At 52.8% G+C, this 136,388-nt stretch overlaps 2 protein-coding genes across 4 annotated transcripts; both read left to right on the top strand.

Annotated features, from left to right (window-relative positions):
• The first annotated feature begins 4,202 nt into the window (after window positions 1-4,202).
• Window positions 4,203-25,308, top strand: KBTBD11 (kelch repeat and BTB domain containing 11). 3 transcript variants are annotated; one of them, XM_088832529.1, is made up of 2 exons: window positions 4,203-4,291; window positions 18,691-25,308. In XM_088832529.1, exon 2 carries the CDS (start codon window positions 19,436-19,438, stop codon window positions 21,359-21,361), a length of 1,926 nt encoding a protein of 641 aa, XP_088688655.1. In that variant the 5' UTR covers window positions 4,203-4,291; window positions 18,691-19,435; the 3' UTR covers window positions 21,362-25,308. The 3 variants fall into 3 exon arrangements, with proteins under 3 accessions (XP_088688655.1, XP_088688657.1, XP_088688656.1); XM_088832531.1 differs by lacking the exon at window positions 4,203-4,291 and adding an exon at window positions 4,396-4,569; XM_088832530.1 differs by lacking the exon at window positions 4,203-4,291 and adding an exon at window positions 4,596-11,180.
• Window positions 25,309-42,449: 17,141 nt separating this feature from the next.
• MYOM2 (myomesin 2) lies at window positions 42,450-103,995 on the top strand. The gene is made up of 37 exons (XM_055416326.2): window positions 42,450-42,547; window positions 47,919-48,039; window positions 48,986-49,204; window positions 52,029-52,191; window positions 52,286-52,443; window positions 53,679-53,771; window positions 59,395-59,483; window positions 59,570-59,620; window positions 60,320-60,484; window positions 62,660-62,821; window positions 65,550-65,691; window positions 67,424-67,623; window positions 68,213-68,266; window positions 73,104-73,231; window positions 75,426-75,609; window positions 76,317-76,491; window positions 76,836-76,957; window positions 78,569-78,756; window positions 79,912-80,038; window positions 81,122-81,300; window positions 82,073-82,187; window positions 83,195-83,351; window positions 83,440-83,546; window positions 86,066-86,110; window positions 86,614-86,750; window positions 91,132-91,276; window positions 91,394-91,453; window positions 92,752-92,819; window positions 93,225-93,338; window positions 93,638-93,725; window positions 94,235-94,273; window positions 97,398-97,503; window positions 100,265-100,428; window positions 100,665-100,701; window positions 101,859-101,881; window positions 102,946-103,001; window positions 103,366-103,995. The coding sequence occupies exons 2-37, from the start codon at window positions 47,930-47,932 to the stop codon at window positions 103,681-103,683; spliced, it is 4,488 nt and encodes a 1,495-aa protein (XP_055272301.2). The 5' UTR covers window positions 42,450-42,547; window positions 47,919-47,929; the 3' UTR covers window positions 103,684-103,995.
• The last annotated feature ends 32,393 nt before the right edge of the window (window positions 103,996-136,388 follow it).

Genomic DNA, 136,388 nt, shown 5'->3' with positions numbered 1-136,388 from the left:
ACCAACCTAGACAGCATATTAAAAAGCAGAGACATTACTTTGCCAACAAAGGTCCATCTAGTTAAGGCTATGGTTTTTCCGGTGGTCATGTATGGATGTGAGAGTTGGACTATAAAGAAAGCTGAGCACCGAAGAATTGATGCTTTTGAACTGTGGTGTTGGAGAAGACTCTTGAGAGTCCCTTGGACTGCAAGGAGATCCAATCAGTCCATCCTAAAGGAAATCAGTCCTGAATATTCATTGGAAGGATTGATCCTGAAGCTGAAACTCTAATACTTTGGCCACCTGATGCGAAGAGCTGACTCATTTGAAAAGACCCTGATGCTGGGAAAGATTGAAGGCAGAAGAAGGGGACAACAGAGAAGGAGATGGTTCGATGGCGTCACCAACTTAATGGACATGAGTTTGGGTAAACTCCAGGAGTTGGTGATGGACAGGGAGGCCAGGCGTGCTGCGGTCCATGGGATCACAAGGAGTCGGACACGACTGAGCGACTGAACTGAACTGAAGCCTTCCTGATTTGCTCTCTGAGGCATGGATTCATTCAGTCATTTGGAAGGACGGTGTTTCACTGTGAACATAAACCAGGGCTTTGGGGCTGAACTACAATTCCTGCTCCACCTCACACAGAATGAAAGAGACGATGAAAGCCTCTGAGAGTTAAACTTCCTCAGCTGTAAAGCGGATGGAGTCCCCACCTCCTGGGGTCCTCCGTGTGTGTGTGTGTGCACGCGCGCGTGTGTTTTGCAGAATTGTACCTGTGCTTACATACAGACATGCTACATAGATTTATGTGAAGTCATACTTAATTGCAGATAACTTGCTCGAACATTATGAATTCATACCTGGAAACTACTTTAAAATAACTAAAATTTTTATTTCTTTTCCCAAAGAATATTTGCTAGTATCGATACTAATAAATGTATTGGCCATTTAGTGATGGTAATATTTACTTGCTTGAGGAGGGTTTATCGCCTCCTAGTAGCTTGCTGTTTGCTGAGAAAAAGTGTGTGCACGACAGCTGACATGGTCCACACAGACCAGAGTGTCCAGGCAGACCGGAGTGCAGGGCGATGAGAGAGGGGCCCAGTGAGGTCACTGGATCACTGACTCAGCAGTGACTGAGGATCACAGTGCTGACCGTTACGTGAGGCCACCAAGACAGGCTCTGCTGTCATACTGACGTCAGGATAACGAGGGCATGAGGTGGGCCAGGCACTGTGTATGGTGTGAAATGACTGCACGGGCACAACCAGGGCACCGTCCACATGTGCATCCCGTTCAGTCAGGAGTCAGCAGCGCTCCAGAGAGCTTGGCAGCATCCTCTGTTCTGAGCACAAGGCTCTAGGCACCAGAAACACTCAGACATGAAGAAAGGAGCCCCCACTGTTCACGGAGTAACTCACGAAAGGATGGAGATGCACCCAGAGTTCGACAGACCCAAAGGGAGTAGCCAGGCTGGAGTCGGGGGAATACAGGGAAACAGCCAGGAGCAGGGCTTGCCTTTTGTACAATGTGCACAGAACTCTTAAATGAACCAGGGAATGCGGTTTCCACGCCAACACACAGATATTCTAATTAATGTTTCATGCCAAGAGACTCAAAGTACTTTGTAGTGATTGGATCAATTCCTGACAGCTACTGGAATTTAATTGCTTTTTTTTCCCTTGTGGAAGGCTGGGGGAGCGTGTGAACTCAGGGCTGTTAAAAAGGAAAATGCTTAGGGCTATTCAAGGGAAAAAGGCGTGCTCTCTGGTACTAGCACTCAGGGCTCAGAACCAGTGGCTGTGACCTACCAGCCACCCCCTCTTCCACGCGTGATGAACTCGAGGAGCACAGAGTTGGGGAGGCCAAGGTATTTGTTAGAAATCACCCTGAGTGGCCGTGACAGAAATGACAAGAGTGAGTCTTGCTCCCCTAAGATTACAACCTGTGGCGCTGAGTGCATTGTAGCCAGCATCTTGGCTTGTCTCCCTGGGGGGACAGTCACACCCCACTTTACAGAGAAGGACAGTGAGCACAGAGGGTAAGGCTCTTGCCCAGAATTCACAGCACTTGCAGTGGTGAAACGTGTTAGAAACCCCATCAGCCGGATTCCAAAGTCCCGTTCTCCCCACTGCTCCAAGAAGCTTCCAAATGTGACTTTGAGCTCCCCCCCACCCCCCCCCCAGCCTGGGACCTGGGTCCCCTTCAGGGGCCTGTTAACCATCGTGACCAGGATGATTCTATGAGCTTTAACTTCTATTTTTCAGGCACAGTTTTGCACAGTGATATATTTGCACAATTGAAGTCAACCATCAAGAGCGGGCTCTCCCTGAGCCATGAGAATTTAAATAGCAAAATAGTTTTCTTGAAAGACTCTAGAAATAGATGTCTTTAAAAAATATTTAAGACAGCGAGTGCTTCTTGACATTTTTATACCCCAGGTTCAATTTCAGGAAATCTAGAGGCCCCTGGTGTTTGAATGAACTCCTAATTAAATATATGTAATGTTTTTCTGCAATTTCCATTGATCACATTGCGACCAGAGTGCATTTTTTTTCTTTTTTAAATAAAGCATCTAGGGACTTCCCTGGCGAGCCAGTCGTTAAGACACAGAGCTTCCACTGCAGGGGGCACAGTTTTGATCCCTGCTCAAGGATCTGGGATCCCACATGGCGTGGTCAAAAAGTAAAAAATAAAACATCTGAAGCCTGAAAATCAGTGAGGTTCCTTACACTGCTGCTCTACTAGACGGTCTAGAGGTTGCATGGGTATTTCAAGTTAATTCATTAATCTTTTTCATTCCTTCAGTAAACGTTTATTGAGAACCTAGTATATGCCAGGCATTGTAAATCCAGTGGGGAGAAAAGTTAATATGACTTACGAGTGGATCCCTGGAAGTTGACAGAGTGGTGGAGAGGACAGACTGGGACCTCAGTGGTGACAGCACCTGTGGCTGGGGAAGGCCTGGTGGCCCCTGGAGGCTGATGCAGACAGGTGGACGTGGAAGCCAGATGGTGCTGTGAGGCTACGGTCAGGCCTGCTTTCCTCTTGAGAAGATGCGGGGAGAGGATGCATTTAAACTCCCCTCCAGATATCTTCAAATCATGGTGTAGGGTAAGCTGGTTACACGCAGTCTCCGTGTAAAAAGGTAAACAGATGCAGTGAAACGACCTCAGAAGATTCTAAAATACTTCTGACATCAGTTGGGTAAAATAAAAATGGTGCAGGATAGGAGTTATTTCAGCATCCAAAGGTCTGCATCCACTAGAATTAACTGATAAGGATGTTATTGCCCAATAGTTTGCTCTGTGTCTGCCTCCTTTAACCCAAATCCTGATGTATTGTACTTAGTAATTAAACGAAGATCTTTTAAAGGATGGTCTCAGGGCACTAACTCTGGTACTGAAAATCGAAGAGCACGTTAACATTTAACTGGTGAAGACTGACGAAGGCAAAATTTTTTAAAAGAAAAGTAAAGATGTAAGCTTTTCGTGCCTATGGAAATGTAGTCATTACTTTGCACAAAACCTTTAAAAATAACATTGACCATCAGGGGTCCAGGCTTAACTAGAGCTGGCCCCGCAGGAGAGCTGTATTCAGTGACAGAGCTGGGGCGGGGGGCGCACCTCCCCGTCTGCTGGCAGGTCTCTGGCCCTGTTTCTCTCAGAGGTTCGGGGTTCAGGTTCGGAGGGTCCCTCGTCGACCTGCGCCCCGTCCCCGCTTCGGGGACCTGGAGGTGGGCGGCCACGTTTCTAGATACAAGAACAAGTTTCAGCGTTTCCTCTACTTGAGTGTTCTCAATGTTGCCTTTTTACTCCGAAGTCTGTACTGATGTAGGCAGTTTTTTAACCACTAAATGTTTCGACAAAGCATCGTTCCTAATTTTCCAAAAACTTAAATTCTAAATGCCATTATTTTATTTTCTATATATTCTTGTTTCTGGGGGGATGGGGAGACTAGGACACAAAAGAGCCTGGTCTTTGGCGGGGACCGCGCCAATGGGAACCTGTTTCTCGCTCGGTGGTGGCGGAGCTGTTGGATTCAAACTCAGTATGTGCGCGGTGCGAGGGGTCCGGGCCTCAGCCCGCGCCTCCCGCGCGTCCAGCCGGCTGGCCGCGGGCCCTCTCTGCTCTGGAAAGGGTTAAGCGAGCGGCCAGGGCTCGGGGAGGGAGGCCGCGGTCCGGGGCGCGCCGGCGCGCTCCCGAGCACGCGCTCCCGGCCCGGGCTGCTGCCGCCCTCCCGCCCGCGTCCCCGCCTCGGCGCGCTTCTCAGATCCACCAGCGCCCGGCGCGGCCTCCGGTACGCGGTGAGTGCCGGGCCCCGCCGCGGCGGCGGCCGAGCGCGCGCTGCCCGGGCCGGGGGCGCGGGGGGCACTTGCTGGGCGGAGTGGCGTCGCCGGGCCCCGGAAAGATGCGCGGGCCCCCGTGGCGCTCGCGCAGGTGCGCGGGAGGCAGCCCGCCCGTCCCCGGCGTTCTTACCGGTGCGCGGGAGAGGCCGGCACGCGCGCGTCGGGGACCCGGGCGAGGGCTCCGCACCCAGGGCGCGGGCGGGCGCCGGGTGGAGTGCGCGGCGAGGACCTGCGAGGTAGGGTGGGCCCCGAGGGGCAGGCAGCGGCTAGACGGCCCAGGAGGCAGAGGGTAACTTGGCCCGGGGTCCGAGAGTGGCCACTGCCCGGGACAGGGGTGGCCGCCCGGGCGGGGGCGGTGGGCAGCGCGGGGAGACGGCCCGGTGCTGTGTGGGGTCCCGCCCGGCTCGGGGCGCCTAGTGGAGGGGGCGCTGCGGGGGCTCCCCGGGCGCTGCAGCCGGAGGCGGGGGGCGACCAGCCCCTGCGCCGTGCCCGCGGCGACCGCCTCCGAGGACACTGCCCCAGGGGTGCCGTGGTCTCCATCGTTCCCGCCGCCGATCGCGCTTCGGCGAGCGCAGCCCAGCCAGAGCCAGCTCGGGGGCGGAGCGGCCGGAGCCGGCGGGGAGGAGCCAGGCCCGCGCCCCGCGCCCCAGGCCGGACGCTCCTTGGGGAGGCTGTCCCGGCCCAGTGGTCACGTTTGCGGCCAGCGGGGACGCCACTTCCCGCTCCCGAGGAGTGCCTGGGCCTGAGCTCGGCGCCGCGCGGGCCCGGCTCACAGGCGGCCATGGCCGGGCCGCGCTGCCTCCGGAGCATCCGTCTCTGGGAGCCACAGGAAGCGGGTGGGAGGGCCCTCCCGGACCTGGGACCGCGGAGGGGAGGGACGTGCCGGAGTGTGTGCGGAGGCTGCTCGCCGGTTCGTCCCCATCACCCGCTCTGACTGCCCTACGGATCCCCGGGGCCCTCCGCGACCCGCCGGGGCCCCCTTGCTTGTGCAGCCGGCATTGCTGGGGGCTCGCGGGGTGCTGGGCTGGTGCACAGCGACGCTTTCTTTTCTCGGAGTCTTTGCCCCACTGACCGACCAGACAGGCCACCAGCGGTGCTTGTCGCTTGGGTTGGAACGTGCCTGACATCACGATGGCCGGGGGCGGGGCGCGAGAAGAAGCGGTATTTCAATAAAGACAGCGTGTGGCCGGCTCACGTGTCTGAAGGGGGAGGTTAAATGCATTTCCACGGTAAGCCTCCCGCCCGCCCCGCCAACCCCATTCATGCGGGGGGACCCCAGCCTCCCGGTCAGGGCCGGCAGGGTCTGCCACTCTGGCGTGGTTGCTCCTGTAGCCTTAAGTAAATTAAAAAAAAAAAAATTCCAGGGCTTCTTAGGTTTCTGCAAAACCACATCCTCTATCTCCACCCACCCCCACATCCATTCTAAGGGAAGGAAAAGAACAAATCAATGTAATAAGCTTTATTTCTGCTCAAAGCACTGAAGGCGCCTTGATTTTAAATCCCTGTGGGGGTGGCGAGTTCACTCCGTTTTCAGCCTGTGATCAGACCGCCTCGCTCCTTTTTGTATCAACCAGCAGGTACTCAGCTTCCAATTAGGACCCTTAATGGACTGCCAGTGTTTCCTGGCCTCTTACCCTGAGCTAATGGTACCCTATTATTAAGAGTCCTCCTCCCTACCCCGGAAATGCAGAAGGGAGCACTCCATCCCTCAGATTTGCCCAGGGACTGTCCCCTGAATGCACTGTAACTGGAGGTTCCAGCTCTCCCTTTGGGGCCTAACAAAGTAAATGTTTAAAAAATAAAGTCTTTCCACCTTTTAATGTCAATTGCACGGGATCCTGCTGATAATATAATTAGAACACAATGAAAAGAGTTCAGAGATTTTGCGTACAGGCCGTAAAGCCCTCTTGGGTTTGGGAGGAGGGGAGAAGACAGTGGAGTGTCCGTGGCTTATCAGGATGAGCCGCTGGGGCAGCCTGGCTTTGTGCGGTTTCCTGTGGTCCCAGTGTCTGGGTGTTCCTGGGGTGGGACCGTGCCGGCTGCTGGCTCCAGCGCTGGGAGAGCAGAGGTCTGGGAACGCGGCAAGGCCATCCCTTCGTCCCTGAGCATCTTCTTGGCAGCCCCGCCACTCTGTTTCCGCATGTGCTCATACAAGCTGCCATGCTGGCAGTGGGGAAGCAGGAGGCCTCTGTTTAGCTCCAAGTCCACTGTCGCCCCTGAGCTGAAACCAGGCGATGCTCCGTGCTGTGGGGCCTCCATCTGGAATCCTGTTTCAGTTTTTTCTAAATACCAACAGCATAAATTGTCTGTAATCACGGCTCTGTGGTGAACCTGGAACTACTTAGGCGACTGTAATGCCCCCTCGGCCTCCCTAGTAGGAGCACAGTGACCCAGGAGGACGGCTGCAGAGCAGCCCAGAGGTGCCCGTGGGGCGTTCAGGGCACAGACCAGGCACCCGCCCTGTCCCCGCGCGTCCTCCCCTAGTGGCCCTGGGCGGGTCTGTTCTGGGGAGTTCAGGGATTACTGTCTCCACTGGGGCCTTGACTCGGGTTTCTCTCTTGGAATTATTGTAATTACTCTAAAATGACAGTGTTGGCACCGTAGCTCTTTGTGAAATGATTAACAATGAGCACTGGCTTTTGGGATAAACCAAGAACTTCCAGGAGTTTGCCTTTTGCCAGCAAGCCAGCTCCTGCTAGAAAGAATATTAAAATAAACAGCACTTTGGAAACTGAAGCCATTGCAAGTCTTATACAATATTTGATGGATTAAAAACCAGTTTCTTCCTTTCACAAACATCTATCGAGTGTCTTTCCCACCCAGTTCAGGCGCAGTTCTAGGTGCCAGGAATACAATGGCATTTAAAACTGACACAGCCTCCGCCTCCCCCAAACTGTCTCCCGGCAGTTTGGGTTCTGATACGGTGAAAGTGATGTTAATTCGTGTGTGGTAACAAGCAGGCAGTGTCTCTGAAGGAAAGGAACAAACCCCTATGAAAGCACCTGATGCAGGGATTGTGAGTTGGGGTCTGAAAGATGAAGCCCAGCAAAGGAGGACGGCAGGGAACACCCCACGGAGACAGTGGTCAGAGACGCTGGCACATCAGAGAAGGAAAGCAGGCTGATGGGCACCCCAGCTGTGTCAGATTTGTGACTTAATACATGTTTATCCCTCATTAACTGTGGCATTTCCTCTGTAAATTGATGGAGCTTTACACGCTAGGCCTTGATGGAGTAGGACGAGGATTAACTTTGGAGAGCTGGGACTGCGTGGCTCACAGAGCGAGACCGGGGTGGGATGTGGACAAGCGTTGTGTAAGCGGGGCCCCTGTGCTGAAGGGGGGTGCCCTCAGCGCCGTCCCTGAGAACCCTTAGTCACGGGGCCATGGTGCAGACGCGGAGCCGCTGCCTCTGTCCAAGCCAGGGTCGCCTCCCACTCCCACTGCGGGCATCCCCGCTGGGCCCCACGCACCGCCCTGGCCCCCACGACCAGTTCCTCAGACAGCTGTCAGAATGGTCACTGAAAGGTACGAGCCTTGTTAGGATGCTGGGTGGCCAGTAGCTTCCCGTGGGCTGGGGTCCACAGCACAGATAGCAGGAAGCTCGCTCCAGTTGGCGGGGTCGTCTGATGACCAACCCACAGACTTAGTGGCTGCTACAGACTGAGTGTGTTCCCCAAACTGACATACTGCGCCTAATCCCCAGGTGATGGTATTAGGAAGTGGGGGGCTTTGGGAGGTGATGAGGTCATGAGGGTGCAGCCCCTATGATGGGTAAGTGCCCTGATAACAGAGACAGCCCTCCCTCCAGCTGAGGACACAGGAGAAGATGCCGTCTGTGAGCCAGGGAGCGGGTCTCAGACACTGTGAAGAGTAGTCAGCTTTCCTCCCAGTCTGCTGGTCGGAATATTAATCTCATCTAAAAATACCTTTACAGAAATACCTTCTAGAGTGGCATTTGCGCTTGAGCAAACACCTGGGTGTGGCGGCCCAGCCAGGCTGAGGCATCGCCACTGCCCTGTGCAGACTGGAAGGGCGACACACAGTGGCCGCTCCGTGGGCAGCCCTGCAGGGCCATCGGACACAAGCGGGCTTGGGAGTGATTCTCAGATGCTCCTGGCTCCGCCTTCTTGATCCTCCAAGTCATCCTCCTTTTTTCATAAAAAGTACCTGGTGCTTGCAGCTGAGTGATTTTCTCAGCCTGCCTCCTGGTTTCTTTGAGCTGATCTGTCCCAATGGCTCCAAGCTGGCAGAATCTCTTCCTGTGCAATTATCTTAAAAACGTTGTAGGCTTTCTATGGATCTGCTGGGACTGAAGCCATTAGACAGAAGTGTCATCCACAAATCCACTCAGTCCTTTCTCCACCTTGGACTCCCTGCAAGGCTGCTGTGAAAAGCATCCTTAAAATTCCTAGAAGCCCCGTTTACCTCAAGACCCTTACAGGGCCTCTGCTTGGTGCCCCTCAGATACCAGGAGGTCTTAAGGAGAGATCTGATTGTGCCGCCTGGACTGATCTTGGCTCTGAAGCCTGGTCAGAATTCGACAGTCTTGGAGGCGCTGGGAAGAAGAGCTTCATGTGTGAACCCATGTGTGAAGCCTGCTTCCTTTATGTTTCCTCCAAATTGCACTTGAAAACGGAACCCTTCCTTCTTCTCTCAAGTCAGAGAGAGAGCGCTCAGCAGGGCCCCGGCCCCCCCGGAAGTCTCCTCCGGCGTCATCCGGCCCACCGGAGCGCCCTCCCTCTTGGCATCGCGGGGTCGCGGCGCTGCTGAGCCCTGCCACCCAGTGCCCAGTCCAGGAGCCCCGCCCGCCTGTCCTCGGAGCCCTGACGCATCTGCCCACTGCCTGCCCAGCTGGGGCCACTGCGCTGTTCCTGCCTTGCTGGCAGCCCCGTCCAGGTGGCTCCATAACTGACCACTCCAGACCTGCCGGCTCAGAACAGCAGGGTTGCCGTGCCCTGTAGACTTACAGGCTGAGCAGTCTGGCGGGGAAGCTCAATGGATGCCCTCGAGGCTGCCAGCTGGGGCCCCTGGCAGCACAGTCTCTGAGGGCTCCAGCTGGGTCCCCTGAGGCCCCAGACGTCTCACAGGTCGGCACCGGGCCCCCCGAGTGTGGGTCCTAAGAGCGGAAGCAGTGTGATTGCCGTTTTCAGCACTGCCTCCCTCACCGCAGTGACCGGCGTTTAGGATCCGGGGGCCGGAGTGGGGGGCCGCCGTCACCTGGGGGATGATCGCCCCTCCTCTCTCATCTCATCCACGCGGCTGGGCTGGGGGCCCCGGGCTGCACCGAGGGGCCCCGGGGACCATGAGCCGCGTCCTGCGCCATCCTGCCGCGCCCCCTCCAGCTCCTTCTGTCGGCCGGCGGGGCTGCGGGCTCCGGGCCTGAGCTGCCAGCCCCGCGGTGCTGAGTGCGGCCCTCCGCCCACCCTCCCGCGGCCCGGCTCCTTAGCCCTTGAGGTCCGTGAACCGCGGAGGCTGGGTGTCCCGCTCGGAGCGCAGGGGCCTAGTGTGCGGAGAAGGCTCAGCCTTGCTGGCCCTTTGGTCTCGGAGGGCAGGGCCGTGCGGGGCAGGGCTGCCCCGCAGAGCTCCAAAGAGAACAAGGCCAGCCGCCCAGGCGGAAGGCCTGGGAGAGAGGGCCCCGCCCCCGGGTGCGTGACCTTGGCCTGGGCCCTTGGTGCGGTGGAGCCCAGGCCTGCCTGGTGAGGGCCCGCTGTGCGAGGGGCTTCCCGGTGTCGGCTGTGCTGGGACCGGACCTGCAGACGCCCCCTACCCCGCCGGGCTGTGCGGCATTACAACTGCCTCCTGCACGGGATGCGGCCACCTCCTATGGACTTCCAGACCCCAGAAGACGGCCAGAAGGGGCTACGTGTGTGTGTGGGGGTGTCACACCCTCCCCAGAGTCACAACTGCCTGACCTCCTGTGGTGTCTGCCCCAGTGGGAGCACTGTTTCCCAAAATAGCCTCCTCCTGAGACTGAAGTGACCCCCTCACCCTGACCCCATCGCAGCCCCAACTCCACACCCACATTTGGGGGAAATCCAGTGGAAACCAGTATGTTGGCAGCCTTCACCTATAAACTCTAGGCAGATGTTGGGCTTCCCAGGTGGCTCAGTGGTGAAGAATCTGCCTGCGATGCAGCAGATGTGGGTTCGATCCCTGGGTTGGGAAGATCCCCTGGAGGAGGACATGGCAGCCTACCCCTGGAGAATCCCATGGACAGAGGAGCCTGGAGGGCTATAGTCCATGGGGTCAGAAAGGGTTGGACATGACTGAGCAACTAACACTTTCACTTTAAAAGAGTTTGCAAAGACAGCAGGTTAATAATATATTGGGCTGGCCAAAATGTTTGGGTTTTTCCATATAATGTAACAAAAACCCTAGCTAATTTTTTGGCTAACCCAATAGTTTCCTTGGATTGAGTCTCAAGATCATTTAAATTTTTCATTTTTGCATCCACTTATTCCTGGCTGTCTCAGAACTGTCCTGATGGGAGGGGCCTCTTTGACGCTCACATGGAGGAACTCCCACTGACAGAACGTGTCTGGATTTCTGCTTCAGAAGCCAGGTGTCAACAGTGAGAGACGAGCTGGCATTTCACCTGCCTCCGCGTCCCGTCCGCCACCCTCGTCGCTTAGAGGACAGAGATCACATGTTGAATTTGGATGAATTCCTCCCTGTAAGCTCTCTGCCAGTTTCCTTGTCTCCTGACAGCCAAACAGGAGGCAGTTCTGCTCTGCAGCGGTTTCCAGGCAAGACTCAGGCCCTTTCCCAGGATCTGCTGAGCTGGAGGGTGCGGGCCTAGGTCAAGAGCATTGCTTCTGGGAACCGGCAGGATACCTGAGGACACAGGTGCAGGGGTGGGGGGGGAGGTACTCTATTGTTACGTCAACCACAGCAAAGCAGGACAGAGGTCAGAGACAGGACTTTCTAGCTTGTGGTCCATTCATGCCAACCGTGATGAGTAAACAAGTGCGATTAGTAGGAGAGGGATCTGGGTTCTGACTTGCCAGTAAGGGGTGTGTGATCTTGGACAAGTCTCTCTGTATAAAACCAAGAGCTTAGAACTTTGAAAATTATAAAATGTGAGTTTTTATTTAACTTCCCCACATTTCAGTTTGACCTTGACTTTACTCACGTACTCGGAGCACTAAGAATGTGGCCACTTAGGAGTCTTGTTACCTAGTGAGTGACTTAATTGTGTTTCAGACTCTGCGGCTTCCATGAGAGTCAGTCGCAGTCCAGATTGATTATTTAATTCATGAATACTGATTACACATACGGGATAACCTTTTTAACTAAGAGTTGACTCACTGGAAAAGACTCTGATGCTGGGAGGGATTGGGGGCAGGAGGAGAAGGGGACGATGGAGAATGAGATGGCTGGATGGCATCACCGACTTGATGGACGTGAGTTTGAGAGAACTCTGGGAGTTGGTGATGGACAGGGAGGCCTGAAGTGCTGCGATTCATGGGGTCACAAAGAGTCGGACACGACTGAGCGACTGAACTGAAGTTATAAAATAATCAAACACCTTTAACAATGTGATTAAAATATCGATGTTATCCCAGTGAGCTTTAATACATGTTATCATCTTGCCGTTTACACTTCAAATCCTTAGGAAACCAGCAGGTGGACAACACCTCCCCCACCCTACCCCCACCAAGCCTGTCCCTTTCACACTTCCATGAGTGACACAAAGGTTTTTTTTCATGTTTAAATGTATGTAAATAGTATTATGGTGCTTCCCAGGTGGCTCAGTGGTGAGGAATCCACCTGCCAATGCAGGAGACACAGGAGACAGGTTCAGTCCCTGGGTCGGGAAGATCCCCTGGGAGAGGAAATGACAACCCACTCCAGTATTCTTGCCTGGAGAATCCCAGGGACAGAGGAGCTGCCTGGTGGGGTACAGTCCATGGGCTCACACAGTCAGATACAACTGAGCACAAGCATGAGCAGAAAATCGTATTATATGGCATCTTTCTGCAAATGGCAAACCTTCAAAAATTCAAAATTATGTGTTTGGAATTTATTCACACCGATACATGTAGATTTAGTTCATCCATTTTAATGTGTGTGGTCCTTTTGGCAGTGATGGAAAGTCAGTCTAAAAGAAGTTTAATCAATCTTTTTGTACAAAAGGACAGACACAAAGCACTCTTTCTGAAACAGGAGACGGATTGCATGGCTGCCTTGTCACCTCCCTTCACTTCTTTGAAGCCATCAGAGGATTCCTGTTGTCATTCAGATGCGAGGGTGGGGCCCGGCCCTGCTCACCCTGGGGCTCTTGACCGCGCCGGGCTCTCCAGTTTCTGAACTGGTCAAGCTTGTTTCCAACCCAAGGAGTCTGTTCTCGCTTCCGCTGGCCCTGTGTCTGGCTCCCTCCTGCTCTCAGGAACCTTCCCCGATGCCAGTAGAAACCAGGTCCATCACGCCTCTCAGACCCTTGTTTATGTGGTTTGTAATTCACTAGAATTTGTATAATGATGGCTTAGGTTTGTTTTCTCCCTAGACTGGGAGCTCTGTGGGGGCTGAGGTCAAGTTTCTTTGGTTCCTGCTACCGTCTAGGACCCAGGGCACTTCCTGAAACGTTGTAGGTGTTCAGCTATATCCACTCAGTACGTGAACCAAGTAAGTGACAGAATACTATTAATTATTTATCACCGCTGATGAGACTTTAACAGATTGAAGAACCGGGGGAAGAACCAGGTGAATTTGTTCAGCGCAGGCAAACAAATTCTCTCACTTCTGACTCCAGCTTTCCATCTCTGGTGGAGAGCTCACCTCTGATTTCAGAGGATGCACAAGACAGCCTTATCTTAGAAGAGTTCATGTTACTCAACCATTGCTCGAAACTGGGTCTCATGGCTACAGGTTTCCTGGTGGGACGGCGACCCATGCGCCTCTTTCCAGCCCCAGTGGTTCCTTGTGGGATCGCGGTGTTCACAGTCCGTGTCTTCCCAGGTCAACACCTCCGGAACCTGAGCGGCAAACAGAGGCATGTGCTTCTCTTGCAGCGCGTTCTGGGCTTGTTCCCTGAAGGGGCATCTGGAAACCGAGGGTGTCGTTTGCGCTCATCTAACTTGGGAGTCTTCCAAGTGACGAATGCACACGTTTATCTCCACCTGTTCTCCTTTCAGCCCCTCGGGGTCTGACTCCGTGGAGCACAGGACCGTGTTGTAATGGCACCGAGGTGGGTCCTGTCTGTGTGATGTCACGTTTGGTGGTGACTCCCCTGAGCTCGCAGCAGCCATGCCCCCAAGTGCCCCGCTCTAGTGTGCTGACTTCAGGAGTGAGAGTTTATCTCCTGCCAAGGGCTGTCTCATGAGTCGACGCTCTGACACCATGTGTGTCTCTCAGATTAAAAACAAAAGGCTGGCGATCTGACGAGGGAGGCGGAATGGTGAAGCTCTCCTACAGATCTTCGTGACCTAGTTGTCCTGTTGGATTAATGTACATCTCATCCCTGCACCCTGGGCATCATCTTACCCAGATGGCTCATCGCTGGCGATAGCCAAGGGCACAGAGACGCTCCCGATTTCAGCTGTGAACCGCGGGGCCTTCCTCCCGCATAAACTGAGGCAGTGCCGCTGCAGCAGGAGGACCGGCGGGCTGTGCTCTTGATGGCGCTCTGGGAAGGTGGGGCGCAGGGCCTGCACGCACAGGCACGCCTGCGTGGGGTGTGCACACACACAGCCCCGCGGGGCTCACCAGGGCACGGGGTCTGCACGCACAGGCACACGTGCGTGGGGTGCACACACACAGCCCCGCAGGGCTCACCAGGGCACGGGGTCTGCACGCACAGGCACATGTGCGTGGGGTGTGCCCACACACAGCCGCGCGGGGCTCACCAGGGCGCAGGGCCTGCACGCACAGGCACACGTGCGTGGGGTGTACACGCACACACAGTCCCATGGGGCTCACCAGGGCGCAGGGCCTGCACGCACAGGCACACATGTATGGGGTGTGCACACACACAGCCTCGTGGGGCTCACCCAGGCACGGGGTCTGCACACACAGGCACACATGCATGGGGTGTGCACACACACAGCCCCGCGGGGCTCACCAGGGCACGGGGTCTGCACGCACAGGCACACGTGCGTGGGGTGTACACGCACACACAGCCCCGTGGGGCTCACCAGGGCACGGGGTCTGCACGCACAGGGTGCAGTGGCAGTTCTGTGCTCGCCCCGCGGCTGGAGAGGCCTTTCTGGCCAAGGACGAGGGCCGAGCTTGGGGCAGACCTGGGAGCAGACAGCTCGATGCCTTGTTTTCCAGCCTAAGGAGTTTGGACTTTGCGAACACCTATTACATAAAGGCTTTTCTTCAGGAAATTCTCTAATTTTACTTCCTCCAGTGCAGCCGTGCCAGAGAGTCAGGCCGCTGTTATTCCCCTAAATCACGCCCACACAGACAGCCCCAGTGGGCCCGTTCCTGCCAGACCTGCCCGCGTCTCCATCTGCTTCCCTCTCAGGGCTCGGACAGCCCGCGCCGCCAGCATCCTGCCTGACCCCCGGACACGCTGGGCTGCAGACCAGACCCACCAGCATCTCGTAGGCATCCCTCAGCCCGGCACGTGGATGCGGCAAAGTCCCGGGCTTCACCTTCAAAACTGGAACAGACAGGAAGGACCTCCCTGGTGGCTCAGTGGTAAAGAATCCGCCCCAATGCAGGAGACTCAGGTTTGATTCCTAGTCCAGGAAGATCCCACATGCCTAGGAGCAACTGTGTGCCACAACTGCTGAGCCTGTGCTCAAGAGCGGGGGGAACCGCTGCTCCTGAAGACTGCAGGCCCTGGGGCTTGTGCCCCACAGCAGGAGAAGCCATCGCCACAGCTGAGAGCAGCCCCCGTGCACTGCCGCCAGAACGCTGGCAGCCCATAGTGGAGACCCAGCACAGCCGAAATACACAATAAAGTTAAAAAGAAAGCAAAACACTAGTAGCAGACAGAAGGGCCCAGAGCGTCGGGTGGGCACTGGGTGGCATGGATGCTGGAGCCAGGCCATGGGCCCCGTCTGGCTTAGCCACCTGCCAGGCGCAGGGCTGGTTAATCGTATGAAGTTGGTGAGACCGCTTCACATCTCATTTCCTCTGGCAAAACAGGGCTAAGACTACAGCCCTACAGAAGGGTTCTTGCAAGGGTCACATATGTAACACACACGACAGCAGTGCCTGGAAGACAGATGGGACAGGTGTGAACTGTGTCGTGATCACTCCTGCAACTGAGGCTGCCTTACAATCTGCTGAGTCTTAGAAATGTCCTTCGTGAAAAGCAAATTAAAAACTACAGTGCTGTAGCCTGGCAGAGTAGACTCAGGTTAACGTCATCCCAGGATTCACTGGCTGCTCACTGTGAGCGGGGTCATCCTGGTGTGCGGGGGTCAGCAGTGGGCAGGGCTCAGGGAGTGGTCCTGGGACCCTGCTGCCACAGCAGGTGGCTGGACACTCGGCTCAGACACATGGTGGGCCTGACTCAGAGGGCCCCCAGAAGGAACTGGCTACAACAACAGGCGCTGCAGGTGTTTAGATAAGCTTCCTAAGTCTGTTCATTAATGTTTTAAAAAATTGACTTTATTTGAAAGGGAGATTCTTTTTAGCAACCTATATCATGATAATGAAACATACTTAATTTTAAATGATCTGATGTCCACATTAAGTGCATAAATAATGTCCACATTTGGAAATCATATACAATCTTTTTTAAAAATTTCATATTGAGAGAAGAAATTCATAGGAAGAGACTAAAAGCTTCTGCTTGGGTATTTACACTGTGGAGAAGAGATGTACCTCCTTCACGGGAAGTGCTACCTAAGTTATATTTAAACCAGACATGTTCCTATTAAAATATTTTCTCACCAATAGTCAGGAAGGATCCTGTTACCCGCACCTCTGCTGGTGACTGACCGCACCGTCAGTCACGACGACAGGCAGAGGCGGTTGTTCATCTAACAGCTCTCAGAAAGGTGCTTAGGGGAGAGGCCCTTCTCGTGCCATGGTCAGCGGGGAGTCTGGTGGTTTCCTTGCTGTCAGGGCGGGCGCCAGGCTCAGAATCCTCCTAGAGCCTCCGAGGGGGGACTCTGATTCCAGAGCCAAGTACAACATGGAGAAAAGTCCCTTTGGAAATCCTGGACTTCCAACCAAAGAAACCTGACCTGAGCGTCTTACTGTTATACACAAAATGGGCTGATTCCTTCCCATCCATTTTAAGGCCAAACCACAGTAACGGGTCATTCTGGGGGAGAGGGTTTGCTCTGAAAGTTGAGTTTCTTGAACATCATTTGGAAAAGGAAGTGGGCCTCTGCTTTCTCCTGGGGATGGTGACCGTTTGTACTGCCCTGTGTGTGTGTGTGTGGGGGGCAGGACCTCTCGGCCTGCAGAACCTTCCTTCAGACAGCGGGCTGCACATGGGGAGCTGGCACGGACATGCCTGCTGAGGCCACTGACCGCCTAGATTGTGTCTGTTTCATCATGTAGCTCTTGCTTAGTGTGGCTATGTCAAAATTTCTGCTTTGCCTGATTCTTTCAGGCTTTCAATGGAGTCTGGAGAGCTTTTAAAACACAAGAGTTCCAAACTCAGGCTTTTCAAGTGAGTCCCATGCCCTGCCTTGGCTTTGAGTCTGTGATGCCTTCCAAGAGGAGAACCCTCAGGGGTTGGGCCTGTGCACATTCTGATGACAGGCCAGAGAAGGAACTAGGAAGTTCTGAAACTCTTTTCCTGGCCGAAAACTAGTTAGTTTTCTGAGGTCCAAGATTGGCCATACCATACAAAGTGTGAAAAGAAAGAAGCAAATCAGAGAGCCAGTTCTCTGGTTTTACTTCAGACATGGAAGTGTATACGTATATTTAGATAATATATGTAAGTATGTGTTAGTTTTTATCTAACTTTCCCTGAATGACTCAGCTGACTAAGAAAACACCTCTGGCATTTTGGGAAAAAGCCAGAACCTCTGCTTATAAAATCTGTGCTGGTTTCTAGCTTGTCATCACATTCCGGTCACCAGGGGCCGGAGTTCATTTTCATCTCAGTGGACACAGCGCCTCCCCAGCAGCTCCACAGGCCGGGGCACAGCTGAGTAAACACACAGTACCCCGTGACCCTCACGCCCATGGTCAGAGTTTCAGCTCGTCCCCACCATCCGCACGCTGCGTTTCCACACATCCTAGACAGCACCCTGCACGTGGGAATATGCCTCACAGGGTACTGTTAATGGCTTCTGGGAAGTAGGGAGGGAGGGGAAGAGAGACAGAGGAAGGGAGAGGGAACTGAACATCTAGAATTTCCAACTCTGAGACACTTGTATTTCTGAGAATATGGGAAAGCCTTTTTCCTAACATGGCAGCAGGAAAGAACCAGATAAAAGTGTTTATACACATACATACACTCAGCCCTGCACATTTATAGGGATCAGGTAACAGTATTAAATACGGTTAGCAGAGAATCAGAAGCAGCTGAGGGTAGGCGGTTAGGTGTCACTGTATCTCGTCTTAAGAGGCGAACACAGCCTGGAAAGATGGCGGGCCTGGCTGTGTGTATCTGGTGGGTTTCTCTTGTCCGCAGCCTCTCTGTAGGAAAACCAGAGCACAGCTGCCCCACCCCTTATGCCAAGACCCCCTTCCAGAATGCTGAGTCTCAGTGAAGACTTGGCCAATTTAGGAAAGATAGCTTATTCTTCTGATTCAAATGCAGGTGCTCACCTCAGCCTTCCAAGGAGTTATGTGGGTTTTGTTTTCTGTTTTGTTTCGTCTTGGCTTCTCTTTGGGGGCACGTGTGCTCTTTGGAGCGTCCTTTCTTGGAGGTTTTCAGAGGTGTGGTGCAGAGAAGGAGCAATTCAAATGGGTTTTAGGTTGGAACCTCAGAGGTCAAGCACACACCAGACCCCTCGCTCAGCACCTTTCTTCAAATACTGACTCTTACCAAATTTGAGATAGCTGACTGGATCAGGTTTCAGGAAAACTGTCACACGGCAGAGCTGAGGAGGTGTCATAGGCTAACCATGCTTTCTTACTGAGAGTTCTTAATTTCACACATAACATCTCATTAGGCTGGAGTTCGGGAACGATTTAAATTGACTGTCACTGATCCCCAAACCAGCAGTTTTGTGGTCCAACCCAATGTATTAATATTTAAGGCCCTTGGCTGAACTGGGTCCTTCTTTACAGGCCTCAAAAATCAGTGGAGGAACAGTCTTTTAATTCCAAAATAGTATTCACTGAAGTCTCTCTCCAGCACTGAAAAGCCAAAGTCCCCTTCCCACCAAATCTGAAGCCTACAGCCTGTAGGGGTGCTGGGGGCAGAATGTTATCACACGAAATCGCGTATGGAAAATGCAAACTCAAACATCCTCTCTTTCCCCGTAAACAGGAACAAGAAGAGCTGGTGACATGACATGGAAACACCTGATATTCCGACAAAGGAAGTCGCAGAGGAAGGCCCCCGGTGGATGAGTGAGGAAGACGGGTCTAGTGTGTGCACTGACTTGTCCTAACGCCCACCTGGCGAGTGAATTACGCACCCCCGCCCGGCCCTAGGTGAACACCGCCGAGCCAGGCCCGCACTCAGCCCTAATGGCGAACGGGGGTCACACACGAGGAGAAAGCTCCCCGGGTGGCTGCCTGTAAGCAGGACTGAAAGTTAGGGTTGGGAAGCGTGGACCGCAGCCCGGCGGCGAGCGCGGACGCGATGGGATGCGGACGGATGGACGGTGACTCGGGCTAAGAGGGCGGGCCAGGTGCTTAGTATTCGACGGCTCGGCCCGCAGAGCGGGACTCGCGCCCAGAGCGGCGGCAGCGGCTGCCCGGCCGTCCCGTCCGCCCGCGGGGAGCCCCGACCACACAGACCCGGGCAGACGGCTGCCTGCCCGCGGGGACCGTGCTGGGGTCACAAGTTCAGCCGGGAGCGGGAGCGCGCTTCCGCCGACACACCCCTTTCTCCGGAGAGCGGGCGGGCGCGAGCGGAGCCGAGCGGCGCGAGCGCGAAAGCCACTGTGGACACAAGTGAGGTCCGATCGCGCGCCGGAGCCCGGAGGAGCCATCGACCTTGGGCGGCCCGAGTCCCGGCGGAGTGATGCGGGGCTGCTGAGCGGGGACAGCCGCCCGAGCGAGCGCGCATGGAGAGCCCGGTGGTCCCCTGCGTCCTCTACCCGGGCGACGGGGCGTGCGGCCAGGCCGGGGGCCGGGGCGGCGCTCCCGAGGCTCCGGGAGAGGGCAGCCTGCAGCCGCCGGACGCGGCCGAGGGGGAGGGCGCAGCGTCCCCGGCGCAGACACCCTGCAGCCTCAGCGCGTCCCTGTGCTTCAGCTCCGGGGACGACTCCCCGCCGCAGTCTCGCGCCTCCTCCGCGGCGGAGGACGCAGCGGCCTCGCCGCCCTCGTGTCGCAGCGACCGGCGGGTGGTGGAGAGGCAGTGGGCTGTCGGCAGCGCGGGCGCCGCGTCCCCGGAGGAGCCAGTGTCCCCGGAAGACTCCGCTTCCCCCGAGGAGCCCGCGTTCCCCGGGGAGCGCCCGCCGGCCGAGGAGCCCGCGGACGCCGCGCCCGTGCCGCCCGGCGTCGGTCCAGAGCACGGAGAGCCGGACCTGCTTATCGAGGTCTCGGGCCGCCGGCTGCGGGCGCACAAGGCAGTGCTGGCGGCGCGCAGCGACTACTTCCGCGCGCGCGCGTCCCGGGACGTGCTGCGGGTGCAGGGCGTGGGCTGGGCGGCGCTGCGGCTGCTGCTGGCCTACGCGTACAGCGGGCGCATGGCGGGTGTGCGCCCCGACAACGTGGCCGACGTGGTGGCCGGCGCGCGCCGCCTGCAGCTGCCCTGCGCCGCGCAGCGCGCCACCGACGCCGTGGCGCCGCAACTGAGCCTGGCCAACTGCTTCGAGGTGCTGAGCGCGGCCAAGCGGCAGCGGCTGGCCGAGCTGCGCGAGGCCGCCTATCGTTTCATGAGCGATCACTACCTGGAGGTGCTGCGCGAGCCCGCCGTCTTCGGGCGCCTGTCGGGAGCCGAGCGCGACCTGCTGCTGCGCCGCCGCCTGCGCGCCGGCCGCACCCGCCTGCTGGCTGCCGCGCTCGGGCCGGCCGGGGAGCGCGCGGGCAGCCGGCCGCAGAGCCCGTCCGGGGACGCGGAGGGCCGCGGCGAGGCCGCCGTCTACTGCTTCCACGAGGCGGCCGGCGAGTGGCGCGAGCTGACGCGGCTGCCCGAGGGCGCACCGGCGCGGGGCTGCGGCCTCTGCGTGCTCTACAACTACCTCTTCGTGGCCGGAGGCGTGGGGCCCGCGGGCCCTGACGGCCGCGCCAGGCCCTCCGACCGGGTCTTCTGCTACAACCCGGCCACTGATCGCTGGAGCACCGTGCGGCCGCTGCGCCAGGCGCGCTCCCAGCTGCAGCTGCTGGCCCTGGACGGCCACCTATATGCCGTGGGCGGTGAGTGCCTGCTCAGCGTGGAGCGCTATGACCCGCGCGCCGACCGCTGGGCCGCCGTGGCCCCGCTGCCCCGGGGCGCCTTCGCAGTGGCCCACGAGGCCACCACGTGCAATGGAGAGATCTACGTGTCCGGGGGCTCACTTTTCTACCGCCTGCTGAAGTACGACCCGCGGCGCGACGAGTGGCAGGAGTGCCCGTGCAGCAGCAGCCGCGAGCGCTCCGCCGACATGGTGGCCCTGGACGGCTTCATCTACCGCTTCGACCTGTGTGGGGCCCGCAGCGACGCGCCCGCGGCCGTCCCAGCCGGGGGGGTCAGCGTGTTCCGATACCACTGCCTGGCCAAGCAGTGGAGCCGCTGCGCCTCGCACCTGCGGCCCCCGGGCGCGCCCTCGGGCCTGCAGCCCTTCCGCTGCGCCGCGCTGGAGGGCACCATCTACTGCGTGAGCCGCGCGGGCACCTGGCGCTTTGTGCCGCCCGCTGAGGGCGAGCCCGGCGCCGGCGACGCGGGCCCCGAAGGCAGCTTTGAGCTCCAGTCGCTCCAAACCCCGGCGGACGCCCGGGGCCTGCTCTTCCCCTTCGTGCTCAACTTGCAAGAGGAGAAGCCGGACCGAGGGGAGGAGGGCGCTGCATAGGATGGGCGGGTGGTCACTCGGCGTGTCCCTCCGCCACGCGAGACAGGGAACGCCCCGTGGGCCGAGGTCCCAACTGAACCCGGAAGGGCGTCAGGGGAGCGGAGGCGGGGGGAGAGGGTCGGGGGTGGGCGCTGCCCACGGGGATCACTTAGGAGGTAGTGCTTGTCGCAGGGCCTGGGAAACCGTGTGCAACGCTGCCTTAAGGCCCCCTTTCTACCTGCATTCCTTCTGCTTTGCTTTGCTTAAGGGGGGGGGGTCGATGGCTTAAGATGCAGGATATGAGCAAACGACTTTGCAAATAAGATACAACATACCTGAGAAATTCGGAAACAGAATCAGAGACTGAGCTTCCGGGTGCAGTGGGTGGGCCCTGTGTACCCAGCGCGCTGTGGCTTATCCGGGAGGCAGGCTTGAGTGCTGCGGGTGCCAGCCCCCTTGTTACTGCGCGCTGAGAAGGCCCTGGGAAACGGGGAAGAGCTCCCAGACTGGAGTCCTAAATGAGGCCAGTGTGAACCATATTTCTGAAAACCCCTGAAAGAAGGTCATACTTTTTTAGCTTGGAGTTTAAAATTATAACCGATAAATCAGCTCTTACAGCTTTTCTAATTTAGTTTAAAAGTTCCTGCCCTATGTGTTAACTCCGAATGTAAGAAGCATTAAAGGTGAAATCTTTGGTTCTCAATAAAGACTCCTGTCCAGTGAGCACTGGAGATATTTCCTGTCATCCCAGGGGCCCTGGACGGGGTCAAAGGTCCACACACCTGAGAGCAGGTCCCTCTCATCACCTAACTGAGGTGGGTTTAGTACTTTAAAGGGTATTCATCATTATTTTCAAAGGTGTAGCAATGATTGACTCTGACTGGGGTTTTAGATCTTTGGTGACTGTTTGCCAAAGAGCGTATCATCAGTAGGAGAGGCTGACAGCAGCAGTGGTGCTCTCCTGCTTTGAAAGCAGGGCCAGGTGTGCCCAGCCGCTGTGATGTTTTATAGTGGGCTTGAAGAGAGTAGTATTCTCCCTGAAAGAGAACTAAAATCTTTTCTTTTTTGAGAGTTCTAAAGAAAAACATACAGGCATAGTTTGAACCCACTAATTGTGATGTTTTAAATATTAATTCTGTAACTGAGGAAAATTTATTTTTACAACCATTATTCTAGGAAAGTGTGGCAGAGTGACAGTGAGCATATTGACACGAGGGGGAGCATGTTTATAAGGTAGTTTGGGGCTTTCCTGGTGGCCCTGCGGTAAAGAATCTGCCCGCCAATACGGGAGACTCGGGTGAGGAAGATCCCCTGGAGAAGGAAATGGCAACCCACTCTAGTATTCTTGCCTGGGAAATCCCATGGACAGAGGAGCCTGGTGGGCTGCAGTCTGTGGGGTTGCAAAAGAGTGGGACATGAATTAGCAACTAAACAACAACATGATGTAGTTTAGCAAATGAACTACTTTTGTCTAATTGTGAACTCCAAAATACCATTAATAAAACTAACATGAAATTTCACTACTGTGATAGGCCACAAGGATTAAAAGGCAGGGTTTACTATTTATTAGACATTTAAGGATAAGATATATTTCATAAAGAGAGGCCAACTGACTTGGATTCTGAATCCAATCCACTTTTTTTTATGACAGGAAAAGTGCCCATTGAAGGTTACTGGCACAGAAGTTGATGAAGTCATGTGTAGCTACTGTGATTTCCTCATGAATCAGTGATGGGAGGGAGCCTCCCTGTGCGATCTGTGGTTGTGTGGGGGATAGGTCATGCTTCCTAAAGAGGCAGTGGTCATTAAAGTGGTCAGTTAAGCATGCTTAGAAATTCAGCGTGACTCATGCATGTCCTGAGGACAGGGCTCTGCCGTCTCAGCTGGTGTGTTCTGGAGGCTTGTGCGCTTGCCCGTGATTGCTCCTGACACGAGAGGATGTCTTGGCAACTTGGGTCAGCATCTTAGGAAAGAAAATCAGGCTCCAGATTGCCTGACTTTGTAGGAGCAGACTGGAGACATGGCAGGAGAAGAAGTGAGGTCCAAAAGAAACAAACTGTTCACATGACAGTACATTTTTCTCCAGACTTTCCTTATTTATGCTCAACTTTTATTTGAAATGGAACCGAGCTGATATTTTCATTCCTTCAATATCAAACTCATGAGATATTATCACTGTGATTTTACTTGAGAAATCATTCCTAGGATGCTTACCATTGAAAAACAAATGCTAAAGTGGGCTTCCAAAGTCAACTCTCCCCATTGGAGACAAGAGACATGCTAGCTGTCAGACATGGACAGCCAGACGATGACACACCCCACTGGAGTGTTTGGATATTATTTCATCCTTGAATTGAATGAAGGGACGCCTGGCTGAGATGCAGCACCGCTTCCTGTGGGAGCTGGCCCCGAGCCCCAGGGAGTTGTCAGGACGAGATCCTGGAGGATACCTAAGGAGGGTGGCAGACTTAGAACCTTGTAGACCATGTTTGTCACGGCAGTGTCACAAAAACAGGTGCCAGAGGACCTGCGTGCTGTGGAGACCAGTTTATTTTGTTCAGGAGCCAGTACCCAGGGTGTGGGGCCAGGAGGGCGGTGGCCAATTACATGAATGGAAAAGCCCCCCACCCAGGATCCTTCTGCGTCGGAGGGCTGGACGAGGGGCAGGCCTCCAGGGCTGATGTTCCAAGGCCAGGGCTTGTCCCATTGCTGAGCCTGTGTCCAGCTCTCTGTAGAGAACCAGTTGGTGCAAAAGTATCCCTGCTCTTTGATCGCTTGAATCAATTGAAGGCAGTGCATTCACAGCATCCATAATTCTCATGAAATTAAGAAACCCCCAAATCCTGACATTTCCAGACATTTCAAAGAGCAGTCGGGCATTTTCAGGGGAAACGTAATTCGGGGAAGCTTAATCTTTCGGTTAGTTGACAGCAGTGACTTCTGTGTTGTGAATCAAGTTTCGTTTGGAACCCGAAGGATTGGGGTGAAGCCATCTTCATTTTCTTTCTGTTTTTACTCCTGGTCTGGAAGAGCCCTGGTGCCAGCGCCAGCGTGGACTCTGGCAGCTTTATGGGGCTGGCCTGGGAGCGCTCTGACTTTATTTCTGCACCAGTTTCCTTTCCTTGCAGAGAATGAGTGCTGCAGAAATTCTTCAGCTACTTGGTGACAACAACTCCTTGTTTCATTTTTGCTACAAATACTTAAAATGAATCACCTGGTCCATTTCTGTTACTTTCTGGTGTCACTTTAGTAACTCTGGGAACCACTGTTTAATCTGTTGGTCTCTTGGGTAACTTCCTCTGAAATGTTTTGAAACGAAATGTGTTTGAAGTCTCTGCCTTTTCCTGAAGTTAAGATGGTTTCATGACATTATCTGCTGTAACACTTTCCTGGGTCGAAATGTAAACAAAAGTGCTCTTTTGCATTCTGTCTTATTGTAGATGATTTCCTAGCTTACAAAATGTTTCATTTTGGGTGTCTTTTAAAAAAATCAGTGTTCTCCTTTTCCCCTGTCCTCTGCGACATCATTATTCACGGGAAGATAACAGGAACTAAGGATGGGAACTCGTTGTGTTCTGGCTGCATCTGAGTGTGCATCAGAGCGCGTTCTCTTTGCTTCCCTGCGTCCTGGAAGGCACGGCGAGGCTCCGGCTCCTGGTGTGGGAACTGGCATGGGTGAGGGCCTCCTACCTGCTTGGTGAACTGGTGTGAAATGAAACAAAAGACCAGATTTGTTCTCCTGTGAGACACAAGCTCCTCTGAGGCTTTTGAAAGTGCTAAGCTGTGCCGTGATGTTGCTGGGTATTGGAGACAAACAGCCGTCTTGAAGACACAGTTTTGCCCAGCTGATGCTGTACCGATCAGCGCTCACGTTGAGTCCTGAGTGCCAACCCCATAAAACCCTGTCCATCTGCCTGTGTATGCCGAGATGAAATAAATCGTGGGGCGACGCTAGTGCTCCTGCAGTGCGTGAGGCTGTCCTTGGGTCTTCTTTGGAGCAGAGCCCCTGGTGGCGGGCCTCTCTGGGAATGAGCTTCCGGGCTGGGAGATTCCTGCCTGACCTGCGAGGTCTGGGGGGCGGGGGGGCAACCCCTCTATGAATGAGGAGTGTGGAGTGTGGAGGGGCTTCCAGCAACCAGATCCAGGCATGGGGTCTCTTTATGCTTCTCAGGCACCTGTGGGCACTTCTGCCCACCCTCCCCACTGTGCCCCTTCCCGCTCACTGCTCCCGGGGGGCAGTGTCTACGTTGGGACGTTGCCTGTGGGCCACGGGAGGACCCGGGGCCAGGCCCGGGGCATCATCACACTCCTGGCCCCGACAGGTTGGCACACATCTGGACAGGGACGCAGTGCAAGGGTGAGGGGAGCGCTGTACTGGGGTTCCCGTGGGAGGGGCAGGTGGGGGTGAACAGCGGGGCGCTGGTTGCTCTGAGCAATCTCGGGGGCTGTCAGGGGGTCCCTGGGGTGCCTGGCAGGGGGAATGAATGAGGCAGCCTGGGGACGGCCGGTTTGGGGGTGACTGAGGCTGGGAGTGCTGGGGGCCGGTGGCTGTGGGGCCGGTGGTGGCCTGGGTGGGGGCTGCGGGGCTGGGGTGTAGGTGAGAGACGGCAGGGGCCTTGGTGGGTGGAGAGGAAGCCCGCAGCCTGCAGGGAGGCCCTCCTGGGTCAAAACCTCCCGAGAGAGCAAGAAGCCAGGTAGGCACAGCTGTGGTCCACGGCTCAGGCCCGCCAGGAGTCTGGGGCCCGGGGGTGTCAGGCGAAGCTCGGGGCACAGTCCCTGCAACCCGGGATCCTCCCCTTCCCTGAGAAGCACCTGATGCCACTCAAATCCAGAGGACACAGAGTCCCCAGGGTGTCCCCACACTCCCCGCCCCGCCCAGCCACGTCACCCCAAAATGAGAAAGAGGCTCAGGGGTCAGAGCACACTTTCACCAGCATGGGAGGGGAGAGGAAGCGGGGTCAGGGTTACTTGGCCAAGTGGCTGGTACCCGCCCTTTGAATCACCACCTGGCATGCAGGCCTGCAGACCCACGGGAGTGGGTGGGCTGTGTCCATTTAAAGTTTTCTGTCTCCTGTGATGTTCTGACAGCTGAAATCCCGCCTTGCTGGGCAGATAACCCCCCCATCAGGAGCCGCCTGCGACCTGCGCCAACCCCCCAGCCAGGCCCAGCCTCCACCACCTGCCCTGCCCCCGGGGGGGACACTCCTCTGCCCGAGTCACCCCAGCCGGGTGCCCAGCAGCTCAGAACACCCCAAAGCCCAGCAAAATCACTAAAACGAGCTTGTCTCGTGTTCACCCCACCCTGCCTGCCTTTCCCAGCAAACCCCAGGACAGGCTGTGGCCTCCATCCCCCTCTGTCCTGCCCTCCGCCCCCTGACCCCCGCATGCCCCGGAACTTGGGGCACCCCTGCGGCCCAAAGCCCATCAACATCATGACAACCGGTCAGCCCTGCGCCTCATTTCTAGGGCTCTGCAAGGAGCCCAGCGTTTCCTTCATCAGCTTCTCTGTGCTACCACTGTCCCCTCTGCAGGCTGAGACCTGGTGTGGGCATTGGGCGCAGACGGAAGCTGGCCCTTCCGGGGAAGGACCCAGAGAGGGAGCCCAGGGTGTGACAGCAAGGGCCTGTCCCTGATCCAGAACTCAGCGCCCCTCCCCTGGGTGAAGGGGGCGAGGTGCAGAGAGACCCCGGGCGTGCCCTGGAGACACCCTCCAGGCAGAACAGGCGTGGAGAGGACCGTCTACCCGCAGCCATCTCCCTGGTGTGCTGGGAGGAGGAGCTGGATCGCAACTGCGCTCTGCCTGGTTTCAGGCAGGAGCCGGATGGGCGCACCAGACACGGGCTGGGTGTACGAGGTCTCTGCTCACCCAGCTCTGACCCGACGGCTCTGAATCTCCAACACACCCCAAAGGGCCCCAACCGCAGCCCGGCCCCGCGCTGCACAGGCTGCCCCTCACCCTGCGCGCCAGCCCCATCGCCCCGCCACGCTTCTCAGGCACCAGGCCCGTCTCACTGGGCCTCCCCTGGGCCTGGCGGGGCCCACCCCATGGCGTCCGTGCTGTCCCCTCTCCTCCCCCGCTGCCCCGTTCCCCTCCCTCTCTCTCTCTCCTGTCCCGGGACGGCCTTCCAACACTCCTTCCAACTCTCGCCTCGTCCACCCGGCCACCGCTCACTCGGCAAGCTCTGCTTTTCTTGGCGGCTCTTGTTAACGTCCTGCTTGGCTGTGTCTTTATCATTATTGTCCATTATGTCTTGTCCTTGCTGTTACTGTCCCGTGTATCACATGTTTATTGCTATCGTCCTGTTCTGTCAGACCCTGATTATCAGTTAGATCGAGTCTTTAACAGCCATCACGTCCCGTCTGTTTCTGTCTTTCTTTTGTCCACTTGCGCCTCTGGTCGTAGCCATTTAGGTCATGTTTCTGTTTTAACGCCGAGTCAGAGCAGGTCTCGTCTGTTTGCTGTGGTCTTTCGTCCCCACTGGAAACCTAGCTCTGTGAAGACGTGGGTGGGCCTGGTCATCGGGACCCTCGGCTTCCAGATTCACGGTCAGCGCTGGGGGTAGCAGAAAATCAGCCGAGTCCACTCGTGAGCTATTGTCTGCAGGACCGCGCCTCCCATCCAGGAACCCCCACCTCCGGGCCCGAGGTCGCAGGGTGCAAGGCCATTGCCTGGATGGCGGAGAAAACACTGGGGCCCCAGCAGGGACACGGCAGTGACCAGCCGGTTCCTTTCTGGAGATCCGTGTTCGCGTGAGCCCCTAGGGTCCGTTGTCTGAGTGAACAGCCCCCGGGTGTTCTGTAGGAGAATCAAACCCCAAACTCACAGACACACGTGGCCACACAGCGTTTTTCTCTGCCATCTCCTCACATCTGTCGGTCCTCCAGGTCTGCACTCCTGGGCCCATGTCCACGGTGTCCTGGCCCAAGACTCCTGCATCTGCAACCTCTGATGCCCACAAAGCTGCTGAGCTGCTCACCGCCCCCGAGTGTCATCAGGATGTCGCGGGGGCCGCTGTTCCTCCTCTACATCAAGGCTTGGGTACAAGCGCAAGTTTCCTGGCCTTTGGAGCCAATTGAAGACAAACACAGCTGGACATCCATTAAAGCGGATTCTGCTCAGCACCGCCCATGGCGAGAGGAGCCAGCGTGGGGCTCAGCCAGGTGACAGTGCCTTCGAGGGGGCAGGAGGGGGCAGCAGACAGTGCCGGGGCCGGTTCCTGACCGCGATGGGGCTGCGTCTGGAGCTGGCAGTTGCTGAGTTAGGGCTCTGCCTCCCCCAGGGCCAGGGGGCTAGCTGGCCTTCCTCAAGCTTCCTCCAGAAGGTGTGGCTCGCAGGGCTGTGAGAAGGATGCCCTGAATGATGGGAGCATGCAGGTGTCTCAGAGAAACAGGACGGGCCCACTCTTATCAGCCCTTCTTAGTGAAAGCCCTGGAAGGTCAAGGCCTGGCCGGGCATGGCGGGAGCAGACAGCGCACTGCTCGCTGCAGCCCTGAGCTTCCCGGGAGGTGTTTCCATGGGGCTGGTGCCCGTAGGACCACCTGGTGGGCGGGAGGCCCTGCTCGTGTTAGACTTGGGTCCTGGTGCTGAGCTCGGATGGAGCGGTGGGTGCCCAGGACTCCGCCTTCAGACAAACGGGGCCGCACAGCGACACCTGCCTGTGGCGAGAGCCGAGTCCAAGCCACTGCCGTCTCTGCGGGTTTCTGACGCACTCTGGGGACATTTTCTTCTGCTTCTGGGGCTTAATTTGAGAACTCGCTGAAATTGAGCAGCATTGGTATAACTGGGACTGCACACACGATCGAAGGAAGAGTCGGATGTGTGAGAAGTGTACACCCTGCCCATGCGCGCGGTTTCAGGGGTGTGTGATGCTTTAAACAGACAGCTCATGCCAAGACAGGCTGTCCAGTTTCCACTTAGGTTTAGACTACAGGCCCCTCCGGAGCCCCTACGAGTGACCCGATTACCAAGGCCGTTGTGTCCCGAGGGTGCTTTCCCTCCAGGGGATTGAGGGACTGGAGTCCGGGCCCGCTCCTGCTCCAGCCCCGTCTGCACCACAGTTGCTGCCCCTTACAGCCCAGCGCATCTGCCCTTCAGATGAGCTGTGACTCTGCAGTGACTCACACATGGCTGTGGGCAAACTGCCCTGCAGGCTGCATGGTGCAGGTGCTGGTGGAGCGGGCAGGGCAGCGGTCGGGGCATGCGTGGCTGAGAATCCCAGGCTGGCCTGGGGACCCTGGGGTGCACCGTCCTGGAAGGAGGCTGGAGGCAGGTGGGCTGGGCACCTGCAGCCAGCCTGGACCTCGGGGTGGCCAGGGGAGCTCTGTCCACTTCCAGGACGGCAGCCGGGCGCCCCACCGGCTTTCTTGGTGCTTCTGTGCACTTTTCCCTGCAGGCTTTATGCCACCCTGGTGCCCGCTGAGCCCTCCCCGCCCCTCTGTAAACAGCAGAGCAGTGTCTGCGGCCCTTTGTGACACAGCGGCTGTGGGAACCGGCCCTCGGGCAGACAAAGGCTCTTTCTCTCTGCTGCTCGCTCTGAATCTCCTCCTATCCCTGGACCGGCGGGCTGGCATCCCCGCTGTGTCCTCGGCAGTTAAAGGCTCTGCATTCTTTTCAGAAGGTCATGGCCCAGGGGTCTGTGTCCGGGTCAGGGAGGCCACTCTCTTACCTTAGCCTAAGGAATGGATGGGCCCCCCAGCCCCCACCTGCCCCGTCCAGTTACTAATCATTTACTTGGCACAATTCAGATGCATTAAACCTAAATAGAGTTCAGGTTCTAGGAAAGGATGGATAATAGAGACATGCAAGTAGGAAGGGATGGATCACAGGAAATCCTAAGTGGCAGCTGTGATTGGGGCAGCAGACGGAGTGAGGGCAACCGGGGGGCTGGGGGGTGCAGAACCCCCCGCCCCATCTTTTCAGCCACCACCAGCCCATCACAGCCCAGTTCTGGAATGCTAGCTCAGTAACCTGACTGGGGCCATTGTTTCCCCATCTGTTTGCCATGAAGTGATGGGACCGGATGCCATGAGCTTTGTTTTCCGAATGTTGAGTTTTAAGCCAACTTTTTCATTCTCCTCTTTCACTTTCATCAAGAGGCTCTTTAGTTCCTCTTGCTTTCTGCCATAAAGGTGGTGTCATCTGCATATCTGAGGTTATTGATATTTCCCTGGCAATCACCTCATGACAAATAGATGAGGAAACAGTGGAAACAGTGACAGACTTTATTTTTGGGGGGCTCCAAAATCACTGCAAATAGTGACTGTAGCCATGAAATTAAAAGACGCTTGCTCCTTGGAAGAAAAGTTACTATCAATTTACACAGCATATTCAAAAGCAGAGACATTACTTTGTCAACAAAGGTCCATCTAGTCAAGGCTATGGTTTTTCCAGTGGTCATGTGTGGATGTGAGAGTTGGACTGTAAAGAAAGCTGAGTGCCGCAGAATTGATGCTTTTGAACTGTGGTGTTGAGAAGACTCTTGAGAGTCCCTTGGATAGCAAGGAGATCCAACCAGTCCATCCTGAAGGAGATCAGTCCTGAATATTCATTGGAAGGACTGATGCTGAAGCTGAAACTCCAATACTTTGGCCACCTGATAGAAAGAGCTGACTCATTTGAAAAGACACTGATGCTGGGAAAGATTGAAGGCGGGAGGAGAAAGGAACGACAGAGGATGAGCTGGTTGGATGGCATCATCCACTCAATGGACATGAGTTTGGGTGGACTCCGGGAGTTGGTGATGGACAGGGAGGCCTGGCGTGCTGCAGTTCATGGGGTTGCAAAGGGTCGGACATGACTGAGCGACTGAACTGAAGTGACTTGGTCACCCCTTCCTTTTCCTCCCGCTCTTTGCCCAGGGTCCCCCACACCCCCTGTGCCTTCACTGGGACCCTGGCATCCACCCTGGTTTCTCACTTCCCTCTGGCCTCTGTGGGCACCTTCCCCTCTCAGCCACCCTCGACCTTCCCACACTCTCCCCACCTCCTGTCACTCCAAAGCACTGCCCACCAGAGCCGACGTTAAATTCATTAATGTCAAGAGGGGGCCGACCTTCTTTTCCCCTCTGTCCTGTTCAGAGCCTGTTTGTAAAGGTGACTTCATGATGGCAGGAAGTTGGTTGCATGTTACTCATAGTCCCCAGGAGACAGGGGAACTTCTGGATGTGTGGACGCTCGGGGGTGGCCTGGGGTTGGGGTCAGAGACACGACAGAGGCAGGGTGGAGGCCACGGGCTTCCCTGGGTTCCAGGATGGAGGGCAGGTGTCCGTCCTTGAAGGACACAAGGGGACTCAGTCTCAGGGCTGCAACCCGCAGGGGGCCCACAGTCCGTTGAGGAGGGTTCAGAGCCGCTGCAGGATGCTGGGGCGGGAGGGGCTGCCAGGATGCCCCCGCCCACCTGCAGCAGCTGCTGCTTCATTTTGTGTTTCTGGATTCTGACAGTGAGTCCCTGGTCCCACCCCACAGTCGGGCAGCTTCTACGCAACAGCAGCGCCGGCAGGAATCGGCTGTCTTTGGGATCAGTGTTCTCAAACCTCAGGCTGTGACTCACGTGTCAGGAAGCCCATGTGCGTGGGTGCAACTGCACACACGAGTCAGAGCTCCTCTCTCCCCCCACGCCCACACACGCGCTCACACGTGTCCTCCGAGACAGTGGGCAGGGGCCTTTGATGTCACATGTTCTCCTCTCCCCTCCTGTTTGGTGTCACACCCCCAGCGATCTTTGCGTCATCCACCATTTCTAGTTTGAGGACAAGGAGGCTGAATCAGAGAAACAGGAGCAGTAGGAGGCATAGAGATGGCAGGCAGGCACTGGACCGGTGACTGGATGGATAGATACTGCTGATCAACACGGACACACAGATGCACGTTTATGTCTGTGCATAGATATCCCTGGGGCTTCCCTGGCGGCTCAGTGGTAAAGAAACTGCCTGCAGTGCAGGAGCTGCAGGAGGGACGGATTCAATCCCTTGGAGGAGAGCATGGCAACCCGCTCCAGTATCCTTGCCTGGAGAATCCCAGGGACAGAGGAGCCTGGTGGACTACAGTCCATGGGGTGGCAAAGAGTTGGACACGACTGAAACTACTCAGCATATACCTATCTCTATCTATTTCTAGAAAGATCCGTCATAAGGTGTTTGCTCACACGAGGCTGGATGTGCTCTCTGGACATGAGCCGGCGACGAGCCCTCAGGGAGCTGGCAGCCAGCGCAGTCGATGGTGCAGCCTGAGGGCTGAGCGGGGCGCTGCTGGGCAGACCCCCGTCTGAGTGCGAGGCCAGGAACACGGGGAGCCCAGGACAGAGGCTGGGCACGGGCAGAAAGGCAGAGAGATGAATCCACCCTGCTCCGTCCACATGGGGGGGTGGGATGATGCCTCCCAGACACGCCCGGAAACACTGCTTAATCTGACATCAGAGTGGCCCTGAGGGCCATGGAGGTGACACTTGAAACCACTGGTCACAGAGGCAAGTACATTTAACACAAGGGACGCAGCCCTGGAGGCAGAGAACCCCGGCAGGGTCACCGGCAGACGGGGCCATCACGGGGCAGCCGGCCGGCTGCTGCTGTTCTGTTTAGAAAGATGAGTTATACCCGCTCCCGTGTGGGTCTCTACAAACCTGCACGTCCTTGGAGCCTCACTTGGTTAACTCTCAAGTAGGTGACAGTTTTATTCGGTTTCTTTCGGTTTGGGCCGTAATTCCCAGCACCCTGAGGCTACTGCACCCCCTGAATTTCTGGACCTTGACTCTCGCGGTGGACCGAGCCGGGGTAAACGCCCAGGGCTCCTCTCAGACCTGCGACTGGACGATGCCGAGGTCTGCGGGTCTGCCTGGGATCCCGGCCGAAGCCAGACTGTGACGGGCAGCGCTGCCGCCGTCTTGTGGACAGTGCAGACATTACACTTTAGCCAGGCGTGAACTAAATACTCAGTACGTTGAACTGGGGAAAGATCAGAAGGTTCTAAATTACACAGCTGCTGTAACATAGGTCAGGGCACATAGAATAGTTGCGAAGCCCTTTTATGTACATCCAATATTATTTAAAGTGAATTCACACAATAGATGGTTGCTAATTAAAGGACTGACATGCATCTCTACTTTAAAAGGTGACGCGCACCCCAGGACAAATTAAATCCTCCAGCGACACACATTTCTGATCGTAACGTGACACAAGGTTGGCCCCTTCATGTGTGTGTACTGTGGTGTGTGAAAGCCACCCTATAGGGTGAGAAAATGAGGATTCCTGCTGCAGTAGGCACCTTTAGGAAAATCCCAAATAACAGCCCAGAGTTATTAAAGAGGCCAGAAAAGTTATATCTAGCATTCAGAATATAAGAAATCATGACGCTTAAGCGGAAGGCTCTCGGAAATGCTGACATTTGCAACCACAAGTTCATCTGACATTGAGAAAGGATGTCTAATTTCTTCTGACCTGGCCCTCCCCGACTCCATCACTGTGTCCAAGCCTGTAGCCCAGCCCAGCTCCAGCCCGGCTCCAGCCCTCTCCCTGCTCAGCCCCCAGAGTGCAGCCAGCACCAGCTTGTTCCTGTGGGCCCCCTGGGTCCTGGCCTCCTGTGGCCTCTGTGGGTCCGGGCTCTGGCATTTGAACACAAGCACGCACAGCGCCTGTCCAGGGGAGGGGCACAGTGCAGGGGCTGGGTGTGTGTGTGGGCTTTGAAAGGCGCCCGTGGCTCCCAGGGCCGGTCAGCAGAACCAACAGGATGTAACACAGAAAATCACCTTAAAAGCCAGTCCAGGGTGGGAAACCGGCTGACACCACTGCAGGCCAGTAAGCCCCAAATCTGCAGGTGGGCGGAGGTGGAACCCAGGCGAGGGTTGCAGTTTGGGTCTGAAGATGGTCTGCTGACTGAATTCTCTTTCTGGGACCTCGGTCTTTCCCTATGGAGGCCATCAACTGATTGGGCAAGACCCACTCATACTGTGGATAATCCTCTTCCCTCAGAGCCCACGGATTTAAATCTTAATCTTTTCCAGAAAGGACGTTCACAGGAACAGCTGCGTGGGTGTTTGACCAAATATCTAGATGCCGCGGCTTAGCCGAGTTGACACATACAATCAATTGTCCCAGTGTGTGCACACACATGCACACACATCTTCAGATTTTTTAAAAACATGTTTTTAGTGTAAGAGTTACTATAACTAACCTGACGTTACTCAACTTGGAGTTTTTTTTTACACTGTTATGCTTTTGTTTAGATAAAATTACTGTGACTAGCTGGAGCCATGTTAGGATTACTATAATTTGTTTCAACACTGAAAAGGATTATTGGTAATACAATTATTTAAATTTGCATTTAGTGTTTTTCCTCTTTCTTAGAAAACACTTTCAAATTTCTTGAAGGAACTGGTAATTTTTGGATGGTTCTGCCGGTTTCGTGCGCCCTCCAGTGGATGTTAGTTGAATATGCACTTGGTCAAGATTTCAATGGAGGGTTCGCGGCTTTAGCACTTCTGAGCGTGGTCTGGAGTCACCTGGAGGTTTCTGATGCCGCTTACAGAGCCTGGGCGTCAAGAATCATTCTCATAACACTGATGAGATTGTTGGTTCTATCAACAGTGTGAGCTTTTGCTCCTTTTTGATGGAATTTGGAAGATCTGTGTAAATTCAGGGAACGCTTATTTTCCGAACGGCCAACACAGGATGTCACAAAATGTGTGAGTGTAGATCGTGCGTCCGAGCTGCAGGAGATCACAGGACGTAACAGGTGTGGAAGGCGGTGGCTGTGGCTCCAGGTTCCCTGTTGTAAAGAAGCTTTAAGAAATTACCAGAGAGCATCTGATTCTAGTAAAAAAAAAAACTATTCGCTTCTGAAAAGGCTGTAAAGATTGCCCTCTCCTGCGCTGTGTGTCTACGAGAGCCTGGATCTTCTCCACATATTCCAGCCAAGAACCAGGCTGCAACAAACTGAATGCGGGAACACAGCCCCAGGTGACTTTTCTTAAACCAAACGTCAGAGAGAGTCTTAAAAATATAAAGAAGTGCCAGTCTATTTTTTGTTTTTAAAATATATTTATTTTATGTAAATATGCTATTTGTGTTAACGTATAATGGGTTAGATTTCATTACCTTAAAGTGAACTAAATTTCTCATGTGGTAAATATAGGTAGACACAACCCATGTCAGTGAGAACTGTTTGGGATATTTTTAAGGGCACATGGGGGCCCAAACAGTTTGATTAAAATGTTCAAGAAATCTTGGGCTCAAGGAGTACTTGATAATCTGCAGATAATCAATAGTCAAACATAATGTTGAATTTATAAACTAGAAGGAGTAATGAATGATGTCTATATGCTGACACAAATAATAATGTCTATATGTTGTTACTTTTTTATACTTTAACATTATTTCATTTGTACCTCTAATAAGTCAAGAGTTGATACTTGTATCATTACTTTTAACAGGATTAAAGCAGGTTCCACTCCTGCATTGACCACGTCTCTTAACTCAGTTCATTTACTTTTCTTCTAAACAACCAAATCAAGGAATATTTATCAAGCATCTGTTCTTGCCAGCCCTGGGAATGGTTGTTTAAGAGAAAAAGAGAACGAGACATGGTCTGTGCCTCTCCTGGGGTAGAATAGCAATAACATTATTTATGTACACTTTTGAAAATAATTTGCTCAAATTTCTAAAATCATTGCCAAATTAGACTCTGGACAGTCATCTTTTAATTTAGGAGTAATTGGGTCCTCTTAGATCCCAGGCACTGCGGTCTGCAGTTTCATTCCTAATTGGCCAAAGTTAGAATTTTATGTAAATAGCCGTTGCATGAACTTCGGCTATTTCAGCAATGGGGGATTATCTGCACCCTGTTTCTCGGCGTCTTCTCCGTACAATAGCCTGTGATGATGAAAGGAACCTTCTCAGGAAGAGCACCATGGGAAGTTCAAGTCAAATGAGGTGATCCTGTGACAGCTCTTCAGAGGCGTGAAAAATAAAGGAGCTCACGGGAGAGACAGCAAAGCTCCGTGAGCTCAGCTTTACGTTCGGCTGGAAGGGAAAATAAGAGTCTTTTGGAGAAAAACGTCATGCTCATGGAGTGAGCCTCTCAGGGGTTTCATTTTCATGGGGCAAGTCTGGGCCCCTGGACAGCTCCGGGTCCCCATTCATGGGGTGAGCATATGCTGGTTTTAATTAGGGTACTGTGGGCAGCGTGCTTCAGAGAGACAGCGGTGGGACAGATAGATGGACAGATGGACACAAGGGAACAGGAAGTGGCCCACGGACTCATAGAGGCCCAGAAGTCCCACTGTCAGCCTTTGGCCTGTCTGGGCCTGTTTATGCATTTGCAGGGGGAAGCAAAGGGCTGGGGGGTGACAGCCGGTGCTGTCCGGCTCTGGGGGTCCTCTGAGGCTGGCCCTGGCCTGTCTTTGCCCCCCGCATCCACCCCGCAGCTGGGGCACACAGCCGGCTCCCGCCGCGCACAGGACACGCGGCCCTGCCAGCTGAGTTCTCTCTCCACCCGCTCTGTTTTGTGACAACCGCTATTTTAGAAGCACACACTCGTGGTGAGCTTGGTGAGCTCCAGGCCATTAGGCACTTACGGAGTGGAATCCTCTTGGCAGGTGCGTCCTGGGCTCTGGTTCCTGTTTCCTGGATCCTGTTCTGGGCCTGGCCACTGGGGACCCTGTTCTTCCCTGGGTGCTGTCGTTCAGGACTGAAGTCACGGCGAATCAGGACTTAAACAAGGACCATCTAATCCGAGTCTCACTCTCCCACCGGGAAGCCAAGTCCCAGGCAGCCTGTGCCCAGGGCACGCAGTTTCAGCCACAGATTAACAGACAGGAAAACCAGGCCGGCGGCCAGTGCCCTTGACACCGGGCTCAGGGTGCCCCGGGCAGCTCTCACCTCTTCTGGCCCTGCCGTGATTTTTTAATGACAGGGTGGAGATAAACTTCCCATTAATTGAGGGCCATATCTGTAAACAGGAACCTGTAAATAGAATCTACAGGATGAAGGCCATGCTCTCCCGGTTAGTAAACATGTGTTTATGGAGCTGGGACGATGCAGAGGCCCTATTCAGTCAGAAGGAGGGCACAGGTGCCAACCAGCTCCCATCCTGGGGGTGGTCCTTGGGTGCTGGGGAGAGTGGGTTAGGAGAAGGGCCCACAGGGTACAGATCTGCTGGTCAGACGGCAGTTTTCAGCTTAAAAACACAACCACGAATACTGCATTCAGGATTGAATTATAATTTCGAGCTTTACCAAGACATAGAAATCTGTGGTTGCCTTGACAACTGAAACCCACTTCAGGGCAGCCCTTCCCCTCCCATATGGGTCTGTGGGGCCTCTCTGGGTTTCCTACCTGCCGAGACAACTTTTATTCTCTAGCTGCTTGGGAAGAACCTCCCAAGTCAGGAAACATCAGCTCGGGGGGAGCTGGGCTGCAGGCCACCTGAGGCCCTGGGGGCTCCGACACCCCCATCTCGGGGAGGGACGCGGTGGAGGTCACGCTGAACAGAATGCACACATGACCCTGCAGAGACGTGGCCGGGAGCTGGTGCCAGGTTTCCTAGGATTAGTTCTGATTTACAAAATATGGAAAAACTCCGGGCTCCATTACAGACACACTGAGGAATGCTCCAGGCACCCGCTCTTTGGTGTCAGGGAGAGCGCAGGTTGGGTCATCCCTCCGTGTCTTGCTAATGTTGAAGGGGGCCTGTTAGCTAGTTCGGTGCATTCATCAGGAAGCACCTCTTTGTTGAGTGTGTTTTCCCTTTGGGCCTGGAGCTGTTTTCACGGCCAGCTGGGTACCTGGTGCTCAGAGGCTGGAGGGTAGATGGATGGGCCAGACCATCGCCCCGGTTACCACGCATGTACCTTTACAGACCACGATGAGGGCTCTCAGGGGATGAGACAGAGGAACCCGCCTTAGACAGGGTCAGGGAGAGGCGCCGAAAGCTGGAACTTGAGGTGGAGTCTGGACGGGGCTAGCTGAGTGGAAGGAGGGGGCAGCCTGGGGCCTTCCAGCCGGGACGCTTCGGCCAGGCGGACATCAGCATGCTAGTCTTTAAGGCGTGACGGGCTCTCAGAGGTTGCGGTGACGGCTCAGGTTTGCCCCCCGAGGCTGTTGCTTGGGACCGGGCCTGGGGAAGCCAGGCCATGTGTGGGCGCAAACAGTGGTGGTTCTGGCAGAAGGGCCCAGCTCTGCCCTGGAGGGGGACAGAGGCATGGAGTGGGTGTTGAAGAGGACTGTGCAGGGCCAGGCGGGCCTGGGGGAGGTGCCCAGGGTCCCTGCCTTGTGCTGCTCGTGGAGCGGGGACGGCTGGACACGGAGACCCGCGGGAGCAGAGGGGCCTGAGCTCAGTCTTCACCTCACGGAGGTTACGACTGCATCCACTCTGCGGAGGAGGTGGGCGTCCACATCGGGTACCCGCCCCCCAGGCACCTGCTCCCAGCTGGGGCACCGCGGGGTAAGGGGGGCAGAGATGGGGAGAGAGGGGCGGTGGGCCACGCCCCAGGGCAGCTGCGATGTCTCTTCATGGTGGTCCCTGGGGTCAGACGGTGGCGGAGGTGGCGGTCGCAGCCCCTGGAGGTGGCGACATTGGGTTGGGGGACTGCGGGCTATTCTGGTGAGTGACATGACGGCAGTGGAAGGTGGGCAGAGGCCCAAGGGCGGTGGAAAGTGGATAAACAGGGAATGTGGCCACGTGCGGCCGGGAGCAGGGGAGGGCGAGGCTGGCAGAGAGCGTGGGGGCTGGGGGCACCGCACGGATGCCGGGGCCGTGGGGGCAGGCCGGGGGAGGGGAGGAGGGGCAGCTGCGGGGCTGAGCACCCGGAAGGGGGCTGGGTCCTGGGAGGGAGGTGGGGGAGCAGGGCGGGGCCCCCCTGTGCAGACTTAGCTGGCTCGGTGGAGAAGGCGGTGGCGGAGTCTGTGTGGGCTGTGTTTAGATCAGGCCCCTCTGGCCCCAGCCTGGTGAGGTGGGGGGTGGCTTGTGATGCCTGGTTATTGGTGAGACCAGGGCCCCCGGGCTCTGCCGACAGCCTGGGTCTGAGGCAGGGCACCCTACTCATAGCGCCCCAGCTCTGTGTGCACGCGGGGGAGCCACCTGCATTTCTGAAAGTTGTTTGCTTTTGGCTGAGGCCCCGCTTTGCACTGTCTCCATGAAAAGCCCTGCTCAGCTTCACCCCTCTGCGCAGAGCACGTCCTGTCTGAAGCCGTCCTGGTGATCGTGACCGCTGGCCTCAAGCGCCTGGATCACCATGTGGCTGGCTGGAGCTTCGTTCTTGTTTCTTGACCTTCATGTCTGTTGAACTTCTTACGTCCATGGGTTCAGAGTTTTAGCAAATTTAGAAACATCCTGCTGGTTGTTTCTTCAGGTGTTTTCTTCCGTCCAGCCCCCTCCCTTGGGGCCCCTACTGGCTCCCGTGGGGCCACATGTGTTCCCTGCCTCAAGTCGTCCTGCAGCTCGCGGAGGCTCTTAGTTTTCCCGTCTCTCCCCTCTGTATTTTATCTCGCTTATGCTCTGTTGGTGTGTCTCCAACGTTCAGTGAGGTTTTGATTCTGTGCTGTCAATCCCATCAGTACTTTTGTTGCTGTTTTTCAGCGATTTAGTTGCGTCCGACTCTTTGCGACCCCATGGACCGCAGCACACCAGGCTTCCCTGTCCTCACCATCTCCCGGAGTTGCTCAAATTCATGTCCACTGAGTCGGTGATGCCATCCAACCTCTGTCACCCTTTTCTCCTCCTGCCCTCAACCTTTCCCAGCATCAGGTTCTTTTTCAAAGAGTCAGCTCTTCGCATCAGGTGGCCAAAGGATTGAAGCTTCAGCTTCAGCTTCAGTCCTTCCAATGAATATTCAGGACTGATCTCCTTTAGGATGAACTGGTTTGATCTCTTTGCTCTCCAAGCGACTCTCAAGAGTCTTCTCCAGCACCACAGTTTGAAAGCATCAGTTCTTTGGCACTCAGCCTTCTTTATGGTCCAACTCTCACATTTATACATGACTACTGGAAAAAGCATAGCTTTGACTAGAGGGACCTTTGTTGGCAATATGATGTCTCTGCTTTTTAATATGCTGTCTAGGTTTTTCGTAACTTTTCTTACAAGGAAGGAGCAAGCGTCTTTTACTTTCATGGCTTTAGTCACCATCTGCGGTGATTTTGGAGCCCTAAAGAATAACGTCTGCAGTGTTCCCATTGTTTCCTCATCTATTTCCCATGAAGTGATGGGACCAGATGCCATGATCTTAGTTTTCTGAATGTTGAGTTTTAAGCCATTGTTTTCATTCCTGGTGGTAATTAGGTTTATGCATACATTACTGGAAGCAATGTCGATGGAGTCATTGCTTTTGGTTCTATTAATTAGTTTTTCATCAAATTTGGGATGTTTTGGCCATGATTTCTTCAGAAACCAGCAGTTTTGCTGTCAGAGGAAGTAAATTTGTGGCTTGTGCCTTTATAAGCACAACGTGATGAGCAAAGTAGAAAATGGAATGGAGAAGCCATCAGCTTTGCTGGCCTGAGGGAGCAGACCCAGCGAGGGTGAGCAGTGGCCCCCTTGCACTGGACCAGCAGGGGGTTACTGGGTGTGGTATTTGTGGAGCTTTTCTGGGACACGCCTGTGTCAGTGGAGCAGCGGCCTCATGGGATGTCCTCCCGAGGACACTGTCCAGGGGGCAAAGTCCAGGAGGCAGAGCCGGAGGGGAAAGCCTGCAGCCCCCATGCAGGCTGGCCAGCAACGAGAAGGGAACGGGGTGCACGGGGGGTGTGATGGGCACGGATCCCTGTCCCCCGTCGTGTGGCCCGTCAGGCGGCGTCCGCAGGGCGTGCGCCCAGTCTCCAGGTTCAGGACGGGCCAAGCGGGGGTCAGCTCTGGTGAGCTGCGGTAAGAATGTCAGGATCACGTTCTTCAGTGAGAAGCGAGGCCTTCAGCAGCAGAGGGGTGACCCGCCGGGGGGAAGAGCTGGGTTCTGGGCTCGGGACCGGCTCTCCAGGGCCCCTGCTGGCAGTGTCTGCTGGTGGGGACCCTCTGCCGAGGTGACGGCTGACACGTGTGCCCGGTGCCTGCTCTCGCCAAAGCCCGGAGCCTGCTTTTGATGGGCCTTCATCCTCAACAATGTAAGACAGTTACGAATGTCTGGCCAGCTGGACACCTGTTCTCTAAACTGTGTTGAAACATTTCTTTTGCTGCTTTCTGAGACAGAATATATGGAAATTAACAAAATACCTAAGAATATTATGTTACTTTTTTCAAACATTCAAACAGCTTTCTCTGAACTGAGCATCAGTGTTGGCCCTGTGCTATAACTTGAGAAATCCTTACCACTCAACAGATAGGGACTTGGCCCCCCGGCCCAGCAGCCTGGGGGCTGGCGCTGCAGCTCAGGGGCCTCAGAGATGGGGGTCCCCGGCTGGGTGGGGCCTTGAAGACGGGGTCCCCCGCTGCCCCTCCTCTCGGCGACAGGCGCCAGGTGGCAGCCAGGGCTCGATCGTGCCAGTCGTGTGTTATTTATATTTGGACTCGGGCCGCAAGAAACGACGGGCATCCTGCAGTCATCTGGGCGGGTGAGATGCCACGCACGCCTGTGGTAATAACTATAAATAAGACGTAACTTGCCGACTAGGCATGGGTCTTCTTTTAGGTGGAAATTCTGGGTAAATTTCACCTGGGGTGAAACTCCCAGCTGGAGTCGTCTCTGAAAAAACTTAAAAACCCAGCCAGAACCTCCCCTATCCCCCACCAAGGCCATCTTCCTGCACCCACGGCTCAGAGCCCTCTCGGGGCAGTGTTTGCTGCAGTCCACTTTCTGTGAGAGAGCTGTCTAGGGGTGTCTGTTCATGAACCAGGGAGACTTTAGCTCAACAGTGCTGAAAATAGGTCTGTGGACCCTGTGCAGAGGGAAGCTGGCGGGGGGAGGGCGGGCGGCAGGGGGTCGGGCCCACGCTCCTTTTCTGGGTCAGTTGCCTTAGTTTCCTGGGTGTGAAAGGTGCACCTGGTGAGTGCAGGCGGGTGCTCTCTGCGTTTCCATTTTTCCGACTTGAATTGGACTTCTTCCCTCCTGAGATCAGGCTAATGATTTACAACACAGGTAGCCCTATGGGGCAAGGCGTCCGGGGGTCTATAAATAGCATCTCCTCGGCCATAAATGGACCGCGGCCGGGCATCGGGAGGCAGCCGTGTTTAGCTGCCCCAGCAGATCCTGCGGCCCTGTGAACCCTCTCCGCTCGGCCAGCTTCTCCTGCGGTGAGTCTCCTCTCCTTCGCTCGTGGGAGGCTGGGCAGGGAGGACTGAAGCGTGGGTAGGAACTGACTGCGCACTCAGACCCCCAGTGGGTGTCGGGGGAAGAAGTGTGAACCAGAGCAGTCCACTCGGCGCAGACAAACGTCGGCCAAGAGCTGGAGTCGAACTTTATTGAGTTTCTGTGCCAGGATTTGGAAACTTCTGTGCTGTTAGGCGCCTCTGAGCCCGTCCCCCTCGCACCTTAGCCTGGGTTTTGCAGCATCTCCAGGTTCCCCAGTCGGCTGATGGATGTCTGCAGTTTTCTGGAGCCTCAGAAATGAAAGCCTCTGGCAGGAGAGGGCAGGTTTGAAGCAGTGTGAAATAAAGCTGGATATTTTCTTAAGAGAAAAAGAGAGCCCAGGGCCATTGCGCTCTGATCTGGACTGCAGTGTCTCGGGGAGGGGACAGCTCTGTGCTTCTCGTCACTGTTTCCAAGAGCTCCCGTCACAGCAGCAGGCTGCTCCCCGTGCTCTTCTGTGTGTTATGAGTCTGCACGATTCCTCCTCGGTTCCCCTAAGAGAGCCGGAGTGCTGGTCATGCTCTTGAAACGCTGCCCCAGAGGAAGGCAGTGGGGTTGGAAGCCTGCACCCAGGAGGTCTGGGGTGGGGGGGAGCAGTGAGGCAGGAAGGTGGGGGCTCAGTTGTTGGAATCCCATGGGAGGACATAGGCTCGAGCCCTGGTCCTGGCCAGGGAGGATCCTGCATGCCGCACGGTGCCACCAAAGAAACCCAGAAATGCTGAGCTCCCCCCACCTCCTGATCTAAGGTTCTGCCCTGATGAATATAGCGGTAACACAGGCTTCCAAGAGCACTCAGGGCAAAGTTCATTTAGAGTTCTGTCCTAGACTGAGGCCTGGTCATAGGTGCAGGGCATCTGCGTGAAGCTCACGCTGAACTAGGGAACTTGGCCCACGTGTTCTTATGGAGACAAGGAAACCAGTGGGTAAAGTTTGTGGGATGAAATCTCTGGATAATCTCCTTTGTTTCTAGTTCTCTCCATTTGTGAAAACTGCGGCAGGCCTCTGGGCTTCAGGAGAGGGCAGTGCTCCTGTCCAGGAAGCAGTGCCTTATCCTGTTTCTCCAGCTAATTTGATCCTGCTTAAGTGCCGGGGTGGCATGGACCAGCTCCCGGGGAGCCAGGGACTTCAGCAGCAAGGAGGGAACTGCTAAGACATTCAGTCCCGGGGCTCAGAGGCTATTTGGGGAACACTTGAAACACTGGCTGCCAGACATTAGGCGTCAGGCCGCGTCGGGGTGTGAGGATTTGAAGGGCTACTCTGTGATCTGTTGTTACGCTGACTTCTGGGCTGAGTAGTTTGGAAAGCCTCAGGGAAAGCAGTCATGTCTTGGGAACCGGGGTGGGGGGCGGCTCCGCAGGGTGTGTGTTGGGGGGTGGCTCTGTGGGGCGGCTCCGCGGGGCCAGGGGGGTGCGGCTCCACGGGGTGTGTGTGGGGGCGGCTTTTTTACTACTGGACATGTTTCCACGGATTAAAGCCCTTCTGGGGGGCACGGGTGATGACTCCAGTCCGTCCGTGAGGGATGGGACCAGGGCTTAGCCTGTCACGGAGGCACGTCCCTGCACCCGAGGACAGGCTCGCGTTTCATTTCGGGGTCACGATCCCCAAGCGTGTGAGGAGCACCCGTGGGTGGAGAGCGGCGGCTCCGGGTCAGAAGGACGCTCGGCTCTGCTGCCGGGAGCCAGGGAGCAGGTGGCTTATTTTCATCACCTGAGATGGTTTCCTCGCAGGAAAGGTGGAGACTCAAACCGGGACAGGAGGAGACCATGCAGCTTGAGCTGTGTAAATTCACTCACAGTTGAAAACAGCGGAACCTGTGTGCTTTGACCATGGTTGACTGGTTGACTGTGCGCCTTCGGTGTGGAGGACGGTCAGTGGTCAGAGTGGGGTGCTGTCTCTGGTGGTCACAGAGCCGGGCCCCGCTGGTGTGCCCAACGTCCCCTGCTCCCTCCTCCAGCCCCTCTGTTCTCCGTGAAGGACGCTGCTCCAGGGTTAGAGCTGGGATCTGGCCCCAATGCCTCCTCCCCCGGGACTCTCTCCCCTAGGCTGTGCTGGGGCGGCTTAGGGGTCAGGGGGGGATTGTTTTCCTAAAGAGGAGAAGGTGGAGGGAGGTCCGTGCAGACAGTCCATCATCCCTTCCTCTTGGGGGTCCCCAGAGGGCAGCTGGCTGTGTCCCCGTGGTCCCCTGAGATCCCAGGGCTGCAGCTCTGGAGCAGGCGCTGGGCCTGCAGGGCTCATTTCCATGGGCATCATCCCCCGTCTACAGGCCCTGGGCGGGTGGAGACGGGCATAGTTGGGCAGGTTCTAGAACCCAAGGTCCACCGAGCGGTGCCCACGTGGGGCCTGGTGTGGGCTCTGGCTGTGTGGCAGTCCCGCCAGCTCGGGTCGCATGCATAAAGGTAGGAGTTTGCTACCAGCCTGGAGCAGGCATCCCCAAGGCCTCTCCATCCTTGAGACGCAACAGGCTTGGCCGGCACAGGCAGGTGTGCCCGCTGTGGGCAGGGTGGATGCGGGGAAGCCTCCTGGATCTCTGGGTGGGATGTCTACTCAGTGAGTGGAGAAGCGCGGAGGCTGGTGGCTGGGTACCGCCAGGCCCCCGGTGTCCTGGGGGATGCATCTCCAGCAAGTCCACCGTCAGAGCAGGAGAAGGGCAAGCACTCCACTCCAGTCCTGTGTCCCCATCACCGCAGAGGGCTCACCCACAGCAGGAGAGGGCGGGCTCGCCAGCCACCAGTCAGCCCAGCACAGGCCAAGCGTCCCCTGCACATAGAGCCCACGGGGCGCTGGCTCTGAACAGGACCGGGGTCCTGCCAAGGTGGGTTGCCTCTTTAGGCTGCTAGCTGCCACACTCTGAACATGTCCTGACAGCTTATTCTCCCCTGTCACCTTGGCCATTTTTGGACTCTTCCCTCTGCCAAGAAAGGTGACAGATTTGACGGGTGGCTCAGCAGAGACATGTACATATCATGATGGGACAGGACACCAGTGCAACAGCAGCTGCAGGGCGTCCTGGGCTTCTCTGCTGTAGGACTCTTCCCCACGAGTGCACGGTCGATGGGAGGAGGTGTCTTGGAGATGACACTGGCTCTGAGCGGTGACCCCTGGCCCCCAACACGTGGACTCAGCGACCTGTTTCCAGAGATGGAATGTGTGCCTTATTAGAGGGGAAGCTTTCCTTGGAGATTCGCTCTGAGTCACTCCCTGGAAAATCCCAGGGATGCAGTTTAGGGACTGCAGATATTAAAATGATACACGCGTGCTTTCAGATACCCCGTCCTGCGTACAGAATTAAGCTCGACAGCAGACACTAGTGTGCCAGGCGCAGACGGCCACTGGTGTCGGTGTGTGTTCCTCCCTATGGAGCGTGGGTGTTCAGCCGGAGGTCCGGGTTAGAGACAGGACAAGAGCGCCAAGGCCACGCAGAGCGCTGGAGGGACGAGTCCCTCCCAGGGCTGCAGGTGTCCGAACCTGCGCACTTGACCTCAGCATCACAGCGCCTCTTTCAGAGCTGGGTGGGATGAAGCGGCTGCATCCGCATCGGCTCCCTCAGGAGTTTCCGTTGTGTGTTTACAGTTAAAGGTACACCACCTGCCACACGCCGGGCCCCAGGGATCCGTGGTGGTTGGTTGACTAGCTGGTCTTTAGGAGGGAATTTGGAAATGAGTTAGTGTAGAAAAGTATAAAAGGCCCAAGAAGAGCAGTCTGGTGGCATCTGGACCGGGTCTTCTGTGTGCTTTTGTATGCTTCTGTGTGCACACAGGTTGTTTCTGTTTGCTTTTGGGAAATCACCCCCTCTCTGGCCACGGGGGTGCCTGCCCATCCTCCCCCAGGGGCAGGAGCTTGGCTAACCCCCAAGGACCTTTCCGAGCTCTGCAGTTCCGCGATTCTGGGAGATCACAGTCTGAAGGGACCTGATTGTGAGTCACAGAAGAGGAACAAACCCTGTGTTTGGAAGGCTTCCCAGCCTCCGTTCAGGAGTGTGGGTGGTGGTGCAGAGTTGGGGGCCCGCTGCAGGCAGGACCCCGCGCTTGCCCCTCAGCTTTCACCCTGTCCCGTGGGCTGTGCTCTGGGCCAGATCACTCCCATTTGAACACAGATGATGAGAGTGGACTGGGGTTCGGGGGGTCCTTGAGCTCCTCTGGAGGTCAGCAACCACAGGGCCTGGGAGATGCTGTCTGCGCCCCTCAGAGAGGCAGGCAGCTGGGAAGCCGGTGGGCTACCGGCTTGGCGGGCATGTGCAGCACACACCGCTCACACGCCCTGCCCCAGACCCCCACATCCCCACCGCAGGGGGGCCCTGTCTCTGGGATGTAATGCTTGATAATCTGAGGAGCTGATCATAGGAATAAAGTGCATGCACTTGAATCACGCCATCCCTGCCCCCTCCAGTCTGTGGGAAAACTGTCCCCCTCAGAACTGGTCCCTGGTGTCAAAAAGGTTGGGGACCGCTGCTCTAGCAGACTTCTTGCTTGGGGAGAATTTAGCCGAAACACAATCACTTTCCTGCTCCCCACAGGCTTTGAGCTGGGCTCTGTCCCCAGGCCTGCTCCCCCCATGAAGTGAGCTGACAGGTTGCCCGTGAGTGGGCTGGGCTGTTGGAGGGGTGGGCGTGGGGGTGTCCTGGAGACACGATCCTTTCTCAAGACCCCTTCAATCAGGAGTGGCTTCAGCCCCTGCACAGATGCTGAACGCTCCACATGTGGCCATGGTCTTTGCAGAGTGAAAGCTCTCTTGTTGGGACCCTGTGACCCTGTGTCCTGCCTCACCTTGCTCCAGGGACGCCCTCACCCGCCCTGCGGCCACTGTCACCTCCCCACCCAGAGAGGCTCCTCTCAAATGGCGCCTTCTTGGGGGCCGCTGGCTGCCGCGCTCCGGGGCCATGCGCCGCCCCCCCCCCCCGCAGCCACCCCACTTCATGGAGGGTTCCGTGCTTTTGTCTGCTTTGTCTCCTCCACACTCGGGTTCTAACTGTGTGCTTCTGTGACCTGCGCTTCAATTATTTTTATCCTTATCACTCACACTGCTTTCCACATTGCCTGAACGAACTAGGTTGTCTGTAGACGCTGGGTGAGTTTATTAATTAAGCGGAAAGTGCAGCTCAGTCTTCTGATTTTTTTGGACTCAAACAAGAAACGCAGTCAGGTGCCGGGGGACCTAATAGGTGTCCAACACTATTTCCTCTTATAAAATCTTCCTTTTATTCCCTCTTTTCTTTTAGGAAGGGTTTAGTTAGTTGGAGTTGATTTTTGTGTAGGAATTGCAGCAGCCTGGTCAGTGGAAACGCAGGGCCTCAGCTCTGCCTGTTGCTCTTTCCTGCAGGAGTCTCCAAGATGTCGCTCGTCGCTGTGCCCTTCTACCAAAAGAGACACAAGCACTTTGACCAGTCGTACCGCAATATCCAAACAAGGTACCTTCTGGATGAATACGCAGCGAAAAAGAAGTAAGTTGAAAGTCACTGATGAGGTGGCTGATCTCAAGTATGAGCTGTGTCTGACCAGAGATGAACTGGTTTGGTGGTTCAGGGAGGGCCGTGATCCCCGAGTCCAGAGAAGAGAGGGAGCGTGACTGACCCAGTTGCACAGAAAGCTTTGGGGCTACTGCATGACGTCCTGGCAGGTCCCAGTAAGTCCTCTTAGATTGGCTCAGAGCCCCGGATTTAGCTCATGAGACAGGGATCTTCCTTCACACGCCTTCCAGAACTAGATTCTAAAAGCTCACCCAGAAGTAAGGACCATGAGAAGGAAATCCATGGAAGGGAATGCCGGTGGGACTGAGGTGTGTAGGGGCAAAGTGACGATTGGATGGAAGCTGGTCTCAAGAGAGAATTCTGCGATGTTAATGACAAAGGTAGCAGAAGGTAGATTCCTCTCTGTCTGATGGGCTGGTGTCAAGCTGCAGCTTCACCAGTGAGCTCCTGCGGCGATACTTTAGGAGGTGGACACTGAGCACCGGCTCTGGCCTCAGCTCCGTGGCCCCTATATTTAGAGCTGCCCAGAGACCTTGTGGTCGGCTGCCATCCCAGGAACAAACAGAGCCAAACATTCGCTGCCCCTCCCCGCAGCCTTGGGGAGCTTCAAATCTCTTAAGATAGACATCACTGTGGCCTCAGGCCAGAAGGGCCTGGCGGGCACCTGCTGGCCCCAGAGGGCAGGGCGGGGGTGGCAGGGAGCTGAGTCTGGGGAAAGGGGGCGCCCCTGGGGGTGGGCATGGGCAGACAGGGTGGAGATCACACATGGGGATGTGTGTATGTGCACACAAGCGGGTAGGTGTGTACACACACGCGTGCCCGCAGGTGTGGATGCCTGTACATTCTTAGGAGAGGCTGGGGGTAGGCAAAGAGTGATGCTGTTTGTAACTACGTGTTTGCGCTTCTCCCCCGCACCAAGGCGCGCTTCTGCCCAGTCGTCTTTGCAGAGATCGGTCACTCGGAAGTCGTCCTCGCAGAGGGAGTCCAGCCGGGCGGCGTTGGGAGAGACCATGCTGGGGGAGACGACCCTGGGGGAGACGACCCTGGGGGAGACCACCCTGGGGAGGACCACCTGCCGGCTGTGTGCCAAGAGGGTGAGCAGTGCGCTGGAAGAGGAGGCGCAGGAGAGGAAGCGCAGGTAACCCCCAATCCCCCACCACCACACTCGGCTCCGGGGACTGGGGACTGGAGGCTGTGTGTCAGAGAGCAGGGGCAGAGCTGGAGGGGCCTGGGAGACACGGGATGGGGGGTTCCTGCTGCAGCAAAAGCCAGGAGTGGCTGCTTTCGGCCCGTCTTGCTCTGCACCCCCGTCATCTCCACTGGTCCCTGCAGGAAAGCGACCCAGGTGGCTTTTCTGCACCCTCGGGCATAGGGGAGCGCTGTGGTCCAGGGGACCCACGTCTGCTTCCCCGCGACAGAGCTGGGCTGGCCTCAGGCCTCTGTCCCCTCCCCGCTAAACGCACTGCCCCACCCAGGGAGCATGACTGCCATACTTGGAAACATTGAGACCTAAAGGTGTGAATTGGAGTTTTCAAATTTCCATCAACAACCGCTTGGGCTACTAACGACCAGCTGTGAGGCCTGCGCTCAAGCAGGGGACCTGCCAGAGAGGGGCCAGAATGCCAGCCGGCTGTCCATGTGGACACGGAGCTGCAGGGACCCTCGCGCTTCACATTTCTACTGGCTCAGCTCATGGGGCAGAAGCCGCCGGAATGGGGCGGGCGGGTGACAGGGAATGCCGGGCTTAAAATTATCCCAGATCATAAGAAGCCGGTGGTCAGCTGACTTGAATCTTCTAAGAACAGAGTGCTTACGCATCTCGAGAATGCTTTGTATCTGCTCTATTTTTCCTCCTCACCTTCTACTTATTTCTGGAAATTTCTCTCTATATCTCTAAAACACTCAAAACCAGAAGGAAAAATGGGATTTAGGTCAACATGTTTCAGTCTGAAAGTTGCACGATGACTAAGGAGTCTGTTTAATGAAAATATTGTCTATCTGAAAAGATTAGCCTTTATTTTTGAAAATTTGAATTATCTTTAAATGCCACATGGGAATGTTGTCCTGTAAATGAATTTTATTGTCAAGTGAAGATTTATTTTGTCAAAGAATCAATTGAAAATGTATGCATTAAGAAATTGGGTTTTTGTGTGTTGGATTATTGCAGAAAGAGTTCTCCTCTAAAGTTTTGGCACAGCAAGTGATAGGACCAGGGCCGGATCACTTTATCTTTATTTGAACCGTCAGTTATATTGATAACTCGGTGTGATCTTGTCCCCTAAGCTCCCATTGCTCAGTTTTCTGAGGCGAAATGGATGAGGAAAGTAAACGTGTATTGATCTGAACAGTTAGGGAGTCAGATACTGTGACTTGTGTGGTTTCAGCAAAAAATGCGTTTTGTGACAGTTCTGGCTGTTGGAAGTTTTCCTCAAACATTTGAAGCTGCTCTCTTGCAGTAGCAAATCTGACTCAAGAATGAATTTTGTTTCTCGGAGACTGATTATAATCTTACTGTGTCCCTGGAGCTCAGGGTGAAAGTCGGTCCGTCTGAGCAGGTGCAGTGCAGGCGGGGCGTGGCTGTGCCGGCCCTCCACGGAGCCCAGCACCCAGGCTTTGGGCGCTGCTCTCAGGACCTTCACAGGGTTGTACTCTCACAGCCTGTGTGCACATCTCCCGTGTGAAAGATCCTACAAGGCCTTTCCTCCCTTCAAAGTGAGCCTGAGCACAACTGGAGGTTTTGGTGAGCTGAGCCAGAATTCATGGAGATTTCGTAGCAGTTCCCTAGCCACAGAGGGGAGCGGGTGTAAGGGGGTTTGAGGAGTGAGACGAATTCCAGTCCTGGTGATGGTTTACTACTCTTGCTGGCCTCAAGGGTTACTGAAAGCACATATTTATTCCTTACAGATAAGAGTTTAATCTACAGGACAAATCAGTCTTTGGTGAAAGACGAAACTGTGACTCCATCAGTGTGAGTTAAGCTGTGAGATCTTCATGTGAGATACAAGCCAGTGAGGCACCAGTGGGCTCTGAAGGGTCTGGGCGTGTCCAGCCGATTAGCAGTGTCCCTTTGAGGCCTGTCTGTCTGTCCCGGGCAAAGTGGGCCTCCCAGTCTCACGCAGCTGTCCAAGGGGTGTGTCGTTAGGGCAGAAGCTCGGCCGTTGACATTACTTGGCACAAGAGGGTGGGGTCCTGGTCTCCTGGACAGGGACCAGCAGGGACACTTTGTCAGTGTCCTGAGTCAGGGTGTTTGGGGCGAGGGGCAATTCCAGTTCAATTAAAACCACTAGGGGCTGGTGGTGCCATCAACAAGCCCCATACTCACGGAGGTTGTACACAGGTCAAGGTGGGACTTCCGATCCTTTGGTCTTGTCAGGACAGTCTGCGGCACGCGCAGAGATGCGTCACGGCTGTGACTGTCACTTCGTGGGATCCCTGCAGACAAGAAGGCTCCATTTCTGGGAGCCCACTTAGCAGGCCCCCGCTGTCTCCAGCACAGACCCGCAGAGCCACTTGCGTGCACGAGTCTCCCGGGAGTGAAGGGGAGCCCGGCAGCCAGGATCAGGGTGCCTGGAGCCGACCGGAGCCTGGACGCCCGCTGGGCCGGGGTGTCGGGGTCGTCTGTGGGCCCACGGGAAGCGGCCCTCGGTGGGAGGAGTGGGCCCCTCACTTCTGGGCCCCTACAGACCAAGAAGCTGCCGACTGTCTGCTCTGGAATACAGACTGTTTCAGTCTGAATTCGCTAGTTCAGAAGGCTTTACCTGGGTCTGAAATTCACTCAGACATGGCAGCCTCGGGGGGAGAGGAGTGGGTTTTGTGTGACGCTGGGCTCGCGGAACAAGCGAGCAGGAAGGGAACGAGCGGAGGGGAGCTCGCGGAACAAGCTCTCCCCGGTTAGGAGAGCCTGGGGAGGCAGGGTCGGGCCCCGCCCACAGTCAGCGCGCCCCCTTCTCCGCGGCTCGCAGGTACCAGTCGATGGTGGCTGCCTACGGGGAGGCCAAGAGGGAGCGCTACCTGAGCGAGCTGGCGCAGCTGGAGGAGGACGTGCACGTGGCCCGCACCCACGCCCGGGACCAGCTGGACAGGCTGGCCCTGCAGCACGCGGGCAGACACGGCCTGCGCCACGCGGTAGGCGCGTGCACTGGGGGTGTCCGGGGGCGGTGGGGTGCTCCGGGGCCCGGGGCGCACCCCCAGCGCCCTGACCGTGCGGCGCCCCGGACAGGTGGACGACAGGCTGGCCTGGGAGCGGCACTCGTTCGAGGAGCGAATAAGCCGGGCGCCCGAGATCCTGGTGCGCCTGCGCTCGCACACCGTCTGGGAGCGGATGTCAGTCAAGCTGTGCTTCACGGTGCAGGGGTTCCCCACCCCCGTGGTGCAGTGGTGAGTGGGCGCCCTTTGGGGCGGCCCGGCTGCTTCCCTCTGAAGGCTCTGCAGCCTTCTGCTCTCCTGCGTGGATGGAGAAGGTCCGTGTGCAGGGAGCGCGGCACCCGCTCCAGGGACCAGCACACACAAAACCCACCGGGAAAGGCAGCTGTAAGCGCACCCGGAGGGCCTGGGCAGGTGGTTTCTTTTAAGTGCAACTGAGCCAACTGATTGTCCAGAGGACTGTTATGTAAAACCCGGGAATTCCCTGGAGGTCCCCTGGACTCTGAGCTCTCGCTGCGGATGTCGGGGCCCCATCCCTAGTCAATGAACTAAGACGCTGCAAGCAGCACAATGCAGCCGGGAAAACACAATAAAGTGAAATAAAACCAGGTTCCCTGAAATGACCAGCGCTGACACCCTCGGTTCTGCTTTTACTCGTGTGAGTGGAGACGCTAAACTCCAGGGCCCTGGAACCACACGGCAGGGTTTCTGGAGCCTTGAGATGCTGACAGGTGAAGTCTCTAAGCCCATCGATACTTGGTTTTGATGTTCATTGCTAAGCTGACATCTGTCCATTTCCTTCCCACTTGCTCATGCTGGGTCCCTGGGGTCTGTCTGGCCACAGAAGACGTTTTGCTCATGTCCAGGATTGGGTCTCTTGGCAGCAGAGGAGACAAGTGTCACCTGGCTCCTCTGGCTGCTTGACAGGTGGGCTAGGGAGACTAGGAGCTGCCCGCCCTTGGTCTCGGGGAGCGGTGGTCCTGCTGTCCTGGGGGACCACTGGTCCAGCCTCCTCCCAGTGAGACCAGAGTGGCTGGGTCTCTCCACATGAGTCCCGGTGACCCTCTGGCTTCCAGAGGCTGTACCAGGGCCTGACCAACCTTGGCTACATTTTTTCTTGGAATGACGTATCTTGAGTTTCTAGCAAGTTCCAGGGGACCTTGGCCCATGCTCTGTTGCAAGTTGAGCATTGCCCAGGTCATCTGAGTCTTGTAAGAGCCGCCCCCTCTTAAACAGATGAGGGGGTGTTGGACCTTTCCTGAAGCTGCTCCCCCTGCCCATCCACCTGAGATGTGAGCGGTGACTCAGGCAGAAGCAGGGCGATGATTTGTGTGTGTGTGCGTGTGTGTGTGTGCGCGCATGTGTGTGTGAGTGTGGGGCCAGGCGGGGGCAGGGATGGAAAACGAGCAAGGTCGGGACACGTGCCAAACCTCCACCTGCCTTCACACTCAGATGCTTCCCTTGTTCAGGTATAAAGACGGCAGCTTGATCTGCCAGGCCGGGGAGCCGGGCAAGTACAGAATTGACAGCAAGTACGGCGTGCACACACTGGAGATCAACAGGTAAGCACCCGGAAGCCTGCCCAGGTGGTCAGGCCCCACACGCTGGAGCAGAGGCCAGCTCACTCCACGTTCCGCACGGCGCTCCTGGAGCTTCTGAGTTAACTGCTGGTGGGAGACACAAGCATCCCTCCATCGCCCTGGTGGCAGCTGAGGGGTGTGGACTCCAGAGTTCTGCCCAGACTTCTGCTTCGGACACAAAGGGAGTAGGTGGTTTAGATGGTTTATCGAAGGACGATGGCAGCCAGTCCAGGTGTGAGGCCATGGGGAAAGCTGAGATGTCCTCACGCCCACCCACCAGCCGGGCTGAATCTTCTCCCAGGTTTGGGCCACAATCCCTAAGCTCCACTCTTCAAGGAAATGTGACTTTTTTTTTTTTCTCATAACAAATTGGAAACATGTAATAAATACAGGTGGGCTTCCCAGGCGGTGCTGGTGGTAAAGAATCCACCTGCCAATGCAGGAGACCTAACAGACTCAGGTTCGATCCCTGGGTCGGGAAGATCCCCTTCAGGAGCACACAGCAGCCCGCCCTAGTGTTCTTGCTGGAGAATCCGTGGGCAGAGGAGCCTGGTGGGCTATGGTCCGTGGGGTTGCAAAGTCAGACATGACTGAAGTGACTAAGCATGAACACACACACAGTAAATACAGATAAGTAAAAGATAATGAAGTTCACCCCTGTTTCCAGCGTCTGGGGTCAGTATTCTGGCACCCTCACAGCACTGCTGTTTCTCTTATACAACACTCACCCTCCATGTGCACTTCAATGTTTTTTTTTAAACAAAAAGTGAGATTCTGCTGTTCATTTTCTCTCTGCTTTTCTGAATACACAGCTTTCATTTTTTATAAAAAGATCATAACTTTATCCAGGTTAATGAGGACAGAGGCTAACAGGCTACAGTGAAGATTAAAGTCTGTATTGCGTCATGACTTTGTTTCTCTGAAGTAAAGCTAAGGCTGCTTAGAACAGCTGGAGGCCCCACTGGCACTGTTGCCTGAGAACCTACTGTGTGCCACACACTGTCCGGGGGCTTGGGATACAGCAACCAGAAGCTGGCTTCCTGACTGGGAGGTCTAGCACTTGGAGGTGAGCCGTGCACGTCAGGAAAGGAGAATCAGGCCACAGTGCTGGGCACCCAGATCCAGACACGCAGCCGGGCCCTTCGGCGGGTGTGAGCTGAAGGGGCAGGTCTTTGGGGAGAAGCCGTCTAAGGGCCAGGCCTGCAGGTGACAGAAGAGGGATGGGGGCTCCCAGGAGGGGCACTGCCCCAGGGCTGCAGCGGTCAGCAGGCATTGCAAGGCAGGAGAGCAGAGACGACTGCCCCCACCCTGAAGCCATCCTGTTGGGACTGTGGCTGTTGTCAGGCAAAAGGGGGAGGGCAGGTCTGACGGGTCCCCGACAGTCACCGCTGTGAGTGGCAGCAGGGCGGGTGGGCAGTTTGGCCGGAACATAGGGAGGGTAGCAGCGTGTGGGCAGGTGGATGGGGGTGAGGACAGGTTTCGAGAGTGGAGCAGGAGGGTTTGTGATGGAGTGGTCAGGCAGTCCCATGTCTGCTGGGATATGGATGGCTGAGGGACGGTAGGGGCCGGGCATCCACGCTACGAGTCCCAGAGTTTCTGGAAGTGTCCACACACAGTGAGCCATGCAGTTTATGAACAGGGAGAAGGGCCAGCCGCAATTTAGAAAGGTCCTTTAATTTGAGGTGACTTTTCTCACCTGGAGTGCCCTGGGACTGCTCGGGGTGAGCTTGAGGGAGCAACTGCTTCATTTCAAAGCTGAATTTTAGTCATTATTATGAAAAGAGAAACAAATTCCCTTTCTCAAGTATGTGTGTGTTAATTACTCAGTTGTGTCCGACTCTGTGCGGCCCTGTGGACTGTAGCCCACCAGGCTTCTCTGTCCATGTGATTCTCCAGCAAGAACACTGGAGGGGGTGGCCTGTCCCTCCTCCAGGGGATCTTCCTGACCCAGGGGTGACACCTGGGTCTCCTGCATTTCAGGCAGATTCTTTATCATCTGAGCCCCTAGGGGAGCTCTTCTCAAGTATGAAAAGGTCCTACTCACCCTCGTGCAGCAACTTTTCATGGTCTATCAGGAATTAGAGAAGCTATGAACCAGGGGAGCTAGATCAGTGAGGCCCCAGTATACCCGGGGATCCTCAGATAGACTTGGTGTTGGCGTCAGCTTGCAAGTAGCCAAGGAACTGGGGACAAGGACATTCCGGAGACTAACATTTCTCTCAGTATTCTTACCTGTGTGGGGACATTCTTAGCAGCTGAAATGAGCATATTCTCCAGAAGAAGGGCCGGGAGGTCCCACACACGACAGCTGCGCTCAGCTGTTCATTCCAAACTGCTGAGCTGCCATCATCTGATCCGCTCCGGTAGGTGTGGGAGAATGTGCCCGCCACTCGCCGCCCCGCCGCCCCGCCGGGAGCCAGTCCCGCCTTCTTTTACCCAGTGACATTTGCTCCTATGAATATTTTTTGGTTGCTGCTGCCAGATTCTTGAAGTGCCGAAAAAGAAACTTTGTCCCCTTTGGTACTGTTCGAATTGAAGCTGTAATCGACACGGTTTTACATGCTCATAAGACTTTCTCTTGGGACTCACAGGGTGAGTTCTGTTTCTTCAAAGAATTTTCATGCTGCCTCCGTGTTTTGGTCAAGGCGCTCAGAACATCCCGTATTGTGTTTCAGTCTGCCCCAACGCTCCCCATTCCTTGTAGGGTGACTCCAGGGCTGGCCTCTTCTCGCGCTTTATTTTTAGACTTTGATATTCAAATTCTACTTTGAGTGAAAATTTAAATCCCACGTCAACACTGCTTAATGTTTGAGGACATGGGCCCTGATGACCCAGAAGAAATTCACATCCTGCTTAAGCGTTCGTCTGCCCCTCTTTTAAAATAGACAAGACTTCCCTGGTGGTCTAATGGCTGAGACCCCATGCTCCCAATGCTGTGAGCCTGGGTTCGATCCCTGGTCAGGAAAATAAATCCCAGGTGCCGCAACTAGGAGTTCGAATGCCACAATCAAAGACCCCACATGCTGCAGCTGAGAACTGGCCCAGCCAAGTGAATGAGTAAATATTCAAGTAAAACAAAATGGACCACCTTGGACTTCCTGGTGATCCAGTGGTTAAGACTCTGCGCTTCCACTGCAATGGGCACGGCTTTGATCCCTGGCTGTGGAAGTTCCACATGTCACTCCGAGTAACCCCCCTAAAAAATAATTAAAATAGATAAGGTTTCTTGCCTGGGGTGGCTTTGGGAACACTTCAGATCTAGGCTTTGGGATGCAAAAGTGCCCCACGGTTGTTTTGAAACAACCGAAACAGAAGGAACCCACCTCTGTGTGCCCTGGGACGTCGTCCAGACAGAAAGGAAGCTTCTCTTTGTGTGCTGCTTCTGACAGTCTTGAATTAAGACTCTGGGCTTCCTCTGGTGTGGCCTCAGGAAGGAGAGAGAGATTGGAGGCCCCTGACTGTGGTCAGGGTTGTGGATCTCCAGGTGACCTGTGAACGAAATTTCAAGTGGGGTGCGGTCCCCTCTGAACACTCCATACTGCACGCCTTGGCCCTGCTGTCTGCCCCTCTGCCCGGTGCTGCCATGTACGAGGCTTCCTGCGGCCCACCCCTGCACTGGAGCCAGCAAATATATGTGGGTACCCCCCATGCCCATGTGCTTATTTATCATCTGTATACGTTCCACTGTTTCATAGGAGGTGAAACGTTTACAGAGACATGTCTAAGAAGAAAGAGATGAAAGTAACCAGAGTCCCGCCCTGCCCTGTGTGCTCCCTCAGCGGGCGTGCTGGCCCGGGCCCACTACACTGAGTCAGCGGGTCTGGGCACTCATAGGGGGCATGGGCTTCTGTCCACATCACACGGCCCATGGAGCCTCTGTACTGGCTAAGTGTGTGTGAGCGGGCATACACGCCGTCCGCGTACCAGGACCCTGGGTCCCAGGCACCCTTTCCCCGGCCCGGTCCCTCCTGCTAAGCACCAAGTGTTGGCGGGTTACTTGACCTGCGTCGGCGCTAATGCATTAGGGAGCTCTGCTCCAGGTCCTAATCCTGTGAATCAACTGAGGAAGAGCTCAGACTCCGGCAGGAGACGCTGTTGTTGGTGGGCTTGGCACCTGGGGCTGGACTGGAACCTCGTGGGGGTGGGCCAGGGTTCCTCCGAATGTTCTGAAATACACTTTCTGTCGGTAAATAATCTGTCTGCAGTGCAGGAGACCCTGGTTCGATCCCTGGGTTGGGAAGATCCCTTGGAGGGGGAAATGGCAGCCCACTCCAGTATCCGTGCTTGGTAAATCTCATGGACAGAGGAGCTTGGGGTCTCAAAGAGTCGGGCACAACTGGGCGACTAACACTTACTTACTGTTGGAGACACTGTGTACTTTTTGGTCAAAGCAACTGTTTACAGCCCCAGGTGGAATAGAACATACAATAAAATTAAAAGACTTCTGAAGAACCGGTTTGTCTCTGGGTCACCGGATGCTTGAAGCATCTAAACGTGACACTGAGTAAACGTTGTCTGTGTTTTTGTCACTGTGCGTGTGATGTACATGCTTGGAGAGGCGGCAGAAGGCAGAAGGCTGCAGATTTCAGGGTTTTGTGTGTGTTTACCTGGCTTCTTGGAGACTCTGCTCTCTCTTCGTATTAATAGGGTAACGGGACTCTCTTGCCTGGCACTTGATACTTTTATACAAAATAGCTGATGAAAAATGACCAGCAGAATGTGTATATGCTAAGTCGCTTCAGTCGTGTCCAACTCTTTGTGACCCCGTGGACTATAGCCACCAGGTTCCTCCGTCCATGGGGTTCTTTAGGCAAGAATAGTGGAGTGGGTTGCCATGCCCTCCTTTAGGGGATCTTCCCGACCCAGAGATCGAATCTGTGTCTCTGGTGTCTCCTGAACTGGCAGGTGGCTTCTTTACCACTGGCGTCACCCGGGAATCCCAACCGGCAGAGAGTCTGCATTTGGTTTAAGTCCTCGCCTCCTCTCGACTCTGACGTTTCTGTGGGAAGCTGGTGGGAAGACACTGCAGATCCAGAAAATAAGCTTCAACTTGTGTGAGATGGCCATGGGGCAAGGAGCCCCTCCCCGATAAACGGTCTGTGGTGCCCGTATCACTGTCCTTCCTGGGGCTGAGCACACGTCCCTGTGATTCTCCGGACCCCAAGGCCTCGGGCAGGTCCAGTCCAGGCACCCTGGTTACACCTGCCAGTGGGTGCTTTGGGGTCTGCACAGGGGCCCCCTGGTGGGGAGGGAGTGGGGGTGATTCTCCCAGAGGCTAAGGCCATTGGAGCTACCCCATGACAAGACAAAACCACGGACGCAGCAGGTAGGAAAACAGAACCAGAGGGAACACAGGCTCCTCCTCAAGGGTGAAACTCGGGGTTTTAGGAAGGGCCAGTACATATTTTTCCCTGCAAAGCCAAGGCATAGTGTGTGTAATTAATACCTCATTCCGAGGACAAGCTGGCATTGTTCTTAAACAAATTGCTCATGGATGAGGGATCCAGGTCACCCAAGCCGCTTTCGAGGAAGGCTGTGCTTACGTCTGGGGCAGAGCAGGGCAGTCTCAGGGCACTGTCAGGACCGCGTCCGGCTTTTCCCCCAGGGCCGACTTTGACGACACCGCGACCTACTCGGCAGTGGCCACAAACGTGCATGGACAGGTGTCCACCAACGCGGCAGTGGTGGTGAGAAGTGAGTGTGCCCTTGGGGTGAGTTGGGGCTGCTCCTGCCTTCTCTCCCCTTTCTCCACCCGCCATGACCACCCGGCTGTCTTGCAGGGTTCCGGGGTGACGAGGAGCCGTTCCATTCCGTGGGGCTCCCGATTGGATGTAAGTTATTTTCCTGTTTGTGCAGAAAAATGTGTCCAGATATTTTCTAAGCATCAGATGTTTTCTAAAACCGTGTTCCAAAAGGCCCTTTCTCCCGGCTGGTGTCCATGTGCTGACAGTTGCCGCAGGGACTCGGGGCTCAGGGTGCTTTGACCTGATGGGAGCCACACATGTTGGGGCTGGTGCAGGGTTTAGACCCCTTATTCTTGCACGGTGCTCAGAGCACACACACCCTGTACACTCTGATTCTCCCTCCTTCTTTGGCACCAATGGCCTGGTGTGACTCCACGCTAGTTTTCTGGTTCTTCAGAAGTGGCTGAGTCCACACAGGCATCGTAATGAACATCACACATGGGCTTGAATGTCAGACTCTTCCTTCCCCCAGTGCTGGAGGCTGGTGGTCCCAGGTCAAGATGCCCACCGAGTGGGTGTGGGATGCTGCATCCTCTCTGAGAGGAGACAAAGGGCTCTGATCTCGTCCTCTTCTTATGAGGGCACGGATCCCGCCCAGGGCCCCATCCTCATGAACTCATCACCTACAGACCCCCAATATCATCACACAGGAGCTCCCCCACATGAGACCTGGGGGACACAGACGTTCCATCCACGGCTGTTTGTTAGAGGCAGAGGGCACAGGGGTGGTGGGGGACCCGCTCTGCCTGCTGGCCTGGCCATGACCGTGTCTGCTGCTCTGTGCAGTGCCCCTGTCGTCCGTGATCCCGTACACGCACTTTGACATCCAGTTCATCGAGAAATTCGGAGTCACCTTCCGGCGGGAGGGCGAGACCCTGACACTCAAGTGCACGCTGCTGGTGACGCCGGACCTGAAGCGCGTGCAGCCCAGGGCCGAGTGGTACCGAGACGGTGAGTGGCCGTGGGCTCCTCCTGGGCCTCGCGGGCAGATGTGCGCTCCGAAACTGGCGCTGATGTGGCGCTGTCTCCGTCTCCATGACAGCTATGGGGGGCAGAGCGGGCGAGCCTGGGCAGAGCCTGGGCCTGCTGTGACCTTGACCTTCCCCGGAACACGGTTCATGGGCCCGGAAGAGATGAGGCATCAGGGCTGATCTTGTGTGATTAGGGGAGAGAACGAGGCGTCAGTTTCCATATGTCTTTCCTCGGCTACAGCAGTCGTGAACAGCCACTGCCGCTGACTGTGTGTCCGCCTCTTCTGAGGCTGGTGACTCAGTTGACTTCATCAGGGCTTTGGGAGGGGCTGTGCTCAACCCCTCGTGGGTGGGCAGCTGAGGCAAGGAACCGCTGACCTCCCCTCCCTGCCTCTGGGAGCTGGCAGGATGGGGACTGGGACCCGGGCAGTGTGGCCACGGTCTCCACGGCCCCAGGACCCTGCCCCGTGCTGCCACCAGCACGGCTGCCCTGTGCAGCTGTGTGTGTATGTGAGTTTGCATATATGTATGTGCAAACTTGTGTGTGTGTGTATGTGTGTGATTATGTTTGAGCTCCTGTGTATGTGTGTATGTGCAAGCTCACACCTGTGTGTATGTTTGTGACTATGTGTGAGCTCTTATGTATGTGAGTGAGCTCCCGTGTGTGTATGTGTGTGTGTGAGTGAGCTCCTGTGTGCCTGTGTGTGTGAGCAGAGTGTGTGACTGTGTGAGAGCTCCTGTGTGCATCTGTGTGTGTGTGAGCTCCTCTGTGTGTGTGTGTGTGTGAGCAGACTGCAGGAGGAACCTTCCTCATCTCTGGCGGCTGCTCGTTTCCTATGGATTCGGTCACAGACCTCCTGCTTTTGTCTGTCTAGGACCTAACATGATGCGAAATACCACAAAGGATCCGATGTCATTTCTGTCCATAAGGTAGTTTATAACCTAGTTGGGAAAATACACAAGATGGTAAATCGAGGTGTCTGTGAAATATAAGGAGTATCCCAGAAAAGCCTGTGAGAATTTGCCAAATGCTTGGTACTCGCCCCTGGTGCTTCAGACGTAGCCAGGAAACCAGGCTCGTGGTGATGACGAAAAGCTTGATGGAAACAAAGCTGCTGACAGACGAGGCGGCTCTGGGCGGGGGTGGGGGGCAGAGGAGCTGCCGCTGACCTTGCGGCCGCTGCAAGGGTGCTTTAGGTTTGAGGGCGTTGACAGCGGTGATCTTGGTTGGAAAAGGACAGTGTCTTATCTTCACGGTACAGGATGGTGAGGGTTGGGGAGAGAGATGCTTTGTGGTGGCAGAAGAGATTAATCTACGCTTTGTAGTTCTGAGTTAGGATTTAAAGTGAAAGTGAAGTTGTTCAGTTGTGTCCGACTTTTTGCGACCCCGTGGACTGTAGCCTACCAGGCTCCTCCATCCATGGGATTCTCCAGGCAAGTATACTGGAGTGGGTTGCCATTTCCTTTTCCAGGGGATCTTCCTGACTCAGGGATTGAACCCAGGTCTCCCGCATTGAGGGTGGATGCTCTAACCTCTGAGCCACCAGGGAAGCTAGGATTTAAGGCCTCATGTAAACCCTAAGGTTCTAATTTACCCTTTCTGGAAAGAAGTGGCAGGGACGTGAGGAGTCTCCTGATATTTCCAGAGGGTGTTGGCCTGGATACTAGAAGGTATTCCTGTGCCTAGGCGTAAGTGCCAGGATCCCCAGACCGCGTGGTGTCACAGTCTTGGCTGATTAGGGCGGAGCAGGCAGGCCCTCTCTGCACTTTCTGGTTGTGGACGTTTACCGAGTCAGCAGGTGAACAATAATAGATAATTTCTCATTATTTTATCCTGAGTCTCCTTGATGCCCAGTGTTGATTACTTTTTATCATTTACATTACTTCTCCTGAAATTTGCCTTTTCAGTTCTGTTCCCTTTAGGCTGTGGTTTGTTGGTATTATTACTGTCTAAGGAACACTGTGGGGCCTCGTGGTACCTTTCCAAGGCTCAGCAGGGCCGTCTGGGAGCGTCCCACTGTCCACACGCCGCGTGCTGCTGTCTACTCTGCCCTGGGCCGGCCCCGCACCCTGCTCGCCCCGCCGTGCGTGCTTTCCTCCGCACACGCCTGGGCCCTGCGTGTCCCTGAGGCCCGTCTCCTTGCCCGTCTTGCAGATGTGCTGCTGAAGGAGTCTAAGTGGACCAAGATGTTCTTTGGGGAAGGCCAGGCCTCGCTGTCCTTCAGCCACCTCAACAAGGATGATGAGGGGCTCTACACCCTGAGGATCGTGTCCAGGGGAGGGATCACCGACCACAGCGCCTTCCTGTTTGTCCGAGGTGCGCGGGCTCCCGGGGGTGGGGAGCAGCATGATACTCGGTGAGAGTGGGGCTGGGGCGGAGGCCGGGCTCGCTGCCTGGGCACCGATGAGCTGCTGGAATCCAGGGGATGAGTCCTGGGGTGAGCACCTGTGGTTCAGGGGCCACGCCGGGCTGGGGTCTGGTGGGGAGGCCGGTTCCGGGCACCTCCCTCCCTCCCCTCTGCCACCCCTAAGGCTCGTGACAGCTGAGGATGGTCGCAGGGGGAACCAGCCTCAGCACAGGGCAGCCGCATCCTGGAGCGTTCACACAGGACACACTCGTGTTGCCTTGTTTGGTCCTCACAGCAGCTCGTGGGAGGGCCTCAGCCTCCCAGGTGTGGAAGGCGGGACGGAGCTCAGCACACCGCAGGCACAGCGGGCGAGGCTGTGTGTAAAAGAGCAGAGACCTTTAGACACAAGTGTGACCTGTGCGTTTGTATATCATATACACCCGCCTATCCTTATAGGCTTAAAGGTGTACATGTGTGCATGAAGTATAGGTCATATATATTTACATAGTTTATATCCATTTTACATGTAAAATGGATGAAGGGATGTATAAAATGGATAAAATTATATACATATAATGTACATATATATGTATACATACATACAGGTGTCTATATATGTATTAACCTATATATGCACACATATATTCACACACTGTATGTAATCTAAACTTCATAACAGTTTTGTAAGGAATATTCTTCCGTTTTGTGTGGGGAGGCCTGGGCCCTTCTCCAGGGAGGGGCCCTGGGTGTCTGAGCTGGGGAGGGTCCCCTGTGCTGTGTTGGGGGCCTTGTTCCCCCTGCCGAGCCCTCACCTTGCATTACCTCTGGGTACACAGGGACCTCAGGCACAGAGCCCCCACCTGGCCAAGGCACAGCTGTCCACCCTCACCCAGGACACCAGCACTGTCTATGCTGGGTGGCCGGTGGCCACTGTCCTAACCCGGGCCCTCCCTGCCCCCACTGTGGCCCTGGACGCTCAGCCCACCCCCCCCATCCTGTGCTCCTGTCTCCTGCACCCTTATGCTTACTCAGGCTTGGTTCTGTGTGCCTCCCCTTACGTTACGTCTCCAAACCAGATCAGTTAGATCCATGCATGAAGGAAGGGCTGTACTGTCAGAGAATATTTCAGCTTAAAAAAAATGCAAAACAAGTACACACACCCACCCTCCCCATCCTCTCAAGACAGCGAGGCTGGGATTTCAGACACTTCCACAGAGTTTTGCTATTTTTATGAGGATGGCATTAAAATGTCCCCTCCATTCTCTGGGCAGACCTTCCAGCAAGATGTTTCACCTCATCAAAGTGCAATACATACAGTGGAGCTGCAGTTTCTAGCTTGTACAGCACTGCCAGTAGAAGAAAACAATGCTCGTATGGTGGGGCGGGGCTGGGGTAACTGTTTCGGTGACTCTCTGAGGGTTCCGAATGTGAGAGAGAATATCTGGCTTAGTGTCAAGAAATCCTTAGGTTTTTATGTGCTGAGGAGACAGAAAAAGAAACTGTATACATCTAACACTGTTAAGAGGTCCAGTGGCCACAGGTCCCAAGTAAATACACACTCCACACCAGGAGATTAAATGCTCAGTGTATTAATACTTCCAAACGGCTCTGTTGGGCTTCAGAACTGCTGCAATTAACATTTGGAAACAAACGCAATTGCACTATGGTCATAAACGGCTGAGGAAGGGACACATGAGTACAGACTCAAATGTCACAACTTGCAGGAAAAAATGTAAGTCTTCAGACCTTCTGAGGACTCTGAGACACAGAGATGTCTAAGGTACCGTGTCTCTAGTGCTCAGACTGTCTCCTGATAATAGTAGTATTTCATCGGTCGGTTTTTGACAACCTGACATCATGTGACAACAGGCCTTCAGGAGAAGGTGAGCTTCAACTTTGGCGTCAGTTATGGGAAATCATAGACTGGGTGTGTGACAGAGGACAGGCGTTCTGAGTGTAACAGTCACACATACGGGCACCTCTGGCCACCAGCCTGTCACAGTCGAGTCATCTGGGCGTCAGGGTTAAGCTGGGGAGCGGAGCGAGCAGGGGGGTCTCTGGGTTTGAGGGGCTGTCAGAGCCTCAGCTGTCCCCAGGCCCCAGCCACGTTCCTCTCCCCCTCCCCCCAGAGGCCGACCCTCTGGTCACCTTTCTCTCCCCTCCCCCCAGACGCTGACCCCTGGTCCCTGACCTCTGTTCTCCCCCCAGACGCTGACCCCTGGTCCCTGCCCTCTGTTCTCCCCCCAGATGCTGACCCCTGGTCCCTGCCCTCTCCCCCCAGACGCTGACCCCCTCGTCCCTGCCCTCTGTTCTCCCCCCAGACGCTGACCCCTGGTCCCTGCCCTCTCCCCCCAGATGCTGACCCCCTCGTCCCTGCCCTCTGTTCTCCCCCCAGACGCTGACCCCTGGTCCCTGCCCTCTGTTCTCCCCCCAGACGCTGACCCCTGGTCCCTGCCCTCTCCCCCCAGACGCTGACCCCCTCGTCCCTGCCCTCTGTTCTCCCCCCAGACGCTGACCCCTGGTCCCTGCCCTCTCCCCCCAGACGCTGACCCCCTCGTCCCTGCCCTCTGTTCTCCCCCCAGACGCTGACCCCCTGGTCCCTGCCCTCTGTCCTCCCCTCCAGAGGCTGACTCCTGGTCCTTGCCCTCTCCCCTCCCCCACAGATGCTGACCCCTGGTCACTGCCCTCTCCCCCCAGACGCTGACCCCCTGGTCTCCGGGGCCCCGGGCGCACCCATGGACGTGCATTGCCACGACGCGAACCGGGACTATGTCATCGTGACCTGGAAGCCCCCCAACACGACCAAGGAGAGCCCCGTCATCGGTTACTTCATCGACCGGTGAGTGTCCTGCTCCTCCAGGGCTGGAACGTGCCCGAGGCGAGTTTCCTCCTGGACAGCAGGCGTGGGTATCTTTCTCATCTGAAGCGTGTGATGCCCTCTGGGGGTGTAGGTGCTTCACGATGCGGTTGCTTCTGGCTCCTGGCTGGGTGGCTGGAAAGCATTACCTCCTTGGCAGGGCCTGGTGAGTCCTTGATTCCTCTGTGTGCTGATGGGGCTCCGTGTGCCTGACCAACACTAATCCCAGCCCGCCCCAGGCCGCTCGGGGCCACCTCGGGCTCTGCTCAGGTCCAGCTGGGGACACCGCGGGTCCAGCGGGAGGTCCCTGCTCAGCTCTGTCCCTCCCTCTGGGGCTCGAGCCCAGCACGGTGACGTGTAGACGAGGGTGCCAGCTCGTTCACACCCAAAGGCCCATCTTCTTGGTTAAACAGTGTTTTCTTCTTGTTTCCAACCAGAAAATATTGATGTTCTAATGCACAAACTATTGGGATTTGTCTTTGAGTAATAACGTGATGGTGGGTCATCTCTGATCCAAAAAGAGTTTTAACTTTCATGTTCCTTTACCTGGAACGGAGCTCCAATCCTGGGAGGGAGACCAAGGAGAGCTGCGAATTTACTGGAAATGCAATTTATCATCCGTTCTCATCAGTGGATGAAAGTACAGTCAGAGATCATGAATTCAGAAGTAAGAGAGAAGGGTGTAAGCTATTTGGTTATAAGAGGATGGTTCTGGGTAGGAATTTAAGCTTTTATATGTGTAAAATTCATTAGCATAAGGGGGTTATTTCAGAAAACAACAAGCAGCTTTTTTTTTTTTCTTAATATTGGTTAAATTCTCTTCCTCATTTAACATATATGTCTTGGTCCTTATGTATTGGTTCCATCCTTTGACTTGTTTTCTACATGAAAGCAAAACGGATACAAGCATTCCAGGTCTTTTATCCATATAATACACACCCTATAGCAAAAGAGATTTTCACTAGTTAATCAAGCCATGGGGTTGCAAAGAGTGACTTCACTTTCACTTTTCACTTTCCTGCATTGGGGAAGGAAATGGCAACCCACTCCAGTGTTCTTGCCTGGAGAATCCCAGGGACAGGGGAGTCTGGTGGGCTGCTGTCTGTGGGGCCATACAGAGTTGGACATGACTGAAGCGACTTAGCAGCAGCAGCAGCAGCATCCAACAAAGCTATGTGTTTAGGTAAAACATGCACCATCAGAGCGATGATTTGATATGCTAGGATCAGACTTGCATTGTTCAGGGTTTACGCTGAATTAATAACGGAAACCAAAACAAATTGGGAGATGCCCTCCTCTTGTAATTGTTATACATACATGTGTGTAATGTATGCTGTTGTTGTCATTCAGTTGCCAAGTCATGTCTGACTGTATGCGACCCCATGAACTCCAGCACACCAGGCTTCCCTGTCCTTCACTGTCTCCCTAAGTTTGCTCAAACTGATGTCCATTGAGTCAGTGATGCCATCCAACTGTCTCATCCTCTGTCGTCCCCTTCTCCTCCTGCCCTCAATGTTTCCCAGCATCAAGGTCTTTTCCAGTGAATAGGCTCTTTGCATCAGGTGGCGAAAGTATTGGAGCTTCAGCTTCAGCATCAGTCCTTCCCATGAATATTCAGGGTTGATTTCCTTTAGGATTGACGGGTTTGATCTCCTTGCATACACGTATTAGACTGATGTAGTTGTTACTCTCTGCTCTTTTTTGTAATCTGAAGATGCGAGGTGGGAACTGACAACTGGGTACAGTGCAATGATGCCCCCGTGAAGATCTGTAAATACCCCGTGACTGGACTCTTTGAGGGAAGGTCTTACATATTCCGCGTGCGGGCTGTCAACAGCGCAGGGATCAGCCGGCCTTCCAGAGTCTCCGAGGCCGTGGCTGCCCTTGACCCTGTTGACCTCAGAAGGTTACAAGGTAGGTCCTTTGGAGTTCAAGGTCCGGCAGGTTTGTGTGGCTTGTTCTTTCTCTTTTCCCCAATTTGGCTCTGAGCCTTGAGAGAATCCTCAGGGCTGAGATGGCACGACTGTGGCCCATGGGCTCTGGGCAACCCTCAAGGTCATGTTAGGAGTGTGGACACCAGACTGACATTTACAACTCGAAAGGAAGGTTCTTCATCGTCCTAAGGCTCTTCACTGAAATCAGTTAAACTGGTTCAGAATTAGACTTTTCTTCATCTACTGGTTCTGTCAGTTCAGTGCATAATGAGAGTTGGAAGTCGTTGAATCCAAGCCCCTCTCTTTCTAAATTTTAATTTCCTGTGACTCAGATTCCTCAGCAAGGTTGTGTCCTTAACGATGCTCCTTAATGATGTTTGAAGTGGTCACTGCATTGTCCCTGAGCTGCGTGGTCTCTTGAATCTGGTACAAAGAGCTGAGAAACCCTGGCTTTCCTTAAGCCCACTTCCAAAACACCAACCCAGACCACCTCAGCCTAGTGCAGATGCTGTCATCCTAATGCAGAGGCTTTCTGGATTCAGATTCAGCACCGACCTTTCTCTCTGCAGCCGTCCACTTGGAGGGAGAGAAAGACATCGTGATCTACCAGGAGGACCTTGAAGGTGAGGCGCTTGGCACCACTTCCTTTTGGCTGTTTTTGCCCGAGAGGTTTAGGGCTGTGATTAGAGAGTGGAGGGTATGCTCTTCACATGTAAAAATAAAGCCTTTGGGCCCAGCTTAAGGTCATTGAATCAGGAAGATGAGCAGGCAGCGGCTAGGGCCTGGCCTAGAGGAGGTCAGCGGAGCCCTGGCTTCATGTGGGTCGTTCCAGCGTCTGCAGGGGCCATGGCGCGGTGACCAGCCCAGCCGGAGCCCTGACTCCTGGCCAGGGAGGCAGTCCTTTACCCAGGACCACATGCATGAATAGTATTCTAGTTTTTTTCTTTTAAAGCACAAATTTTATCTCTAGCATTTTAACTAAGAGGGACTAGTTTTCCCATCAAATAACGTCCCTGTGATTTGGAAGTTTGCATTTCCCTTTGTATACTGCCTTTTCTGAACACTTCTGGATATTCCTCCCTGCTGTGGGAAGATCGATTCACTAAGGAGGAGAATCCTACCTCGTTAACCTGGGATCCAAAGATTTTGATTGGAATTATGATTACTGTCCACAGAGGACAATGAATGAAAATTTAAACATGAAAAAACTAGCTTAACTTTGAGCTTCTGTCCAGGGAGATGTACTTCTGAGCTCTTTTTAAAAACAGCCCAGGTTCTTTCCCTGGAGAGCTGCAGAGACAGAAAGCCAGAGGTTGACTTTCACATTTGCTCCTCAATCTGTCCCCCAAACACTGTATCTTCTATCCTGTAAAGATTTCCCTTTATTGTCTCAAAATGAACATGTGTCTCTCAGAGGAACTCCTTGACGAATTTTGGTTAATCCCATGGTAACATTAACGTCTCCATTAAAACCGCTGCTTCCAGAAAAATGCAGAAACTGAGAAGGAAGCCCAATAAATAAATAACAAACGAAAATAATTTAGGAGAGGCTGGCAAAATGACCCCCTGTTCAACTGAGAGGGGTTTCCCCGGTGGCTCAGTGGTAAAGAATCTGCCTGCCAATGGAGTCGCAGAGTCGGGCACGACTGAACAGTAAAGCGCCACCACCAAACAACCGATGAAGACGTGGTTGTTTGAGTGGACGAAATGACCCTGATGACGTCAGAACAGATGCTGCGTAGGTCACCAGCCTGTACAAAATGTGCGTCTTTGACCTGAGAGAGGAAATAGAGGCTCTTTTTCTTCTAACGGTATCAGTGAGGAGAGGAGGGATCTTAGTTACCCCGAGTGGACACATGAGAGTTCAAATAAGGTGAAAATAACCAAAATGAAGGGGGTATGAGTTGTTATAAAAAGTGAAAGTGAAAGTCGCTCAATCGTGCCCAATTCTTTGCGATTCCATGGACCATGGAATCCTCCAGGCTAGAATACTGGAGTGGTAGCCTTTCCCTTCTCCAGGGGATCTTCCCAGTCCAGGGATCAAACCCAGGTCTCCCGCATTGCAGGCGGATTCTTTACCAGCTGAGGCACCAGGGAAACCCCATGTAAGTTGCTACATAGATGCTGAATATCCAGGATGAAATCTGCACTGTGTAAAGGTCACTGTGAAAAGCGCGTGCGTGTGTGTGTGAAGTAATATTTCCTGACACACTTTCCGAGGCAGGACTGTGCCCCTCTGGGCAGAGCAGCTGCTTCTTGAAACATGGATATGCGTGTTCTGGGGTTGAAACAGCCAGTGATTCACTAAGCACCAAACGAAGAGATAACCCATTTCCAAAGACTTGCTTTTCCAGCTGATTCCACGGGAGAGTGTCTTACAGACACAGTAGGTCTTCTTTCTAGGTCTTCTAAAGTCACAGAAAACACCTTTTGTGTTTTGTCTCCTGTTTCCTCGTAAGAAGGCAGGGTTTCATACCAGCTGGTTATGAAGGGCTGAGCCTCAGACACTCAGAGAATCGTTGGAGTCGGTACATTGATATGGCCTGGAGTTCAGCCTCACGGGCCTCAGTTATTTTGTGTCTTTGCCTGTGGGGCACAGGCAGTGTCCATGGTTTAGAATAAACCAGGTGTGAAACAAAGATCTGTGCACTTCCACAGGGATCAGAGAGTTCATCTGCTTACCTTTCTCATTTTAAACAACGAATTCCTCTTCAATCTATAAAAGTCTTTAGCAAGAGAAAGAAACGCCATGATGTTTTCAAGGAAACCATTTCTGGGTTCAAAATGGGCTATGAGGAACTCCTTCCTTTTCTACCTGTATCTCTTTTCTTCATCTAAGCTGAACTTTCTTGGCATTGCTTTAACTAGAAAAGTGCTGGCAAATGCCATTTGTTTTAATGAAAAACAAATGTTATTTTTGTTGGCTAACAAAGTGCTCTTCTGTTAGTTCAGGGTATTTTTTATGTTTATTGTTTTGCTAATTTTTTCTAATCATTTTAATGTTGGTTAGTGTCTTCCCGCAAACATTTAAATTAATATCTATGCTCTTCTCTTAATATCATCTAGCTTTTGCAAACTTTCTTGAGTGGTTCCCTGGAAGAATAGGTACTTCATTCTTAGAAAGATGAGAAGAGGCTCTTGCAGAAGTAATGAGATTGTTTCCGTCCTGCTAATTATACGTCCAAGCATTCGCTGCGCTGTCCTGGGCCAGGCCATCTGTAGCCAACACGCTGAGCTCATCCTTTGCTCTGAATGCCGCAAACTCATTTACAGTCGTTCATTCCTGAATCCTGTCTTCTTGGGTGTTTTGAAACTTCCCAGTAAACTTTATGTTTCACTGACTTAGCTGAGAGTCTCCTGGGCAGGCTGTGGAGGCTGGGGCTTCCTTGGGTCTACAGAACAGAAAGCCAGAGTTGGAGTCAGGAGACCCAGGCTGGGCCATGGCAGGCTGTGTGATCCCAGGAAGGCGCTGCATTTTCCTGTGCCCCTTCCTGGGCTGCCTTTGCACATTGCGTGTCTGCTTTCACCGGTGCTCACGTGGCTTCTCAGAAGAGCACCCGAACAGGTCGCGGTGCTGAGGCGGGGCTGCAGGCAGTGCTCACCAGCATCGCTGCCGCAAACACACCCTCTCTTCTGTCTGCCTCCATCTGCTTCTCTCTCTGAGGCGCCTCTCCATGGTCGGAGGGTCAGTGAGAGACCTCCGCTTCTGTCCGTGGACCCCGCCTTGGCCCCCGGGACCATGTAGAGACCCCTCCTCCTCTGCCGGTCTCAGGGGCTCAGGCTGGTGCCAGGGGTCTGGATGACAAAGTGTGCTGCCCCGATCGGGGACTCCTCGCTGACAGGGAGGATTCTTCCTTCTTGCCTGGGCTCAGACGTAGTGCTTCTCACTGCACTTTCCTCTGGGCCCTCGGGTCTGCCCGTGCGGGAGAGGCCAGTCTGCACCGTCTCCCACGCCCCCACTGCGGCGTCATCTGCGTGGCTTCCGTCCGTCCTGTGGTTTGTCCCTGTGTTGTCCAGTGCCTCTGAGACGAGCCGGGACTCAGTTTGGAAGTGTGGCTGTGTTGCCGGGTTCGGGTCACCCGAGCCCTCTCTCTGTCTGGGTCCCTCTGGGTGCGGATGTGGCAGGCGGGCCCAGGGGCCCTGCTCTGCGCACACTCGGGGTCTTTCTGGACACCCTCTGTCTCCTGGTCTGAAACCCAACCCACTTTTGCCAGACGCTGCCGGGTAAGACTAGGTTGCGCCTCGGTGCCCTGTAAAATGTGATGAGCTCGGTCTCAGGGCTCTTGATGAAACAAACCCAGGCTTGTGTGTGCTGTTTCCATGAAGCTGGGCAACTCCTCTCCGGCAGCAGTGTCTGGAGGGAGCAACTGGATACTGAGAAGGGCTCTGAGATGTCCCTGGGGATGTCTGAACCTTTTTAATCATGTGCTAATCTAATCAGAAGCTCGTAATATTTTGTATCGCAGTGACTGGGACTGTGGGTCTGGAGAGACTCCACTCCTTATGAGAAGTTCTCACATCCAAACATAACACCGCCGACACCTAACATTTTATTAGAGAAAGACATGTGGCAGAACAGAGGTAGCGGGCTGCTCTGATGCAATGTTCTGTAATGGCTGCTTGCTAATGGATGTCATGTGGGAATGTCAAGTATACAGACCTGGAAGTCAGCGCCTGTGGTGTGGACCAGACCTACCAGGGGAGGTGGGGGGAAACCATGTGCTTCGCTAGTTGATGTGTGGTCTCAGTGCTTCGAGGCCATCATGCAAGGAAAGCAGCAGAGAGGGCCCCACTCCTGCTGCAGAGCACGGTTGCTCACACCTTCTCTGCACAGACTCCCCTCCCAGTTGGAACTGCATGTCTGGTTAAATGCCCTATTTCTTGGGCTTCCCAGGTGGTGCCAGTGGTAAAGAGCCCGCCTGCCAGTGCAGGAGACACGAGAGACACAGTTTCGGTCCCTGGGTCGGGAAGATCCCCTGGAGGAGGGCATGGCAGCCTACTCCAGTATTCTTGCCCGGAGCATCCCATGGACAGAGGAGCCTGGTGGGCTACAGTTCGTGGGTTGCAAAGACTGGACTTCACTGAGCAACTGAGCACACACGCACACCCTGTTTCTTCTGGGTGAACCCTCCCCCTCCCACATCCAGTTGAAATTCTGGATGAGCTTCGGATTAGATTCTGTTCTTACGAACTGGCTTATACTGGGAACAAAAGTACTTGGATGATCTTCACCCGTTCATTACACTTTGGCTCTGGAGAAACAGTTCTTGCCATTTACTGACTTTCCCAAAATAGAAGTGGAGCAAAAGCTGACACTGACACTTGAGTCCTTCAGGGCCTGTGAAGCAGCCGAGGGCCTGCTCCGGGATGGGCCGGGAAAACGGGCGCCTGCTCCGGGGTGGGCTGGGGGAGCACGGGGCTTGCTTCTGCCACGGCTCACGGTGTGGACTTCTCCTCCAGGTGACGTCCAGATCCCGGGACCTCCCACCAACGTGCACGCCTCAGAAACCAGCAGGACATATGTGGTTCTCAGCTGGGACCCCCCCGAGCCCCGGGGCAAGGAGCCGCTGATGTACTTCATCGAGAAGGTACACGCCGGCTGGCTTTCCAGGAGCAGTGAGTCTGTCGGGTCTGCCCAGGCGCTGGGTTGTGGGTTCTCAGGGTGGGTGACTCTTGGATCCATCATCTCAGAGACTCCACGCGGTTTTCCATCGTGAAGCTGCAGGCAGCAGCTGAGCCGGCAATGCCTGAGCAGTGCTGTGGTGGATGTGGCCTCAGGAACGTGGCGGGCTCGGGTTGTGTGGCCTTCGTGCGGGCCAGTCGGCCCCCCGGGTCCATGCTACACATGAGGGCCTTCTGCTGGGGGAGCCTGCAGTGTGCGTCCTGCTGGAACATTCTAGGCCCTAGGCTCTGAGGAATCGGGACATAGGGGGACAGCGGCCCCTGCTCGCAGTTTGCTCATAAGCTGAGTAACTGCTCAGTGGTGGCGATCGCGTTGAGCAATTCACATTCAGATGGTGAATGATTACACAGAGTCGTTGCTTTTAGGTCTGGACGCACACAAACAAAGAGTGTGTACACGGTAAACGTACACCCTCACCTAAACTTCAAACGTGTCCTCACTGCACGCCACGCGCCCGCCCTCCTGCCTTGCTCGGCCGATTGCACCGAAGTGCAGCTCGTGGCCCACTCGTGCGAATCGCTGGCCTGTGACTGGGTCATGGGCTGTTGAAAAACCCCGTGTAGCCACGTGAATCCTGTAACTGTGGTTTCATGAGGCTGACTTTATATGACAATATAACATACAACCCAGTACACATAACATACACGTAGCGTCTGTGGCACTTACACGAGCAAAGGTCTCACCCAGTAATGACGTGAAATACTGCAAGGTGAAGCGAAGCAGGGTGAATATGGTCAGCTCTCAGGCTCCAGGAGGTATAACGACCCTCGGCTTTCCCCGCTTCCCTGCAAGACTTTCTTGCGTCGCAGAGTCATGTTAACCTCTTTCTTCTGAGTCTAACTTCTAGTTCTTGCCTCATGAAAACCCCAGATGAAGGGCTGGCAGAGGAGGAAAGGTGTTTTCTTTCCCCCTCTTCAGGGATATTTCCTTTTCTACTTACCCAGAGCTGGAAAGGTCAAGTTTTAGCAAACATATTTAAAAATCTTAAAAAAATGTTTAGTTATATTAAACTGAAATATAGTCTATGTATCGTATCATGTTCTTTTTGGAGAGGAAGGCACATCTCCAGAGGGGGGAAAATTACATTAGGCATGCAATCCTGGTTTTTAAAGTAATTATCAGTGATAAAAATTAAACACACTATAAAAAGATTTGGAAAATACATAGATGTTATATAGGACAAAGTGAAAATCACCAATAATTTGATCATGTAAAATAGTCATTATTAACATGGCACCTGTTTAGTCCTTTTCTCTATACGTATTTGTATTTTGATATATTGAGCCCACAGGTATGGGCTTCCCAGGTGGCACTAGTGGTAAAGAATTTGCCTGCCAATGCAGGAGATGTAAGAGACTCGGGTTCAATCCCTGGGTCAGGAAGATCCCCTGAAGGAGGGTATGGCAACCCGTTGCAATATTCTTGCCTGGAGAATCCCATGGACAGAGGAGCCTCGCGGGCTACAGTCCATGGGGTTGCAGAGAGTCAGATGTGACTGAAGCGACTTAGCACATACATGCACACATATTGTAGATATGGTTGGCATGCTGTATTAAGTTTAACAAAATGATACACTTGCTTTCACCCCAGTGAAGGTCTTTATACAATGACTGAAGTGGCTGCATTTAATACATATGTGTCATTTTGAATCATAATGTATCTACACTATTGCGTTATTTAGGTTATTTAGGGAGGTGTCACTTTGTGACTCCTATAGTAGCTGGGAAACAGTGAAAATTTTAAACTGAAATGTGAGAGGTTATGATGGAATTTTCTGCATCTACGCCTCAATTAGCTCTGTTTACAGTTCATTTCACCTTTATTAGAGCTATAACCTATGTATTGATTCCCTGAAGTTTTCCATCATTTATTGGCATTCACATAAAAATTTTCATTGGTAACATATCCAGCTTTGGGTAATTTCTCATTCCCTTCTCCAGACTGGCTTCCTTTTCCTAAAATTCAGAACAGGACTGTTGATGGACTCAGAGGAGTGGTTGGCTGTGGTCTCCCTCCATGAAATCTGGGAGCCAGAGCCGAGCACCCCCTGGGATGCAGGTTCAGGGAGCTTGGCTCCCACTGGGCCCTTGTCTTCTCAGTCCATGGTGGGGAGCGGCAGCTGGCAGCGGGTGAATGCCCAGACGGCCGTGAGGTCCCCGAGATACGCTGTCTTTGACCTTGCCGAGGGGAAGCCGTACGTGTTCCGAGTGTTGTCGGCAAACAAGCACGGCCTGAGCGACCCGTCGGAAATCACTGCCCCTATCCAGGCCCAGGACACCATTGGTGAGCAGTCCCCGCATGTGACCCGTGTGTGAGACAGGCCCTGGGCAACGTCACACGGGACAGCGAATGTTGACAAAGATGTTAGTGTTACCTGTGGGTTAAAATTCAAGTTGTCTTAAAGTTCCATTGTACTCGAGTTGACGATCTCTCTGCCTTGTTTTGGTCAACATTTCTCCCAAGTTTCATCTTCTTTTTATGAAGCCAATAAATGGGTTAGAAATATTTTAAAACAACAGCACAATCCTACATGCACTAGGGTTCTGGTCCACGTGGTTTGAAGTTCTGTCTCTGAAGATGTCAAGTCTGGGTTAGAGGGATTCTGACTTGCACCAGGGGAGAGGTCCAGGGCTGCATCACTGTTTGATTTAAGGCCCTGCTGAGTCTCTCCAATCTGATGGAAATGTGTCCTGGTTTTCTTAAATGGCTAACTTTACACCCCAGTTAAGAAAGCATGTGTGTCACTGGAGGAGCATGCGGGAGGGTCCGGGCTGGGGCAGGAGACTCTGATGGGGCTTCTTTTTTGAGGAGACAGGCTGGCACTTTGGGACAGAGCGCGAGGACTGCCCGGCGCCTCCTGGGCCCCCTTCCCTGCTCTGTCCTAGTTGTCCAAACCTCACTGATGCCCCCAACGCTGCAGATGAGGGGCTGCAGGCCTCCGGCATGGCCCCCAGACCCTGATGCCTCTGGGCCTGTGCCTGTCTCTGCAGCGGTGCCCTCGGCGCCTGGCCGCGTCCTCGCGTCCCGGAACACTAAGACCTCGGTGGTGGTGCAGTGGGACCGGCCGAAGCACGAGGAGGACCTGCTGGGCTACTACGTGGACTGCTGTGTGGCCGGCTCCAGCGTCTGGGAGCCCTGCAACCACAAGCCCATCGGCTACAACAGGTGTGCTGCCCACCAGCCCCCACCCCCACCCGGGACCAGGGCCCGCGGCCCGGGCTGGGGGGATGCTGAGGCCTCCAGGCTGCAGGCATCCACTCTGGGCCCCCGTCAGAGTTCAGCTTCCTCCAGCCCTCAACCTGGGACCCGCCAGTGGTGACGGGAACTAATGAACTACAACTGCAGATGAGAATGGAAGGATGTTAAGCATTCATGAGACACTCAAAACAGCAAACTTCCTTTCAGTCCCAGTGACTGTGTTTCTGGTGTGTTCAAGGCGATTTCTGTGTCTGTTGCAGAAGGGAAAAGGGCTGGCCCTGGCCATCACGCCCCTGATTCATGTTTTCCAGGTTCGTGGTGCACGGCCTCACCACTGGCGAGCAGTACATCTTCCGCGTTAAGGCCGTTAATGCTGTCGGCACGAGCGAGAACTCGCAGGAGTCGGACGTCATCAAAGTCCAGGCTGCCCTCAGTAAGTCCTTCTCGGGCGGCTCTGCGCCAGCTCCCGGTTCTCCACTACGTCTTAATTTCTGCAGGAATCAACTTTTATGATGCCGTTTGGAACGTTACCAGAGGGGAAGAGTGAACGTGAATTGTTGAACAGAGAACACGCAGTTATATGGAAACCTCTTGTCAATTGGCTACTTGTCTTGCAAATGCCAGGGTGACAGGGGGAAATGATAATATGCGTTAAAAATAGGAAATGTTATTAGAGGTCACATGGGTTTCCAAGCACACGTGCCCACATTAAAATGCATGCTGTAGGGTGCGGCTGTTTCTTTTCAAAATAAGATGCTAAAATAGAACATCAATGGCCTTTTCAGCTGTTCTTAGTTCAAGGAACTTAGTCATTCCAGAAAATTTCAAATGTTTATGTAGCTCTGTGGCTTTGTTCAGAAATGGTGATCTTTAGAAATTATTATATTGATCACACTGAACAATTTGGGTCTTAGCTTGTAGCATTGTGCCCTAGGAAACTTGATCTGTGCAGCTCTGCATTTTATAATTGTTTATAATTATTTCATATAAAGTGGAACACAAGGCTTAAAAGTACCCATGAACATTTTGAAACAGGATCGTCTCATACACATTTTGAATCAGAGTATTGATATTATTTTTACTTCAGAGAGACACATTTTCCTCTTTATTTCTCTCTCCATCTAAATCTAAAAACATCTTCAGAAATTATGATCTCCCTTCTAACAGTAAATGTTACTGGAATGTCTAAGGGATATCAGATCTGATAGTACTTAGGTGGGCAATATAGTGAAGCATTGATGCTCCTTTTATTTTATGGTCATTGTCTTAATCTATCAGTTTTTCTCAGGAGGGACTTTCAGACATTACCACTTGCCTCTTGAAGTCATTCCTACTAAAGGAAAAGCAGTCATTTGCGTTTTAGCCCCATAATAGGGGCAGCTTATTCCTGGGCAGCCATGTTTGGGCATCAGTGGGGGCTGTGCCGTGGGGTCTTCAGAGACCAGCAGAGGCAGTGGCATCCTTGACAACCTGGTGGGAAAAGAGGGTCCATTTCCAAACACGGTGGTCAAGGGAAATGAACTCGTGCTGTGTGAACTAGTCCGAAGTTTCTGTGACTGTGTAGGAAGTTAAGGCTCACAGGCCTAAGGGTACTGGTCATCACCAGCCATGGGAGGCTTGGCAGTCCTTCATGGGCGTAACGAGAAAGCTGCTCTCTCAAGCTTTTCCTTAGAGGAGTGGGGAGAGTCTGTGACTTCACAGACTGAAATAATTCTTTCTTGGCCCTTGTATTATTGAAATATTGGAAGACCTGTGTATACATTGGAAGGTGTGTTTAGAAATTGCAATGAACACGTATGAGAGGCTCTTACCCATATTTCTTAAGCCTCCTGCATGGACGGTGGGTTCTTCACTGCAAGTTTCCCCTTGGAAGCCCTTTATAAAACCATTCTCTTTAAAAGAAGCAGCAGAGACGAGGCAGGGAGGCAGGACAGGAGGGAGGAGGGCATGGGGCCGGAGTGCCGCCCATGGAGGAGATGTGGCTGTGGGGGGCTCGGGATGAGGCGCTGGGATCCGGCTGACTTTCCCGCTATGTTTCCTGCAGCTGTCCCTTCCCACCCTTATGGGATCACCCTCCTGAACTGTGATGGCCACTCCATGATCCTGGGTTGGAAGGTGCCCAAGTTCAGCGGCGGCTCCCCCATCCTTGGCTACTACATTGACAAGCGGGAGGCTCATCACAAAAACTGGCACGAGGTCAACTCCTCGCCGCTCAAAGAGAGGATCCTGACGGTGGGTACTCGCGGGTGCGGTTCCTCTTGCCTGGCAACATCTCCCTGGGGGCAGAGTCCCGCATCCAGTGTCTCAGAGTTCAGCGACGTTAGAGAATTTGACACAGAAGCAAAGATGAGTGAAAACAGTTCAGTGTGAGACCTGAGGCCCTTAGGAAGCATCTTCTTCTGAGAAGCAAGGAGGAGAGCGAGGCGGTGGGCTGCTTCCTGGGGCTGGTGGGCTGGTAGCGGCGCTGGAGGCAGGAGGCTCTGTCCTCGGGGCAGGAAGGGTGGAGGCAGTGGGGAACAGCGCTGCAGGCCCGTGTGTGTCCAGGCCCTTCAGCGAGTCACTCGCTTAGGTGCATGTCGCGTCCAGGTGCAGGGAATCGGGGCCACGAGGACTTAGGGTAAGGAAGACTGAGAGTCAGGTCCCAGGCGAACCCTCGACCGCTGCTCTTGCTCCTGGAGCCCCTCCTCGTGAGCCGCCACTCAGGGTTTCTCGGAGAGAGATAAGCGAGGCGCTGTTTGCCCACCAGGGTACTGGGTGACGGTCGCATCGTCGTCAGGAGACACGGCTGTGTGCCTCGTCCCCACTCTGCTCTGCCACTGGCCCCCCGTGGCTCTCGTCTCTGAGTCCTGATCTCCCTACCGGGTCGTCCTGTCGTCCTGTAGGTCCTGTAGGTTGCCCTGTAGGTTGTCCTGTAGTCCTGATCTCCTTACTGGGTCATCAAGTCGTCCCTGAGGGAGGGCGTATGGACTGCACAAGGCAACTGTGTGAGGGGGAGAGTGGGGCTGGCCCCGTGGTAGGTGGGCTGGACTCACTGACCGGCCCCTCGATCGGCTGGAAATGCTCACTTCCCCTGATGGACTGTGGGATGCCATGCAGTTTCGTTTCGCTTAGTAACTAGAAGTTGCATAGAACTGATTTACACTGTTGTGTGCAGCACAGTGATTCAGTCACACACACACAGGCGTGTGTCTGTCCCTTTCCCGCAGAGGTTATTATAGAACGCTGAGTAGAGTCCCCGTGCTGTACAGCAGTTCCTTGTCGCTCGGGCGTGTGTGTGTCAGGCGTGGACCCCGGTCTCCTGACCGACTCTTCCCTTCCCCTTTGGTGACAGTAAGTCTGTCTGCTGTGTCTGTGGACTCAGTGTTAACGCAGACATCCTCTGAATAGGTGGAGGGCTTGACCGAAGGCTCGCTCTATGAATTCAAAATTGCCGCTGCCAACGTGGCAGGGATTGGGCAGCCGTCGGACCCCAGCGAGCTGTTCAAGTGTGAGGCCTGGACGATGCCAGAACCAGGTAAGGGGGGGTCTCCTGGACACACAGGGCTGCCCAGAGGAGGGGATTTCTGTGGGGCAGCCTCCCTAGCCAGCAGATGCTCAGTCCTCCTCACAGGTTCTGACACCACCGCCCCCACGGGCCAGGGCTGGGCATCAGGTGACCTGCCCTGTGTCTGGGTGGTGGACACGCAAGCTAGGCAGTGACAAGGGGGCGTGTGAGGCAGGGGCTACCCACCCCAGCTGCAGAATGAGCCCGGCTCCCCTGAGTCAGAGACGCTGCGGCCAGAGGCTGGTCCAGGGCGGACCTGCTCCAGGGGTGAGGGGAGGCCAGCTCCCGGGAGGAGGCAGGAGCCAGGACTGGTGTGGAGCAGCTGGATGCCACTGGCTGTGCATTTGTTCAGGACCCCCTCCCAAAGCACCCAGGAGCCCAGGGTCTCTGGTTCTGAAGGGCCTCATTGTCAAAGATCTGCATTTACTCAGGGCTCCACATGCACAGATGTATTTTCACAAATTTGCAAGGACCGGGCGTATCCAGAGAAACTGATCCAGCCCATCAGGGCCCGTCAGGGTATCCAGTCCATCAGGGTCCCTAATGCAATGGTTAATATGCTCACGTTTTGAACAAAACCAAACAACATAAAACAGTAAACCCAAAGTCGAAGCCTAAAATATCAGAAATTCTGAGGCTCAAAATTTTCAATTTTTGGGTCAAACTGTATTGCTTTTTCCCTTCCTTTTTGGGCAGGGAGGGAGGGGAGTTGTTTTAGTGATACTAATTTTGGCCCATTAGAAAAGTCAGTGCAAGAGAAAGCTGTGGAAGCTCCCCAAGGCTGTGGGCGTGTAGAGTGATTGGTCAGGGTGGGGCCCACTTTTGTTGCTCAGGGCTCCCCTGGACCTGCGGGTGTCAGCCCCACCCCAGTGGTGCTGTCGCAGTGGGAGGGGTCCTCTGGTGGTGGAGCAGGTGCCTGGTCCCCGGGTGAGTCCTGTGATGCTCGGGTGTCCAGGCAGAGGTGGGCGGGTACTGTCCTGCACGCCTTTGTCTCTGCGAGATGGGCCTGTGGGCCCTGGGCGAGTGTGGGGACTCGCATCCGTGCGTTTTCAGGCCCTGCCTACGACCTGACGTTCTGTGAGGTCCGGGACACGTCCCTGGTGCTGCTCTGGAAACCCCCGGTGTATTCGGGCAGCAGCCCCATCTCTGGCTACTTCGTGGACTACAAGGAAGAGGACTCCGGAGAATGGCTCACTGTCAACGAGGCCACCACGCCGCATCGTTACTTGAAGGTGACGCAGACTCCTTGGGCCTTGTCTTCCGGGGAGCGGCTTCGTCAGGGTCTAGCCCGAGGCCTCCAGGGGCTGGCGTGTGTGACCGGGTACCCCTCCTGCTCGCTGGGGGTTCGGGGAGTGCCCGCTCTCTGGGGACCTTGGCAGCAACTGCGTGTGGGGACCGTCTGCACAGGGCCAGCTTCCTCTCCTTCCCGCCACGCAACCACCCCTGACGGTGCTGAGACCTCAAGGTCCTGGCTGCGTGGCTATGCCTTCCAGTGATGACTGGAATTATGTCTTTTCACACCGACTCCATCTTTTATTGATTCATGTGATCGCTGATGGACGTCTGTCTGATAAACACACACAGTGTGAACACATCTGAAGAGTCTGTCCTCCAAATGTTTCTATTTCTACCTCCTGCAGTAGTCACTGGGGTCAGGTCAGTGGTGACGGGTTAGCAGTGACAGGTCAGGTCAGTGGTGATGAGTCACTGGTGACAGCTCAGCAGTGACGGGTCAGTGGTGACGGGTCAGGTCAGTGGTGCCCTGTCAGCGGTGACGGGTCTGGTTATCGATGAGGGTCGGGTCAGTGGCTCAGACCTGAGGCCCCGCCCCTGGATCCTGGATCTTGTCTCCCCTCCTGATCCCCTGACTTCTTCTGCATGGCTGGTTGACCTCGAAGAACACGATATTTATAAAAAGAAAGCATGTTTGTAATAAAAATGTGCTGAAGGATGAAGTCATTGTCATTTATTGGTTCACATGTGACTTTTCTTTCATCTCTCAAGGTGTGTGACCTTCACCAAGGAAAGACCTATGTGTTCCGCGTGCGGGCAGTGAATGCCAGTGGGGTGGGGAGGCCCTCGGACACATCGGAGCCGGTGTTGGTGGAGGCCAGGCCAGGTGAGACTCGCCTGCTCAGCTGGCAACAGGCAGGACCTCAGGGTGGGGTGACCTGGAGGAGGGCACAAGCAGGCGTGTGGAGGGTGGGCGGGAGGATGGTGGGACTTTCGTGAAACGAGGTGGTTGACGCTTGTGGTAAAGGATGTCTTCAGAGACACACCACACGCCCCGACCCCACAGGCGAGGTCATCCTGAGGGGCGGGAGTCTTCACTGGCAGCGGCAGAACAGCAGGCAAGCAATGACGATGGTGTTTTAGGTCACAGCTGAGTTTTGATCAGAAATTATAAAGCCTCTGGTAATTGTCTTGGTTACAAGTAGTTAGAGCCTAGCGGAGCGGCCCTTGGTGGGGAAGTGGTTCTGAGGCTGGGAGGTGAGGCCCCGGAACATGAGACACGCCGGGACGGGGCCCTGCCGCCCAGAAGGGGTGGAACTGGGAACTGGAAGCCATGGCGTCCCCGGGGGTCTCCCCTCCCTGAGATTGGTGAGGGTGGGGTTCCGCCTCCTGGCTTCCTCGTCTTGGTGAGGAAGGTGTCTGCAAGCTCCTGGCTCAGCCGGCGTGTCTCCTCTGGCTGTGACTCCTGAGGGACAGCTGTGAGTGGCCTGTGTGGGGCTGGGTGTCCAGCTGCGTCCAGCACACCCTCCCTGACCCAGAGGAAAAGTGGGGACAGGAGAGTGGGGTGTGGGGAGACCACTGTGACTGTGCTGCCCGGGGCCCAGGGGTGGAAGCGGTCAGACTCTGGGTGTTGGAGGAGTGTCTGGATCGCAGCCCTAAGGGTTTCTTCAGGGGTGCAGGGTGCAGAACAGGACGTGGACAGAAGGTGATGACGGGAGAGCAGACCTGCCCTCCTCTGCCCTCCGTCCCTGCCGAGGGCACATTGGCTGATATCCCGGGCGGACGGGTGGTGAAAACTGCTGATTCGACGGGACACATGCTGTCTGCCACCCCTTCTCCAGAGAGAGCCCGGGGTGGACGCCATGTCCCTGAGAGCTCCCGGCTCCTCCACAGGCACCAAGGAGGTCAGCGCGGGCGTGGACGAGGAGGGCAACGTCTACCTGAGCTTCGACTGCCCGGAGGTGACGGACGCCTCCCACTTCACGTGGTGCAAGTCCTACGAGGACATCGCGGACGACGACAGGTTCAAGGTCGAGACCGCGGGGGACCAGTAAGTTCCTCCCCGGGCCGGCCGGCGTGACCCGCGAGGAGCACCTTCCAGCACAGCAACTCACGCCCCGGGCTCTCTCCCCTTCCAGCTCGAAGCTGTACTTCAAGAACCTGGACAAAGAGGACCTGGGGACGTACTCTGTGTCGGTCAGCGACACGGACGGCGTGTCCTCCAGCTTTGTCTTGGATGAGGAAGGTAACCCCTGCGGGACACTGGCTTGCCTTTGGGGTTTTTAGAACACTTTGAAAGATTGATGCTCATAGAGAAAAGACTTACTTGCTCAGAAAAAGGGTGTGTTTTTGCGTGAGGCTAAGTGTGGGGAATCTCTTTTAAATCCAAAAATTATTTTGGAAATTACACAAACTCTTTGAGTTTCTACTCTAGCCACTAAGTAAATCACTGGTCCGGGAGTATTTCATTTATTGCTCTCTATATTGTGTTTATTGCCTCCCACTTGTATTTTAGAGATGAGTTTTATTTATGTTTCATTAGTTTGGCAAGTAGCAGCTAGCATATTGTAAATAACTCCATAAAACTAATGAGAGGCATGCAAAGAAGTTTCCCTTTCCTCCCAGCACTGAATAATTGGATAATCAGCTAATAAAAGAAAACGCACACATATGGCTGTATGTATTTGTGTGCATGAGAAACATTTAATTGCCATGGTTAAGATCCCTCGCTGTCTTACAAAGCAGACGGCAGAAAGGAGTGAAGGAAGTCAGTTCATCACGACCCGGTGAAGAGCAGCCCTTCTCTTAGGCGGGTCCCAAGATCTGAGTCTCTAGGCACTGAGCCAGCCTTGGGAGGTGGCTTCCCCCTGCCTGGGTTGATGTTTCGTGTGTCTGTGATCTAGAGGGGACTGAGTGACCCTGGGTGGAAGCCTCAGATCTTTGTGTTGGGTCTTTAAAGGCTTCTGAGTGCCTGAGAGTCTTCAGTCAAAAATGCCATAGCTTGTTCATCTAATCCTTTCCTTATCAGCTGGCAGTTTGTTTGCCACAGCCAAGGGGGTGGTCTCAGAAGAGGGATACAGTGGTTGGGTGGGGGAAAGGCTAGGACGGGAAGGGGGGCTAGGACAGAGGTGGGAGGGGACAGGGTCTGCTGATGGCAGGCATCGGAGGGTCCCTGCAGACATTGGGTAAGTTTGGGGGGAGCCCCTGTGATCTGATGGGACCAGCAGGAGAATGGCAGAGGGGTGCACTGTTTATGCTTCCTGGGGTCCCCAGCAAGCAGGAACAGGCTGGAATCTGCTCACAGGCCTTTTAAGCTGCCTTTTCTGACCCCTACGTGGTGGTCTTCAAACAGCCTTTTATTTGCAAAATATCCTTTAAGAATTCTGGTAAGTGATGGACTCCTCTGCTCCATTTGAGAGTCTGAAGACATTTCACCTAAATTTTAAATCGTTGCAAAGGACGAACGTTTCCAGTACCTTTTATATTATATATGGACATCAAGTACAGTCAGGCAAAACCTTGATGCTGAAGCTTTAGGTCATCTGATGTATGGAAGTTCCTGCTGTGACACTTTCAGGTCAGCTGTTCAGGTTGAATTACTTCTGGTCACGAGAAGTCTGCTTCATTGTTCAGTTCAAATGCGGTGCTGTGCTCAGTTGTGTCTGACTCTTTCTGACCCCCTGGACTATAGCCCACCAGGCTCCTCTGTCCGTGGGAGTCTCCAGGCAAGAATACTGGAGTGGATTGCCATTTCCTCCTCCAGGGGATCTTCCCCACGCAGGGATCGATCCAACCTGAATCTCGTATACTGCAGGTGGATTCTTTACCCTTGAGCCATTGGGGAAGCCCAAAGGCTGGAGTGGATTTGCATACAGACCTTTGTAACCATGATCTCATTTCTCAATTCTAATTTTAAGTAGGAAGGAAGGTGAAAGAAATTATTTAGAACCTTCAATTTTTCTTAACTTATTCTTGAGACTCTTGGGAGCAATGTATTCTGTTTTTTAAAATTATTATTGTTTAGTTTATTATAATTTTTTAAAACTCATGAAAATATACCACAGTGAAATTCTGAGTAGGTGAGAGAGATGTTGAAGCAGGACAGTCCGAAAGCAGAAGGAAAATCACAGACCAGCATGTTCTCGGCGAGCCAGACCGATTTCATGAAAGAGTTCATACGGAATGAGAGGACATGGAAGTGGAGCCCTCTGTGTTACCCTGCGCAGGTCGCCTCTAGTCTGGAACACACCTGCCCTCCCAGCCCCGCACTCAGGACCTCCGCCCTAACCAGTCCTAATGCACCCATTTAGGAAGTGGGTTGTCTCAATGGTGGAGCCCCACTGACTTCCTGCGGGGCCTCCCAGGTGGCGCTACTGGTAAAGAACCTGCCTGCCAACGCAGGAGATGTAAGAGATGGGGGCTCAGTCCCTGGTTCGGGAGGATCCCTGGAGGAGGGCATGGCAACCCACTCCAGTAGTCTCACCTGGAGAATCCCACGGACAGAGGAGCCCGGTGGGCTGCAGTCCACGGGGTGGCAGAGACTCAGACACGACCGAAGCGACTGAGCACACACGCACTGACTCCCCGGAGGGAGTGTTCACAGCTCACATCACCCCATCTCCTTCTCACTGCCGTTCTCATTTCTTTCACAGCCTCAGATGAAATCCTGGTGACATCGAATCTCTGTTTTGTCTAGCTTTGCTCTGGCTTAAAACTTCTGAACATGCAGGTCAAAACCACTGATGATGTTTGTCTTAATTTCAGAGCTGGAGCGTCTGAAGGCCCTGAGCAATGAGATCAAGAACCCCAGTAAGTGGGCCTGGATCAGAGCAGGGCCGTGTCTGTGACCCTGTGCAGCCCTGGGGGCCTTGCTTCGTATGGCAGCACGCATGCTTGTCACTGTGTGGCTCAGAACACGCAGTGGCTGATACTGTAACCGGCAGTGATTTTCATCGCATACTGTTTTGGATTTCGGGTTGAGTGTGTCTGCTTGATCCAAGTGAGAATTGCATCAGGTGGGATCTTCAGCTATGGATTGCACTGAATTCAGACGGAATGTCTGTGGTCCCTGGGCCCTCAGGGAAGCAGACCATGCATGCTGAGGACCCACGGGTGTGAGGCTTTGATTGCAGTGACGGGCGAACCAGAGTTGTGTTTCTTAGTTTTGGTTTTCATAATCAAGTCAATGCTCAGGGGCTTTTTACATTTTCAAAAAATGTAATAGTGAGGATTGATATTTTCCTACAACATGCAACTCTTCTTTCTCACCGGGATTCATGCACTATTGACTGTGATTTCTTTTCTCCTGCTAGCGATTCCTCTGAAGTCAGAATTAGCTTATGAGATTTTCGACAAGGGTCAGGTCCGCTTCTGGCTCCAGGCTGAGCACTTATCCCCAGACTCCAGCTACCGCTTTATCATCAACGACAGAGAAGTCGCCGACAGCGAGGTGAGTGCATGAGAGCGTGGTCTCTGGCTTTGGAGGCTTCCGGGTGCAAATGGGAAGGTCAGTTCCTGAAAGCCGGCATTCTGAGTTTTCATCCCTTTTGGGCTGTAGAAGGCTGACAAGGTGGGTGAGAGAAGGTTGAGGCTGGCACTGTTCACAGCTTTGGTCTGGGTTACACGAGAGATGGGGAGGTCTTTAAATTCAAGCCTATTACAATTAAAAAGCAACAATCTACGTTTTAGAGACATTAGCTTGGTGTTATGGAAAGGTTCTGGTTACACGGGGTGAGTGATATGCTCCACAGATCCATTTATTTCCTCTTCATAGAGGTTTTGAAGGCGGATATTTTTGCCCTGATAGGAGTAAGGCCTCCCTCACCCTTCCCCAGCCCCCAGAGCTCCTGTGGAAGGTGACACCAGGGAAATTAGTGTCTTGAGCTTGAGCTTTAGGCTGCCTCCGGGCGAATCTGGGCCAAGAAAATGCATAGGATGCTGTGATGCAATACTTTGTCCTTCTGCTGCTTTTATTTGTATGGAATGAAGCTTACGAATGTTAGAAGGTTCCTGTTTTGCTTGTGGAATATTGTGTTTCCATAGACGTCATTCTGTCTAATTACTACAGCGCAACCGGGAACCCGGGTAAAAGCCGACCGCTTGACTGGAGGCCTTTGTTATGTTCAGTGGTGCCCCGGGGGCCTCTTGAGTCCCAGCGCCTTTACTTCCTCTGTCCTCGTCCCACTTGATACCCGCTGCTTTGTATCTATGTAGCAGTCCCACTGAGTCTCACTCAGGTGCCTCAACCATTTGCTGCACGAGTATGAAAGGGACTGGCTGGGAGGCAGGGTCGCTCACTCTCCTTCTGAGCCAGGCTCCTCATCCCTGGTCTGACGCCTGTGTCTGACGGGTTTTAGTAAAGCTTGGTTAGATGGATGTCCCTCAGGGAGAGGTCGTGTGTGGACAAAGATCCTGTGAGCTTCTTTCCCAGTCCATCTTCCCCTTGAGAATAATGACGTCCTTGAAGGACGTCAAGCTGGGGGTTGGCTAGTGAGCAGAAAGCACGCAGCTTCCTCTTGGCTGCAGAACAGCCCACAGTATGGACACTCCATGGAAGAGCGTCGTGATCGAGGTGACTGGAGACATTTTTTATGAGCAGAGATCCTGTAGGCGTGCAATGGAATTTAGTGCAATTGTGCTTTATCTGTAGAGTATATTTTGATTAATATTTCTTACCTGCTGTGGATAGCTGGCTTTAAGAACGACATCTTTGCTACACAGCTCATCTTTTGGAGTAGGGCTGTACGATTTCACTGCCTTAATTAGCAATCCATAGGTGACTTTTCCGTGTGGAGATTGATGCTGTTTTGTGAAAGTCACATAGAAACCTGTATTTATGGCCCCCATAAAATATTGAACTTCATCTCACTGCATAATGGCAGTTGCCAGAAGCCTAATTTTTTCTCAAACCTTCCCAGACCCTGTGGTGCAGAAGCTAAGAGAACGTAGAAGGCTCTGGGTTGCTGAGGATCCGGTTGGTGAGAGAGGTTCCTTTTCACCTCTCAGGCCTAATTAGAGCAGGCTCCTGCAGGCTGCTCCTCACAGATGCTCGAAGGGAGCAAAAGTCTGACAGAATAAGAGCGGCTCCTTGAAATTTGCTCCTGGTTTGCAAAAGCAAATACTCAGAACTACAGAGACACTCATGGGCCCCACAAGGTACTCTGTTCAGGCCTCAGCCCACTGTTCCTTCCTTGTCCAGCCCCCGAGAACCACCCGAGTCTCCGGGAAGGAGACAGATCCCATGTGCTCCCTGTGATCAGCACCGTCTCCCAAAATGACCTCCCTCGAAAGTAATCTGAGCTCGTGCACCTCATTCGTGCGTCTCTCACTTTATACACACCAGTTTTCCATCCAGAAAATTACCTAAGCCATCCTTTACCAGAACAGAGTGTATGCTTCACCTGTTAGAAATGGTATTGGAATTTCCACCTGTCAAGTTGATTTTTTATGTTTACTGGAAGTTAAGGCCCACGAGCCGGAGAAGGCAATGGCACCCCACTCTAGTACTCTTGCCTGGAAAATCCCATGGGCAGAGGAGCCTGGTAGGCTGCAGTCCGTGGGGTCACTGAGGGTCGGACACGACTGAGCGACTTCACTTTCACTTTTCACTTTCGTGCATTGGAGAAGGAAATGGCAACCCGCTCCAGTGTTCTTGCCTGGAGAATCCCCGGGACGGGGGAGCCTGGTGGGCTGCCGTCTATGGGGTCGCACAGAGTCGGACACGACTGAAGTAACTCAGCAGCAGCAGCAGCAGCAAGGCCCATGAGCATGGGCTGGCGTGATTCAGTTAAAGCCCGAAAGTCATCTTTGGTCACAGAGAACTGGAAGCATCGTGTTAACCCCGGGACCTCACACTCGTTCTCTGTTCCCCGTGGTTGGCAGCTTACATTCTGCAAATTGCGTTTGAGTGCCCTCTGTAGCCTAGAAAAATGATGTATAACCTTGCCCTCCTGGAGGTTATCCCAGAGTGCAAGAAACACAACTTGAGTCAGAGAATGGTAAAGAAAAAGTACAGAGTGTGTTAAAACAGTTACGTGTGAGCTAAGTCATTTAAGAGAGAAAGAAAGTGAAGTCGCTCAGTCGTGTTCGACTCTTGGCGACCCCACAGACTGTAGCCTACCAGGCTCCTCCGTCCATGGGATTTTCTAGGCAAGAATACTGGAGTGGGTCGCCATTCCCTTCTCCAGTGGATCTTCCTGATTCAGGGATCGAACGCTCATGTTTCTTGCATTGGCAGGTGGGTTCTTTGCCACGAACGCCACGTACAGTGAGTCTGATTCTGAGAAGGAGCTGTTTGAGCCTGGAGAATTTAAAGTAGACTCCCAGAGTAGTGGGTTCCTGGGTTCTCCTCAGGAGGAATAGTTTGGGGAACAGGCGTGCCCTGCAGCCTGCCCGAGGGAGAGCGGACAAGGTATGGACTGGAGACGAGGCAGGGTGGGCTGACTGAGAGGAGTGGCCACGGACGGGGTATCTTGGAAATGCACTTGGATAAAACGGAAGGAGGGAGAAGGCAGAGGGGCCTCCTCCAACACCAAGTGGGGGAGTTTGGAGCCAACCCTTGATGCCAAGGGGGCTGAGCTTAGGGACGCTGAACAAAGGCGCTCTTTCAGTAACATTTATCTCGGCACTCTTGGGACACTGGCATTTGGAATCCAAAATATAAATGTCAGCTGAAAGAGGAAGATGAGCATCCTGAAAATAGGTACGCATGATCTGTCAGGATGTGGCTGATCTTACGCAGTTTCTGTTAGTCGCCTACAGACAGAAGTGCGTCCTGATCGTGTCGTCAAGGTGAGGGTCGCAGGAGGAGGGTGTCTCTAATGAACGGAGTGGTCTCCCTGGTCCCCACACTGGGTGGTGACCACAGGTCCTGAGCGGCGACCCTGCTCACCTCGCTCTGGGCCGCGCTCTCCTGGGACGGGTCAGGTCCAGGCGGGGAAGCCTTTGCTTAAGTCCCAGCTGCCTGCGTCTGAAAGGAGGCAGGGACGCCTGCAGGAAGCCTCACCGGCAGAGGTGGCTGTGCCTTTGCTGACTCTGGGCGTGGAGCAGGGTGAGGTCCAGGCTGGGGGAGCAGCCCTCTGCTGTTGCAGTGGACGTCCCTGGAGCCCATCCTGGTGCCTTGGCCCCCTTCCCCTGCCCTGTGGCTGCTCTGGAGACGGTCATCCGTGTGCTTCTGCCGCTCCTGCCTCTGACGAGCTCGATGGCGACCTCGAACCCAGGGTGGAATACCACGTGGCCCATTAGCAACCACACGGGATCGGAGCACCTGCAGCTCATCACAGGCGACAAGGGTGGAGCCTGCAGGAGACTGAGCCCTGGGTGGGCTGCGCCGGGAAGGGTCCCCACAAGGCTGCCCAGATGGGTTGCAGAGCCTGGAGACCCTCAGCCACGGTGCTGGCGTGGTGATGGGGCAGGGGTGACTAGTCAGAATGGGCCCCGAGCCCCCGAGACTGAAGCCCTCGTGGCGTGGTGTTGCTCGTGTTGCTGTCTCCGGTTCTGTGGTCACACGGATCCCAGTGCACCCCGCTCTGCTCCCCACATGTGAGTTATCTCACGGTGGGTGCACGTTCCCAAGGAGTGTGCAGAGTTTCATTGGACTCGAGTGTAGGTCGCTCCCCACGGAGACCCAGGGTGTCATCACCAAATGGCCCTTGTTTGATCTTTGCTTCACCACGAGGTTCAGTGGGTGGAATTTCCCTTTCTGGTTTTTGGGCAGCATACTCCCTTAGGATGCAATAGTTGAGTGACTGTCAGATCCCAGAGGGGAAGCTTCGGGAAGGCATTTTCCCTTTCGGGAGGGTGGGATTCTTACCTCCCCTGTGTGCTCCCAGACACACAGAATCAAGTGTGACAAGTCCAGTGGCATCATCGAGATGGTGATGGATCGGTTCACCATTGATAACGAAGGCACCTACACTGTGCAGATCCAAGACGGAAAGGCCAAAAGCCAGTCTTCTCTGGTTCTTATTGGAGACGGTACGCTCCGTGGAAGGTCCTTGTATGTCCATAAAAGACAATTCAAAACAGATTCTTCTGATTTGAGAGAAGCATGTTTATTTCATTTCTATTTTTTCCCTTAAATATTGGATTTAGCATTCAAGGCTGTCCTAGAAGAGGCTGAATTTCAAAGAAGGGAGTTCCTCAGGAAACAAGGTAGGTGGTCGGCTGGCTCCCCACCACTGGCGTAGAGGAAGGTGTAGGATTTGAGTTTAGTTTGGAGCAGATCCTGTCTGAGGCTGGACGGCTAACTGCAATTTTAAATGATGGAGACGCCAGAGCTCTTCTGCTCTGTAGAAGTCTGGACACTCTCTGTCCCTTTATTTCATCGGCACTTCTCTCTTGCTTCTTCTTGAAAAGCCCTGGGATCTCTTGTTTAGCGCTCATGTTTTCCTGCAGTGACAAGGAAAGGGTGCCCCCATTACAGGTCCGTACGAGTGCCGTGATTGCAACAAGAAGAGGGAAGAATGCAGGGGGCAGTGAGGTGGCGCTTTATTAGCAGAGATGGAGAGAGGGCCACGGACCCAGCTCCGGTTCCCAGGAACGTGTTATTTTACTTAAAATGGTGTGAGCTTGAACTTTTAGATGTAACTGTTTAGTTACAAATAATACATTTTAAATACATTGTTTTAAAAATGCATATTATCAATAACTAGATATGAAGGAAAATAGGTAAAATTTAAAAACTGAAATATAGCCCAGGGGTTTATTTGAAAAACATTTTGATACAGAATTTCTATTGTTTTTTTAAAAAGTTAAAATACAGATTTTAAAATTAAAAATATTATTTTTATTGTTTTATGTTATTTTTATTTTTAATAGACGAAAGTATTTATTTTACCCATTTCTACCATATGATTCTTTAACTTTGTAGCAGCAGCAGCAGCAGAATGTATTTATATGGAAGAAATTTAAAAGTACTTTCTAAATCTGCTTTGTATTTTTGTGTTGAATGTGTTATTAGCATATGACTTTTACATTTATATTAAGCAAAATGGTATTTTCTACAGATACGTAAATTCATCTTTGATCTCAGATGCTATGTAAATAAAACATCACATGTTGATATGATTGCTAGGTCAAACTGCTCTTTCTTCGTCATACCTAGATTAGTTCTCCTGTTTTAAGGTTTTTATAGGCTCTGCTGGTGGATGTTCAGTCAGACACGTGCCTTAAGAAGAAATATAGAATTTCATTATTCTTCTTTCTAAAAGGCAGTAGCCGTTAGATGTCAGTAAGCAGGAGAGACTGTGCAGCGTCGTCCTGTTGGAAACAGGGATTTTTGTACCAGGATTGTACACGCTGAGGTCAAAGCCCTGCAGATTAGTTTTATTAAGTTATCTTGGTTTCAGACTGAAGAACTACTTTCTTCTGCCCTGAATGCATTTTTATGTATGTGTCTGTGTATACACTTTTCTTCTTTTTAAAAACTGTTTTCCCCTTCTCCCCCTCAGGCCCCCATTTTGCTGAGTATCTGCACTGGGATGTTACAGAAGAGTGTGAGGTTCGGCTTGTGTGTAAGGTGAGAGATTGGTTTCACCCAGAAGGGAGTGACGATCAGGGACATGGTCAGGGACGCTTGTGTGGTTTTATATTATTTATAAATTTAAAATACACTGCTCACAACTTGTCTTTATTATTGAAATCTTCTGTGAACCAAAAGAAACTTACACCATCTAATTTCTTGGATTAGAAGAAGAGGAGTCATTCGTTCTTCCTGTCAGGGCTTAATTATTTCAGAAGCTAGAATTTAGAAATGTATTTACCATTGATAGAACAGATAGCTTTCCTGTGAGCTTCTGTCTGACACTGTCTATAATAAAGGTTTATTTACTTTTTTTAGGTCTGTGATTTGAAATCAGAAAAGACTTTTTTGCTCATGAGCTCCAGCAATTCACGTACTCATCACAAGACCCCTGTCTTGCAGGTTGCAAACACCAAGAAGGAAACGGTTTTCAAGTGGCTAAAGGATGATGTTCTGTATGAAACGGAGAAGATGCCTGACCTGGAGAAGGGCGTCTGTGAGCTGCTCATACCAAAGGTGTGTGTGTGTGTGTGTGTGCGCGCACGCCCACACGCTTTGTCGTTTCAGTCATGTCTGACTCTTTGTGACCTTCTAGCTCCTCTATCCATGGGATTTTCTAGGCAGGAATACTGCAGTGGGCTAAAGAAAGCAGAGAGAAACAAGGAAGAAAAATCTCAAATCTCTTGTGAATTCTGCCTTATCTCTTAATTTGCATGCTGAGTTTCCATGGTTTGCAAAGGAAATGTATTAGCTTTTATTAGGTTTTATATCGTGGCATCAATTTTACATACATGTGGTTTCTGTTTCATTTGCAGTTGTCGAAGAAGGATCACGGTGAATACAAGGCGACCTTGAAAGACGACCGGGGTCAGGATGTGTCTACCCTTGAGATAGCTGGCAAAGGTAGATGAGAGCCTTCTCCCTCCTCCCCAGGGAAGCCCACTTGGCCAGCAGGTTGGCTGTGAGATGCAGGCGAGGCCTCCTGCGTCCTTAGGCATGTGGTGTCTTTAGCACAGTAGAGGGCAGGTTTCTACTCCTGCTGTCCTCAGAGGTGTTCGAGTGAGTTGAGAATGATGTTACTCTGGGCTTCTCTGCACCGCCATCTTCATCCACCAATAGGAGCCAAATCCTGTCCTGTGATGAATGTGTTAAAATGATTGAACCCGGGATGAGGTAAGGTGGTTCAGTTAAAGGCAAGGTCAGATAAATGTTGAGCAAAATGTCCTTGCTCCAGGTTTAAAAAGTGGAGAAATTAGGATTTATCGCCACATAAGCCTTTCATGGATACACATTGCCATTTTAATGTTTCATTTTTCAACTGAACATCCTGCTTTCCAATATCAGTTTAATTAAACGTGAAAACGCTGCTGATAAATTAGGCCTGTAACTGTGAATTTCCTCCTTCCTTCCAGTGTACGAGGATATGATTTTGGCGATGAGTAGAGTCTGTGGTAAGTAAGTGCTTTCTAATTTTCAAGTCATTTTGGGGCTAGACTCTCTATTTCCTGAGAAGGGCATTTTCCACCGCTGATGGAACCACAGCACATTTTGTGAACAGGCCCAGATTCAGTGCAGGACAGCGGCTTGTGTATGACAGAGGCATACGGAAAGGGATTTCCTGCGGGGTCAGGCTAATGGCCCATAGAACAAGAGTCTGTTCTTAGTGTCTCCAGGGCTAAAGGCTAGGTGTGGCTGCAAAGCCAGTCTGTTGTGATAGAGTTAGGGTCCCTCGACCTCCTCACCCTTGTGATAAGGAATCTGGAGGGGTGACTTTCAAGTTCTCATTCAGAGGTAAACTTCTGTAACTCTGTGGATGCAAGCAAACCTGTTATAAGGATCGATGCCAAAGTGACCGTTCTCTGCATGGAGGATGCTGTGTGTGGGCACACACCTGAGAACATGCTGTTGACGCTTCTCTGTGTTTTTGCCTGACTTCTGAGGTGGGGAGGCAGAACTGGAGCTGCAGGCTCCTCAGTGAAGTCTCGGCATCTCATCACTGTGTCCCCGAGGTATGCTCAGGGACCCTGTGTACTTCTGCAGCGGCTTAGGAGAACCACAGTATTCAGACGAGAACTCTGGTCCCGGGGGAGTTGTGTGGCCTGCTGTCGCCAGCAGGGTCCTGGGGAGCTCTCCCAGCATCTCGTGTCCCTAGTGCAGGAGCTCAGGCTTCCTGCTGACGTCCTTCAGCATTCCTGCCTCTCACGAGATGTGTACTCTAGGATGCGACCCATCCAATTCTTTCACACTGGTAATCCTCCAATTTCACAAAAATGTCTGAGGTGTATGTTCTCTAAAGGGGGCCAAACTTGTAGTGTATCCCTTGATTTTTAATACGTACAGAACTCTGAAGTGTCTAATCAAATAAGAATCAATTGTGAAACAGAAACACCAATGGTAGAACTTACTTTTTGGTGTGGCATCTGCAAAGATTAAATATGTTTCTGGTTAAATTTTGTCTGATAAGACATCAGTTCAGTTCAGTTCAGTCGCTCAGTCGTGTCCAACTCTTTGCGACCCATGAACCACAGTACACCAGTGCTCCCTGTCCATCACCAACTCCTGGAGTTCACTCAAACTCATGTCCATCGAGTCAGTGATGCCATCCAGCCATCTCATTCTCTGTCGTCCCCGTCTCCTCCAGCCCCCAATCCCTCCCAGCATCAGAGTGTTTTCCAGTGAGTCAACTCTTTGCATGAGGTGGCCAAAGTATTGGAGCAGTCCTTCCAATGAATGCCCAGGACTGATCTCCTTTAGAATGGACTGGTTGGATCTCCTTGCAGTCCAAGGGACTCTCAAGAGTCTTCTCCAACACCACAGTTCAAAAGCATCAGTTCTTCGGTGATCAGCTTTCTTCACAGTCCAACTCTCACATCCATACATGACCACGGGAAAAACCATAGCCTTGACTAGATGGACCTTTGTTGGCAAAGTAATGTCTCTGCTTTTAAATATATTATCTAGGCTGGTCATAACTTTCCTTCCAAGGAGTAAGCGTCTTTTAATTTCATGGCTGCAATCAGCATCCGCAGTGATTTTGGAGCCCCCAAAAATAAAGTCTGGCACTGTTTCCACTGTTTCCCCATCTACTTCCATGAAGTGATGGGAGCAGATGCCATGATCTTTGTTTTCTGAATGTTGAGCTTCAAGCCAACCTTTTCACTCTCCTCTTTCACTTTCATCAAGAGGCCTTTGAGTTCCTCTTCACTTTCTGCCATAAGGGTGGTGTCATCTGCATATCTGAGGTTATTGATATTTCTCCCGGCAATCTTGATTCCAGCTTGTGCTTCTTCCAGCCCAGCGTTCCTCATGATGTACTCTGCGTATAAGTTAAATAAGCAGGGTGACAATATATAACCTTGATGTACTCCTTTTCCTATTTGGAACCAGTCTGTAGACATAGATGCTCCTTAAAGCTTCAAAGTCAAGGCTTAGTGAGGACACAGTTGAAATAAAGTTGAGGATAAGCACACGACTTCCTCGGCCGTGTTGCCCTGGTCAGCATCAGCACTGGAAGCCAGGCTCTTGTCGTCTGATTACCCAGGACGTGCGTTCCACCATCCCTTCTCCCCGTGGTCAGCGCAGTTCCTTATCCTTAGGTTCCGGCTGAAGTGAGACCCAGCTGGTTATGGGGGGCAGAGTGTAACCCCGTGCAGGCCTGATGAGGAGCATAGGGACAGGCCGGGACCCGGATCTGAGCCGAGATGTTTCCCAGAACTGCTGTCCTGCCCAGCTATCCCACGTGCATGCTCCGTCACCGCAGTCAGATCCGGCCGCTCTCCTCTGCCCCTGAGGATTACAGACAGTACCATTCCCTGCTCCCTGCTTGAGTGGAAACCCTTCTGGACACACTATCATTTACTGACCCTAACTGTAGTCCGAAAAATGACCCTCCTCTTTACGCTCTTCTGTTAAATCTGCAGCGTTCCTCATCTTTGTGTTCCAGGATGTGTGTCTTGCTGCCCTCTGCGGTTAGCCCACTGAGCCCCCCCATCACAGGGTGAAATGTGGGAAGAAGCACGATGCAGGGAGGGGTTTAGAAAAGCCATTTTCTGGTTTATCTCCAGGCAGGAGCAGAGAGAGGACTCCAGAGGCCATGGGGCAGGGCATTCAGGTAGCCGGCTCTGAGCTCAGAGCCCCCTGGAGGGACTCCTATAGGGGCATTGTTGATGCATTTCCACAAAACGTGGGCGATGGAATGCCTGGGGGTTCTTCCCTCCAGGGGGAAGGAAGAGGGAGGGGAGGGCTGTGAGAAGCTGGGTGCGGTCTTGCCCACTGGGCAGCCCGTCTGCACCAGAGGCTTGCCTGTGGTCTCGTTGTAAGTGGATGCTGTAGTAGTGGCTGCAAGATGTGGTCAGGGACGTGAGGAGTCCCTCAGGAACATTTTCTTGGGGCCATCTGAGTCCCTTCATATCTCTGTCGAAGAGATTTTCAGGTACTTTCAGTGTGGATGTTAGAACGCACTTGGGTGAGGATGTTTTTATGGGGACGTGGCCGGGCTTCCAGGCCCAGGGCCAGCCTGCTCTCACCCAGCGCAGATCGCTCCCCTCGGGTCTGAGTCTGCTCTGTCTTCTGCAGGAGCCTCTGCGTCTCCACTGAAGATTCTCTGCACCCCAGAAGGAATAAGGCTTCAGTGCTTCATGAAATACTTCACTGAGGAAATGAAGGTGAACTGGTACCACAAGTAAGTGTCCACGTGCCATGGGCCGCAGCCCTGAATGTCCACAGGGTGTTCCCCGGGCCCATTGCTGGGGCACGGGGCTCCTGGCCAAGTCCTCTTGAGACTGCAGTTTTGAGAAGTAAAGACAGCCGTGGGCTCAGGGTGGGACCATCTCAGAAATGGGGGGAGAACGACCGAGAGAGTGCTGAAGGTGCCGGAGATCGAGTTCTCTGCTGTCTTGGTTTAGATGAGGGTGGCTTTGCCGGTGACACATGTTTTGTCTGGAATCCGGCAGAGCTAATGGAAAAAGAATATTCAGAAACCATGCTTCAGATTTCCAGTCTGTTGCTTTCCATTAGATCAATTAAAAAGAAAGGACCAAAACACAAGAGAAGAAAGCGAGTGAACTCAAGCCCAGCACACAGCAGGTTTCTCTGTTTTCACTTCTGCTGTGGTTGCCCGTCCCGGTGGCCATGTTCACAATTAAAGCAATAGAGACTCCCACGACGCTCATGGCCGTGGACCAGGGCCTGCCCCCAGCCCCTTGGGGTCTGCCCTTCCAACCCCCCTCCCCAGGCTTATCTCCAGCACGCTCATCAAAGCTTCAGGTCTGTCAAGAACAGGACCAAGTCCAGGGTGACCGTGCCCCGGGCCTGGCCTCCAACGGGCGGTAAGTGGGCACTGTGGTTAGTCTGTCTCTAACCTGAGGGCACGGGCAACCTTTCCAGGCTACGTTTTCAGTGACATCCACAAACCCAGACCTTCTGTTCCCCAGCGGACAGGACCCCAGCGTGTTCACATGTGCCTTACAGAACCTCGGCCTTATGTCACTGTTTGATGATCAAGTTCTAGCTAGACAATAATTGGAAACACAGAGAATAACAAGCATTTGTTGAAATAGAGCCTGCCGTTGGAGGCTACCGGGCCCACTTAACAGAGTCGGGGTGCCCGAGGGAGACTCGTCCTGGGGACCCGGACATTCTCCGCCAGTGGGTGATGAGAAATCGATAGAGAATGATGAGGATTTGGTGAAACGTGCACGTCAGCAAGGCCGATTGTTCTGTGAGGAAAATGCTGAGTAAGACACCAAGGGCCACTTAGAGGAAGGCGGAAGCCTGCTCCTAACGACTTAGAGACCTGCAAAGTGGAGCTGGCAGAAACGCCCTCTGGTAGAGGTTTCTTCTCCTGCTGGAAGGTGAAAGGAGGGCTAGACCTCAAAGTGCGAAGTACTGGCTGCTGAAGGCGTCGAAGCGGCAGGGCTACTGAAGACTCCAGCTGTCTCTTTACAGAAGGAAACAGTTAACACTGCTTTAATCCCAGAGTGTGGACTTCAACTCAACTTCGGAGCTTTGCTCAGAGGCCCCTGAAGTCTCAGTGATGCCCGGGGCTCCCGGGGGAGGGGAGGTTTGGGGTGACCCTGCCGCCAGCCCACTGCTCTCCCCACACACCTCTGCAGGGACCAGCCTTCTGGTTGCTTTCACACAAATGGGCAGACACATGTAGGGTTTCGCATGTCTGCCTCTTTCTGTCCTTACTGCAAGATGTTTTAAAATTACTTGGGAATAAAGGGATTCAGTCAGGTTTTGTGATCGCAAAGAGTTGGTCACGACTGAGCGACTGAACTGAACTGAACTGAATAAAACCAAGGAGGTGGTTTCATCCGATTTGGCCCATTCAAGTCCCCAAGCAGTAAGGAACAGACAGGCCTTTGAGCCCAGGTCGCTGTCAGTGGGGTGACGGTGACACTGAACTCTGAAGCAGCTGTGCTGCTCCAGCAGGATTGGTTTGCCTTCTTCTAAGCTGACACGTTCCTGGAACAGCTGTGGCAGCTGTGGGCTGAGGGTGGGGCTGCTGGCCAGGGAAGGTTCTGGAGGCAGGGGTTCATCTGGGGATGGAGCCAGGCTGGGGGTGGTGAAGGGGTGGGTCTGCTACAGGCAGGGGTCTTCCTGTTTGTCTGGGGGACAGAATGTGTCCCCGGTCCAAAAAGACAGTGGGGCTGTGACCATGGGGTGGGGGCAGAGGTCAAGTCTGGGCTTGGTACTGAAGACTGGAGCTGATCTCAGGGTCACTCTGGGCTGGGGATATGCTGGTCCAGGGGCCGGGGGTTCCTGCAGGAGACCCGGCGGGCGGCAGGGCTCCAGACATGTGCAGGCAGGTTGCGTGTGGTCTGGCGTTTGGTGGACGCCCTCTCCTTCAGTGCCATGTTCAGCCTTCATCATGGCTGAGTCAATGCTGGGTATAGTTCTCCTTTCGTGATTGGGTTGTTTTACTCGCCATGACGTCCTTGAGGTCCATCCGTGTGGTAGTGGGTGTCAGAATTTCCTCCTGTTCCATCGTGCGGATGGCCCACTGTTTGCTTATCCATTGTCTGTCCGTGGACACTTGTTTCCACCTTTGGCTACTGAGTCATGCCTTGTGAACTTTTGTTCCAGTCCCTGATGCCCATCCTTTTGGTTACATATCCACTGGATCATACAATGATTCTGTTTTTAATTTTTTAAGTAAAAAAATAAGTCATGGCCTAGAGGATTTGATAGTCTATGTGTGACCAGCAAGCAGATGTTAAACCGCAGTGTATCTCTATGAAATAAGTTTCAGATTTAATTTCGGAAGGTTTTCAGAGCTGAGCTGCTGATGTGGTTCGTACAATATCCAGAGACATCTATGATGACATCGTCTCTACAGCTTGGAGGAGGCTCCCTCTGAAAGACGCCCAACATGCCCCAGAGGTGTCTCACCTGCAATGTGAGATTGTAAATCGAATGTGTCCTGTGACTTTTCAAAGGGATGCTAAGATCGCATCGAGCGAGCACATGAGGATCGGCGGCAGTGAGGAGATGGCCTGGCTGCAGATCTGTGAGCCCACGGAGAAGGACAAGGGGAAGTACACCTTCGAGATTCTTGACGGCAAGAAGAACCACCAGCGCTCACTTGACCTGTCTGGTCAGGGTAAAGATCATTATTCTCTGGCCCCTGGTCCTTTGTACTAGGTGATCAGGGTAAGCTGGATGCTGAAAAGGAAACCACCAATTTTATGGTTTCATTCAGAGAGGATTACTTCTGAATCAGCGCTTTATCCATTTGGCTATTTGTCAGTGTTCACTAAGCAAGCTCAGGAGCAGAGAGAGTGAATAAAAGCCAGACACATTCAAACGCTCACTAATGTGCAAAATATTCCCTTGCAGCTTTCGATGAAGCGTTTGCTGAATTCCAGCAGCTCAAGTAAGATGTGCACGTTTGGCTATTATTCTGGGGTCCAGGGGACAAGGTGCCATTTTGGTTGAGTGTGGGGACCTCTGTCGATGGCTCACTGACCCAAGAGATGTGAGGCTCTAGGAAATGGCATAAATTGGCAATTTAAGCCATTCCACATCCAGAAGAAGGCATCCTTCTAAACTATAAATGCATCTAACAGTTAATTTTAGAGTTGTAGTGACCCTGGGTTACTTTAAACGAGTTTAAATACTGAATTCCTGAAACAGGCAAATTATAGCCACACATCATACAGAGCCATTTTTAAAATGTATGTTTAGTTTCCTTTTAAAGGCTTCATATTTTTAGGGCAGTTTTAGGTTCACAACAAATTGAGAGGAAGGTACAGAAAGTGCCCGCCCCGCTCTGCGTGGCCTCCTCACTCAGCACCCGCACTGCCCTGTCCACGAGCTACAACTGGGGAGCCTGCGTGGACAGGTCGCCGTCACCCCGAGTCTGTGGGTCATGTTAGGGCTCACTGTTGGTGTTAGAGAGTCTCTGGGTCGGGACAGACATATAATGACAGGTATGACAGGCATACACACGAGAGTTTTCCTACCCCTGTGCTTTTTGAGGGTCACTTCTACTGGGAGTCCTACGGTCTGCAGCCTCCTCAGACTGGCTTCTTTCACCTAACCTTCTTCCGTGTATTTTCATGGCTTGAGAGCTCATTTCTTTTAAGCCAATTAATATTCCATTGCTCAGAGCAACTTTTTAAAGAATGACTTGAGATTTCTAATCTGTGTCTCAATTTTAGAGCATCTTTAAAACCGAGAACAGTCCGTCCCGCACTAAGTTATTCAGTAAATATTTGTTGATGGATGAATGCATAACTGAGCTAAATCAGAAATCAACATTTTCAAAAAAATATCTAAAAATCTCCAGTGCAATCTGGTGAAACAAGAAATCTCTTTACCCTGCGAGTGTGGATGGCAAGCCTTTCTGTGGGTTTCAGCAGCTGGAAGGCAGGGCGGTGGGAGGCATCGGAGCTCTGTCCGACCCTGTGACCTGGATTATTTTTGGAGAGGCTCTGTCTCTAGCAGACCTCTCGAGTGTGTGACGTTCAGGTTGACCGCATTTGCTCATGACTCTTTTATTCTCTTCCCTCTGCCCTCTTTAATCTTTAGGGCTGCTGCTTTTGCAGAGAAAAGTGAGTACATGCTTGATTCCAACAAGCACAGTACACTCTTGGTGGGGGGTGGGTAGAGTCCGTATTTTAGAGCATTCCCTGTGTGCACTGAGTGAGCGCAGCCGACCCGCCACACCTGACGAAGCCCCAGGACTGCCCATGCCCCCTCTCGCCCCCAGCCGCCCACCCCCGCACCCTGCAGCCCGATGCCAGCCCCCGTCCCCCTTGCCCTCCTTCCCACCGCCCCGACCCGTTCTGTGTCCTTCTATTCACTGCTCACTCAGGAGAGGCCCCCCGAGGAGACGCAGGATAGGCTTCCAGTCCTGGAGGTGGGAGTGTGCCAGGCAGGCAGGGCTTGGAGTCAGAGGGCAGAGGGCAGGACAGAGGGGGATGGAGGCCACGGCCTGTCCTGGGGTTTGCAGGAAAAGGGTGGGGTGAACACGAGACTGGCCCGTTCTAGTGATTAGAACGGGCTTTGGGTGATGGGTGTTCTGAGCTGCCGGACACCCGGCTGGGGTGATCCAGGCAGGGGAGTGTCCCCTCCAGGGGCAGGGCAGGTGGCGGAGACCGGCCTGGCTGGGGGCTTGGCACAGGTTGCGGGAGGCTTCTGGTGGGCTTTTAGAGGGTGGGAGGGTATCTGCCCGCCAGGCAGGATTTCAGATGTCAGAACATCACAGGAGGCAGAAAATTATACAATATATATATTTATTCAATATTTATATATATATAAAACACTGTCGATGCAAAATCCTCTCTCCAGAGGCCAGGCCCCTCCAGCTCCTGAAAGAATTCAGGAGGATACGGTTTGCCTGGTGTTGTGGCCAGGGTGAACTTTCATCCTCAAAGCCCTGCTCAGTCTGAGCTTCTAGAGTGTTTCACAACCACCCTTCTCTGCCCATTGCACTACCAGCCCCTCCCAACATGGAATCACACCCCTCCGTGCAGACCTCGGCCAGGGCCCCCCCAGCCATGAGCCTTGTCAGGCAGTACCCCCACACCTGAGCCCCTCCTGGCCCCTGGGTGCCCCAACCACCAGGAACAGCCCTGCAGATGGTGTTCTCAGCCAAGTTGCTTTCCTGTTGCAGATCGTGGCAAGGTGATCGGCGGCCTGCCTGATGTGGTGACCATCATGGAGGGGAAGGTGAGGGCAGGGGGTGCCCGGGAGGCCAGGGGGGTCCTCACGCAGGCCCAGGGTGTGGAGCTGGCATGGGGGGTCCCTGCGTCCTGCCGGGCCTGGGCTGCCTCTGCAGACCTTGTCTCCTCGAGGGAAAGATGGTTCATTCTTCTGAATACACAGGCCACCCCTCCCACCATGGTACACTGTCCATGCTGTGTCTGAGGTTCCTGGTGTCTCCAGTGGTGCCTCCATATACAAAGAGCATGTTGACCAAATAAATGATGGGTGGGGCAGATCAATACCTGGGTGGGGCCGCAGGTCCAGCCACACAGAGGCCGCCTGACTCTTCTTTCTCTATCTCCCCCTCTCTGCCTGCTCTTCCCCCAAGACCTTGAACCTGACCTGCACAGTGTTTGGGAACCCTGACCCAGAGGTAGTGTGGTTCAAGAATGACAAGGACATCGAGCTGAGTGACCACTTCTCAGTCAAGGTGGAACAGGCCAAGTATGTCAGCATGACCATCAAGGGCGTGACCTCCGAGGACTCGGGCAAGTACAGCATCCACGTGAAGAACAAGTATGGCGGCGAGAAGATTGACGTGACGGTCAGCGTGTACAAGCACGGGGAGCAGATCCCCGACGTGGTGCCGCCCCAGCAGGCCAAGCCCAAGCTCCTCCCTGCAGCCGCCCCCTCAGCCGCCCACTGAGGGGCCGGGGGCTGTGCCATCGCTGCGGGTGGCATCCTGTGTGGCCTGACAGCCCCTCGCATGTTGTGGTTTTATCTTGGTGTTCTGTTGTTAGTAGTTTTGGTCCTTCTGAGCAGGAGAGTGAGTGTTTCCCCGTACAACTGTGTCTGCAGGCACTGGACAGGGTGGGCTAGGGGTGAGCTGATGCCTCACTGGGGTGTTCTGTCCATGAAGCCTGCAGGCCTGGGGGCTCTGAGATGCTGGGGTGGTCAGCATATGTGCCTCTTGCTCTCTGCTTTCTCTCGCTTCAGACAATAAAATTTCAAAAGGGAACTTTTGGTGTCTCTTCTGTACCAAGTGGTTCCTAGCACATCAGCCTGCTCATGTCCCCGATCTGGTCTGGTTAATTGCAGGACCCGGGGCAGCTTCACAGCAGGAGCCGGTGGGCCATGTGCCCTGAGGAGCCAGGTGTCCAGGGTGGAGGGGGGTCCAGACTCCCGCGTGGGCCCTGCTCTCTGCCACTTCCTGCAGGCAGGACACCCCGGCCAGTGAGAGGCCTCTATTTTCCTAGGATTCCACCTGAATCCTTTCCTGAAAACCCCCGCCGCTTTCCCCAGTCAATAAACACGGAGTGAAGCCCATTTCTGTGCTGACCCCACCTGCATATCCATTCTCAAAACAGGAGGAGCCCTTGCGGGGTATTTATGTCCATGGCAGGCAGACAGTGTGAATGATGCCTGTGCTGTTACTCAGGCTTGAACGAAACTCTTCTGCCGCCTTCCAAGGGAGACAAATGTGCTGCTGTCGGGAAAACGTGTGTTTTTTTTCCCATGAAAGGTTTTTCACCCAGGAGAGCAGTGAGAATCCACATGTGAACGTTAATGACATAGAAAATTAAAAGCCATAAATAGATTGAGAAATTAAATTTCATAAAAGTGCATTCACGGTAATGATGGCATGAAACAAATGAGCAGACACATATTTGTGACTCGTCTGAAAGCGTCTCATTAGTGGGGGATATTTATGAAAGCGTCTTTTAAAAAACTGATTCAAACAATTATTTAAGTAAATAAAGGTAGGTTCGTGTGTCTGTTGATGGGGAAAGCATCTGTAACTGTGGAGCGAGGGCTTTGCTTCTGCATCACAGAGTCCTTTCCCATGTCTGGGGTCCTGGGCTGCTGCCTCACAGGGCTGGGCTCTGCGAACATGGTTTCCAGCAGGCGCAAGAGCTGCGTTAGGGCAGTGACTGCGACGTGACCAAGAAGGGGAGCTGGACGGCTTCTCAGTTCCCACAGGAGGCAGGCAGCCATGCAGGGCAGACCCGCAGGCTCTTCTGTTCTTCTCCAGGGCCAGCTTCTCAGCGGCACTGGGTTTTGCAGCTTCCATGGGCTTCTCCGTCCTCAGTGCAAGCCTGCCCCAGATCCGGTTCAGCCCCACCCCTGTGCCCCTCTCCGCTGGGAAGGTTCCTGCAGTTCCGGCTCAGCGTGAAGGGATGAGACACCCGAGCTCTTAGACATGTTCCCTCAGCCTTGAGGAAACACTCTCCAGAATAAGTTAACGGAAGCGCAGAAAGCCCTGCCAGCCAGCGCCTGCGCTGGGGCTTACCACCTCTAGATGGCACTCAGAGAGAGGGTACCGAACCACCGCACGCCCGTCGGCATGGCCAGACCAGACCCGTCTTTCTGATGCAGACATGTTGCTTAGTGAATGGAAGATTATTGAGGGCGTTATGCTTGCCCCAGAGGCAAGGACAGGTCTGGCAAATTACTGTTTCCAGGAAATAGCAGGTCATTTTGAAGGCGATAATATAGCCTCTTAATCTTCACGTGATACACATTACAAGGAATAAAACATACCTTGTGAGGGGTTACGAGACTCTTCTTACACCAGCAAAGCCATAAAAAGATGTGATCTATCTATGCATTAAGTTTGGGGTATGGATTTTAAATATTCCGTGTTTCAAAGAAGCATGTCAAATGCAGCAGGCTCCCTCATTTTTCAAAGCAGTAAATTACAGCTTTGGAACTTTCTCATTAAAGTCGCCAGCGCTGCAGGGCTGTGGGGCGGGAGCGGGGCCGGAGGACCCGGAGGAGCTTGGGGGTCCTCGGGGAGCCGTGCGCACCCAGCTGCCCTTGTCTGTCCCTGAGCATTTCTCAGTGGTGGTTCTGTCTTTTGATTTTTTGAAGGACTTTCTTACAGTGGGTGTTTGGGAGAGGAAGCTGCTGGTCGGCACGTACAGCCCCTATCGTCTTCTGTTTTATAGCGAACGACGTGGTTCATTGGGAGGGGCATCTATTTTTTATTGTAGTTACCCCCTTGGATGTACAGTTAAAGAAATGGAACAAAAGTGTACATATAACCATCTCTTTTTTTGGCTTAAAGTAGTTGAAAATCCATTTAAACATCATTTAAGCGTAGGATTATACTGGCATTTTACCACAGACTTATGATGGTATTTTTAAACAAACGGGGCATACAAACGAGGTACATTGAAGCGCTGTGATAAGAATGAAGGGCAGACGCAGCACCCCTCGGGGCAGTTCGGGGACGCCGAGCACACATCGCAGCCACTCTCCTCTGTTCTATTCCTCTCTCAGCCTCGCCCAGCAGCCACACTTGCTGATCGACTTGCGTTCCATTCAAGATGACGGCTTCTCCGGTAACCAGACGTCATTTCTTTCACTGCTTTTAATGCACTGCCCTAGAAAAGCATGGGGTGGGGAACACAGATGAGGGGGCACAGGGGTTAGTCCAGGCTCTCTCAGAACCAGCCACCCAGGAGCCCTGGACAAGCCTCCATCTGTGTGTGCCCAGTGCCCTCACTGTACAGGGGGACCCCCGGTTCTCCAGCCCAGTGCCATCCGGGTGCACTAGGAATGCCCTGAGTGGCCAGCTCCCTGGCAGCCTCGGGCCCTGCCGTGGTGATCTCAGCTTCTGTCTCCTTTGTGGGGTGTTCCAAAAGGCTCTTTGGATTTTTTAGTAGTTGCAAGGTTTCCTTCTTGGATCAGAGGTTTAGGATATCGGCCTTTGTGCCTGTATTTCTGATGGGGACTCTGTTGGAGTTCTCCACTGTTGCCTGCCGGAACAGGTGGGGGCCTGGCTCCAGCGGGTTTGGGGACTCCAGGGGGGCGGCCCCGCCTGGGGGGTCCATGCTTCGGGCTGTCTCCTCAGGTCCTAACTGAACCACTAAGAGTGTTTAAAGAAACAGGTTAGCGCCTGGGACGGATGGCGGCCAGGAGCCCAAAGGGTGAGAAACAGGGGAGCAGGGGGCCCCCAGCCTTGCCCGCAGGGCCCGGAGGGTCAGCAGGCATTTATTAACTGGCGGAGGGCCAGGACCCTGGGGGCAGCAGGGTGAGAGGGGCCGGGGCCAGGGGTGAACCCCAGCTCTGGGTGAGGAAGGAGCACGGTGTCCGGAGGGCCGGTCCCCATGGGTGGGCACTGCAGGAGGGCCGGTCCCCACGGGAGCGCTCCAGGAGGGCCGGTCCCCATGGGCGCACTTCAGGAGGGCCGGTCTCCACGGGCGAGCACTGCAGGAGGGCCGGTCCCCACGGGCGGGCACTGCAGGAGGGCCAGTCCCCACGGGCGGGCACTGCAGGAGGGCCAGTCCCCACGGGCGGGCACTGCAGGAGGGCCAGTCCCCACGGGCGCGCTCCAGGAGGGCCAGTCTCCACGGGCGGGCACTGCAGGAGGGCCGGTCCCCACGGGCGGGCACTGCAGGAGGGCCATTCCCCACGGGCGGGCACTGCAGGAGGGCCAGTCCCCACGGGCGCGCTCCAGGAGGGCCAGTCCCCACGGGCGCGCTCCAGGAGGGCCAGTCTCCACGGGCGGGCACTGCAGGAGGGCCGGTCCCCACGGGCGGGCACTGCAGGAGGGCCATTCCCCACGGGCGGGCACTGCAGGAGGGCCAGTCCCCACGGGCGCGCTCCAGGAGGGCCAGTCCCCACGGGCGCGCTCCAGGAGGGCCAGTCTCCACGGGCGGGCACTGCAGGAGGGCCGGTCCCCACGGGCGGGCACTGCAGGAGGGCCATTCCCCACGGGCGGGCACTGCAGGAGGGCCAGTCCCCACGGGCGGGCACTGCAGGAGGGCCGGTTGCCACGGGTGCGCTCCAGGAAGGCCGTGCTCGCTGCACTGGGTGGCCCAGAGCATGCAGACTGTCCCACCCTGTCGGGACTCCAGTCAAGGCTGCCGTCTGGTGGCTTTTTCAGATGCCTCAGCTCTTTCGTGCAATGTAAGAAGATGCACAGGTACATCAGCCCATGTTTTCTCTTCTAAAGATTAGCAGAAGGAAAAATAAGGATGCTCAACCATTTCCCCGGCTACACCACTGTCACCTGCCTCGGTCTCTCACAGAAATGACCCGTCCCGCCTGCACCCCAGGGTCTCGCGCACTTCTTGCCCCTCTCTTCAGGACCCAGGGCCCTGTTTCTCAGTGGTCACTGCCTGTGCTCCTGTTCACCACACATGTGCATCGAGCAAGAAAGTGGGGAGCTTTGCACTTTTTCCAGTACTAGTTCACCTCCTCAGCAGGAAGTTCCTGTGTTTGGTGTACCAGCCGGCTGCCCTGTGAGGCCTGGGAGCCCGGCCAGCTCATGTGCCCAGCTCCGTCTCCCCCAGCTCCGTCTCCCACACGCCCAGCTCCTCAGCTCCTGCCGCCGGGGCCTCACAGTCCATTGAGAAACTGCAGTAAAAGCACTTTTGTGTATTTGCAGGAGGAAGTTTTTCTACATTATCCTTGTCTGCCATGTTTCTCAAATGGGCAGCCTCAGGGAGTATTTGTATAAAGATGGCATGCAAAGACGTGTTTTAATTAAGTCCAAGCCTTAAAGGATGAGGCAGGGGAAGGGGGGCCCCACCCATGCAGATTCTCAGGTGGGATGTGGCATTTGTGGCCGTCCAGTCAACCTTAGATTATGTTCTGGGCACAAACATGAATTCTTGAACTGCTGTCTGCTACGAGCTTTCGGTCTGGGACACAGCTTACAGGCAAGTGGTGGTTTCTGTAGGGAGATGATGTCTTAATTTATCAAACATCATGCTATTTAACTAAATGATTTCATTTGTTGCTCAGGTTCCGTCTCGGCTACTTCTCTGTTGATGAATACCATCCTTGAAAGGCTCTCTCTTCCCTGAAGCTGTGATGGATTCCAGAAGGAAGAATACCATTCTGTAAGGGGCAAATAAGGGGCTTCCCAGGTGGCTCAGTGGTAAAAAGCCCGCCTGCATTGCAGGAGACACACGTTCCATCCCTGGGTTGGGAAGATCCCCTGGAAGAGAAAATGGCAACCCACTCCAGTATTTTGCCTGGGAAATCCCAGGGACAGAGGAGCCTGGGGGGCCACAGTCCGTGGGGTCACAGAGTTGGACAGGACTGAGTGACTGAGGTCACACAGGAGGGGCAGATGCCACGGAGCAGCCTGAGCGTCTCTTCCATGTAATCCCAGGTAGCTCAGTGGTGAAGCATCCGCCTGGTAATGCAGGAGACATGGAGACGTGGGTTAGATCCCTGGGCTGGGAAGATCCCTTGGAGAAGGAAACGGCAACCCACTCCAGTATTGTAGCCTGGAGAAAGCCATGAACAGAGGAACCTGGTGAGCTACAGTCCATGTGATCACAGAGATGGACACGACTTAGTGACTGAACATGCACACTGCACTCCCTTTTCATGTCCTTTTGTGCCCTTATTTTAGTTCAGTCTCTTAATCCGTCTGACCAGGACTCTCCCTGGCTTCCTCCCTGGGTCTGTATCCTCCTACTCCCCTTTCCTGGCTGCCACCTGCAGCCCAGTTCACCCTCTGAAAGCAAACTGCTGACAAAGAGAAAGCTTCTGCTTCACTCCTCAGCCATAAAAAGAATGAAATTTTGCCATTTGCAACAACATGGATGAACTTGGAGTGCATTACGCTACGTGAAATAAGTCAGAGAAAGACAGATACGGTATGATATCACTTATATGTGGAGTTTAACATATACAACAGCCTGGGAAACTCACAGATGTAGAGAACAGCCTAGTGGTCGCCAGTGGGGAGAGGGCAAGGGGAGGGGCTGAGAAGGTGGAGACTCAGGTATCAAAGAAGCCACAAGGGTATACTGCACAGCACAGAATATACTCAGTGTTCTGTAAGAACTATAGGTGGAATATGGGCTTCCCAGGTGGCTCAGTGGTAAAGAATCTGCCTGCCATTGCAAGAGACTCGGTTTCCATCCCTGGGTTGGAGAAGATCACTGGAGAAGGAAATGACAACCCACTCCAGTATTCTTGCCTGGAGAATCCCATGGATAGAGGAGCCTGGTGGGCTACAGTCCATGGGGCTGCAAAGAGTGACTTAACACACACACACACACATACACACAATGTAGTATAAACTTTAAAAATTGTGAATCACTACATGTAATTTATATAGTATTTTACATCAACTATTCTTCATTAAAGAAATGCAATCCTACAAAAAAAGAAGAAAGCCTCTGTCCGAAAACCTTTTGGTGACTCCTTGTTGCCTGAAAATCCCCAGCCTGACTTTCATTAGATAGAATCCGTTGTTTAGACTGGTTTCGGGGAAGATGATTTTTCCACAAAGCAGTGTAGGGGGAATGGTCTGGGGATGAATCAAGCAGATTATCTCTATTGATAGGCACTTCATTTCTGCCCTCAACGAAAACTCACAAGTCCCTGGAAAGCGTCTTTAAGTTTTGTTCAGTGTTTCCTCCGGAGGGTTAGGAGGCAGACTGCTCCACTGTGCAACTGCTCTTTCCCACGTGTTTTTGCTACAGACACTCACACTGACATGTGCTCTCTGGACAGGCCTCCAGGAGCACAAGCCACAGCCCAGTAGGTCCGCGCTGGGCTGGGAGGGACAGGTGGGTCCCTGGTCCCCTGAGCCTGATTCACCGGCGCCCCCAACTGTGTTTACCTGCAGCCAAAGTTCCCTCTTGACTAAAAAGATACAGTCATGTACACAACACAAGACAATAAAAGAAATCAAGGAGGTGGAACCTACAGAAAGCAACCCTTCTTAGGGAATGAGTGCGGGTATGATCGGTTCTGGGCTTCCCCGGTGGCTCAGCGGTAAGGAATCTGCCTGCAGTGTAGGAGCCACAGAGGACGCAGGTTCGATCCCTGGGTTGGGAAGATCCCCTGGAGGAGGAAATGGCAACCCACTCCAGTACTCTTCCCTGGAGAATCCCATGGACAGTGGAGCCTGGTGGGCTACAGTCCATGGGGTTGCAAAGAGTCAGACTTGACTGAAGCGATTTAGCACACAAGCACGCACACACGATCAGCTCTGGCCTGGATCCCACTTCTTAGCTAGACGAGGGTCAGTGACCTGTCTCCTGCCTGTGGGTTCCTGACTGTAAACCGGCTCTCGTGGGCATGGCGGCAGCTGGGAGAACTTCCTTGCTCACCCGAGGGATTTTTGAGGCTTCCTTGTGGGAGCAGCCTGCCCTGCAGCCTCCACCCATCCACCCAGCGCCGACAGGCTCCCTGCCCCCTGACTTCTGACCTCTCCTCTCAGACATGGACTGTGTGGCTCTGCCACATAAATTGGGCTTCTTGAAGTTCTCTGTTCCTGACTTTAAGGGACTTTTAGCATCTTCACCCCGCTCCCCCTTCACCTGGCAGACCACCTTCAGATTGTGTGTAACTACAACACCGTAAACAACACCAGGAACAATCAGCCTCATCAGCTAGCAGTGGACACCTTCACGTCATCTCTCATGCGTATGATCTTCTTTCTAAGATGCTGGTTCTTCCCTAAGTGATGAGAGGTTAGTCGGGCATGGGTGGATGAACACCCGAGAGGCGGGAAGGGTCATGGGCTGAATAGACAGAAATGCTCTTACTGTATTTACTTTTCAACATAGAGCAATGTAATATCACTTTAAGTTCGTAAACATTTAGAGAGGTGGAATTTACACGGTTTTTGGACTCTGTGCCATTTCCTCTTCCACGGGCTTCTCCGTGGCTCTGATGGCAAAGCATCTGCTTGCAATGCAGGAGACCCGGGTTCGATCCCTGGGTCGGGAACTTCCCCTGGAGAAGGAAATGGCAACCCACTCCAGTATTCTTGCCTGGAAAATTCCATGGATGGAGGAACCTGGTAGGTTACAGTCCATGGGGTTGCAAAGAGTCAGACATGACCGAGCAACTTCTCTTGCACTTGTAGTTTCCTCTTGAAAAATAAGAAGTCGACAGGCAAAGGAAGTGATATTAAATAAAACTAGAAACTTAAAATCAACTACAACACTTCTCCCATCATTAAAAGTACACTTTAAAATAATGGCTTGAGTGTAACACAGCTCTAGGAAGAATAACACAAGTGGAAGAGAGTTAATAGATTTTTATGCAACCGGCATCCAACGATGGGAAGTGGTCTTAAATTTCTGAAGGGGGCCGAGGTGCTTCCACGTGGTGAGGGTTTGACTTTTCCCAGGCATAAGGAAAGCCTGAACCGGGCCACTTGTCAGAGTTGGCGCCATACCTCCTGCACAAGGAGTGCTAGTACACACTTCCTGCACAAACGTGCCAGTGCCCCGTGCAGTGGCTCCCCGAGCAGCAGGTTCTCCTGGCTTCTCCCCAGTCGGAGGGCTCCCGGCTCCATCTCTGATGAGTCCTGGAGCATCTCCTGGATGGCACCTTTGGCGGGATGGCTGAAGACGGCCCTACAGTGGCGCTGTAAGCGGTGGGCACGTGAGTTGTCCTGACTGGTGTGAGCAGCTGCTTCTCTCCAGCTGGAGTTGACCGCTTCTAGAGCCTTCTGAAGCACGGAGGTCTGCCTTCATCCTGTTTCTGTCTCGTTGGCTGCTGGAGGGAGCGTCTTCCCAGTTTTCTGATTTCTGCTCTCATCTGCTGTTAACTGTTTCAAGTGCCAGGTGTTGAGAGCTTAGCAGCAGTCACTTCCCTGGTTTGTTTTCATCGCAATACGTGCTGATAATGAAAATGACCGAAGCCGTCCCCAGCCGTCGCCTCGGCAAGGTGCAGGTACTGAAGTAAAGCACCTCTGTTCTCTCTGGCTTCCTCCTTCCATTTGTGAAATCGAGGCAGCAACTCTTTGCAGGGTTGTTATGAGACTGAAGACAGCTTGCCCTGTTGACAGAGCGGACATGGGGCTGTGTGATGCCGAAACTGATGGCTTCTCCCCTCCATCTTTGGTTCGCAGAGACATCACCTCTTGGGAATTGACAAACTTCATCAACTTCAGACTTAACTAATATGTGATTTCACTTCCTCTCCCTGAGTTCTGCTATTCGCATTTCTAAGAAATCGAGACTTAGCAGTGAGCTGACATTTTCTTAACCCAGTTTTCCAAGTCAGACACGGGAAAGGATGGTGCCGACACCCGTGGTTTTGAGAGGGAGTGAGAGTTTTGTCTTTTTGAAAATGTTAGCCATTTTCACCCATGCTATCATTGCCTATTTCAGAATGAGGAGGGGAGAAACTTTATTTATAGAGCATCCACCATCCTGGGCTGTGAAGGATAATGAAGAGACTGCTGTCTGTGGGACAATTTGTGCCAACTTTCTGCCAGCGATGGAGAGGCTGAAGGTGTTGGCTGACAATTTTAGCAGGAACTTACGCAATGCGGCTCGGACGATCCACACACCTGCTCGTCCCTGACGGAATGCGGCCGTCAGTGCCCCGGCCCCACGAGTGTGCTCTTGTGTGGCTTTTATGAACTCGACAGGCTATAAATACCCCGTCCAGGGCCGCCTCCGCCAGCGTGTCAGGACACAGACTCACAACTTTAAGAAATTCATCCTTGAAAAGCCAAATGTCTCTTTTTCCTGTGTTGGCCTTTGCAACCCAGTATAATTCCTGTTCCTTAAAGTACTGTGTTGACAGATTGTTTAGCTGGTGTAAAACATTTTCTTTACAATAATATTTAGTATTAATATTATTAAAATTAAAATAATATTTAAAATTAAAGTTTATCCATGAAGCTTGTGTCAAAGTAGGGGAAAGAGGAGAAATCAAGAGAAAATAAGTGAGAATTGTGTGTTTATGTGTATATGTGTGTGTGTATGTGTATATATATTTTGTGTGTCTGTACTATTTTTAGCTTTGATGTTTTGTTTTGTGTGGATCAAAAATTTCCTCTAGATTTTATTATGTTTTACTATTTAAAAATAAAAGTATCCACTGTATACATAAACACGTCTATTTCTAAATAACTAATACATTTAATTAATAATCTCATGGACTCTAATTTACCATAAATCTTACCTGCTAAGCAAACAAAAATAAAATCACTTAATAAAAACAGTTAATGATCATGCTGTTAATATTCTGCTATAAATCTACTGGAAAATACATATCTCTAAACTCTTGTGGGGAGTGAGTTAAATATCAGTGTGGGTCTCTCTTTGTTCTGTCTTCAGCCTTAGATAATCTACTTGTTACTATCTTTCAAATATACAGTGTTTATGGAATGAAGGTGTCTTTTAGGCAACTTAGAATAGATGAGAAATTAGGTTTTTAACAAGTTGGAGAGGGTGTGGGAAGAAGGGCACCCCTGTGCACTGTTGATGGGGATGTACACCGCTGCAGCCTTCATGCATTTTATATGCAGAATTTAAAGATACATTACATGTTGACCCTAAATTTGCTTTATATTTATGGACTCATTTATATTTCTAATATTTTATTTGTGTAGCATTTATTTTATACAGTATACATGTTTCTAATGCTCTGTATTTTAAACTATTGAAAGTAACAAGTGCTCATTGTAAAGAAAAAATACTGGAAAGTGGTAAAAGGAAAATAATCCTTGCTCATTTTTATTCCGGTTTTCTCTTGTGGTCAAACCAGGTCATCAGTGCCTAAAATCTGATTCATGTTCTTCTCCATAGGTGTCAGTTCAGTTCAGTTCAGTCGCTCAGTCGTGTCCAACTCTTTGCGACCCCATGAATCACAGCATGCCAGGCCTCCCTGTCCATCACCAACTCCCGGAGTTCACTCAAACTCATATCCCTCGAGTCGGTGATGCCATCCAGCCATCTCATTCTCTGTCGTCCCCATCTCCTCCAGCCCCCAATCCCTCCCAGCATCAGAGTGTTTTCCAGTGAGTCAACTCTTCGCATGAGGTGGCCAAAGTATTGGAGCAGTCCTTCCAATGAATGCCCAGGACTGATCTCCTTTAGAGTGGACTGGTTGGATCTCCTTTCAGTCCAAGGGACTCTCAAGAGTCTTCTCCAACACCACAGTTCAAAAGCATCAGTTCTTCGGTGATCAGCTTTCTTCACAGTCCAACTCTCACATCCATACATGACCATGGGAAAAACCATAGCCTTGACTAGATGGACCTTGGTTGGCAAAGTAATGTCTCTGCTTTTTAATATGTTATCTAGGCTGGTCATAACTTTCCTTCCAAGGAGTAGGCGTCTTTTAATTTCATGGCTGCAATCAGCATCCGCAGTGATTTTGGAGCCCCCAAAAATAAAGTCTAATACTGTTTCCACTGTTTCTCCATCTATTTCCCATGAAGTAATGGGACCAGATGCCATGATCTTTGTTTTCTGAATGATGAGCTTCAAGCCAACCTTTTCACTCTCCTCTTTCACTTTCATCAAGAGGCTTTTTAGTTCCTCTTCACTTTCTGCCATAAGGGTGGTGTCATCTGCATATCTGAGGTTATTGATATTTCTCCTGGCAATCTTTATTCTAGCTCGTGCTTTTTCCAGCTCAGCGTTCCTCATGATGTACTCTGCATATAAGTTAAATAAACAGGATGACAATATACAACCTTGACGTGCTCCTTTTCCTATTTGGAACCAGTCTGTTGTTCCATGTAAAGTTCTGACTGTTGCTTCCTGAACTGCATACAGGTTTCTCAAGAGGCAGGTCAGGTGGTCTGGTATTCCCATCTCTTTCAGAATTTTCCACATTTTATTGTGATCCACGCAGTCAAAGGCTTTGGCATAGTCAATGAAGCAGAAATAGATGTTTTTCTGGAACTCTTGCTTTCTCCATGATCCAGTGGATGTTGGCAATTTGATCTCTGGTGCCTCTGCCTTTTCTAAAACCAGCTTGAACATCTGGAAGTTCACAGTTCACGTATTCAGCCTGGCTTGGAGAATTTTGAGCATGACTTTACTAGCGTGTGAGATGAGTGCAATTGTGCGGTAGTTTGAGAATTCTTTGGCATTGCCTTTCTTTGGGATTGGAATGAAGACTGACCTTTTCCAGTCCTGTGGCCACTGCTGAATTTTCCACATCTGCTGGCATATTGAGTGCAGCACTTTCACAGCATCATCTTTCAAGATTTGAAATAGCTCAACTGGAATTCCATCTCCTCCACTAGCTTTGTTCGTAGTGATGCTTTCTAAGGCCCACTTGACCTCACATTCCAAGATGTCTGGCTTTAGGTGAGTGATCACACCATCGTGATTATCTTGGTCATGAAGATCTTTTTTGTACAGTTCTTCTGTGTATTCTTGCCACCTCTTCTTAATATCTTCTGCTTCTGTTAGGTCCATACCATTTCTGTCCTTTATCGAGCTCATCTTTGCATGAAATGTTCCCTTGGTTTCTCTAATTTTCCTGAAGAGATCTCTTGTCTTTCCTATTTTGTTGTTTTCCTCTATTTCTTTGCATTGATCGCTGAAGAAGGCTTTCTTATCTCTCCTTGCTATTCTTTGGAACTCTGCATTCAGATGCTTATATCTTTCTTTTTCTCCTTTGTTTTTCACTTCTCTTCTTTTCACAGCTATTTGTAAGGCCTCCTCAGACAGCCATTTTGCTTTTTAGCATTTCTTTTCCATGGGGATGGTCTTGATCCCTGTCTCCTGTACAATGTCACGAACCTCTGTGCATCGTTCATCAGCCACTCTATCTATCAGATCTAGTCCTTTAAATCTATTTCTCACTTCCACTGTAAAATCACAAGGGATTTGACTTAGGTCATATCTGTATGGTCTAGTGGTTTTCCATACTTTCTTCAATTTCAGTCTAAATTTTGCAATAAGGAGTTCATGATCTGAGCCACAGTCAGCTCCTGGTCTTGTTTTTGCTGACTGTATAGAGCTTCTCCATCTTTGGCTGCAAAGAATATAATCAATCCTATTTCGGTGTTGACCATCTGGTGATGTCCATGTGTAGAGTCTTCTCTTGTGTTGTTGAAAGGGGGTGTTTGCTATGACCAGTGCATTCTCTTGGCAAAACTCTATTAGCCTTTGCCCTGCTTCATTCCGTGCTCCAAGGCCAAATTTGCCTGTTACTCCAGGTGTTTCTTGACGTCCTACTTTTGAATTCCAGTCCCCCAAGGACATCTTTTTGGGTGTTAGTTCTAAAAGGTCTTGTAGGTCCTCATAGAACCGTTAGGTGTAGAGGACTAATAACATCTTGAATTATTCCAGCATCTATTTCCACATGCACCTACCTATCAACTGCATAGATGTCTTTCGCCTCTGTATTGATCTACCCTATTTGTCTATCTTCTAGCTGTTCATCCACCCATCTGGTCAGTCCATCACATTCCTCAGTTCAGAACTGTTTAGAGATAATTTACAAAAGAGCGTCCTTACAAATAACACAAAGTGATGGACAGTTAGGTCAGAGAGAAAATAAGAAGGAAATACTAGGATTAAACAGAAATGCATAGAAATCTGGCAAAAACTCATCTCTGAGCTCAGCAGCAGCCAAAGACAACAGGGAAACTTGAGGAAGACTCAAGAAATACCAAAGCAATTTTGTGGATGCTGAGTCCTTTGATGTTTGGGGAAAGGTAACAGAAGGGAAAATAGCTTTCATCTTAAAAGGTTTAATGTAAGTTTAATTCAATTAAAAAAAGCACACAATAAAACCAGCAATCAACCTATGTGCCCAGCACACTATCTCATTGCCAAAATAGCACATAAATACGAAGACAAGTGGTATTGTAGAAATGTGAAAAAATGGTTTTGAGAGGTAATTCATGGTTGTTTCTGTAGATAACAGATGTGATGCTGTTCAGATCTGGCTGGAATTATGGCCCATGGATCATGGATGTGATTTGTGTGGCTGTAACCTGCCCCCACTATGAATCTTGCAGCGTGGTGTTTCCTGAAGACTCTTGCAGCTCCAGGAGCAGTCAGTGAGCATAAATCTCAGAGGAGTAGCTACTCTTAAGCAGGCTGAGTGTGATGGAGGAGAAGCCAATGCATATTCATGACAGAAAGGAATAAATAAGAGGGGATGGTAAACATATGGGCAAGAGCTGAGAGAGCAGCAACTGTGCTGCCCAGGCAGCTATTAGTAACTGCATAGAGGTGTCCTTAGTAGTTACCTTAAATAGCACTGTGTTTTAAGCTTAGTAATTATCTTTGTTTTCTCTGGTTTATTTGTTTGTACTCTGAAAAATAGGCTAAATAATTCCTGAAGGATGGACTAGGTGATGAATTGTAACTAATCCTGATGACAAAAAACCAGAGATACACAGTGTTTTTGGAAATATATGCATTTAGATTTTGTTCCTTTCTAAATGTTTAACAAAATCTTCTATGTGTAACAAAGTACTATATTCATTGTATGGTAAATATATTTTCATTTTAACACTGTTTCTTTAAACAGCCCTGTCTTTTTTGCCCCAAATTTCTGTCACCCACATGGGGAGGAAGGCAATTTTATACACTGATTTATGTTACATATGCTGTTCACTTTCATGCGTGTTTTGCTTGCCTTTTCTCTCCACCGCTAATCCCTAAGTCCACTGGCGTCCATGAGGCAAGGATCGGGTTTGTTTGTAATGTCTAAATGCTTTCCTTAGTAGGCAGGTAGGGGTTTATCCTATAAGTCAGATGTCACAGAGGCAGCCCCGAGGGTCCCAGGGGACACTGGGCCCTGGGTGACAGGCCTGGGGTGCATGCCATGAGGACAGCAGGATTAAAGCTCAAGCCCCTCTGATGCCCACAGACCAGGGCTGGGCTGCTGGACCATGGTGCTCCCAGAATTGAGGCTGGTGGGACGCTTACTAAACTCTTACCTGGTTGAATAATGTGACATCAGCTAAAGTTGAGAGAGAGGGGTTCTGTCTTCTCTATATAGAACCTTTCTGGGTCTTTAGATCTTATCAGTGAAGGTTTCCAAAAGGCACTGCATGGCCCGGAGAAAGGGAAACCTAGGAGTGATGTGTGACAGCCAAGATCACGAGAAGGTTTCAGAGGTTTCCCAGTCCCCCATGGGAGGGTGGCTCTTTGGAAAACCCAGGACAGAGCCCGGTCCAACCCAGCCCAGCGGCATCCCAGGCCCTGAAGTCCTCAGCACCAGCCAGCAGATAAATGAAAGCTCTTTGCACTTGACTCCAGCTCTCAGATCTGTGCTGAGAGCTTGGAAAACCGTTACAGCCCATTTCCCAGCTCACACTGGTTTATTATCACCTGCCAGGATGCGCATCTTTGTATTATTTTAGATCCAGAATATATTAAGCCTGGTCTTCACTTCACAGTTAATAAAAGCAGCGCTGAATCGTGGCCGTGCACAGACGGTGGACTGGGGTGCTCCCTGCTTCCTCCCTGTCGTGACTCCGGGCCTTCCCCGGCTTCCACGGGCCTCTGGGGTCTTCTGGTTCCAGGTAATGCTTGTATGGAGGCTCCGAGGCCAGACCCACTGGAGACACTTCCCCTAAGATGGTTCGTGGAGCTGGGAAGGGGGTTTGTGGTGACCTTGGGGTTACTGACTGGTGTGAAATGCATTGTTTCCACGTGGGTGGGAATGGCTCGGCACAGACGTCATAAACCAGTAAAGCAGCAGTGTAAACACAACTAAGGAAGCCTAAGGGAAATACCAACATCAATGATACAACGCTGTTCAACACTGTTTTCAAAAACAAAATTTACAAACAGAACATAGGTTTTTCCTGACAATGAGGATCATATTTTCTCCCATGAGGAGGGATGTGCAGCTGGTCAGAGACATGAGCTTCTCCTCCGTCAGGTCGTGCACCTGCCTGAGCGCCCGCCCGGTCCCAGCCTCCCTGCCTTCTCACTGCGTTAATGGCACTTCTTGCAGGATGAATGTCCACTGGCAATTTCAGCAGGTGTGACCTCAATTTCCAAGCAGTTATGTCTGTTTCATAGGTGAGCCCCGTGGCCAATTCTGCACGACAGTTCTGAGGCATGGGGTGGCAGTGCAGCCCTGGGGTTTCTGGTTTCTTGGAAATGTGGAAATCGCTTTGTCAATCACGCTGCCTTTGTCCTTCACAAAATGGGACCATGACACCATCACATCTCCCCGGGGAGGCAGGAGGATAATCCTGCACCTTGTGTCGCCCGCCAGCACACGCAGGAGCATCTTATTTCACTCTCGTGAGGATTCTTTGAGGGAAGGAAGGCTGGCCAGACTCTGCACTAAACCGTGACACACCCAGTGTAAGCCTTTTCCTCTCAGCATCTTCCAGAGTCCCTCTTCTCGTTATGTTAGATCTGCAATATCACAGTGAACAGATTAATCTTGTCCTAGATTTAAACTGAAACAATCTGAGAGGTAACGATGACTAATTATGAACTCCAGCCCCAGAGAAAACTTTTATCATGGCTCTGAGGGGCAGGAGGAGCTTCAGGTGGTGATGAAGTCAGCTGCCTTAGCTGGTTCTGTCAAACTGCCCCTTGGAGTCAGTAAGGAGGTACGAGCTAACAGGTTATTTGCTTAGTGATATGGAATGATTCTTTCAAAGTCTGCCTTTGAGGCATAATAAAACCCGAGGAAATTGTTTAACTTTCCACTTGAGACCTGGCACAGTCTGGGCAAATAAAACACCCCCGCGGGCTGCGCTCGGCCGTGTCTGTGGAGGGCTCCCTTCTGCCTGCCTGACCTGCATGGGAGGTGGGGGGGCCCTGTGTTTGTTGCCAGGGAACCCCAGCCTCCACGTGCCCAGCTTCTGAGCCGTGCAGAGTCAGACTCACGCTCCCCTCTTGTTTACAGTCCCCGAAGCACAGACACAGGGGTTCTGCCGACTTCGAGAGCACCCTTGTTGCTGTTGTTCAGTAGCTCGGTCGTGTCTGACTCTGTGCGGCCCCGTGGACTGTAGCCCGCCAGGCTCCTCTGTCCACGGGATTCTCCAGGCAGGAATACTGGAGTGGGTTGCCATTTCCTCCTCCAGGGGATCTTCCCGACCCAGGGATCAAACCTGGGTCTCCGGTTTCTCCTGTATTGGCAGGTGTTTTCCTAAACAGTACCACCTCCTGGGAAGCCCACAGAGCACAGAACTGCCACCGATAACTTTCCTTTTGAGATTTCTGGTGGTTGAGACGGTATCACTGGGATTTGCTCAGCTCCGGGCTGACTCTCCCTACAGGGAGCAGATCTATCCTGCGTCGAGCAAGGGGAGGGCAGAGAAGATCATGACTGGGGAACAGAGAGACTGCGTTGCAGCCCAGGCTAAACCTGTGGTCCCTAACCTGTAATGATATGTAATTAACCAGGACATGTATTTAATCTGGTTTCCAGGACAGCTTGGAAGCATCTTAAAGACCTAATGCACAGCTTACGACAGAAACTAGAGCTGTGGCAGGGACATGCAGCACCGAGTCGTCGGCAGAAGAGACAGTGCCCTGAGCACTTCCTACTCTGCGGCCGGTGACCTTACAGCCATTCACGCTCCTGAATCTTCTGCTCTGTGTTTCATCGATATGCCGTCTTCCACCCCACTTTTTATTGACACGTTCATACAGCAGTTGGGAAGCTAAGTGTTTCAGAAGAAACTGAAATTAAAATAAATTTATATTGGGAAAGAGCCGACAGTTTGGAGTTTGATAGTCTATAAAAACGTGAAAACTTCTCTTTTTATTAGCCCCTGGGGCATACATTATCGATGGAGCTGACACACGCGCGCTGATACACTACAGAGCATTTCATCAATGACATCTCTCCTGCTTAGCTTAACTCAGCGTTAAGGGGACAAAACTGAGTGGTGAAAGTACCTACTCCCCCACTGCAACAGACAGAAGATGCTGTCAGTCCGGCGATGATGGACTTCTTGACAGGGTATCTGAGCAGCTCTCCTTAGAGAAACTCCCAGGGTTGCTGTGTCAGACTCTGAGGGCGGGCAGCTGAGAGGCCCCTCCCCGTGGCACGCGGCTGCGGGGGCCCACTTCGGAAGCGGCCAGGCCACAGCCTCCCGGCTTTGTGGTCCCAGCTGAGAGCCCGGGCCCTGGACACTGGCTTGGTGATGCTGTTGCTTACTTTATTTTTAAAGATGCAGATTTTATTCTTGGCTGGTGTCCTGAATCTGTGAGGATCTCCGATTCCTAGGTCACCATGAGTTAGACTTCAGATTCTAGAGAGGCAGAAAGCTGTTTAGACATTTGAAATAAAAATATCAGATAAGAGCAATGGACTATCTTTAAAATTCCACTGGATGTGAGCACACTGGACTCTCCAATGTGAAAGAGATCTCCTAGTGAGTATATTTAAAATGGGTCACTTTCTCCAATTTTAGCAATGTGTGAAGAGGGGATGATTTTTTTAAGCCAATATTATGCCATCTTGAGAACGAGATAAAAGGGTGTTGACATGTCTCTGCACGCTGAGGTTCTATCTAACTTGCCATGTGTGTGAATTCCAGCCTCTTTGCCTGATGGAGCTAAGGATTTCAGGTGAGACCTCTGTGCATCTGGAATGTCTCTGACCTATGGAGTAAGATGGGGCCCAGTCCTGCAGAGCTTGCCCTTCAGGGGCAGGAGTCACACAGGACGGGACTCTGGCCAAATCCTCCGGGATTAAGAGAAGTGAAGAAGGAGGCTCTGCAAATGTCTTTTCTTTCTCCTCGTAGTGACTCCAGGTAAGGTTTCCACGCACATCAAGCACTTTGTCGATTTTGAAATCACTCTTGCAGCCCAGGTTTTCTAAACTTTACCAATCAATAAGAAGGCAGTTAGGTAATTTGAGGTAAAAATCAGTAAATCAATCAATTATGGAAACGAGACTTCCCCGGAGTGGCCTGTGAGTAGACAGTTCATGACCCAGAAGCACTTTGCTGGCTCTCTGCTGAGCTGCACGTTATCCAGGCAGCTCAGGCTGCGTTTCAGAAGTTTTCTAAGCAAATCGATTCCAACGCTTTTATTCCATGAGAGTTTAATGAGCACATTGATCAATTATGGGAATGAAGACATCCTCAGTGTGTTTCATAGATAAAAACTTTAAGCAACAGAAAGCATTAATCTGCAGGGTTTTTTTTTTAAGTTCTGACACCCTTGCATGTTGTAATTAAGACAGAGCAAAATCACGCAGACACAGACATGTCACTTAAAAGGACTTGATCTTTTTCAGTTAGTCTTTTCAAACGGAGTTTTAAAAAGTCAGAAGTTAAAAACTGTGCATTTCTCATTAGAGCCTATTCAAAGGATTTAAAAAAATTTACAGAGAGAATAAACATCAAAAGGATGATGACATTTCCGAGGCAGAGCTTCTTTCAGCAGCTTTCTCGTCCTTGTATCAGATACCAGGCGGCGCTCTTGATCTGAACTTTTATGTGCTCTGCTTTGAAAACAAAATGGGTTATAAATTGACTCACAAAGTCCGGGGAAACCCCCTGGCTTTCAAGGGGGAGCTCAGAATGGTGAACTGGAGTGATGGGGTCACCTGTCCCACCTCTAGGGGCTGTGTGGCCGAGTGGACTTCCATGCCTCCCAAATCTGGGTTTTTGTTTTCTTTGTGTATGTGTGTGTGTTAATAAAGCCACAGGGTTGGATTCAACGAGGCTTGATGGTGTTACCGGTCCCCCGGTCCCTTGACTCTCCTGTTGCTGACATTCGCAGAAGGTGGTGCCCGGACCGTCCTGGGGACCAGCTGTGTGGCTCCTCTCTTCTCTGGCTGTGGCTGGTGCTGAGAACAGGGCAGGCCTCGGCTCATCTTTCCCAGTCCTCACGGATGCCCAGGAGCCAGGACAGGGCTTGGTGCCTGGAGGGCACTGGGAGACTTGCTGAATCAACGACCAGTGAGCTGAGTGCCTCCTTCAGCTGGGGCTGCTCTCTCAGAACCACACACGGTGGCTTATGAACTGCATTGGTCTCTCTAAGTTCCCGTTCACTGATGGCCGCCGTCACTGCGGCCTCATGTGGCAGAGGGGGCAAGGGAGCTTCTGGGGTCTCTTCTCATAAGCGCACTGATCCCACTCATGGGGTCTCCACCCTCATGACCTCATCCCCTCCCAAAGCCCCACCCCCCACCTTAACCCCTTTGCCCTTGGTGTTAGAATTCAGCATAAGTTCTCGGCCAGGCCATAGCACTGAGACTATTAGCATTCCCTGTGGTCTGTGGCACAGCCTTGCTTATCTGACCTTCTTGGCTGTCCTCACGCCGAAAGGGGGCTTGATGGTTTTAGTTAGGGTCACGGCAAGACCGAGAGGAAGGAGCAAAAATTCCCACACACGCCGGCCCTGCCTCTCACTGCCTTATCTCCATCAGCATCTGCAGCGGATGCATTAGTGCCTGTGTGACAGTGTGCAGACCTGCAGGCATCATTGCCCAAGTCCACGGTGCACGCCAGGGTCCCTCCTGGTGTGGACTGTCCTGAAGGTTTGCACAAACAGGGGGGCTCGAGCGGGGTCTGTCAGGGGCTGTGAGGCGATTTTATTCTGTGTGGCAGCTTGTGATCAGAAGAAGCTGCCACGTCAGCCTGGGCAGCCCCATCATTCTCCCCCAAATGCCCACATATGTGCTCTTCTATCTTGTTTCTTCATGTCACTCATAAACTCACGGCTGTTTAAGTTCCTGGGGGTCGGGGTTTGGCTGACACCTGCCATTTCCTCCGTCCCCCTTTCTTCCTTTCTCTGCTCTGACCCCCTGCTTCGGGATTGGCTGGTGATGGCGCTGTCTCTGCTCCAGGAGGCCCGGCTGGCCTGTCATGTCCACGCTGATGAACTGGAGACGTGTCCAGGGGAAGGATGGCCACGGGCACTTCTTCTGGGTGGTGTGGCTGAGGGGCAGAGGATGGAAGGCCTCCTTCTGGGTCGGGGGTGGTGGGCGCACACCCAGGGACACTGGGAATCTCACAGGCACCTTTGCGGGGCGGTCCTGACCCCTGAGGAAGTAACAGTTCAAGGTTGCTGGGCCGCTTGCCTCTGGCACTGAGAACGCATGGCAGGTTCCCAGGCTCTTTAATGGCCCTGCATCAGAGCTGTTCAGGGTTTCCTCAGATGCATGCCAAGTCTGAGGTCACAGGCACAGACCACCCTCCTCCGCCAGGCTCTCTGTCTCCATGTGGCTCCTGGGAGGTGAGGATAGCAGGAGCCCCTTCTTAGTAACCATTACCGAATGGGTTGGAAACACATCTCATGCTCGATCTGTGCTTTCAACGCTTCTTTAGTTGTGTGTAAACTCATTCTGCTTTCTCCTGTGGCCTCCCTGAGGCCAGGAAAACTGCCTGCTTTCAGTCCTTTGATAACTGAGAATCTCCCTGTAATGAACTAACAAGTATCTTCATCAGAGCTTTTCTCTCCAATCCTGGTTCACTAGGAATCAAACAACGTGACGCTTCGGAGGAGGAGGCCATTTCTGGGCATCTGCACAGAGGCATGCGGGAGTTGTGCCGCAGACCTGTGCTTACAGAGGAGCCCACGGGGGCGGCTCTGAACTGTCTGCGCTAAAGGGAGCAGAGATGACTTGAGAAGATGAAATCCCCAGTGCTCAGAAGCCCTCCCTCCCGCTGCCCCCCCATCTATTTCTGCCTTTCGTCCCTTCCTCCTTCCAACATGAGTGAATGAGCATCCAGATCACAAGCAGGAGGAAGACTCGAGATGCTGGGAGGACCCCCACATGAGGAACTGCTTTTGCAGGGACACGCACAAGCTGGGTTCCAACCTGTCAGAGAGATGCAACCACAAGGGTTGGCGTTGAGTGTTGGGATAAACAGAAACCCACTTATTTTCATTCTTCCTGCCAGAAAGTTTCCCTCCTTCCACGGCAAATGTATTGTATAAAACCGGTCAAGTCTCAGTTCCTCTGTGTCGGATAACTAACTGCCTGTTTTGCCTGGCTGTGGGGGATTTTGCTGTCTCTCCCGAGGCCTGGGATTCCATAATATTTTAGTATATTTTTCCTTTTGAAATTTGAACCTGAAATAAAAATTTTGTATTTTTGCTCTTGGCCTTTGGTCGTTTCATCTGTTTGAGCGCCAGGTAACTTCGCACGCCCCTTTATCTTGTTTCAAGCTGCAGGGGGATTTATGTCTGTGCGGAAGCCTCATGCTTGGAAGCAGTAGTGTGCCCGAATACTGCTGGACTGTCCTGCCATCCGGTCGGTCCTCTGAGGTCCTGTGTCCACACAGGGCCGTCCGAGCGGCTCTGCTCCTCACAGCCTTGCTCTTTCCCAGGGTCTGTGAGCCCAAGGATTCAGCTCCCCCTGCAGCCCTCCCATCTTTATCTCCCCTTTGGCTTCCTGACACCTTCTCTTACCCTTTTGGATTCTGACTGACACATTCTTTAAGGTTGAGCAAAAGTTTCAAAGGCAGGGAGGCTGCGGGCAAGGGGTGGGAGGTGAGTGAGCGGGGAGCAGGCAGGTGGCTGCGGGGCCCGGGAGGCCCTAGTTCAGACCTCTTCTCTGTGGATGGCAGGGGCCAAGTCAGGCTCAGGTGTTGCCTGCCCTGGAGACAGGAGAGAGGTGCCACCTGACATAAGGTTTGGGGACGTTGTGGGAGAAGACCCAGAGTAATTTTCATACCTGAATGTCGTCCACATCGCGGTGATAGGCAGTTAGGGAAGAAGCCTCCCGAGTTCCCTTAAAAGCCAATGACACGGGGTCCAGCGCTGCTGTGAGCATCAGGAGGATGTTCTCCTGGAGCGTGGCACCCCTGCCTAGCCCCCCAAGCGGCCCTGGGCCCCCCCGGGACACTCCAGGTCACCTTTCTGCTCATCACCCCCCTCCACCAGGGGTGCACTGATTTTAAGCGTCGTCATTAAAAGTCCAGACACCGAGTTCCTTTCCTTTCCCTTCCGTGTCCCCGCGCGTTCGGGAGGGACGAGTCCTGGGTGGGCGGTTTCTGTGGCTGTAGCTCAGGTGGCATCACGGGGGTTGTCAGCTGCCTTGTAGGTGGTAGGAGATTTGCTTCCTTTGTTATTTTTGATCCATGTGTATCATCCTCTCTGAGCTGAAGTTATTTACCCAGACAGTGCGAGGGAAGAGCTGGGAGAAGGGAGATTAAAACAAGCAGGATGTCCCTGCATTAGAACCAGCGCTGAGCAGACGCAGCTCGAGACAGAGCCGCGGGAGAGGATGGACGCCTGGGAGGCGGAGACGGTCAGTGGAACTGGGCTGGGCTGGGGCGACAAAGGTGCATCTGCAAACGACTGTGCTTTCTTTTTTAAAAAACTTATTAGCAGGATGAAAGGATGAATGAGATGTTTGCCCTGATCTTTGTAAAAAGAATCTTTATTTACAGGCAGACCTGAAAACCATGCTGTGCCCTTGGGGGCTGCGGCAGGAGTTGCGGGGTATTTTTACGACTGTGAACTTGGTGGCCGACTGTGAACTTGGTGGCCGTGGAGCTGGGCGGCAGAAGGCCTGAGACTCAAGTAATGCGAGGTGCCTGCCTGTCACGGAGAAGCGCCTCCAGCCCAGCCCTCTCCCACAGATAATGTCCTTACTCCGGGGACGAGGAACTAACGCCACGTGTAATAATATGCTTGGTGCCCAGAGCATTCTTCGGTAACTGACTAACACCTCTTCTGCTTCCTCTAGCAAAGCTGTTTGCGTCTGCTCATCTGCGGTTTGAGCACCTGTGATGCTGGGTTGAGGCGGTGTTGGTCAGAGCAGGGCTGGGGAAGGACCTGACTCCTGTCTTTGTTCCCACGTCCCTCCCATGTCCACAAGATAACTGAGGACTCCCTCTCTCTTTCTGGCCCTGAAGTCTCACAGCTGAGCCCCGAGAAGGCAAAGTTCATATGTCTATCCATTACAGGATTCCTGGTGTATGACCCATGGAAGGTGCTCAGTGTAGGTTTTGAATGAGCTGATTAGTAACTTATCCCAATCAATAGAAATTGAACCCAGATATATATATATATATATATATATATATACACATTGATCCTGCATGCCCATGCTAAGTTGCTCAGTTGTGTCTGACTCTTCGTGACCCCATGGACCGTAGCCCACCAGGTCCCTCTGTCCATGGAAGCCCCATGGACAAGAATCCCTCCAGGCAAGAATACTGGACTGGGTTGTCATGCTCTCCTGGAGGGAATCTTCCTGAACCAGGGCTCGAACCTGTGTCTCCTGTGGCTTCTGCATTGCAGGTGGGTTTTCTCCCACTGAGCCACTCAGGAAGCCCTTATCCTGCCCGAGACATGGTAAAGTAATAAAATGTAATAAATAAAGTAATAAATTCAGAGTCTGGGCTGCAGGATTTGACAAACTGCAAGTTTAATGAGTTCAGTTCTGGGTCAGCGGCACATTCACTCTGTCCTGGAACAAGTTATTGAATCCCAAATCCTACTTTTTAAAATGGACATAATAGCTGCTCCTTGCTTATGCAGGCTTGTTGTTCAGTCTCTAAGTCGTGTTAGACTCTTTGCGACCTCTTGGACTAGAGCACACAAGGCTCCTCTGTCCCCCATAATCTCCTAGAGTTTGCTCAAACTCATGTCCACTGAGGCGGCGACGCCACCCAACCAGCCCCTCCTCCGCCGCCCTCTCCACCTTTGCCTTCAGGTATATGCCGTGCTGTCACACACCACATCTGTCACACATGCATTTCATATTTCTTAGCGTGCTGATCTCCTTTCTGACCAGCTAGTGCCTGAGTCCCATGAAGGCGGGGCCACACTGGTTCAGGTTGCTATTTTCTGACCAGCACTTAAAGCAGAGTCAGGACCTCAGCATCTGTCTGTTGGACGCAGGGCCCCCCAGAGTTGTAGCGAGGTGGTAACAGAGAGCCAGGTGTGTCCTAAGCCTAGATTTGATGAGTGCTGGTACCAGCTCCTCTGCCCTATCACGAACAGGGGCTGGTCAGCACAGAGAGGAGGTTTTCTACATTTTCCTACATAGAGGAAGTTCAAGTAGGTTACATGCATAGGAGGTTTGAGTTAATACATGGATGGGATTTGTTTATAATTAACATATTAATTGCTTTTATGCAAATCACAACTTTAAAATGAGAGTGTTTGAAAACAGTTTGTCCCCTTAAATGCAAGTTTAATCACTGTTCCGGCATCTTTATTTATGCTAGGCAATCTCCTTTTCTGTATTAAAAATCACCAGATATTGAGAGGAAGAGTCTACAAATACTCATAATTCCTCCACTTTAGGAGGTTCTGATCCCAGTTTGAGTAGAATTCTAATTAGAAAAAGAATTCAGTTTATTTATTTATTATTTTGACCATGCCAGGGATCGAACCCAGGGCTACTGAAGTGAAAGTGCTGAGTGCTAACCGCTGGACTGCTAGGGAACACCCCAAGAAATTCAGCTTTTTATCTTAGGCTATTTCCCAAAAGACAGGTGCCTCCTAGATTATGTCCCCATTTCTACTGCAGTTCTCAGAGGGGAGACACGTGGTAGTTGGGCTGCTTAGACTGTACGGTGAGCGTGTAGTTCCTAGAATTCAAGAACTGACTTCTGACTGGAGAAAGCAGCTCCCACAGTGTCCCTCAGAGGTAGGGCGCTGTAACTGTTACACTGGGGACAGTGGGACATTTCCTTTCCCTCAGATGGTGGAGCATCGCCTGTCAAAACTTACCTGTCATATGTGGCATTTAATTCCTTGAGTTTTAAGAACAAGTTACTAACTTTTACATTCTGGAATCTGAAAAAACCTTCCGTGCAGGGAACAACAGAAAGAGAGGCACTGTATTAATTATTTGGCTGCTTAAGAATGACTCAATTATATAACAGTTACATAACAACTTGCTGTGTGATTTATAAGGTGCATTTCCTATGCTTATTAAAAAGGGAGTTACTCCAGCAGTTATGTGATGAAACCTGTTTATACTTGAGCTGAACATCTTTGAGAGTTTGTTATTTTTATGCATTTTTCTTCAATTCTTCTTCCTTTCTTAATCGGTCTACTATGACGTGTTTTCTAGACTTCACATTAACTGGTGATGACTCTGAATCATTTGGCTGATAAAGTGAGCACTTTCTTTAATATACTGAGGACGTCCAAGAGATAATAGAGGTTTTATTTATTTTTAATAAAAAATTATTCTACATCACATAGTTTCTCTCTGCACGAATCCCTTCTTTTGTAGTCCTCAAATCTGGCTGATGAAAAGGCTCCGAGGCGGATGCATTCTAATTCTTCTCTAGGACAGCCAGGAAACAGAGGCACTTCCCGCCTCCAGTGCGACTGCGCCAAAGCGGTAAGTTTCTGTGGCTGAAGAGGAAGGACCCGCAGCCCCCGCGGAGCCCTCGCCCCGGGGAGGGTCCCGCACTGACCGCCTTCCCTTCGGGGGTGGTGCTCTCCTCTTCGCTCCGGGCCTGGGGATCTGGCCTCCCCTCTCGGGGCTGGGGGCGCTCCAGACACAGGCAGCCCGCGGCGCGGGGCGGGGCGTCCTGCGGCTCCACCGTCCTCCCGGCGTCCCGCCCGGGCCTTGGTCCTCCGTCTGCCGGGCGGCCGCCCCTGGTCCCGGGGACGGTGGACCGCGAAGAGCAGGTGCTGCTGGCCTCGGCGGCGAACCAGCTCCGGGGACGTTCCGGGGGAACTAGCTGGGCTTCCTGCTCTCACTTTCCTCCTCTCTCAAGTTCAGAGTCTCTGTTTAATCAGCGCGTCCAACGCCTGCTGCAGGGAGGTTATAAAGCGGTGGCCTGGCTCAGCCCTGGAGGTGTTGTTGGAAGCGTGGTCTGAGACCCCAGCCTCCTCTCGGGAGCCGGGAGGACCCGGTTCGTCTCCCCAGCGCTCCAGGCAGCACTGAAGCTGAACCAAGCGACCTGTGCGCGGCTGGGACCCGCACTGAAGCCTCGCCTTGGGCGTCTTGGGGGCCGATGCTCAAGCCTCTGCCTTTCTGTGCGACAGGACGGGGTGCGTGGGCTGCTCAGACTCGGTCCCCTCCGCGGGCTGCGCCTCAAAGGCTCCAGGAATGAAAACATGGGCTCTGACTACTGCATTTCGAATTCTGTAGGACTTCTGGAAACAAAGCTGAAAAATGCTTTCAGATGTGGTTTCAGAGCTTGTGCTGCTGCTAAGTCACTTCAGTTGTGTCTGACTCTGTGCGACCCCATAGACGGCAGCCCACCAGGCTCCCCCGTCCCTGGGATTCTCCAGGCAAGAACTCTGGAGTGGGCTGCCATTTCCTTCTCCAAAGCATGAAAGTGAAAACTGAAAGTGAAGTCGCTCAGTAGTGTCCGACTCTTAGAGACCCCATGGATTGCAGCCTACCAGGTTCCTCCATCCATGGGATTTTCCAGGCAAAAGTACTGGAGTGGGTTGCCATTGCCTTCTCCGTCAGAGCTTGAAGCTTGAGATTTTCTCTGCATATATGATGCAGTGAGATACTGGTACTTACTTTTTGTAGAGAAGACGTTAGACTGACCCTCAAGGTGATGCCAGCCTTTAGCTTGTGACTCGGAGTGGGGAACTTCAGCTTTCTGGCCCTGAGTCACCCCAACCCCAGAGCCATATCCTGATATATAGCCACAACTTCATGAATCCCTGTTTCTGCAGTGTCATTGCTTCCAGCCCTTTATGAGATTTTTTTTTTAGGTTCTTGTATATTTTGTTAAATAATTATTTTTGGAAGGATGATTGCTTTACAAATTATGTTGTTTTCTGTCTTATCTCAACATGAATCAGCCATAGGGAGACATATATCCCCCCGTTTTGAACCTCACTCCCGGCTCCCTCCCCATCCCACCCCTCTAGGTTGATACAGAGCCCCTGTTTGATTTTAATGAGAAGTGAATGCACACGTGTTTATATTGTAAGAGGGGCTAGAGGTACATCAGTTATCACTGCCTTTTCTTTGGTCATCGTTGTGGGAAAACACACGAAGCCCCATCAGTTTAGAGCGTGCGTCTTGGGAGCTGATGCTGAGGCCTGAGTTGGTGTTAACGTTGGCTAGTAGCCATCATGGTCAACAAAAGAGTGCAAAATGCAGTACTTGGATGCAATCTCAAAAATGACAGAATGATCTCTGTTCGTTTCCAAGGCAAACCATTCAATATTACAGTAATCTAAGCCTCTGCCCCAACCAGTAATGCTGAAGAAGCCAAAGTTGAATGGTTCTATGAAGACCTACAAGACCTTTTAGAACTAACACCCAAAAAAGATGTGCTTTTCACTATAGGGGACTGGGATGCAAAAGTAGGAAGTCAAGAAACACCTGGAGTAACAGGCAAATTTGGCCTTGCAGCACGAAATGAAGCAGGGCAAAGGCTAATAGAGTTTTGCCAAGAGAACGCACTGGTCATAGCAAACACCCCCTTTCAACAACACAAGAGAAGACTCTACACATGGACATCACCAGATGGTCAACACTGAAATCAGATTGATTATATTCTTTGCAGCCAAAGATGGAGAAGCTCTATACAATTAGCAAAAACAAGACCAGGAGCTGACTGTGGCTCAGATCACGAACTCCTTATTGCCAAATTCAGACTTAAATTGAAGAAAGTAGGGAAAACCACTAGACCATTCAGATATGACCTAAATCAAATCCTTTATGATTATACAGTGGAAGTGAGAAATAGATTTAAAGGACTAGATCTGATAGAGTGCCTGATGAACTCTGGACGGAGGTTCGTGACATTGTACAGGAGACAGGGACCAAGACCATCCCCATGGAAAAGAAATGCAGAAAAGCAAAATGGCTGTCTGAGGAGGTCTTCCAAATAGCTGAGAAAAGAAGAGAAGTGAAAAGCAAAGGAGAAAAGGAAAGCTATAAGCATCTGAATTCAGAGTTCCAAAGAATAGCAAGGAGAGATAAGAAAGCCTTCCTCAGTGATCAATGCAAAGAAATAGAGGAAAACAACAGAATAGGAAAGACGAGAGATCTCTTCAAGAAAATTAGAGATACCAAGGGAACATTTCATGCAAAGTTGGGCTCAATAAAGGACAGAAATGGTATGGACCTAACACAAGCAGAAGATATTAAGAAGAGGTGGCAAGAATACACAGAAGAACTGTACAAAAAGATCTTCACGACCAAGATAATCACAATGGTGTGATCACTGAGCTAGAGCCAGACATCTTGGAATGTGAAGTCAAGTGGGCCTTAGAAAGCATCATTATGAACAAAGCTAGTGGAAGTGATGGAATTCCAGTTGAGTTATTTCAAATCCTGAAAGATGATGCTGTGAAAGTGCTGCACTCAATATGCCAGCAGATGTGGAAAACTCAGCAGTGGCCACAGGACTGGAAAAGGTCAGTCTTCATTCCAATCCCAAAGAAAGGCAATGCCAAAGAATGCTCCAACTACTGCACAATTGCACTCATCTCACATTCTAGTAAAGTGATGCTCAAAATTCTCCAAGCCAGGCTTCAGCAATACGTGAACCGTGAACTTCCAGATGATCAGCTGGTTTTAGAAAAGACAGAGGAACCAGAGATCAAATTGCCAACATCTGCTGGATCATGGAAAAAGCAAGAGAGTTCCAGAAAAACATCTATTTCTGTTTTATTGACTATGCCAAAGCCTTTGACTGTGTGGATCACAATCAACTGTGGAACATTCTGAAAGAGATGGGAATACCAGACCACCTGACCTGCCTCTTGAGAAACCTGTATGCAGGTCAGGAAGCAACAGTTAGGACTGGACATGGAACAATGGACTGGTTCCAAGTAGGAAAAGGAGTACGTCAAGGTTGTATATTGTCACCCTGCTTATTTAACTTATATGCAGAGTACATCATGAGAAATGCTGGACTGGATGAAGCACAAGCTGGGATCAAGATTGCTGTGAGAATATCAATTAGCTCAGATATGCAGATGACACCACCCTTATGGCAGAAAGTGAAGAGAAACTAAAAAGCCTCTTGATGAAAGTGAAAGAGGAGAGTGGAAAAGTTGGCTTGAAGCTCAACATTCAGAAAACTAAGATCATGGCATCTGGTCCCATCACTTCATGGGAAATAAATGGGGAAACAGTGGAAGCAGTGTCAGACTTTATTTTTTGGGCCTCCAAAATCATTGTGGATGCTGATTGCAGCCATGAAATTAAAAGACGCTTACTCCTTGGAAGGAAAGTTATGACCAACATAGATAGCATATTAAAAAGCAGAGACATTACTTTGCCAACCAAGGTCCGTCTAGTCAAGGCTATGGTTTTTCCCATGGTCATGTATGGATGTGAGAGTTGGACTGTGAAGAAAGCTGATCACCGAAGAATTGATGCTTTTGAACTGTGGTGCTGGAGAAGACTCTTGAGAGTCCCTTGGACTGCAAGGAGAGCCAACCAGTCCATTCTAAAGGAGATCAGTCCTGGGTGTTCATTGGAAGGACTGCTCCAATACTTTGGCCACCTCATGGGAAGAGTTGACTTATTGGAAATGACTCTGATGCTGGGAGGGATTGGGTGCAGGAGGAGAAGGGGACAACAGAGAATGAGATGGCTGGATGGCATCACCGACTTGATGGACATGAGTTTGAGTGAACTCCAGGAGTTGGTGATGAACAGGGAGGCCTGGTGTGCTGTGATTCATGGGGTCACAAAGAGTTGGACATGACTGAGCGACTGAACTGAACTGAACTTGGCTGCAGCCGTGGGAGGGGCGGAGGATTACAAACAGCCCTGCACATAGCAACCTGGAAGAGACCGGACACTTGGCCCCGGGGAATCCCAGTGATCCCTGCATGGCTGGGGAAAGGAACACACAAAGGAAGCTTAGGGGAATGTGGACTTTAATTAAAGGTGGATGCACAGTGAGGCTCTGGACACCAGGGTGGCTCCCGATGGTCCCAGGTCCCACAGTCCTGGATGATCACATCACAGCCTGTCACGGCCCAGCCCGACCACACAGCAGTCACTGCCCACTAGGATGTGCTCGGGAACTAAAGTGTGCGACGGTTGGAAGAGAAAGGGGAGACTCAACCCAGTGAACGGGAGCAGACAGCAGGGGTGCTCCTCAGGGGCCATCTGTGCCCTTGTCCATCCCCAAGGCCCAGGGAGCCCTGGGAGGCGGGCAGGCCCCGACCCGTCATGGCCACGGTTTTCCTCTTGTCTCTGCACCTCTCCCCTGGCCCTGCTCCCACATCTTCTTCACCCGCCACCCTGACGGGGGAGAAGCGGGGCCTGACTGGAGGCCTCCTGGGTGCTGCTGGGGCCAGGAGTGCCTAACCCATGGTGGAGGCTCCTCTGGCTGTGGCACTTCTGGGCCAGTGCTTTTCTAGTTGCACCGACTCAGACGTGGGACTTGTCCACGTTTGTCTCCATGGCACACCAGAGCAGTGTCTCTCCCGTGGTCTGTCATATGATGGATGAGACTCACCATCTCCCTAGTCCTGCTGTCCCAGGGCCCGAGGAGAAACCAGCTTCCCTGACTCATGCTGGCCAAGCTGCCCTCCGACCTGGCCTCCTGGAGTGCGGTCTGTGCCCAGCCTGCTTGCAGCTCCATCCTGGGCGTGGGCAGCTCTGAGGTCCCCATCCTGGCTTCTGTTCCTGAGAGGGCTTTGTGCTCCTGTAACTGCTCTGCATAAACACTTTTCTTCTTTTTCGTCTGCCCTGGATCTGGCAAATCCAAAACATCATCTCTCGGGGCTGTGCCCTCACCGTTTCACAGTCAAGAGTGATGACTCTTGACTTTTTTCTGGTATTCAGTTCAGTTCAGTTGCTCAGTCGTGTCCAACTCTTTGTGAGCCCATGAATCACAGCACACCAGGCCTCCCTGTTCACCAACTCCCGGAGTTTACTCAAACTCATGTCCATCGAGTTGGTGATGCCATCCAGCCATCTCATTCTCTGTCGTCCCCTTCTCCTCCAGCCCCCAATCCCTCCCAGCATCAGAGTCTTTTCCAGTGAGTCAACTCTTCACATGAGGTGGCCAAAGTATTGGAGTTTCAGCTTTAGCATCAGTCCTTCCAATGAACACCCAGGATTGATCTCCTTTTTTTTTTTTTGTAATTAATTTATTTTTTATTGGAGGCAAATTATTTTACAATATTATATTGGTTGGTTTTGCCATATATTGATATGAATTTGCCCCGGGTTTACATAAGTTCCCCCTCCTGAACCCCCCTCCCACCTCCCTCCTCCCTTTATCCTCCCTCTGGGTCATCCCCACATGCCAGCCCCGAGCATCCTATAACATGCATTGACCCTGAACTAGTGATTCGTTTCACATATGACAACATACGTGTTTCAATGCCATTCTCCCAAATCATCCCACCCTCACCCTCTCCCATAGAGTCCCAAAGACTGTTCTATACATCTGTGTCTCTTTTGCTGTCTCGTATACAGGGTTATCATTTGCATCTTTCTAAATTCCATATATATGTGTTAGTATACTGTATTGGTGTTTTTCTTTCTGGCTTACTTCACTCTGTATAATAGGCTCCAGTTTCCTTTAGAATGGACTGGTTGGATCTCCTTGTAGTCCAAGGGACTCTCAGGTATGGTGATAAAAGTATTTGTTTTTTTCTCTAGACTGAAGGTTCTGGGTGGTGAGTGACTGTTTCTGTTCCTACTGACAACTCTGTCTTTGTATCCACCCTGCCTGGGATCCTGCCTGGTACCTAATAGATGCTCGGTAAGTAAGATGCCACGTATCCTGTGGGGGGCAGTGTGAGAGTGGCCAGGGCTGTTCTCTGATCCCCGAGGCCCTGCACAGAATGGGGTAGACCAGGGCACACTGCAGAGTCCAAGCCTGCACCCTGGAAATGACGTAAAAGA

This window comes from Moschus berezovskii, chromosome 26 (genome assembly GCF_049115385.1).
Source record: "Moschus berezovskii isolate FMDL1 chromosome 26, NW_MosBer_1.0, whole genome shotgun sequence".
NCBI classification, from domain to species: Eukaryota; Metazoa; Chordata; class Mammalia; order Artiodactyla; family Moschidae; genus Moschus; species Moschus berezovskii.
The sequence above is the reverse complement of the archived record's forward strand: the minus strand, read 5'-3'. Positions and strand labels throughout refer to the sequence as shown.

Coding starts and splice junctions, on each gene's coding strand:
- KBTBD11 (XM_088832529.1), top strand. CDS start 19,436: ATGGAGAGCCCGGTGGTCCCCTGCGTCCTCTACCCGGGCGACGGGGCG.
- MYOM2 (XM_055416326.2), top strand. CDS start 47,930: ATGTCGCTCGTCGCTGTGCCCTTCTACCAAAAGAGACACAAGCACTTT. Junction 62,822..65,549: donor CGCCTTCCTGTTTGTCCGAG/GTGCGCGGGCTC, acceptor CTCTCCCCCCAG/ACGCTGACCCCCTGGTCTCC. Junction 65,692..67,423: donor ATCGGTTACTTCATCGACCG/GTGAGTGTCCTG, acceptor TGTAATCTGAAG/ATGCGAGGTGGGAACTGACA.